Source organism: Pogona vitticeps, chromosome 2 (assembly GCF_051106095.1).
Source record: "Pogona vitticeps strain Pit_001003342236 chromosome 2, PviZW2.1, whole genome shotgun sequence".
NCBI lineage: Eukaryota > Metazoa > Chordata > Lepidosauria > Squamata > Agamidae > Pogona > Pogona vitticeps.
Genome location: NC_135784.1, coordinates 33,806,618 through 33,950,796, shown reverse-complemented (window position 1 = coordinate 33,950,796; position 144,179 = coordinate 33,806,618). Strand labels below are relative to the sequence as shown.

The 144,179-nt window shown below is 45.0% G+C and overlaps 2 protein-coding genes and 2 long non-coding RNA genes across 7 annotated transcripts in view; 2 read left to right on the top strand and 2 right to left on the bottom strand.

The window, feature by feature from the left end:
* The window catches only part of LOC144587617 (uncharacterized), a 12,242-nt gene extending 1,095 nt beyond the window's left edge, over nucleotides 1-11,147 (top strand). Inside the window, exon 2 of the long non-coding RNA XR_013542778.1 lies at nucleotides 11,068-11,147. This is a non-coding gene — a long non-coding RNA (uncharacterized LOC144587617). The remainder of the gene's footprint in view (nucleotides 1-11,067) is intronic.
* Nucleotides 1-42,711, bottom strand: part of CPNE9 (copine family member 9) — a 58,837-nt gene extending 16,126 nt beyond the window's left edge. Inside the window, exons 1-12 of one of the 2 annotated variants that reach the window (XM_072989252.2) lie at nucleotides 42,513-42,711; nucleotides 33,300-33,340; nucleotides 22,731-22,777; nucleotides 22,104-22,207; nucleotides 20,526-20,565; nucleotides 20,397-20,399; nucleotides 17,158-17,234; nucleotides 12,909-12,972; nucleotides 9,890-9,993; nucleotides 8,297-8,401; nucleotides 6,336-6,377; nucleotides 731-806 (exon numbers count right to left, since the gene is read on the bottom strand). In XM_072989252.2, coding sequence (XP_072845353.1) covers nucleotides 731-806; nucleotides 6,336-6,377; nucleotides 8,297-8,401; nucleotides 9,890-9,993; nucleotides 12,909-12,972; nucleotides 17,158-17,234; nucleotides 20,397-20,399; nucleotides 20,526-20,565; nucleotides 22,104-22,207; nucleotides 22,731-22,777; nucleotides 33,300-33,340; nucleotides 42,513-42,586 — 777 coding nt within the window. In that variant the 5' untranslated portion in view covers nucleotides 42,587-42,711. Of the gene's footprint in view, nucleotides 1-730; nucleotides 807-6,335; nucleotides 6,378-8,296; nucleotides 8,402-9,889; nucleotides 10,008-12,908; nucleotides 12,973-17,157; nucleotides 17,285-20,396; nucleotides 20,400-20,525; nucleotides 20,566-22,103; nucleotides 22,208-22,730; nucleotides 22,778-33,299; nucleotides 33,341-42,512 lie in introns of those variants that run through there. The other variant, XM_078388780.1, reaches the window with a different exon arrangement.
* Nucleotides 42,712-45,446: 2,735 nt separating this feature from the next.
* MTMR14 (myotubularin related protein 14) lies at nucleotides 45,447-135,384 on the bottom strand. 3 transcript variants are annotated; one of them, XM_072989250.2, is made up of 19 exons: nucleotides 135,067-135,384; nucleotides 133,064-133,212; nucleotides 110,428-110,536; nucleotides 108,966-109,041; nucleotides 106,978-107,038; nucleotides 105,208-105,330; nucleotides 102,555-102,628; nucleotides 99,976-100,046; nucleotides 97,105-97,179; nucleotides 92,961-93,027; nucleotides 90,495-90,580; nucleotides 86,457-86,533; nucleotides 85,586-85,622; nucleotides 83,404-83,474; nucleotides 81,514-81,563; nucleotides 78,157-78,295; nucleotides 73,324-73,500; nucleotides 55,407-55,544; nucleotides 45,447-45,936 (listed from the first exon to the last, which is right to left on the bottom strand). In XM_072989250.2, exons 1-19 carry the CDS (start codon nucleotides 135,358-135,360, stop codon nucleotides 45,759-45,761), a joined length of 2,052 nt encoding a protein of 683 aa, XP_072845351.2. In that variant the 5' UTR covers nucleotides 135,361-135,384; the 3' UTR covers nucleotides 45,447-45,758. The 3 variants fall into 3 exon arrangements, 2 of the variants coding, with proteins under 2 accessions (XP_072845351.2, XP_072845352.2); XM_072989251.2 differs by lacking the exon at nucleotides 55,407-55,544 and having other exon boundaries at nucleotides 135,067-135,367; XR_013542776.1 differs by lacking the exon at nucleotides 55,407-55,544 and having other exon boundaries at nucleotides 45,804-45,936; nucleotides 73,227-73,500; nucleotides 135,067-135,369.
* LOC144587616 (uncharacterized) lies at nucleotides 51,387-56,863 on the top strand. The gene is made up of 2 exons (XR_013542777.1): nucleotides 51,387-54,361; nucleotides 54,436-56,863. It is a non-coding gene; the product is annotated as an uncharacterized LOC144587616 (long non-coding RNA).
* Nucleotides 135,385-144,179: the final 8,795 nt, after the last annotated feature.

Here is a 144,179-nt window from a genome sequence, read left to right as displayed (position 1 = left end):
ATGTAAGCAGCACGCTTTGCTTTTGCTTTGCTTTGGTACAACTATGCAGCAGGGAAAATATGGTTTGATCCACTGTGATTTGCCCCTGTAGAAAATGGGTTTCCATTGGTAAAACCATTTTGGCCAAATGGGCAGTAGGACATTACATGAAATGAAATGAGCTAGCTAAGTGTCCAGAAAATAATTTGCAGGAGCCAGCAAGGCAGAGGCATAGCTTAGTTTGTATGGAGCTCTAACAGGAGAAATTGCATTAATGCACTAACAAGGTGCTAATTGGCAATTTCCACCTGCCTCTCTTTTAAATTATTCTAACAATAGTATATTCCAGCATTGAGTTGAAACCTTTCTTTCTTTCCTTTTTTAAAACAACCAGTTTGGAGACAAGGGATGCTTGGTTGAGAAGAACTGACCCCCCACCCCACCCCGAGTGTCCCTTTGCATTGGATCAGGCAATCATATTGGCAGAAAGTGGGCAAAAGGGATGTCAAACCAATCAGGACAAATTTAAACCATCTATGCCAGCAGACCTAAAAGAAGCAATTCCCCACTCAAAAGAAATGATTCCACAACAGGCTTCCCTGCATTGAGCTTTATATTGTGAAGTCACAGGTTTCAGTTTGAATTCTTCTGTGCCCAATCCGATACCTGAAAGGTAAATGGCCGATGTATTCGCCCCCTTAGAAACCAATATTGCTTGATTAATTCAGTTTTTCAGTGGAGAAGAGCCTACCTCATAGACCGTGAATTGGCTTTGGGCACGAGAGAGTTCCCTGTAGCTTGTGGCAAATTCACCGATGAAATCATGGCTGTGGGTTAAAAGAAGCAGCAGTATATCTAATCAGTGTTGGCACACATGTAACATGGATGAGCTAGTTTAAGTGTACAGTATATTTTTCCCCGCAGGAAGTATCCAGAACTTCATGCATTAAGTCTCCCCTCCTATACTTTCTAAACAAACCAACCCAGGTGTACTGACTCCTATTGCCAATTCATCAGATCCCCTTTAGTCTATAGCAGGCGTGGGAAGTTGGGTCTGGGTAACTGTGGACCTCGCACCAGCTGTAGTTAATACAGTCAGTAATGTGGCTTTATGGAAGCTGAAGTTTAACAACTTTACCTAGAGAGCCACATTTACCACAGTTTTCCATGCCCGCTCTGGTTTGTGGGCTGGATCTAGGCCAGAGCTTGGAAATAATACATGAAAATAAATGCATTAATGTTAAACAATTAGTTTTTACAAGGGGCGTGGTGGCATTGTGGGCTAAACTGCAGAAGCCTGTGCTACAGGGCCAGAAGACCAGCAATCATAAGATCGAATCCACGCAATGGAGTGAGCTCCCGGCGCTTTGTCCCAGCTCCTCGCCAACCTAGCAGTTCGAAAGCATGTAAATGCGAGTAGATAAATAGGTACCACCTTGGTACCGCCGTTCCCTAGTCATGCTGGCCATGTGACAACGGAAACTGTCTTCGGAAAAGCGCTGGCTGTACGGCTTGAAAAGTGGGATAAGCACCGCCCCCTAGAGTCGGACACGACTGGACTAAAAATGTCAAGGGGAACCTTTATCTTTACCTTTAATTAGGGTTTTTTTTGGCCAACACCACAAAATGAATTTTAATCTTTAAAAGAATACCATCTTATTGGATTTACTCTCTAAAAACTTCATATCTTTCTGTACAGAGGACACATCAATTTGTATTCCACCATGCCAAAAGGTCTACACTTTGTTCTAAAAATCCAGAAGGTAGCCCAACCCTAGCCTTGCAAATAGCTTTGCACTACAATATTTATAAGACTTTTATATCCCAGTATCCACAGTATATCTCAAAATTTCTGGAAATTAAAGTATAAAATCATCAGGTGGCCTAAGGTTAGGAACTATTGTTCTGTAAAGCAGGGGTCCCCAACCACTGGTCCATGGCCTTGGCAGGACCAGGCCACAGAGACAAATCTCCTGTCCCCTCCCCCCCGCACTTCCCTCACGCACACCCACCCGAACGCACAGGTGTCCCACCCATCCACGTATGCACACAAATGCACTCTGTTCACCCACGGGCACACCCCACCCATCCGTGCATGTGTGTGAGCGTGCCCCACCGACCCATGAGCACACCCTGAGCACCTGCGCATGCGCACAAGTGTGGGGGTGCCCCGTCCCTGTGCACGGACCCAGCACCCCAATCGGTCTGTGATTTTGAAATGGTTGGGGACCACTGCTACAAAGACCCCACTGGCTGCTTCCAGTTATTATTTTTTTAAACATAGAACTATAAGAAACTTTAACTGAATGTAGGGATGGGGTTAGCAGTCCTCTCCAAGAGCTGGCCTGTCAGATCCCAAGGGCATAGTGACCCCATTCTGATTTCAGCCAGATGAGGTCAATTACACTCCTCCACAAATGAACAAAAATACTGGCTTCAGACTCCCCTGAAGGAAAGTTTGAAAAATAATGTTATCATGAGCAAAATCACAATCCAGCATCTTTGGTCAAGATGAAACTGAGATTATTTGCATAGCTCTTCCCTTTTAAGTATCAGTGTACTGTAAAAGGAGACCTAATCTATCTTGTTGAACTGCCCCTCATACAAGTGCCTCCAAATCTGACTACAGTGGTGCCTTGCTAGACGATGATAATCCGTTCCACTGAAATCGCTGTTTAGCGAAATCATTGTCTAGTGAAAAGCATTTCCCCATTGGAATGCAATGAAACCTGTTTAATGTGTTCCAATGGGGAAGAATCGTCGTTGTCTAGCGAAGATTGGCCATAGGAAAGCCGCTTTGCGAACCGCCGATCAGCTGTTTAAATAACTGTCTTGCGAAGCTTAGATCCCGAAAACACTTGTTTTGCGAATGCGGAGGGAGCTGTCAAAATCGTTGTCTAGCGAAAATCGGTTTGCGAAGCAGGGACCAAACATTGTCCAGCGAAATTCCCCCATAGGAATCACTGTTTTGCGAATCACTATAGCGATCGCAAAAAGTCGATGTCTAGTGAAAAAACTGCCATGCGGGGTAACTGTCTAGCGAGGCACCACTGTATTTGAATGACAGTAAAAATGAAATGATTGAACATTTGCCATGAGGAAAAAAAAAGATAACAACACCTCTGTTGGTACAAGGAGCGACTCTCTGAGGTTGTGTTGAACTAGGAAACACAGAAAGCTGGGCTGCTACATTTTAATTGCAATTCTTTTTTTCAGGCCATCCCACCGGTGGCTCCCAACATGAAAAAGACTCTCTCGTTGCACTGAGGTTTTGTTATTTTTTTCTTTTTCACGTTAATTAACCCATCATTTTATTCTGTGAGAAAATTAATTTAATTTCATTCAAGCAGAAAAATTTGCAGCCATACAGAAGGAGGACACTTGAAGGAGTCCTTCAGTAGTTGCAGCATACAGACATTTTTAGTGGGGGGGGCATGGAAGTCATCCCAGCGAATTAATTTAATTTTACAATTTCACTGTTCAGACTCTGAACGACACTTGAAACAGAATGAGTTAGTAGAATATTGTTTTCAAATATGTTCCTGTGTTCAAACATAAAACGAAAAAGCATACCTTGCAAGCAGAAAACTAAGTGCTGAGTCCCCCCCCCCCCCCCGCTGCTATCCTTTATGGCCATTATTTGCATTTATAGATTTCTATTCTAAGGCTGTGCTTAACAATAAATTTTAAAATAACTGTAGATGAATGGCCGGCGCTTTAAGCACTTTAATAAGCAATGTTTTGAACAGACTTGAAAGTAGGAAGGGTAGAGTTGGGGGCGAGAAACATTTCAATAAAGAGACACAGAGTGTGGCCTTGGGGGGAAAAAGAATGTATTCCTCTGTTGCTCCAGGTAACTGCTTGCTTGGCTGTAGGGCACACTTTGAAATGCTCTGGTTAAAATATACCAAGCCATCTTTTCCTCGCTAGCTCCGAAACACACTTGGTGATGTGTCTATTTGTAAATAATGCAAAGTGTGTATCAGTGTGTGTATGTGTGTCCTAAGTTGACCCTTCCAGACTGTCCTACAGCTTGGGCCAAATTCAAATCTTGGACATGTTATTTTGGGAACAAAAGCTCCGAGATTCCTCCAGGATTCAGAAAACTGTAGCCCAAAAGGAATTTTTACAAGCACCACCCAAATCCTCCCTGCTAGTCTGCAGCGAATACAGTATTTATTAGCTGTACCGCTTATGAAGAAGATGGCTTATTTGTGTGTGTGTGAGCAACCTCTGCAGGTCTGGAGGCCATTCTCCACCACCCTGGGACCTGCTGTGGGTTGTGACAGTGCCTTCTTGCAAAACTGTAATGTCTCTCTAACGGCTCAATAACATGCCAGAGGAACCCCAGTTATACTGTTTTGGCCATTATTTGGATTGTTTTCCATTATGACACACAGCTAACTTTGATTCATTTGCCCCAGCAATTGGTTTATTTCTTCCTCACTGGCAGGGTGGTTTTGAACTGTACCAATAATGCACTGATTCATTCCTTATTGTTTCAGCATGTGTGAATGTTGCTATTATTTGTGAAGGAAGGACCACTGTGCTTGTAATAGGGACGTGGTGGCGCTACGGGTTAAACGGCAGAAGCCTCTGTGCTGCAAGGTCAGAAGACCAGCAGTTGTAAGATCGAATTCACGTGACGGAGTGAGCTCCCATTGCTTGTTTCAGCTCCTGCCAACCTAGCAGTTCCAAAGCATGTAAAAATGCAAATAGAAAAATAGGTACCACCACGGTGGGAAGGTAACGGCATTCCATGTCTAGTCACGCTGGCCACGTGACCACGGAAACTGTCTTCGGACAAATGCTGGCTCTATGGCTTGGAAACGGGGATGAGCACCGGGCCCTAGAGTCGGACACGACTGGACTGAATGTCAAGGGGAACTTTTACCTTTACCTTACTGTGCTTGTACCCTTTTAATTTATTTTTTTAAAGGATATTGGTAAATAATTAATAGCAGCAGTGTGTGTATGTGTCCATGCGTGGGAGTGTGTGTGCTTGCGTGCATTCCTGTTCCTTTGGTCCTCAAAAATGTTGAAAATATCCAGCGTGGCCCTCACGGTCAAAAGTTTGGAGGCCCCTGGTCTTGATGGTGGAATAGGGACAATGGGAGACAAATGTCCTTGGGACCCACTCACAGTTCTTGAACTCCATCATGAGCTTCCTATACCAATATATTCAGTTACTAAGGAGTTCGATATTAAGGGACTCAATGAATTCATCCAGAAGTACTGTAATAGTATTTCAGATGATAGCATTTCAGAATGCAGAGGTTGCATATCATTTTTGTAAATACCTCCTTTAAGTAACAACCAAGCTCAGCAGTTCAGCATAGTCGTCTTTCAAATGTGCTAGTTTATTATGTTCAGAAAGCTGCCTACAGAAGGGAACACTCAAAAGTAACATACAAATGCACCACCATTTCCTTCTGTGCAACAACCTTCTATCGCATAGAACAAGAAGTTGTTCAGTTGAGATCAGGGCTGCACAACCTTTTCAGTCCCAAGGCTTATACTGGCCTAGGGTTAAGACGTCACAGCCAAAAATTAAAATAAATAAATAAAATTGCTTTTTAGAACTACAATTCCCAGAATTCCATCCCAGGTGGTGAATTCTGAAGGCTGTCATCCAAAAAACTGCAGTCTTCAAGCTCTACATTGCATGAATGTCCGGATGTACATGCACACATACATAATTTCAGCAATCTTAATATATATTGCTCTCTACCCCTACTAACATCAGTAGATAATCTACTGAGGATCACTGGGAGGGAAATAGAATAACTATTATGAACAGTAAAATAGGGTGTCAAAGTTTTGATAATTGTAGTAGAGGGGTGGGTGGGATCATTGCACGCTGAGGAGCTACTGGTTGTACAGTGGTGCCTCGCTTAACGATTACCTTGTTAAACGATGAAACCGCTTGACGATGAAGTTTTGCAATCGCTTTTGTGATCGCAAAACAATGTTTAAATAGGGAAATTTCACTTGATAATCATCGGTTCCCTGCTACGGGAAGCGATTTTTCGCTAGATGACTATTTTTAAACAGCTGATCAGCGGCTCTAAAATGGCCACCCACTGTGCAAAATGCCCCCCCCGCTGTGTTTTAGGATGGATTCCTCGCTTTACAGGCACTGAAAATGGCCACCCCTATGGAGGATCTTCGCTGGACGCTGAAGTATTTAGGCAATTGGAATGCATTGAACCGGTTTCAATGCATTTCAATGGGCTTTTTCGTTTCGCTTGACGAGGATTTCGCTTAACAGCGATTTGAACAGAACAAATTATCCTCGTCAAGCGAGGCACCACTGTACTTTCCTGATTTAGAATTAAGCAGAGCCGTTGCCTCACCTGCCATCCCGGTCCCAGTCATAGACGTCAATTTTCACAGTTCTGAAATATAAGTAACAAACCAAGTCTGAGAGAAGATGACCTCCACAAAAAGTTCCTAACTGGGACCATTCAATCACTAGGTGATAGACAAGGAGACCCTAGAGGTACTACAGAGTTCATGTTCACCACCCTCCCAGTGCTCTTGTCGTCTGCTCCTTCACAATGAAACCAAGTCCCTACAGGTATCCATGGAGATATGGGCTGGAGGCATCTGAAGGGCATGTCATCTTCCTTTCTCCATCGGAAAAAGGAAGGGGGAAAAAGAGACCATGTCCTTCTCTTAGCTGCTCCTCAGCAATGCTGGAAAGAAATTGGACCAAATTATGTCTTACAAATATGCCATTCTAGCTCAGGTCAAAGCCTTCACATCTGAGAAATTGTAAGTGCAAAGGAAGCTAGTGTTTACATCTAGAAGACCTTTTGCAAAACAAAGCCAGCTAATTTGTAAGCCACAGAGTTCTTGATAAAACCAAGCTCCCACTCTGACAATCGGACACTATCAGCATTTAAGAAATTTCCTGTTCTAATGATGTGATCTCTATAATATATCAGAGGTTCCATTCAATGATTTTAAGGACCCTCAGACAACTTGTGGCCAAAATCCTGTTGCTTTGCATAGTAAGTAACACTAAAGTAGGGCAATTGAGTCAATGGGGATTTGGTGAGTCAGCTCTTCCAAAGGTCCACTGATTCAATTGTGACTACTCTAACTGTGACTCAGGCTATGACTATACAGTGGAATAGATGTGAATGGATCCTCTGTATACCCTTTACCCAAGAATTCAGGTTTCTCTGGATTAATTCTCTTTAGCCAACCGCACAGGAGGCAGGGAAGGGAATCAACCTCGTTTGTTTGTTTGTTTGTTTGTTTTGTGTACTGCCCATCTGGCTACCAAGGCCACTCTAAGCGGTATACAAATTCTGTTGTTTGCAGTTTGTTGACCATTTGAACACACTTCTCTCTACTTCTTTCCCTCTTCTTTTCCCTTCTCTTCCCTTCCCATCCCACTTTATTAATAATAATAAATGTTTATTACGGTCATTCACCAGCAAAATATCCCATTTTATTTATTTTTCTTTCTTATTTTTTTTAAAGCTTGTTGTTCTAGCACTAGAACAACTAGGTGGCCAAAGAGGGACAAAACCAAGGGATTTGCAGAGAGACAGGAGGAAGTTTTCACTTCAGCAGAGAGAGAGACAGAGAGGCAGAGAGAGAGATGGAAGCCAATCTAGGAGCCAGGTGTGGACAGGAGAGGATTCAAATGGCAGCAAGTTTCCTCACTGCCCTGCTTCTCTCACTGCTGCTGTAGCCAACTGGAATGGCTTCAGACAGAATTTCTGCAATCCCTTCCGAAACACTTCAAGCAACCACACAATCTGAACTAAATGTGAATGCATTTGATTCCAAAAAAGAGTAGAAGCCCTAGTGGCAGAGGAAAAAACTATGAATTGGGGTGTGTGTGTGAATCTGGACTGATTTCTGTTGACTTATACATCAGTCAGTAAAATTAACGATTACGCAAATTGTACCGTTCCCAGTCCCGGAGCATTTCCCACCATATTTGTCAGTTTAATCACACCTTCACTTCAACATAGTAAGTTGTAACTAGAAAGCATCCACTTGAATCAGTGGAAGTTACAGAGGAATTGACTCACAAAATCCCCACAGTTTCAATGTGTTTACTGTAGCACACTGTACTACATTCAGCAACAGGATTTTGGCGAGTGAATCCCTTGATCTGAAGACAATGGATCTTGTCTGTAGGAGATTTCTCTGCAACAGCCTCTGATCTTTTCATGTGTCCTGAATGGAAGTGCCTTGGCCATTCTCGAGGCCCTCAGTGAAGCCCAACAAAGAATCTGGCCTGACCCTTTGCTCCCAACCTCTGTAGCCAATCCTGAGCAATGTTGACACTCACCTGTCATAGTCCCCATTGCACAAGGAACGCACAGGGATAGAGAATGGTTGCCACACTGGATTCAGATTGTTCTTCACCACCTCTGTCTTGTGGCAGATGGTGAACCTGCAACCAGAGAGGAGGCATAACGGCAAAGGGCAGAAGAAGAAAAATGGGGCTCTTGTTGGTTTGACTGGTGTGGAATCAAAACACAATAAGGAACAGGTCAGTGTTCCCCGTGGTGAGGGGCATGGATATTTAGCAATTTGGTGAGCCTTATTCAGATGCTATTCACCATGCTTTAATCCCACATACCAGAAAGGAAGTGCTCTATCCATTGTTGCTTGTTGCTCGTACAGAGAGCAGCAAGTCTAAGGGCTCTGTTTTCGTGGAGGCTCTCCAGAGAACTAGGATGCTGGAAAATCAGGGCTCTTGCTAACATGGAGAGCCTCCCAATAAGCAAGGAACATTTTTTTCCTTGTGTGAAAAACAATGATGGAAGGGTTAGGGCAGTGGTTCCCAACCTTGGGTAACTCAGGTGATCTTGAATTGCAATTTGCAGAAACCCCAGCCCACCACTGCTGGTGGCGAAGGCTTCTGGGAACTGTAGTCCACGAATACCTGAGTTACCCATGGCCGGGAACCACTGGGCTAAAGCCAAATACTCCCTTGCACAGGTGTTCAATAAAGCACTGTGTATAGTGAGTTAATACGGTTTTGGTGCAGAATATCCAGGCTAGTCATTTCCAAAGTTGGGAACTAATAGATTTCAATTGCCAGAAGCCCCAGCCAGCATGACCAATGGTCTGGAGGTCTGGGAGCTTGAATCCAATTCCTGCTGTAGTTAGATTGATCTGAAGCAACTTCAGTCCACAGACTACACACACAGCATTACACATGGCAATAAAAATCTCCCCACACCACCAATAGGTATGCCTTGGAAGTGATACCTCCCCCCCCTCCATTCTTGGCCCATCTCAAAGGCAGTTTTAAAGGAACACTAATTTATATTTTTGCCTCTCTGGGTGTATCGCTTGAGCTCCGCAAAGGGTTAGAAAGAGGAATGATTGTGCCAAAAGCAGAAAATTTGGTGGTGGTGGAGACCTCGGGGTCATGTACAGTGGACCCTCGACTTACAGACGGCTCGACTTACAGACTTTTTGAGGTACAGACTTCTCTGGCCGCAAAATTTAGGTTCGACTTGCAGCCAGAGAATCGACCTACAGACCAGGAAAAAAACAAAAACAAAATGGAACAAAAACGGAACAAAAATGGCCAGTTACGGCATTAATCGGTTTTCAATGCATTGTAGGTCAATGGAGACTCGACCTACAGACTTTTCGACCTGCAGCTACCGTTCCAATACGGATTAATTCCGTAAGTAGAGGGTCCACTGTACTTCTATTTGCTTCAGTGGAAATGCAAATTCAGAATGGCCATCTTGGTCAAGGAGAGGAGGGAAGGAGAGGAGAAGAGCTGAGTGCTTTCAGACAACCTAAATACATCAGTGAAGAGCAGAGATAACAATAGGGTTACTGGCTCTTATGGAAGCAAATCCCCAGAAAACATGCTTAGCTGGATGCCAGGGCCTCGAAAGGGGTATCTCTTGCGTACGTGCCATCCTCGTTGCTGCGGTAGAAAACAAGGAAGGGGTCGGATTTGCCGAAGAAATCCTTCTTGTCGAGCTTGTTCGCACAGAGCTGCATGGTGACAATGTCCTGGAAGGGAAAGGCTGTATCAGATCAAGGGGAAAGTATGGTAAGGGGACCAGTTGCAGAGGTTGGGAAAATAGCGCTTTTTTTAAAAAAAGACTACAATTCCCATAATCCCAGAGAGCACAACTAGGGGCTGAGCTGGTTAGAAGATTCTGGGAAAGGTAGTCCAAAAAGGGACCGTTCCAATCTCTATAATAAACAGCAGTGCAGGTTGAAGGAACTAATGAGAATAGTATAAACGTAGGTTGAATCCCAAGGGGAGGGGTAGAGAAAGATGTGATATCCATCTAATTAATACATAAACAAGGTGAAAGTAGTGAAAGCATTTGGAAATGTGAAGGATATGGCTTTGGGGTCAGGCAGGGGTAGGCAAATGTGTCAATTTCACTTTCGCTGTCTTTTAAAAACTTTCTAGTTCCTTCCATCATATTTGTTAAGACACACATAAGGGTTTTTGGAAGGTTCTTAATCAAACCGAATCCTTAAACATCTGCACTGGCACAATTCATCAGGGACGGCTTTTCGCAACATGGAGGAGACCATGTTGGACTCACAATGCCATGAAGCCATTGAAGAAAAGGGGTTTATGAGGAAAAGGAGGGTGCAGCCCTAATTCTTAGTTACTTAGAATTCAATCACCAAGAAAAACTGGGTGGTTTTAGAAACTGTACTTCAAAGAAGTAACTTTTCAAAACTCTGGGTGGGAGGTGGAGTCACTTTCTCCATGTGCTCACCAGAACATCCATTTAGTGAATTATTAAACAATGCATTGATCTCAGTGTACTGAAGTACACAAAACTGCCCAATTTGATTTATTTACATTATTACACACTTAAATGCTTGCTCTCACTCCAAAGAACCTGGAGTGGGTTACACATGATTTCCCAATCATCTCCAAGAAGGGCTAGGATGTCTTGCTACTACTATATACATCTGAGAATCAGCATCCGGTTAGGAAATAGGCCTGTCATCATTTTATGGGCATCCATTAGCAAGACATTCAAGTTAATGCATCTGAAAATTGAAGTTTTAATGGAAAAGGAATAAACTTTCACATATTTTGTTTCTTATGTACAGGGTGAAACTCTGACCCCACTGAATAAACAAACACTGAAGAGAAGATCATCAATCATTTTAATGGAGAAATAACAACAAAAGCAGCAGTATGGTAACAACAGTTGTGTGTAAGACGTGTTCCTCTTTTTCAGCGATTTGTTTTGCTATGCAGGATGTGATTACATGGAGAAATAAATGGCATTTTGGATCCTTTGTGGAGTGAGCCGGTGCAATCTGTTTCCCTATAAGCACATGACGTTTGAGAATTGCACTCCAGCCTGACCCCAATCTGTGCCCAAGGCAGACCTTTTTGGTCCAGCTGCAGGGGTGCGTTTTGGGGATAGGCTGGAGTGATTCATCCGCAGATGGAAGGGGAACTCACTTTAAAGGCTTTTGCTCTATTCAAAGCAATCCTTTTTGGTGTGATTTGACATACACTTTTTAGACCTTCTGATTGCATCTGCATGCACAAGAAAAATACGTTGCTAGTTTCTCGCATTAATGCAACAGCTCCTGGAAAAGGGGTGTGTGTGCCAGGTGTGCTGACATGACATGCGCCACACCTGCAAGCTTCATGAGGGCTGTCCACCAGTCCCAATGCATTACAGCGATGGTTCTCAACCTGTTTTGGACTTTTAACTATTTTTAACTTTTTTTTTTTGTAGTGGTGTTGTCCAGTTTTACCTTGGGGAAGAGCACCTCATTTCGTTGCACCCACTTCTGAGTGCAATGACAAATAAATTTCTTATGTCTTATGTCTTATGTCTTATGTCTTATGTCTTAAGTCAGATACATTGGGAGTTGCAGTTCAGAACAACTGGAGAACAGAGGTAGACAATCTCTGCACTACGACAGACTGACACTCCCTAGATTTGTTGGGCTGCAAACCTGAGCTAGCATGGCTGTTGGCTCAGGAAGATGGGGAGCTGCGGTTCAAAGCATCTAAGAGGAACACTGGGTTGGCATCTGATTCAGAGATTTTCACTTCTCTGTCCTTCAGCTGTTTTGGACCTGAACTTTCAGCAACCCTGGTTCAAATCTTTTATTTATGCTGTTTATGTTTCCATGCTGTCTTTCTTCCAAGCATAAGTTAAAGCTTGTATCTATTATATAATACCAGTCAATGTTTTTACAATTTTGATTGACTGTGCCTGGTATTTTTGAATAATAATAATAATAATAATAATAATAATAATAATAATAATAATAATAATAATAATAATAATAATAATAATAATAATAATAATAATAATAGCAAAACAATGGTCTAAATGAGGGAATTTCGCTTAGCAATGATCAGTTCCCTGCTTCGGGAACCGATTTTCGCTTTACAATGATCAAAAACAGCTGATGTTGGGTTTTCAAAATGGCAGCCGGGTGCTTAAAATGGTTCCCCGCTGTGCTTAGGGACAGATTCCTCGTTATACTGGCACCGAAAATGGCCGCCAGATGGAGGATCTTCACTGGACGGTGAGTTTTCAGCCCATTGAAACGCATTGAACAGTTTTCAATGCGTTTCAATGGGCTTTTTAATTTTGCTTTATGATGTTTTCGCTTAACAACGATTTCCTGGAATGGATTATCGTCGTTAAGCGAGGCACCACTGTACCTAAACCGTTGAGCTATCCAGCAGTTCCAAAGCAACAAAGTACAACACTCCATTTAAGAAACCCTCTCAGACACTAGTGAGTAATGATGGGAAATGCATTCCAACAACAACTGCAGGGCCATGTGTTCTCCAGTCCTCTTGCTGGAGGATGGTTCCCTTTCCTTATTTCTAGATCTTGCACCTAGGCCTGAATCTTGCAAGCTCTTCCCCTGCCCCAAGTGTGAACCCACAAAAGGAAAACGAGACAACTCACCCGACAATTGCTGAGCTCTTCAGCAAACAAGATAATGGTGCCACACTTTTTCCCTGGAACCCCGCTGAAGAGAGAATAAAACTTAGGGTCAGTTCAGTTCATGGCATCGCTAGAGATCGAGAGATGTGTGTTGTTTTGGACAACAACTCCCAGAATGACCCAGGAAGTTCTAATCCAAAAGCACAAATCTGCACACCTTGTGTTTTATTTATATTGGCATCTGTATACTAACAGCAAAACTGATGGGACAAACGTCCTGCATGGAAGTTTCAAATCTTATGCCACTGCACCAGAAACATCATTCAGTGCAAACCCCATTCAAACAGCAACTGAGTGCATCTGCTCTCCAATTTATCCAGAGTTTGGAAAGTCACATTATTGAATTAAATTCTCAGAATTTCCCAGCCAGCTCGGTCACTGGGGCATATGGGGATTTGTAGTCCACAGGTGTAACTTTTCTAGACTACCTGTTTTCATCCTTGATCTGTGAAGGATCAGTCCTGAAACTGTGGCAAAAATCCATCTTGCCATCTCCCAATGGAGTGGGCAACTTTGGGTGACAAGATGAGGATATAGGAAGTTCCTCACCTCAACTCTCCCAGGCCCTGACCCCCAGCTTTCCACGGTGTACGTACATCTTTTGCCCAGCACCAATTCCTGCCCTGAACAGTCATGTTCACTGACAAAGAGGAATTATCTTCAGAGCCTTGAACACTTACTCTGTTGGACTATGATTCCCAGGATTCCCCCAGGAAGCAAGGCCAATGGCTACGCTGCCTGGTATATTCTCTGAGCTGTATTCTCAGAAAAAGTACATCTTTCATACAAATGAAAACCATGCACTGGGATTCAGAGTCCTTGGGAGGCCTTGGGAGGCCTTGTGAGACTGGAAGCAAAGCAGAGATAGGGACATACAGTATATCACAGAGGTGAGTACACCCCCTCACATTTCAGAAATATTTTAGTATACCTTTTCCTGTGACAACACTGAAGAAATGACACTTTACACTACAATGTAAAGCAGTGAGTATACAGCTTGTATACACAGTGTAAATGTGCTGTCTCCTCAAAATAACACAACACACAAGCATTAATGTCTAAAACGCTGGCAACAAAAGTGAGTACACCCCTAAGTGACAATGTCCAAATTGGCCCAAGTAGCTGTTTTCCCTCCTTGGTGTCATGAGACCCGTTAGTATCACAAGTAACAGATGTGAAGGGGGAGCAGGTGTTGTTGCTCTCATTCTCTCAGACAGGTCACTGGAAGTTCCACATGACACCTCCCGGTAATGAACTATCTGAGAATCTGAAAAAGAATTGTTGCTTTACATAAAAATGGCCCAGGCTAGAAGAAGATTGTCAAAACCCTGAAACTGAGTTGCAGCATGGTGGCCAAGACCATACAACAATTTAACAGGACTGGTTCCACTCAGAACAGGCCTCGCCATGGTCGACCCAAGAAGTTGAGTGCCCGTGCTCAGCGTCATATTCAGAGGTTGGCTTAGGGAAATAGACATATGAGTGCTGCCGGCATTGCTGCAGAGATTGAAGGGGTGGGGGGTCAGACGGTCAATGCTCAGACCATACGCCGCACTTCATCAAATTGGTTTCCAGAAGGAAGCCTTTTCTAAAGATGATGCACAAGAAAGCCTGCATACGGTTTGCTGCAGACAAGCAGACTAAGGACATGGATTTCTGGAACCATATCCTGTGGCCCAGTGAGACCAAGATAAAGTTATTTGGCTCAGATGATGTCAAGCGTGTGTGGCGACAACCAGGTGAGGAGTACAAAGAGAAGTGTGTCGTGCCTACAGTCAAGCATGGTGGTGGGAGTGTCATGGTCTGGGGCTGCATGAGTACTGCTGGCACTGGGGAGCTACAGTTCATTGAGGGAACCATGAATGCCAACGTGTACTGTGACATACTGAAGCAGAGCTTGATCCCCTCCCTTCAGAGACTGGTCCGCAGGGCAATATTCCAACATGATAGGGACCCCAAACGCATCTCCAAAACGATCAATGCCTTGCTAAAGAAGCTGAGGGTAAAGGTGATGGACTGGCCAAGCGTGTCTCCAGACCTAGACCCTCTTGAGCATCCATGGGGCATCCTGAAATGGAAGGTGGAGTTGCGCAAGGTCTCTTAACATCCACCAGGTCTGAGATGTCATCATGGAGGAGTGGGAGAGGACTCCAGTGCAACCTGTGAAGCTCTGGTGAACTCTATGCCCAAGAGGGTTAAGGCAGTGCTGGAAAAGAATGGTGGCCACACCAAATATTGACACTTTGGGCCCATTTTGGAAATTGTCACTTAGGGGTGTACTCATTTTTGTTACCAGCGGTTTAGACATTAATAGCTGTGTGTTGTGTTATTTTGAGGGGACAGCACATTTACACTGTTATACAAGCTGTACACTCTCTGCTTTACACTGCAGCCAAGTGTCATTTCTTCAGTGTTGTCACATGAAAAGATATACTAAAATATTTCTGAAATGTGAGGAGGTGTAGTCACTTCTGTGATATACTGTATATTGCTGGATGCCTGACAGATGTGACGGTACCTAATTCCCACCTGGCAATTGCCTATAATCACTGTGGTAGCAGTACAGTGGCATCATGTCCACTCTGAGCCTGGGAATCAGTGAGAGATCTGCTGTGTCAAAAAGAATGAGTACTGGAGGGAAAAGGAGGAGGATCCATATGCCCCTCCCTTTGCCCTTCCTACCATCTCAAAAAGCAAGGAGGTTTAAGCAGGGCACTGCTTTCAAACAAAGGGCCCCGTGAGAGGGCATTTCAAGCCAACAAGCTCCATTGGAGAACTGTTCTGTATTTGAGCACTTCTCATCATAAACATCAGACTGGCTTGTCTAGCTAACACCAGGAAGCCCTTAGGGCAGTGCTTCCCATCCTTGGGTCCCCAGATGTTCTCGGACTAAAACTCCCAGAAGCCTTCACCACTTGCTACGCCGACCAGGATTTCTGGGAATTGTAGTCTGAGAACATCTGGGGACCCAAGGTCAGGAATCATTGCCTTCGGGGAAAGCTGCTAGCACAACCAGTGGCAGGAACCAGGAGGCCTCATCATGGAACACCTATTTTGGCTGGCCTCCAGTGGTTGACCCTAAAGGTCTGGACCCCATTCAGAGGGGTGCGATTCAAGCCCTTATATGCAGAGCTGCAACTAGTCATTTTGGCACTGGGGCAAGTGGCACTATCTTCCCTTCCCCCCCCCCCCAGGCCATGGTGCAAGCCGCTCAGCATGAAAAGGGAGTAGGAAGAATGCAGTGTTCCCCTGAAAGAAAGAGAAGGTTTATGCTTTGAGGAAAAAAGGAAAGAGAGAATAGGGCCAGGAAAGGTTGCTGTTGGTTTTCTATCACCCAGGAGATTCACCTCTAGATTTTGGCAACTTCTAAACTTTGGTACCCATGGAGCGAAGCCCCTCTTTCTCCACCCACATTGCAGCCCAGCTTATTTTAGACACCAAGGCTTGATGACATGCCTCTCCTGAAAAAGGTGTTGAATCTCACTCTTTTAGAACTGCCCACCAACTAATAATCCATTCATAAACTGAGTAACTTTGATCTTTTTGAACCTGAGCTCCTCTCTCTCTCTCTCTCTCTCTCAGTTTCTCTCCCTCACATGTTAGTTCCCATGCTGAATGACAGGGTCCTTTTTATGATCCTGAAAATTTCCCCATCATTAAAAATGTTTTTTTAAAGCATAGCATTGTCAGAAAAAAAATAATTACAGTATTTAAATATTTGTGTATTTTCTACTCAGTAATATCAAATATTCCACAAAGTTGGGAGGGAGAAGGCCATGTAGACTTCCTTCACTAAAAGAAACACAGGATATGCATGTACAGTAATTGAAAGATAATAGGCAGTCATCAATAGGGTAGCCAGCTGATATAAAGAATAGTAGGAGGATTATCCTCAATATTTTGCATTTGTAATTTGAATCTCTTGTTTTCAGGTAAATGTTCTTCCTTATTGTTGCTACTGTTGCTGTTGTATATTGAAAATAGTTGTTACACAGTTTTCTATCCATCAGCAATGAGCAATCTCGTCAGCAATCCCTAAGCAATGCATGATAAAATAATTTTTTTAAGCAATATTTAAAAGCCATTTTAAAACAATTTAAAAGCCAATTTCACCACCATGGAACCCACAGCTTCAGAGCTGACAGTTTTCTATGGAAACATCAGCCAAGCTTCCCCCTTAAACCCTGGCAGACCCTCTCCCATGACTCACGTCAGGGGGCGCTCCAGCCGACCTCTTTGGGAGCCAATGATCTCTCCCAGTGCTACGTACGCTTGTCCTAGGAAGTCCTGAGAGAGAAAAAGAGAGATTATATTATATTAGAATTTTAAAACTGCAGAGCTGGAAAGGACCCTATAGATAATTGAGTCCACCTCATGTCAAGGAGGTACACTGGGGAATCGAACTCCTAACCTCTGGCTCTACAGCAAGATGCCCAGACCACTGAGCTATCCAGCACTCCCGACAAAAACAGGGGGACCCAAACTGTCATCACTATGCGAGGCATGGTCCCGAACATCGCTATGCGAAATTCCCCCATTGGAAACATTGCTAAACGGAGCGCAAGATGGCTCCTAAAACCTCATCGCTAAGCGACTACATCATTAAACAAGGCAATCGCTAAGCGAAGCACCACTGTACTGTCTCAGTACAGGCGCTTACACATGCCCACACAGAGTGGATTCATCTGCGCCTCTTCCTCACTACTGATTCCCAGACCTAGAAGTGTTACTTCTTCGGCCTTGGCCCTAATGGCTATTGATGTCTGGTAAATGTAGTCCAAAGAAATAATAATTCCAATTTCTGTGAATCCCATCAAGGGAAATGCTTTTAGGCAATTTCCCCTCTTCTTTTAATTGTGAAATTGTTTTGCCCCTTTCAAGGAATTTCTGGATGGGAAGTCCAGACATCCATCATTTTCCATTTGTAGCCCTGTTATGTTCTCCGAAAATAAAAGAGGAATGATAGAAGAGTATCAGGATGCCTTTAATGGTTAATCTCACAGCCATTCACCGCAAATTACCCCAAGTCTGGCCCAACTACATGGGACACTACTGGATCACTCGAGGGCAGCATGATTCCTTTAGAGCAGCGATTGCCAACCCGGGTTATATGGACCCGCAGGGGTACGAACCAGGACAGTTAGGAGTATGTGAAAAAATTGAATAATGAAGGAAAAAGACACGTACATTGACAGTGTAAGACAAGACACAAGTCAAAAGTTGTGAAATTATTATGATGAGTGGTGGAGAGGTTATTCTTCATTATTTAACCTCGAGAAAAGTCCAGTTCCTTTGCTTTGTTACTTTGGTGAATGGTGAGGAGTCCCTCCCTAAACAGTGTGTGGTAAACATGCCATAACAGTGTGCATGCTCGGTGACACAATCCTCATAGGCTTAGCTTTCACTCTTATCCACTTTGGGAACATTCAAGCGCTGTCACATCAGCACTGGTGTATTATATGTGGGCACTTGATCAGTGCTCAATGAATGAGTTCTTCTGGATCTTCTCTATGTTTCTTCTCTATGTCAATGTTTTAAGTTTTAAATTAATCTTTTAGATTGTGTATTATCATTTATTTATCCATTAATTTAAAACATTTTTACCCTGCCTTTTTCTCTTTAAAAGGACCCAAGGCGGCCTTTCAATTAATACACTGCATTTGCTACTTAACTGACAAATTAATTAACATATTTAATGTATTAATTAATGCAATGTATTTTATGTAATCTGTGAAGCATTTACACGAGTTCATTGTATCTTTTGAATTTTGAATGTAAAGCTATATGCACAGTCTGTTCCTTTTATTATTTCCCTTGCTTTTAAATCCCATTATTGGGCTATTTATTGACAGTTACACCATAACAATATATATTTGAAGCAACAGTGACCATATTAATTAGAAACATTTTGCTAGTATGAAGGGTACAATTTACGGAAATGGGCTGCCAAGGGGTGCAACACGAGTGAAAAATGGTTGGGAACCACTGTTTTAGAGGGCCGGAGATAACTCACCTTCTGCAAAGGCATGTTGGGAAAAGCAGCATGGGAGAAAAAGAGTTAGAACAGTGAAGTTCAGGAACGCACCTCCTACAAAACCATATTGGGCAAAGTAGCAAGGGAAGAAAATGTTAGAACAATGAAGTTAAATGACTCACCTTCTACAAAGTCATGTTGGGCAAAGCAGCATGGGGTAAAAAAAAATAAAACAGTGAAGTTAGTGTATTCTTTCTTAAGTCTGTTCTGAAGTCCTCCCTGCTGTTCCACTATCACCACCTCCTTTGTGATTAAATAAGTGCCTCCTGCTTCTGTCTCAGTAAATCATAATAACCCCACAATTCATTCATTAATTTAATTTTTATGCCACCTTTATCCCAGTGAAAGGACTGAATGGGGCTCACGCATTGTTCCAACAGATAAGAATTTGAAAACAGAATGAACTAGACCAGTGAAAAGCAATTAAACATATAGGCTGAAATCCTGTTGCTTGACATAGTAAGTTGGAACTGAAGTAGCCCCATTGAGTCAACGGAATTTATGGAGGAGATGCCTCACTAAATCCTCACTGATTCAATGGGCCTACTCTGGTTGTGACTTTCTGAACTAAACTATGGGATTTCAGCTATTAATTTAAAAATGCTTGTTGAAAAACAAGTTTAGAAAATATTTAAAAAAATTAAAAGATATTAAAAAGCCTATAAAAGCGGCAACCATAGACCATCTTGTAACATGTTAAAAATTAGACATTAAAAGCTTGTCTGAAAAGAAAAGAAATGAAAAAGAAAAGGGAGAGAAATGGAAAGCAGGGAGAAGAGGGGAGAAATGTAGCAAATTACATAAACTTTAGTTCAACAGGACACTGGGAAGAGGGACTTATTCTATTGGCTTGTAGGATAAGTGAGTTTTGGCAACAGAACTGATGGATGACAGGGAGGAAGTCACATGGAGGAAATTGGAAAAGAATTCCAGACAGGAAGAAATATCAAAGTTTGGGATAGTTTTCGGGCCCACAACTCCCAGAATCCCCTAGCTTGTGTGGACAGTTACATTATACCACTTGACCACTGGAGGGCAGCATGGTACTAGCTATGTTGGTTGGGGGATTCTGGGTGTTGTAGTTCAAAACATTCTGCGAGCTTTCTTTGATGTGAAAGTGGAGAGATAAGAGAAGAGTAAAAGGGCATGGCAGATTTTTAGGGGAACATGTATTTATAAATAGAATAAAAGCAAAGCAATAAACAGACCTGCTTCCATCAATACTTCAGATAAGACACAGAGTGTCATTTAGTTTTCAAGATATCCCTGCACTCTGAGGATGAGGTCTTTTGTTTTAAAGGCTACTATGAATCTCATAATTTCAACATTTTATAAAAAATAAATATCCTGAATAATTCAGATTTAAACACCTGGTGGCTGGTGCAACTGGGAAATAAAATATCCATATTGCCTACCTTCTGGAGGGGAACACAACACCCTTTCTTGCCTTTGACCATAACATACTTTCCTGGACTTCGGCTAATGACCTACTCTATGGGTTCATCTCTTGTAGGGATGGATGAGCAGGTGAACGTGGTACTTACATTCTTAGGCAGGCTGCAGGTCTTGGAATCCACATTGTAACTAGAAAAGCACAGAGAAGAGGATATGAATGTTTCGGCCAAAGGAGATTAGGCGATGTTCGATAGAGCCTGGCATTGATATTTGAGACCAGAGCAATGACGAATGGAGAGAGGCAGTGAATGGTGGCTCAAAAGAGATAGAACTCACAGAATGAACACACTGCAATGTTTTTCTTAGCACAGACAATGGTAACACTGGCCACCCCTTCAGACCACCCTGTCCTTCTCTGAGCTTAGCTGCAGTTTTCACAGTAATGGGAGGATCCTGGCAAGAAGAAATGGATTTCTTAGCAATAACACAATGTATGGAGTGGTTTAGTCTTGAATGGATAACTAAGAGTATATCTACACTGTGTAGTTTGATGCAAGTTTGTCATGTTTACGAACTACAGAATCCCAGGATTTGTTGTTTGGTCAAGCATGAACTGCCACTATCCTCTTGCAGAGCTCTGCCAACACAACAGGGACAATGTCTCTGACAGTAGATTGCCACTAATCATACAATCCCTTTTTCAATTTTAGGATATTTACACACAACTTTATACCGTTGAGTCCAAAACTGAGTGCATCCTGAAATTTTTATAAAATGGACTCTTTAATCAGCAGCCATTGGCCACTGGTCATGACATCATTTCTACTGCCCCAGCAGAGCTACACAAGAGGATAATGGGCAGGGTTCTTTTTAAGGCAATACACTAAACTTGAATTTGCAGGATACTCTGATTACCTAATCAAACTACAAATCCCAGGATACTCCAGGACAGTGGTGGGGAACCTTTATGGGCTTGTGTGCCCAAACTTAAATAAATAAATAAATAAATAAATAAATAAATAAATAAATAAATAAATAAACAAACAAACAAACAAACAAACAAACAAACCAACCAACCAACCAACCAACCAACCAACCAACCAACCAACCAACCAACCAACCAACCAACCAACCAACCAACCAACCAACCAGCAGGTGGTGTGCCACGGTGCCGGTGGAACCAGAAATGGTGGCGGAAGGGGGATTCCCGGGCACAGAGGTGTGTCAAGACCCTACTCTGGATCCGCCGCCAGTGCCAGCTGCTCTGGATCAGCCTATCAAAGTGCCAGCACCACAGCTACAGCCGCCTTCTCAGGTTTGGCTGTGTGGTGGTGGGGAGTAGCAATCTGATGACTTATGGCTCGCGTGCCCGCAGAAAGGGCTCTGTGTGCCAGCTGTGGCACGCGTGCCATGGGTTCGCCATCACTGCTTTAGGATAAAGCCATGAGAGTTGAATTGTTCTATCTGCACATCTGCATAAAAACAACTATTACTCCTGTTCCTATTATATAGATCAAAATTCTTAGAAACAATTTGTTGCAATGGATGAACACAGTCTATTCGGTTTCTGGATAGTTTTTGAGGACCATCCGGCTGCAAGGACTATTGAGAGAAATGCCTGCCTGTCAATATTTACCAACAGGCTCCCGACAAAAAGCAAAGGAGAGGTGCAAGAAAAGGGGTAAGGATTGGAGCAGAGGATGAGGAGAGAAGCAGGATCCACTTACACATCAAAACGCAGGTTCTGCTTCTCTTCGAAGTAATAGTCGAGAACGAACTTCCGGACGAAGTCTGGGTTCAATGTATTGTCAATCACTTCTGTGCGGCCAAACTTAAAAACGCAAGGGGCACGAGGGAAGAAGGAAAATGCAGAAAGTTAAAAGGGGTGTGTGGCAGGTATAGAGGTCATGATGTTTGTCAATGACAATCTCTCAGTCACACCCCTCCCAATCCACAGCCCAGGATTAAAAGTGCAAGTAGTATGAATAGCAGGAAAAGGAGAGGTCACCTTGGAGCCATGTGACAGGGAGGCTCTTCCTAGCTGAACAAGACATTTTTCTTTTCATTCAGAATCTAAGTTTTTAGGATTCCAGACTCCTCAAATCTCCCACTTAAAGCAACAGGCTTGTTTGTGATGCTTGGACTGGACGAAGGAAAGGCAGGTATGAGGCAGCTCATTGGTGAAACTTACTAGAAAACCAGCTAATCAGGGAAGGGAACTCATCAAATATAATGGCCCGGGATGCTGAACTCTGTCAGGGGGGCTGGCCTATAAGGATGGATCTCCTTTCCTTGGCTTGATACTGGAATTAAGGATGGGAGCAAAGAACAGGGGAAAGGAAATAATTGCTCACCTCACGCCACTCCTTGTCTGCAGTTCCTTGGACATAGAGGAGCACAACTGCAAGAATAGGTGTGAAAAGAAAACATTCAGTGTAGATAGTGTGTGCTTCAACCCACGCATATCCAACCATGACTTCACCTGTGTAACTACTGTACTTTTTTAAAAAATTAGTAATATAAGTTGTGGCTGGATACATCCTCACGCACAAAATGAGACACTGTGAGAATTCTTTTCCTCATCATAAGGTGGTAAGATTGGGGTTTTGTTAGGTTTTTTTTGTTTGTTCATTTTGTTTTGTTTTTGGGTCAAACTCCTAAACAATTTGCACATCTGTGAGACCATTTGCATCTGGAAGTGTGCAAACTTTCAAGATACAATCATTGCTGAGACGCAGAGGGGCAGCGTCCTTCTTTGTGAGCAGTCAGCATGTCCGTTTGTGCTTGCTCTGTGTGTGGATGCTCGCGTACACTTAGCTTCATGACAGGAAAAGAAGCTAGAGACATTTCGGGGAAAGCAAAAAACCCTAACAATGCTTGGTTTCTCACTCTTGCACTGGAGGCTGAACAATCATTATCAGGCAACTTATAAAAGGGACTTTGCTGAAACTTCTTCGTATCCCCAAAAATTTAACAAACGCTAAGAACACTAGTATCTTCCTTATCACAAGGCACCTTTGGATCCTAAATCCACAAATACAGCAATATAGACCATCCCTGACTATTATTTCTAACAAAAAGCAGGTTTGCGAAGGGAACAAATTGGAATGGAGAAGCAGCAGCAAGAGGGATGCTTAATGCTTTCTGTACTTTCTGCTTCTTGGTTTTAAATCATCAGGAGAGATGGGCGTGAACTGATTTGTCCCAGTTTGTTCCGGTTTGTAAAGACAGCAGCACAGGCACTGTTGTTCCCCTTTCCCCCCTCCTTTGCCTCAAACAGCCACTCACCAGGCCCAGATAGCTCACTTTTTCCATCTCCTCAGCTGATCTCCCAGTCACAAGTAAGAGCACAGAGGTCTCTGCCCCGCCCTTTTGCTTGAGTGGAAATTCATACAAGAGGGAGGGCAGAGAAATCTGAGGCTATGACTAAACTGAGGCTATTGGGCAAAAACAAAAGAAAATAAATAAATAAATAAATAAATAAATAAATAAATAAATAAATAAAGAAAGAAAGAAAGAAAGAAAGAAAGAAAGAAAGAAAGAAAGAAAGAAAGAAAGAAGATAAAAACACTATGGCACCTTAAAGACTAACTGCTATATTTTATTGTGAGCTTTCGTGGACAATTCCTGTTCCTCAGACATAAGAGTGGGAGACTACAGGGCAAACATACATTTAAACATGACCCCAAGCTAGTGACTGTACGTATTTGGGCACAAGTTGTTGACTTGGCAATGATCTTTAAGACCCCTGTTGATATTCAGTCCCCCTCCCACCAATGACAATGATTGATGGATAAATTAATCCTAGGCTATAGATAAAAAGTAAGTTTTCACCAGATTACGGAGTATGAGATGAACCGATTGATAATTATGCACAAGGCACTCCAATTTAAGGCAGTATCATTTCACAGTACTTCCCACTTATGTCACAATTCAGGGGAAAACATTTTTTTAGTAATACCGCATTATAAAGACGTCTAATCCAACAATATGTCCCCAAACCCCCACCTAAAATCTTACTAAGCACAGGAAAGAAAGCTATATTAACAACCACCATTCATATCACAGCAAGACTTAATAATACAACACTGTATTTTCTCCAATACTTTCTTATCTACGTTGAACAATTTGTTATCACAAGTTGGTTTGGTATTTCTTCAAGTCAGCCCAATTAAGCGCAGCGAAATTAGGACTTCTACTTGAATATGGAAAGCACTTCTTTCTCAAACCCATTTCTTTTAAACACTTAACAGTAGCTTTGCACTCGTTGAAGCTTAAAAATCATGACCAGCCAATTAATTTCTGAGTTCACCGTTTGTGATTATCTCTATTTCTGTTCCTAGCACTGGGATATTAGGATTCTCATCATTATTGGTTAGCAAATATATTCAACTTCCTGCCCCAGTACCAGTTTCAGGGGGTGGGGGGGAAGCTTTAACACTGGGTGAGCAACATAGGCAGGCCCACTGGTCCATTCCCAGCAAACCTCAAAGGCAGCTCAGTGGGGGCAGGAGGGGTCTCTACGGGCCATCGGTGGGGGGTAGGCCCCTAGGGACTCGACAGTGTGGCTCGGACAAATATAAAACCCTCTTGAGTTCAAGTATAAATGTACATAGCTTTGGAAGTTCGCGCGCGTGTGTAGAAGATCTCGACCTAAACTTCCTTAATGCCAGAGAAATTTACTTCAGGTAAATCGGCACAAGGGACGTGGTGGCGCTGCGGGCTAAACCACAGAAGCCTGTGCTGCAGGGTCAGAAGACCAAGTCGTAAGATCGAATCCACGTGACAGAGTGAGCTCCCGTCGCTTGTCCCAGCTCCCACCAACCTAGCGGTTCGAAAGCATGCAAATGCGAGTAGATAAATAGGGACCACCTCGGTGGGAAGGTAACAGCGTTCCGTGTCTAAGTCGCACTGGCCATGTGACCACGGAAGATTGTCTTTGGACAAAACGCTGGCTCGATGGCTTGGAAACGGGGATGAGCACCGTCCCCTAGAGTCGAACACGACTGGACAAAAATTGTCAAGGGGAACCTTTACCTTTACCTAAATCGGCACAGAGTTTGGGACATTAAAACAAAAATCAGGTTATTCTGAGGGAAAAAAAATTGGGGGGAATTCAGTGACAAGACAATAGAAAGTTGTTTTTGTTATATGCCATCAAGTCACCTCCAACATATGACGACCCTACGAATGAGCCATCTTTAAAAGGTCCTGCCTTCAACTGCCCTGCTCAACTCTTGTAAACTCAGTCCTATGGCTTCCTTTAGGGAGTTGGTCCATCTCATGTTTGTTCCTCTTTTCCTGCTGCCTTCAACCTTTCCCAGCGTTATCGTCTTTTCCAGAGAATCCTGCCTTCTCGTGGTTTGCCTCACGTAGGACAGCCTCAGTTTCAACATTTTTGGCTCCAAAAGATAGTTCAGACTTGATTTGATCTAGGACCCACTTGTTCATCTTTCTAGCAGTCTGGGGTATCCATAAAGCTCTCCTCCAGCACCATATTTTAAATAATTATTGTTACAAAGATTATTTTGATTGATGTGATTTGATAGCATGGGGAAGTTCATGCACTGTGTTTCCCAGAATTGCCCAGTCAGCTTGGCCAGTTGTTTCTGAGGGTTGTAATTCAAAAATAACATGGTCATGATCTGGAACTATTCACTCATCACTAATGCATACCAGCTGCTGCCTTTTGCGTTAGGTAGATCCAAATCCCAACAGACTAGATTCTGATATGGCTACAAGGCTTTCTGTCAGAGGAGTCTGCTGGTGAATGACCGAGAGGCATATCCAATTACAGAGAATTTCTGTGCTGATGGCTGAGCCACAGAAGGCTTTTGAGTGTCCTTTGATGGGGTTTCAGCTTCATGATGTCTACAAGCATGTTGAGATGAGCAAGGACTTTAAAAGCAAAACAAAACAAAAAGAAAGACAACTTCTTACAATAGTATAAAACTCTAGAGACTCAAAAAGAAATAGGTCCCAGGATTGTGCAGTGTTGCAAATGTTGCTGAGCTAACAGAAATTACACACGTCCAAGAAAAACATATACAGAGTTTTTTGTTTGAACGACACTTTTAAAAATGTCTTTTGGCTCTGAACTATATGGGACATATGTTGTATTACCACTTCCACCATTGGTCACATAGGCCGAGGATGATGTGATCTGTTGTCCAACACATTCAGAGAGCACCAGGATGGGGAAGGCTAACTGATACAGTTTTTGTAATTTATTGCAGCATGTTGGACAACAAATTAATTAGATCACCTATTTCCATTTTTCCTGTCGTGATGTATGGAAGTGAGAACTGGACCATAAAGAAAGCAGACCGCCGAAGAATTGATGCCTTTGAATTGTGGTGCTGGAGGAGACTCTTGAGGGTCCTCTGGACTGCAAGGATAACAAACCTATCCATTCAAAAGGAAATCAAGCCTGGGTGCTCACTGGAAGGACAGATCCTGAAGCTGAGGCTCCAATACTTTGGCCATCTCATGAGAAGAGAGGACTCCCTGGAAAAGACCCTGATGTTGGGAAAGTGTGAAGGCAAGAGGAGAAGGGGACAACAGAGGATGAGATGGTTGGACAGTGTCATCGAAGCAACCAACATGAATCTGACACAACTCCGGGAGGCAGTGGAAGACAGGAGGGCCTGGCGTGCTCTGGTCCATGGGGTCACGAAGAGTTGGACACGACGAAATGACAATTTCCATTTTATGATATGATCCATTGTCATGTAATAATAATGTCCCATCACGTCAGTTCTGACCTTTTCAGGGTTTTCTAAGTAGATAGTACTCAAAAGTGATCTACTATTCCTTCTTGTGGGGGCACCCTGGGACTGTGCAGTTTGCCCAAAAGCCACACAGACCAGCTCTTCCCCAAGGAGGCCCAGTGGGGAATTGAGCCCCCAATCTCTGGCTCCACAGCCAGATACCTAAACCACTGAGCTATCCAGTCGGTGTCCATTGGCATAAGTTAATATAAAATCAACAAATGCTTACATGAGCCTCTGCTAGGAAGTTGGAGCTAATCAGTTGCTGAAATAGCTTTTAATCAACATGCAAAAATTATCCGTCTGTTTGTTTTCTTCACTTCCCCAGCTTTCTATTCCCTCATACTGTTTTCCTCTCCATTTATCATTTCCAATTTTCCCTCCATCTCTTCTTCTTTCCTATGGACCGCATGTGCAACTCTAATTTGTAGACATTTAGTAAGACCTTTGACCTGCCTTCTACCCCATTTCCTTCCTAGCCATCATCCCGTTACCTCAGCCTTGTTACCTACTACGTGTTTGTGATGTTTTCTTCTCCCCCAAAACCAGCATCTCCTTCCTTCTTAGTAAATGGAATTCTGTGACCTTACTTCTATCTTCAGCAGTCACAATGTTTGTAAACATTCCATTAATAGACTTCAAAGCAAAGAAGGAAGATCAAAGAATATTCAGGCAAAATGGGGCTACTTAGATTCAAGAAAATTTTTCTGTGACCAGGGAAAGATTAAATCAGTGCAGCAGTTATGTGCATTCAGTTTATGCCCCACCACATGTACAAAAGAAGATCTAGCAAATGACCAAGATGATATTGAAGTAGCCTACTTCTGGTCAAAAACAGACTAATGATCTTAACATTTTAATTTTTTTAAAAATTGTATCTATATTTCATACCACAGCTGCGATACAAGGATATCTGCAAGCGGGATCTGAAGGCCTTAGGAATAGAACTCAACAGATGGGAAACTCTGACATCTGATCATTCAGCCTGGAGGCAGGCGGTACATCACGGCCTCTCCCAATTTGAAGAGACCCTTGTCCAGCGGGCTGAGGCAAAGAGGAAGTCACAAAGGAAGCAAAACCAGGGAGCTGGACAGGGGACAGATTGGATTTGTCTTCAGTGTGGAAGAGATTGTAACTCTCGAATTGGCCTCCTCAGCCACACTAGACGCTGTTCCAAGTCCTCCATACAGAGCACGCTACCATAGTCTTTCGAGACTGAAGGATGCCTACTACCATATTTCATACATAACTATAATTTTAAATTGTGCAATGATCTGGTACAAATAAATAAAGAAAAAAAAATAACATTCGTTTGCTCTATGAAAGCATAAATGCTGATGCTTTCAAGCTGACTTATGGAGACCCTTTCCAGGTTTTCCGGGTAGAGAGTACTGTACCCAGAAGTGATTTACCATTCCCTTCTGCTGGGGGTGCCCTAGGACTGTGCAGCTTGCCCAAGGCTACATAGGGTGGCCCTTCTCCTGGGATGTACAGTGGGGAATTGAACTCCCAACCTCTAGCTTCACAGCCAAGTGCCTAACTCATTGAGCAGCCCAGCCAAATAATAGCTGAGAGGGAGATTTCCCTCTACATTTTGTTCTCCTACGGAATATAACAGCAGAAGAACAAGGTTCTGGGAGTCTTGAGGGACAAACTGGGCTATCATCCTTAAGTAGAATTATTGTTATGTACTTTCAACTTGGGACTGCTTATAGTGAACCTAACAGGGCTTTCAAGGTAAGTGAGATACATAGTAACGATAACCCGTGTAACAAAAATCGCTGCAAAGCGATTTCGTCGCTATGCGAAAATAAAAAGCCCATAGGAATGCATTAAAACCCATTTAATGCGTTCCTATGGGCTTCAGACTCACCTTAAAGCGAAAATCCTCCATATGGCGGCCATTTTCGCTGCTCGGTAAGCGAGGAATCCAGGCGAAAACACAGCGGCCGGCCATTTTTTTTACCCGGTGGCCATTTTGGAACCACCAGTCAGCTGTTGGAAAATCATCGCTATGTGGTAAGTGAAACAGCGAACTGATCATTACAAAGCGATTTTTTCCATTAAAAACATCGCGATGTGATCGCTTTTGCGATCACAAAATCTTCATCACTATGCAGATTTATCGTTAAACAGGGAGCCCGTTAAGCGAGGCACCACTGTATTTAAGGAGTGGCTTTACCAGTTCTGCACCACCAGTGAGCTTCCATGGCTGAGCAGGGATTTGAACCCAGGCCTCCTGAGTGCTAGTCTGTCACTCTACTCACCACACAACACTGAGCGTCACCATCCTTGTAAACAGCCTTTTGAAAGCAAATAGTAGACATGTTCTAGAGGGGCGGGGTAAAAATCAAATAAATAAATAAATAAATAGATAGACAGACAGACAGACAGACAGACAGACAGACAGACAGACAGACAGACAGACAGACAGATAGATAGATAGATAGATAGATAGATAGATAGATAGATAGATAGATAGATAGATAGATAGATAGATAGATAGATAGATAGATAGATAGATAGATAGAGTGGTGCCTCGAGTTATGAACATCCCTACTTACGACCATGTTGAGTTACGACCAGCTCTGGACTAAAAATTTTGCTTCCACTTACGAACAAAAAAGGGCAGGGAAAAAAGGCGGGAAGTTCAAATTGCTAACTTTAGGTGGCGACGAGGCTGCTTCTTTGTAGCTCTTTCGCCCCAGCAGTTAGTGTGCATCAGAGGAAGAGGCTTGGGACTGCCTGGCTTCTGCTTCTGAGTGTGTGTGTGCGTGTGTGTTTGCAGGAAGGCTTCGGGCTGCCTGCTAAGGTAAGGTGCTGTTTTCTGCTTTTAAAAGACTGTTCTGGGTGTTTTTGCAGGGTGGTTATGAGCTGGGGGGGTTAAGTTTCTGTGCTCTGATGGGTCTTCGGAGGTTTGTTTGCTTTTGTTTTTCACCCCATTTCCGATGGGTCTTGGGGGGGTTGGCTGCTTTTGGGGGGTTCCCCCTATTTCTGATTGGTCTTGAGGGTTTGTTTTTTTGTTGGCTTTCCCCCATTTTCAATGGGACTTGGGTTTGGTTGCATTTTGGGGTTTCCCCCCCATTTCCAATGGGTCTTGGGGGTGTCCTCTGGAGTGCTGTCCTCTGAAAATGCCCGCCACACAGACTGGCGAAACGTTAGGAAGATCAACCTTCAGAACATGGCCAAAGAGCCCGAAAAATCCACAACAACCTTGGGGGGTTGGTTTGTTTTCTGGCTCCCCCCCATTTCCGATGGGTCTTGGGGGGTTTGGTTGCTTTTTGGCTCCCCCCCCACATTTCCAATGGGTCTTGCATGTTTCCCTTGCTTTTTCTTTTGCTTTCTTTGCATTTCCGACCTTGTCTCTTTGTTCTCTGTGCATTTCCAATCTGCTCTGTTTGTTTTTTGTGCATTTATTGCACGCTTTATTGCTTTTCTCCCCCCTCTTCGGACAGAATGGATTAATCTAATTTCCAATGAGTCTTGCAGTGATTTTTTTTTTCGTGATTTTTTCCCTTCGGCTGGAAATGGCGCTTCGACTTATGACCATTTCGAGTTATGACCATCTTCTGGAACAGATTATGGTCGTAAGCTAAGGCACCACTTTACCAGGAATGGAGAGTCAGAGGGCTGCCTCTAGGATGGAAACAGAGCATGCAAGTCCTTGCCTCCTCTTGCTACTTGCACTGGAAGAAAATTCCACTTGTAGCCGTGAGAACCATTTGATCTAATGCAAAGAGGCCCAAGCTCCCCATCCACACTGGAGCCAGATGCCAAAGATGATTGTGCGAATGATTGTGTCCTCTAGTTAAGCACAGACAGTCTTCTTGGCCAATGCCAATCCAGGCTGGAAGTGGCCAACACCCATCTAAGGACTCCACCCCACCAAAGAGCCAACAGGGTTTGATTAGAGCAGGCATATCACCCTTTGCCTGTGCCTACAAGCTGTTGCCCTACAAGTCCTCCTCCCCCAAACTTCCTGCCCTCTCCCAGTGTGGGTTCAATTTTGGGGGGGGGGGGCTGGACACACAGAGTGCATCTCTCTGCCCATCTCTGAGGACTCAGTGAAAATCAGGAGGCAAGAAGAAGTTCAACCAGTTTTGTGGCAATATTGTTGGCTACTTGTTGCCTTGGGGGGCACAATTCAAGTTAGTGGTGCTTACCTAACGGGAAACACCTCTCCCAAGCTGTCCATGAAAACTGGCTTGGAGGTGCCTTTCAGGTTTCCCTTGAGGGTATGATGGAAGCTTGCAGAAGGGTGCCCTCAATCGCAATCTGGCCTTTTAGAATGGCACGTTTGCCTTCAAGGAATCATGTCAACCGCCATCAAAGTTTTGAAAAGTTACTTTTTCGAACGACAGCTCTCATAACTTCCCAGCCCACTTCCAGCCAGCGTACTGATCTGCTCCCTGAGATACCCCAATGAGCTTCTCCTGAAGAATCGCAAGGCTCCCACAGAGCACACAAGAGGGATGATGCCTATAACAATTTGCCAACTCATACATTAATCATTGTAGAATGTAAAGCATAGGCAGCAACCTTTTTTGCATGTCGGGTTGATTTAGAATCAGAGAATCACAGAAGACTAGCGCTGGAAGGGAATCCAGGGCTTATCAAGTCCAGCTCTGTCAACGTAGGAGATCTCTAGCTAAAGCATCCCTGACATGGGGTTGTTTAGCTTCTGCTTAAACACCGCCAATGTTGGAGAGCCCACCACCCTACAAGGCAGTCCATTCTCTTGCCAAACAGCTCTCACTGCCACTGGCAATGGTGCGGCTAAAAAATATTGTAAATAAATAAATAAAATAAATAAAAATCTCAATTTCGGTAATTTAAATCCATTACTTTGAGCCCAGCTCTCTGGAGCTGTGGAAAACAAGCTCAGTCCATTTTTCATGTGACAGCCTTGCAAACCTTTGAAGATTGCTATCAAATTGCCTCTCAGTCTTCTCTTCAGCCAACCTGCCCAATTCCCTCAGCTTCGTTCTCTCAGAGGAAAGTATTTGAGGTTCTCTCTCTCTCTCTCTCTCTCTCTCTCTCTCACACACACACACACACACACACACACACACACACACACACACACACAAACCAGGGATGGCACTTAAGGCCTCTAGGAAAAATGCCTAAGGAGGATACCCTTCCCTCTTTCTCTGCCTCTCTTTCCATTAGTTCTCTCATCAAGACCATCTCCATTCCACCCCCTTTGCCCAACTTAGAAGAATTCCACTTAGTTTTTAAAAAGCATTTTAACATTTAATGAAGACTCCTGTGACACGCTTACTATATGTTTCATAGATTCCATCTCACTTCATCATATGCCTAATGTTTTGTCCAGAACTTCCAGTAGAAGTATAATATACAATATTGGGGTGGTTTGAGGGGGGGGGCTTGTTCCCAGCTACCCTGGTACCATGATTTTTGTATTATCAACTATAGTTTTGTGGACAGCTAGTGTTAAGAACAAAGGGTCTTGTGGCAACTTAAAAATTAACCTCCTTAATTTCCAAGAGAGGAGCTGTGTCAGCTCACAACAGAAACTACAAAGACTCTTGCAAAACCCTAACCAACAAATTGAATATGGTGTACGTTTTTGTACACTGTAACCCACTTCTTTACAGGCAAGTGGTCCCTGTCGCCACCCACCACCCCTAGTTTCAGAATTTAACTTCCTTTTGACTGTGTAGTCCAAAATCTTCACTCTTCCCAACCCTGCGTACATGTCTTCTCTCTCTGAAATTCTGAGGAACAATCCCTGTATCTCTGTTGGTGTGGCTTAAAGTGCACGAAAGTTAATGCCACGGGAAATCTGTTTGATGTTACAGTCCCCTGGGATTCACTGCGACTCATTTTGTCTCAACAGATGAACACAGATGGCCCTCTGGCAATGGCGCTCTCTGTACAGTATATAATTGGGTTGATGTGAGACTCTGACAAGCCAACTGCTCTGAGTTGATGTCTTATGGGGTTGGATTGTTCTGGACCAGAAGATCACACTGATGCAACTTATTTTATGATAGTCACCAAAGGATGATGAATTCTTTTCTCTTCTTCTCTTGCCTTTCCAACAATATTCATCAGTTCCTGCTAAGGATGGTTCCTGCACCCACTCCCACATCCACCCCTGCAACTCTGCAAGTTTGGCTGACTTACTTGGATCAGATTTGGAGAATGTATCCAGATCCAGCAGGTTCCTGGGAAGATTTGGAAGCAAAGAGGAGAAAGAGAGAGAGAGAGAGAGAGAGAGAGAGAGAGGTACAGCCTGTAAGTTTAGAGATTAGCAAGGGCATAGAGGGTGGGTGTATAAAATTGTCATGGAAAAGTCACTTTTTAATACTACAGCTTCTTCAACATTCCACCCCATGTGCCTACTTTTCTAAGTTCTGGAAGCTTTCCTAAGCACTGCTTTAATACCAGCCCTGTCCGCTGGGATTTCTGGGAGCCAGAATCTACAAAAGTAACTTTTCTATGCTCTGTGTAGGACTTCTTTGATTCTGTTTCTCCTCCCCACACCAAAGTCACCCCGACCCATCTAAACTGTTTTTGTTCTCTCACCAAAACGTCTTCTATTGCTTGATTTATTAATACATCCAAATTAAGACCATTAAAAGAGGCAATTAAATCAACAATGAAGTGGCAGCTTCACATCATGGATAAGAGGAGAGGACGAATCTACCACCCGCTCCACCCTAAAAATGAAATCCTTAGAAAAGAATGGCTGAACGGGGGATGGAATGAGTGAGAATTTTGTTTGGTTCAATTCTTGATACAAACAGAGCAACATTTCCACAACTTCTTCCTAAATTTTATGGGGGGGGGGGAACCTTAAGGATTAAAAAAAAATCCAAGTGCTGGAAAAAGCAAAAATGATATTCATTAATCCAGGCAGATGGCTTTGGTCGGTTAACTTGTAAAGCTCTGGCTTCAAATCCTTGTGTATTCAACCATGTTTATGGTGCTGCTGAATTAAAGATGCCACCCCTTTTTTTACTGACAGATTCTTAATGTTTCACTTTGCGGACGGGGGGATGGTGGAACAGTACCTTCTCTGATACTGGGAATAGCTGTTTCTATTGAATAAAACCAGTGCAGCTGATTTGAGAATTTTGTTTGACTTGTTCATGGTAAAAACTTTCAGAATTTGCAGATCGCTTCCCATATGCAATGAGAAGCACTGGAGAACAACACCACGTGAAACAAATAAAGACATAAATATTGAATAAATGGATAAATGAATGAATGAGGATTACTACATCTGTCAGAGATAGAGAGAGAAAGTCCAAGGAGAACTGTCTCCTGTCTGTACTTTAAGACAGTATTTTTATGAACGTCAAGTTAGTTAGGCATCCCAGTGATTTCAATGAAACTTTTTATTGTTCTATTATTTTCATAAGTGCTTTTATTGTTGCTTTTTTTCCCTTTGTAAACTACCTTGACGGTTTTGTTGTTTGTTCGAGATTGAAAAGCAGCATGGAACTGCCAATGGATGAGTAAATGAAGCATTTACCTTTCGTGGGCTAAGCTATTCTTTCCTCCGAAGGCCGTGGTGATTCTACCATACCGAAAGCACAGTTAAAAGCAGTGTACATCACACAGTTGTCACAGCCGTGTTCCCGGCAGCCAGGTGACAACGCTGAAGTTTGTTCTTGGTTTGCAGCTGCTTATGCAACACAGAGCTTGTGCTGGGGAATCTCAAAAAGCAACTGGAGCTTATACCTCTGTCGTTGTCATGATGACAGGAACTGCTGGATAGTTCAGTGGTTTAGGTCTCTGGCAGTAGAGCCAGAGGTTGTGAGTTCGATTCCCCACTGTGCCTCCTTGACAGGGGCTGGACTCTATGGTTCATAGGGTCTCTTCCAGCTCTGCAGTTCTAAGATCATTATATAATTTTATAAGATCATTACATAATTATATGATTTGGAAATACAGTAACTTAAAAGAATTACCTTTTTTTTTTTGGATAACAACTCTCAGAATCCTTCCAGAGGCAGAGAGGAATCTGGGAGTTGTAGTTTGAAAAAGGAGCACTTTCAAGTTCTGAATTCAAAGTGGGTGCAAAGGTTTGTGCTCTGCCCTTTTTTTTATTCTCTCTGAATGCATGGTTTGTATTCCCATTCCCTTTTGCCAAACGTGGAACAGTTACTTTCGGTCTACAACTCCCATACTATCTAGAGGAATCTGGGACTCATAGTAAAAAAAAAACAACTTTTCCTAGCTTTGTTCCCTTGCATGATATTCTTCCATGCAGCCTCGCTAACGTTTTCCTCCAGGCTCTGCTAAAGGCTTCTTGTCTTCTTTCTTTCTTCCCTGATATTCTGGCTGACAATCATTGCCTGCATGCCTTAAGCTCCTCCATTAAGAATAGCTCCATCTTTATGGGTATAACTGCTGTGCAGCTGTTACCTTGTCATTGGCTGGTAAAAATTTTAACCTATAAATGGGCTTCCTGTTGTGTTTCATCACTGTCTGAGTTAGGAACTCTTCTGCATCCACATCCTGGCTGCAGATTACAACTAACAGAGCCTCCTCTTTGGACCCTGCCTATCTCCGCAACTCGGTACAGTACTAGCTTCACATATCATGATTCAAAGAGGGAGGCCCCACTGGATTCCCTGGGATTGTTTCCGAATACTACGTTTGTTTAAGATTGCAGCCCTGATCTCTGTTCGTTCTCGCCCCCATTTTCAACAACAAGCCAAATTAGTGGAATACCTGCCTCATGCGAACCCAAATGTCAAAATGTGCAAGTCTTCGAGATCATCAGACCTCTTCATCAGACAAAATATTACAAAAAACAGGTGGCAGTGGGGAGAGCCTGTGTTCATGTTGGACTCATGATGCCTACACGATTAGAATCTTGAAGGGAGGAGATAATCTACAAACATTCAAAGGAGGTTTTAGCAGGTGAGTGGAGGTTTTCTGGAAGAATAAAATACTAATGTCTTCATAAAATAAAAAAAATGGGTGAAGCAACACATTTCCCCGACTCCTCTCAGGCCTGGGACGTGTCTGTGTGTCTGTTTAATATGAAAAGATCACACAGGATGCATCTAAGGCATTGACAAGTATTAGAGGTGGTGAAGTTAGTGCCGTCTTTCTTTAAACAAATACAGCCAAAGCTTCCTTAGGTTTCTAGTCCATAAGAAAGACATGTTTGATGAGGTGCAGCCTGATGAAAGATAAAAATCAGTCTGGGTTGTAGTGGCCATGTGGCACAGTTTTAAGCCCTATGCCTCTTCTTTACAATTAGCAGAAGAGCACTCAATTATGCTAAACATACACACACACATGCCAAATTGCACAAATGATCCAAGCTGTGTCCATTTTTGTTACTAAATGTGTATTGTCTTTTTACCACAGCTATAATGATGCTCCTATTACTAATTATTTTTTGTTTGCTATTCAGAACAATACCTTCTACCTGTTACACTGAGCCATCCTTGCACTTCAGCCAACTAGCCTGGAAAAGTTACCTTTGAGACTACAGTTCCCAGAGTCCTGAAGGCAGGAGAAGTTATAGTGCAAAAAAGAAGTAATTTTTTGAAGTTTTTGGTAGTTTCTTGTGGTGCTGGCTTTCCTGTTTTCATCACACAGAGTTTGCTTTATTGGAAAACTGCTTCAAACACCTGATTGATCCCAAATAGGAGCCTTCAGGTCAAACACAGAGCTCTGTTTCATGGACAGCTTCTTTTTCTGTCCAAGGGTCCTCAGTACTGGGCACGGTCTCCCCCACAGCTAGAACTGACCCACTTTCCCCCCAAATACATGGAACTGGATACCCAGTATGAAGCTCTGCATCGTCTTTGTAGAAAAAGCAAGTGGCTAGCCCTCATGGTTACCAGAACACTCTACTGGTGCAGTTTGACAAATTAGGGAAGGCATGGCAGTATGTACCAACACTAATTCCTGGACAATATGGCTTAGCCTCTCCTGAAGACACTTCTCTCCAATATCTATAGGGTGTCACCAATATTCAGCCGTGTCCTTCCTCATCTACCAAGCCTTTGCATCTCAGTTTTCCTCACCCTGACCTTGTCCCAACCTCTTCAGTTCTTTGAAAACTTCACCCTTAGAAACTTAATAAATTATGCAAGAAAAACTAGCCATATGCGGAAAAAACTTGAGTTGCATAATTCATTCTGTGCACAGATCTGGGGTTCGCATAACATTAAAAAAAAATCACACATAGCTTTCCAAGTGGGAGACACCCAGGCCAGCTTGTAAAAGCAAAGTCTGCTGCTTCTAGTGCTTAAAGCACTCTGTGGGCAGTTTACAATTCAGTTATGCAGGCTACACATTCCCCTTGCCCCCCATTAGCTGGGTACTCAGTTTACTGACCTCAGAAGGATGGAAGGCTGAGCCAACCTCAAGGCTGCTACCTGAACCCAGGATCAAACTCAGATTGTGAGCAGAGTCTTCACTGCAGTGCTGCAGTTTAACAACGGCACCATGAGACGGGTGCTTTCCTGGACAAGAGTCCTCTTCCTATCTGTCCCTCTTCCCCCTCCACACCTATGTGTACTGGATTGCCGTGCTGTTATGATTCTTCAGGACAGAGCCTTTGAGAGCTCTTACAGGCACAAGGAGCATAGCAAGGGGGTAAAGTCACACGGTGTCTCCTTCCACCATGCCAGCCTCGCATTCAGCTGGGCAGGCCAAAGGCAGGGGATGGAGGGGTGGGGGACACCAGCCTGAAAGCAACCGTCCACTTACAAAGGCCCAGTCCAAATGGGGGGAAAGGCACCCCAGAACCCTTCCTGAGTCTTTTACCAACATCTCTCAAGAACCAGCTGCGCATAATGTGACTTTGGTGAAAACTCTCATGGGATTCGGTGCATTGCTGAAAGGTTCTTGAGGAGGCCTGAGGTGGTTTATATCAGGCCTCTTAATTCCTCCTTGTACCTGTAATAATGAAACAAACAAACAAAATAGCGCCCCATCCCCCGCCCTCTTTCTGATTTTGCTTCTATGGCGTTATGCCCCTCGTTAAGTCTGAGACATGCTAAGCAAGCTACAGCCATGACAGGCGGCAGGAGAGAAGTCCCTGGAGCGAGTGGTGCTGGCTTCTGCCCTCATTACAGGCAGTTAGGCCTTCCGGATCCTCTCGGTGGCTCCTCTAACCCAACTTTCCTTCTGCTCCTTAACAGGAGCTCAGATCAAATGAGTCTGCAGGCACTTAATGCCAAACAGCTTCCCTCTGTAGAACTGGGGCTGTCAGAACAGTGTTCTCTACCGCTGCTAAACGGAGCTGAAAAGATGCCTACCATGAAACCCTCTCGCTCCAGCCTCTATGTGTAGACCAGCCTTCCGAACTCCTGTGCCTGCTAGAGAAGCCGAACTACAAATGACATCATCCTTGTCCAGGACTGCTCGTGAGAGTTGTAGTCCAGCATGTTAGGCTGGGGGAAGCCAATGCAGATGTACAAAGCCATCACCATGCTTCCCTCTTACACCTGAGGTGAGTTGCAAGCCTCTCAGTAGCGGAATGGAAATATTTCTGTCTGCTGCTGTAGGAAGACAAGGACTGATCAATCCATGTAGGTGCCTGTTTTTTTCGGCATCTGGCTTATGACAACCTTTTCCAGGGTTTTCCAGGTAGAGACTACAGTGGTGCCTCACTAGACAATGATAATCCGTTCCACTGAAATTGCTGTTTAGCGAAATCATTGTCTAACGAAAAGCATTTCCCCATTGGAATGCATTGAAACCTGTAATGCGTTCCAACGGCGAAGAATCGTCATCTAGCAAATATTGGCCATAGGAAAGCCGCTTTGCGAACCGCTGATCAGCTGTTTAAATCGCTGTCTTGTGAAGCTTAGGTCCCGAAAACACCTGTTTTGTGAGCGCGGAGGGAGCTGTCAAAATCGTTGTCAAGTGAAAATCGGTTTGCGAAGCAGGGACCAAACATTGTCCAGCGAAATTCCCCCATAGGAATCACTGTTCTGCGAATCGCTATAGTGATCGCAAAAAGTCAATGTCTAGCGAAAAAACTGTCATGCGGGGTAACTGTCTAGCGAGGCACCACTGTATTCCGAGGGGATTCACCATTCTCTTCTTCCGGGGGCAGCTTGCCCAAGGCCACCCAGGCTGGTTCTACTCACAAGAAGTATTGTGAGGAATTGAACTCCCAACCGCTGGCTCCACAGTGAGACATCTAATTCAGTCCGCTATCCATCTATCCTGCACCCTACCTCATGGAAATCCCCTTATTTTGAGGGACAGGGGAAGAGGAGGGACTACAAATCTAAGGAATCCTTCACTTAGCCTGGCCGGTGGCCCGAGTGATTCTGAGCTGCTAAACTCTCCTCCTGCCCAAAAGTTGGGCTCATGTGTTCAATTCCTTTGACCTGAAGGCAAGCATGACTTGCTTCCTCCTTCCTTCTGGGGATACTGAGACTTGTAAGTTGGTTTGTTTTTTTATTTCTTTCCAATTCTCTCCACATCAGGTACGTGGTGAAGAAGAGAGAGAACTTCCACCATGGAGCAGTCAGTTCCTGGACAACTTTCCAGGGGGGTGCTGGTGCACGGCAGGTGGCAGCCATGGGAAGAGTTGCTTCTTCTCTCCCTTTCTCCGCTTTAGACGGGAGGGGAAAGGAGAAAGAGACACTGCAGCATCCCTTGCTACAGCTCAGGGGCCCCTCCCTCCATAGCAGCTCCACCCAATCTCTGGAAACAGAAAAGTCTTTGTTTGCTCAAAGCAATCTACCTTGGCCAGGTGAGCACACCTTAGGGATCCCTTAGGCAAACAAGCAGCTACTACCTCTGTCTGGCTTCCAAGAAGCTAGGAACTCTAAGGCAAGTGGATGGGAGGTTTCCCAGACATGATGGCCACAATTCCTTCTGCCCTCTGCAAATCTGGAGAACTCTGGTTTAAGGAAGCGGATGGGGAGCAAGGCTATGCGATAAGGGAGAGGGGAGCCTGCCACAAAGGAGACAACCTCTTTCATAGAATCATAGAACAGTGAAGTTGGAAGGGGCCGACAAGGCCATCAAGTCCAACCCCTTGTTTCAATGCAGGAATACCGATCAAAGGATATCTGCCAGGTGATTGTCTTAAGTTTTTTCTTGTGAATCAACTTTCTCTGATTTCTTAAGGAATGTAAGAGAAGCAGTCTGAATGGAATAAAAAGCCCAGTCCTCTATGCAGCCAGCTGGAGGCCTTTGGGAAGTTTTATCAGATCAGGTGTCCCCAAATATTGCCCCTGAACCGAAGCTTTCAAAAGTCACTTCTTTGGACGGCGGGTCTTAAAAATGCTCCCCAATCCCCCAACCAGCATGGCTACAAAAAGGATTCTCCTAAGATCTGCTCTGAAAACGCCATCCCCTCCCCTCATAGGTATGGTCTTCTCTTCTTTATACCTGATCCCCACCACCTTCCTTAACCCCCCACCCCACCCAGGAGACTTTGCACTCTGAACAGTAGTAAAAGGCAGCCCAGGGCTCCTTGCAATGAGAGTCCGTCCATCCTCGGTGTTCCTCCGGGGGCACAGATTTCTCTCCACTCTCTTTGCACAGGAAAGCGGGTTGATGCTTATCGCTGGTGGTAGCCACAGCTTCTCTCGCTGCCGGGAGGAAGGCTCCTTTTCTGTGTCCATTCAGATCTATTTTTAAACCCAGCCTCCAGGGACCAGGATTAATTGGCGTACAGGCACTGCTGTGGCAGAAGCCTTCTCCCTGCAGCCCAGGCTCTCCTCTTCGCCCCAATCCTGCGCTCCTCCCCCTCCAGCCTTCCATCTGCTGTGTATTCTACACTTAATGTCCAGGTGACCATCAAATAGCCCACAAATGCAGAGAAGGCATTTCCCCCAAATGTCTAGGTAGCTTAGCACATCCTCTTACTTTGTTTTTATTCAGCTCGTACCTCCCAGAATGAAATTTATATTTAGCTGTTAAAATAAATCATGCAAATTTGGATAACTTCACACACACACACACACACACACACACACACACACACACACACACACACACACACACACACACACACACACACACAACTTGTACATGATTTTGGCACAAATTTTGCAAACTGTTGTTCAGGTACTGAAACAAAGATTTAAGGAAGCAGAAATGAGATGTTAAAAAAAGGAAAGGGAAAAGAGAACTAGGAAGAGAACAGGGATGTTGAGGGAATTACAGGGAAAAATCACATCTCCTAACCACTGAAAACCCCGTGTAGTGTCTGTCCACAAAACTAAAAGAAACTTTGCTGACTTTTCTCTGTGATCGTAAGGACTAGAAACTTGCTTTTTTCCTGTTTGCTAAGGAAATCTCAGATGTTAAAAAGTGTGTCAGATGTGCCAATTCAAAGCTCTTCTATAAAACAGAGTTTATATATGGTCTCAAAAGTCTATGTGTAGTGATATCAAGCAGTACCCAACTGGCTTGGAAGTCTATGCTGAGTAGCCCCCAAAATGTATATAACTCTTTAGTAAAGAACATTGCCCTTCCCTGTACTTACGAGAGCAAGACGATGCAGTCATTCATCTCCCAGCTTCTTCTAACCCTGTATTTCTAGTTCATGGAACTCACCCAGCACATCTGTGCAAAAGTGAATGCTGCATGCCTTGGGATGTGTATTATACACACATGGAGACAGGTGCCTATTGCTACAGTCATGAAACATGAACATTCATCCAAAGGAAAGATCCAGAGCAAAACAACAGTGCTTGCGAAGCAGTTCAAAGGACAAATGAAACACGCACATTGGTTGATGACAACGAATGTGCCAGTGTGAAAGCAGAAAGATTATGGTGAACACCTACATGCTCATTGTAATACATGAATGGAACATGAACGCAGTACTAAAAATGGCACATACAGCTGGGAAAAGGCATGAATGCCGGACATGTGCACGCAGTGTGTAAATACAGAGAATGGCACATACTGAACCTGGAAGGACACACACATGTACACATAAATGACAAGACAGTTGGATAAGTATTGTACACAAGGAAAACCAGATCAATGACCTATTTGCAGCCCTGAGAATATTGGATCTACTCCTATATTGTACACCTTCAAACCAGTACCCTTTCACTGGGGCCCTGAAAGGCACACATATTTGCACCACTCCGCTCACCACAATCCGGAGAATGCACTCTTGCACACTCACTCACCAGGGCTGCACTATTTACACTAATCCAACCCCCTGCTGAGACACGCAGGTTCTCTGTTGGGAGGCGTTTCTTCTATAGTTGAGGAAGGGAAGCCCTACCAGGAGAGGGGCTTTGACTTAATCCTCCTCCGGAAAGAGAGAGACGACGGGTCAAACAGGCTTTCGGCGGACCGGTGTGTGTGTGTGTGTGGGGGGGGTCGGTGGGTCCCTCTCCCCTCCCTCCCTTCCTCCGCTTCCATCGCACTCACCTGCAGGAGACGGTGATCTCCACCTTGGTGGCCACTCTGGACGGAGCGGGCTCCATGTCCCCCATCGACGCCATCCCGGCCGGACCGAAGCCGCGCTAGGAGCCAAGCGGGCCTCGCTCCATGGGGCAAGGGAAGCGGCAGGCTCGGGCCGCAGAGTTGGCGGGGCGGCGCGGGGCTGGGGGGGAGGGTGATTGGCCGGCCGGGCTCTCTCGGTGGTCCGCTCTGCCCCAGCCGCGCCCGCCTTTCCTCCGGCCGCAGGGGGGCCGCACGTGTGTCCCGGAGAGGGGAGGAACCGGCCGGCGAACAACGGGGGGGGGACACTCGCGCTCCCGCCCTTCCTTCCCGCCTTCGCCGGGCTCTAGGGGGCGCCCCGTGCGCGCCCTTTGGCCGCCGTCTGAGCGCGGCGAGGAGCTGTCCGAGGTGCTGAACGCGGCAGGACGAGGCGCCGAGGAGAGCTGTCCACCTTCCTTCCTCCCTTTCGCGCCGCGGGACTCAGCGAGGCGCCGGGCGGGAGGAGAGAGGCGAGGCGAGGGCTTCGCTCCAAGGAGCGGCGGGCGGACCCTTCCTCAGCCCGGCGTCCTCCCCGCTCGCGGCTCCGCCCCTATGAGGGCTATGGAGGCGAAGGGGGTGCCTCCTTCCCTCCCTCCCTCCCTCCCTCTCTCCTTGCTTCCTTCCTTCCTTGCCTGCCTGCCTTCACGCCGCTGGCTGGCTGGCTCGCTCCCGTTTCCCTCCCGTCTGCAAAGCGGGCGAGTTTAAAAGCTCCGCCGCTGTTCCGAGGCGTGGGCCGGGCTATTTATAGCCTTCGGGAAAAGGCAGGCGGAGGAAAGAGCGCGCCGCGACCCGGGACCCCGGCGGACCCTTCGGGCCCGGAGCCGCGCAAGGGCGGAGCGGGCGCGGGAGGGTGGGCGAGTCGTGGCGTGGCGTGGGTGTGTGTCTCCTTCTCGGCTGAGATTTCCGCACCACCCAAGACGGTGAGCTTTTTCCAGCCGACTCGCTTCTTCCCTCCACCGGGACCGACCCAGAGGTGCATCGCTGCATCGCCCAGTTGACCGAACTTCGTGCCCGTTGCCTTCTGCTGGAACCACCCCGTGGGTTTTTACAGTGCGCTCCTAGGCGGGTCGACTCAGAAGTAGGAGCCACTAAGTGCAGAAGAACACACCCAGCGAGTTGGACTTTGTCTTTTAAAAGTGGGGTGGTGGTGCTAGTGGACGCATTTTACTCCAACCACCCCAGTGAAGAAAAAAAATACATATTAACATAGTGTTGAACTTCATCCAATGCGGAAACCCAGATAAAGGCAAGGGAACACCACTTGTGATGATCCCGACCTTATCCATCCAGTCTTTTCGTTTTTTAAGGGCCGATGGAGAGAAGCATTTGCTTTTTCCATTCCTGAGCAAGCCTTAGCGTCAGGACCTTCTGGGGGACATTAATTCACGAGTTTGTCCTAAGGCAGAAGCAACCGGATGTCACATAAGGGCACCCCATTTATCAGAGCTTCCAAACTCCGGGCCTCACCCATCCTCATTTCCCAACACACTCCTGGGGAGTACCTGGTCAAATAGAAAGCAACCCTATGTTTGCTGCAAATAAAGGAGATTACAAGGAAATAACCCGTTATGTCAATATGGAGGCATTCTTTCTCTTCTTTTCTATACCTAGGTATCTCAGTAGATTGTGCTTTCCATCATCCACCTCATCCCAAGTTTTGTGTAAGTAACACATTATAAAAGACCTTTTAAAGAATATTTTAAATAAAATAAATCTTCAGCAAGTAAGGTGACATGAGACTAGATGGTAACAGTAGTTGTTACAGGGCAAAAGTTGCTTTGTGAGAAGAGTGGAAGCGAACATGGGAGAGAGGGAAGAACATGATCCATCTTCAGCAACACCAGTTCGTTCAATTAATGGAGATAACCTGTAGTTGGTTCCACCCACATCTACTGTAAACTGCACACAGAGATCAACTGAAGCCCATGAGTGGAAATGATGCTTTGCATCTGAGCATGTTTAACAACTGAAACAAGCCCTCTCAATGGACAATACCCCACAACTCTGTCTTGCTTGACTGCTAATTACTGTGATATAATTAAAGCCTTTAAACTCCTTGCACCTGGTAAGGGCCTCAGGTCAACTCTGGTTACACCTTCTCAACTCTTCAGCAAACCATGAACCTAACTTTCACTCTCAAATGGCATATTTCATTTGGGAAGAAACATGAAAAAATCTTGTACTTATTACCCATCTAAGAGGCAGGACTGCCCAAAGTGCCAACAGCATTGCCAGGAAAGGCAGTAGAGAAAGGGCTTGGGACAGAGTTTCTTCCCCGGAAAGCAACAGCTTTCACCTCAACCAAAAAAAAAAAGAGAGAGAAAGGAAAACAGAAAATAAAAACAGGGAAGTACGGGGAAAAAGGGGAAATGGGCATTTGACAATCTGATAAGACTACAGACAGCAGAATAGTAGCTAGGTAAGACTGCCAGTGATCCTGAAACGAGGGGGGCCTTCGTTGCTCCTACTCATGGCCAGCAGGACCAAAATATATTAAGCAAAATAGTAAAAGATGCAGAAGTATGCAAGAGGAAAAAAGTGTGCAAATTCAATCAATTTGCAGATATTTATGGAGGTCACAAAATTCAGATTATTTTTGGCACAGGCTATGGATAGCCTGGGGCCAGAACTTCAATTTTAAGCTCACAGCCTGATTAGCGCTGAGAGAGTTTTGCCTTAGATCTGTAGAGGAGTCAGAGTGAGAGAGCTCAGACACTGCCCTCCCTTGCTTAAAGCCTCCCACTTGAAGAACCAGGACTCTGTACCCTGAAGCAGGGGTGGGTTTTGCTGTGTTTCTACAGAGCAAACCAAGCCCAGGGAGAAGTCACCCAGTGAAGCAAAGCACTGAACAACACATAAATGTACCAAGACAGACACCAGGGATTGCGTGTTTTGACACATTTTACTGTGGTGATTTGTCAGAGCTACCCAAGTCCTGCATGAGTGTGTGGGGAGCCCCCTCTTCCCAGTTTCCAGTGGAAAACCAGTCCAGCCCAAGGCAACTGAGGCTGAGATCACAGTCAGATGAACCCAAAAGAACCGGCAGTCGGGGCAGTGCAGCCAGCATCACAGAGAACATGGCCCAAGGTTCTGTTCCAGACTGGAAAGCTGGTGCTTGGGCTCTCATGGCTTTGAGGTTCCTTCATTTTTCAGAGTAGAAAGCAACCCGCAGGGAGGTGCTGTGGGGGGGAGGTGTCAAAGCACACTGCTTCCTCTGAGTCCAACGCCCCGGGCAAACTGTTCCAGAAGGCCACCAATGGCTCCCGACGGGCTCGGCGACACAGGCTTCAAGCCCACTGTGCTGCTGTAGGCAGCCAAGAACGTGGAACGCACTTCCTCCAGACGGGACTCCCGCTCTGTCAACGTCACCAGCCTGTAAGAGCACGAAGAACAGCAAATCGCATTATCAACAAGGGCCACAAGAAAGCCATTTTAGAATGCTTGAAGGATTTCACATACAATCCATATAGCATGGCCTTGCAAGAAGGGCACACTTTTGTCTTAGATAGCATAGGCCCATCTGAATTAATGGAACTTACAGAGGAGGTGATTCATGCCATCCTTGCTGATTCAGTGGATCTACTCCGCTTGGGACCAGCTACTGGATTTCAGCCCTATAGCTTAGTAATGAAGGCAGGCAACTTTCTACCCTCCAGATTCACCGGATTTCAGCTCTGAGAACTCCCAGTCAGTATGGCTGCTGATAAGGAACAACAGGAACTCTAGTCCAAATAAAGAACAGGACCAAAAGTTCTCCATCCCTGTGCTAAGTTAAAGACATGTAGCTTTAACACAGAAGACTGTGGTCCATGCCAACCAGTGTGGTAGAGTGGACAGAGTGACAGACTGGAACACAGGAGACCCAGCTTCAAATCCCTGCTTGGCCACATAAATTCACTGGGGAGCAGCACTGGTAGAACCACTCCTTGGATATTTCACCTCTGCTTTGAGAACCCTATTAGGGCTGCTATAAGTTGGATGCAGCCTGACAGGTGCGTAATGACCAAAAGAAACGTCCTCTATGGTTCAGTCTTTTAGCCATTGTTTGTTTGTTTGTTTAGTCGTTTAGTCCTGTCCGACTCTTCGTGACCCCATGGACCAGAGCACGCCAGGCCCTCCCGTCTTCCACTGCCTCCCAGAGTTTCATGAAATTCATGTTGGTAGCTTCGGTGACACTGTCCAACTATCTCATCCTCTGCCGTCCCCTTCTCCTCTTGCCTTCACACTTTCCTAACATCAGGGGCTTTTAGTCATTAGTACTCATCAATGTGCGAGTGAAAAATAGGGCTTTACTCAAGCTACTCCAAGAATCACTAGCACAGCACAGCCCAATAAGCTCCCCTTTCCTCATGTAGCACAGAAGGGAGAAGAAGGCACATAGTCCTTTTCATGGAAGCAGTCTAGGTTCTTTGCCCTGACACAAAACGAAAGGGAATTAATGTCAATGGGGGGGGGAAGGGGGTCCTGATGCCAACTGGCTGAAGCAGACGCTGAAAGAAGACCTACATCAGGCATAGATCTCCTGACTCCAGCCCTCCCGCTGCAGCAGAGCATCAGAGGAGTGGCAGCTGTTCATCCCAGCTGCTTATGGGGCTGCCTGTACTCTCCCCACTCTCCCCTGTGCTGGCTGCCTTGCCTCCTTCCCACCTCAAGCACCGCTGGGCTTTTACGGCTCTGATTCAGGGAGCAGGCACGAGGCAAAAGGGAGACCTTTTGGCAAGGCACAAAAATCTGAGCAGGTCTTACAGTTAGCGCCTGCCCCGGAGCAGCACAGGAACACTGTACAAAAATCACTGGCCTGGAAGGCAGCTGTGTGGACAAACACAGTTCCACTTCCGTTCAAAGGCAGCATTAGTGGAAGCATTTCTTGCGTTTGCAAGGCAAGGGAGGCCACCCCTCCACCCCTCCTTCCCATTTCCTGCATCAGTCCCACCAACAGCACGAACCCCAAATGCCACCCCTGCCACTGCACCTTTAAAGAGAAGCCAAAGTTGGGTGCAGTAGAGAAAAAGTTCTGCAAACACCACCCCTCCAGAGAGAAGGAGCCCACAGTGCCCACCGCCTCTCCTGTTCTGCTGGCTTTCCCCTTTTATCAAAGCGCTTTTGGGCAAAAACCTCCTGGCTGGGAGCTTCCATATTAGTAATGCTCCTCTGGCTCCATTAGCGAATCGATTCCCCACCTTCTCCAGCTTTTCTCCTCCTCCTCCTCCTCTCCCACCTCCAATCCTTCCAGCGGGCCCAAGATGACAGCATCATTGGCAGGGGGTGGGTGGCAGCAAGAGGAGGAGGAGGAGGAGGGGGAAACCCCAAGGATTTCCAGCTGTGCTTGCTGGCACGCAGCTCTCTCGCTCTCCTCTCCCCCCCCCCACATATTCATTTCATTCTGTGAAGATGGGGCGGTACAAGGGAAGCTTCATGTAGAGCAGGCCAAGGCATCCCCTGTGACCTGCCTCCTTTCTATCTGAGCTATGTATGGTGGCGGGAGCAGGGCGGGGGGGGGGGGAGAGAGAGAGAGGAAAGAGAAGCAAACAAGGCATTCCAGATGAGAGCAGTGCAAAGGCAGATTATGGTTCAAAGGCATCTGTTACGAGCGTCTTAAGAAAAACAATCTTTGTCATGTGTGCATGGATCTTTCTCTCTCTCTCCCCCCCCCACAACTTCTCACCATCTCTCTCAAAGAGAATAAGACATTCCTTCAAAAAGGTCATCCCAAGGGCACCACAGAAACCTGCTCATCAAGAAATCTCTTTCATCTCCCCAGTGTTTCAGAGTGTTTCACTGGCACTGTTAATTTGAATGGAAGTGGGAGAAAGCCACCCACTGCCATCAGCTTTGAGTCCGGAAAGAGCAGCAAGGGGATATGGCGGAAGGCTCGGGATGAAAAACAAAAACAGACGCCCAAATGAAATAAGACAGCCTGCCTAGTGATTTACATGTACACCCCCCCACCACCATCTCTTCAGTGGAAAGAGTCAGGAACAACTCAGGAGGAAAGGGGCTCCATGTTTCTCCGTGGCTCCTACATGATGAGCCAGCGGAACTCCCTTACACCAGATCGGGTGCCTGATGTTTCAAAAGAAAGTCGTAAGGATTAATGTGAAACTTCAATAAAGCCAGAAAGGACATTCACACAGTCGATTACACTTTCAACAGGGCTGAGAATCTGTTGCTTAGTGTAGTAAGTCACAACTAGAGTAGGCCTACTGAATCAGAGGGGATTTGCTGAGTCAATTCCTCCATAGGTCCCACTGATCCAATGGGTCTACTCTAATTACAAATTACTGTCTCCGGAATGCTGTTTAAACTTTTAAAGATTTTAAAATGTTTCTGAATTGTTTTTATATTTGATTTGTTAATCTTAATATTGTATACGTTTCTTTTTAAAATGGGGTATTTATATAGGGTTTCTAAAGTTGTTGTTTTATCTGTTGCGAGCTGCCTTGGGTCCCCTATGGAGAGAAAGGCGGCGTATAAATAATTTAAATAAACAAATAAATATGCCATACAACAGGATTTCATTGTGTGACCGACGCCTTAGCTCTTTTTTTTTAAAGACTTTGTCCACATACATCAGAGCTCTAAGAGCAGCAACTGTTAGAGCTTAAAAAGTAAAGAAGAAGAACTTCTACACCCCTCCAAAAGGAGCTAAGAGAATAATAATAATCTGAGAGCTGCAGAGCTGGAAGGGACCCCGTGGATCATCCAGTCCAACCCCTATCCAGGAAGCACAGTGGGGAATCGAACTCCCAACCTCTGCCTCAACCACTGAGCTCTCCATTGTGCTGGATTCAAGGCTCATCACCAAAACCAAGGATGCAACCCTAACTACTCTTATTCAGAACCAGGCCCCACTGAATACTGTGTGGCTGCCCCTGGCTTTCCTCCTGGCATCCAACGTCCACTGCACACCTAGGCTGCCCAAGCCATGCAGTGTTGTGCCTCTCCTGGGATGCCCACCTTGCAGTGGGCAGCAAACTGAATTCGAGGCATGATGGAACTTGGTGTCATCACCAAAGCAATTATCAACATGTCATGGTTTCCTGCATCCAGAGCGCTAGCCTGTGTGTACACAACACCCTTGTACTTTCTATCCCCTTCTTTCCTCCCCAGAAGGCTGCAGAATTTTGTCAGCAACAGAATCAGACTTTCCTCTGCATGCTAAGGCACGTCCTGCACCCCTTCACTGAAAATAAGGTGAATGCACTTGGGTAGGAAAGCTCATTCAAACTAAATGGAAAAGCAGGGAGTTGTTCTGTCCTGTAACTGCTTTAATTCCAGATCCAGAACCTACATGAAAAACATGCACGTCCGCAGACACGTATGCAAGAAAGGACCGATCCCTGTATAATTGTGTCACTACAGATGAGCCAGCAGTCTTAAAAGAGTTTTCCCAAAACACAAACAGCGCTACCAGAAGATTACACAAGACTCCGGTGTAAGCCTCGGCTTCAGCCACATGCGCTTTCCTCTGTGAAATTGCCCATTTAGTAACACCTCAGCTATCCAAAGGAGGCGGCAGGGTGGTGGTGGGAATTGCACTCAAATTGTAGAAGTGGCTCCTTGCTAATTGCTTGGACAGCCAGCTCTGGGCTTTGTACCGGCGTTATCATGGGATAACTGGTTTCATTGCAGGGGTATGCATTAGTCTGCAAGGGAGCTGGTCTCCACCTCCCCCAGGCTGCCTGCTTCGTTCTTCTTTCACGGAAAGACTCATTTAGCTCATTCATAGCAAGTACAGCTTCTATTTTTGTTTTTAAAGCACTGCTTTAAAAAGTATCTCAGCCATTATATTGGGGACGGAGGACAGGATTCCAATGAAATCCGTTTGCAGCAGGTTTAGGAGTGAACCAGGCATCATTTGCCTGCTCTTTGTAGGCTCTTATTTTTGGTCCTCTACACCTCATTAAGCATGCATATGCAGTCGCACACTCCCCAACAAAACCTATTTTGTGTATTCATTTGCAAATCCACCCCAAAGAGTCTACCTCTTCAAAGGTACTGCGCAATTGTCATCTTTCTTCCTCTGGCTAAGAAAAGAATCCCCATATTTGTTACAGACAAGACGCAGTGCCAGCCAGTAGCTGAAATGGCATCTCCACCGGATCCGACAGCCACATGGATGGCCGGTCGATAGCACAACAGCAATAGCTGCGACAGCCAAGTGGAACCCCCACCAGTACAGACAACGTACCTCTCAAAAGGCAGATGGGACAGTGGGATTGTCGCTAAAACTAATAAAAAAAAAATAGTTTTAAACACCGGCACAGCTGAAGCTAATGGGCCAGTGGCACCCTTTCCTAGAGATGTCCCAGCTACTTAGGGTGACCCGTCCCTCAGAGGCAGCCCACCTGGTTTTCCTGTGACAGACTGTCTTTGAAGATTGTGTAGACATTCCAGGGCTCCAAAGTGCTGCCATCAAACAGGAACTAGTTCTTTTTCTTGTTGTTTCTCTCCTACTCAAAGTGGGGCATCATCAGACGTATCCTGACTCTGGGGGCCACCACCAAACAGATGCTGTGGGGCATCTAAGCTGGTCTCCCAGGTTCTTCAAAAAGTATATTCTTTGCCATGTACTTCTTCCCCCATTTCACTGCACCCTGAACTGCTGGCTGCAGAGACAGTAACAGGGAATTCAAAATTCCGCTCTGCTGGCTGCTAAAAATTTCCTGGCTTAATTCAAAGGCCTAGTTATGGTACATAAAGCACTACAGAACTTGGATTGATGCTACCTGAAGGATGGCACTTCCCCATCAGCCTCTCTGACTGTTAAAACCATTGGGGGGGCTTTTTCTTGGTCCCACTGCCACCACAGGCACATTTTAGGACATGCCTGTGAGGGCCTTGTTGGTGACTCCTTCTAGACTGTGGAACTCATTTCCACAAGAAGCAAGGCTTGCCCCTCCCCTGTTGTATTTTGCCAGCAGCAAATACCTGCCTTCCTCAGACAGGGTTCGAGTGACTGAACAGTCATCAGGGAAAGGCATTTTAAATGGGGGATATTTGTTTGTTCATTCTTTGCTGTTTTTTTAAAAACTGATTTGTAATTGTTTTCAGTTTGTAATTGGATATGTTTAGTTGCATTCCAATGTTATAACTGTGTTCTTTTCAATGTCGCTGGTTTCCAAATGATTTTGTAACCTGCCTTGGGTCTATACATAGAGGGAATAATTAAACCAGTTAATAAATAAAGGGCAAGAGATCAAAAGTAAATATAGCCAAGCCATCATGAACAGAATGCTTACAGACCCCTGTCCTGGCAAGATGCCTCAGTTCGGGGGGGGGGGGGGGAAGAATATCAAAGAGCCGCTCCAACAACTTACCTGAAGCTGTCGACTGGACTTCTCCAACCCGGTGCCTTCAGAAGACTTGGACTACAACTCCCATCATTTCTTGCCATTCATTCTGTCCCACTTCTCCTGGGGTTTTCAATGCACTCATCCACATCCACACTTCATTACAGGTTGGCCCACATCTCAAAACAAGACAGTTGTGCCAGAAATAAAGAGTGTTCCTTTCTACCAGATCTAGGTTTGACAGGAGGGGGCAAACGGGGCTTCCACTCTGGCATTTCTCTAAGACTAAGATTGTGCTCCCTGCACTGGCTGGCTTCGTTAAAAAAAAATCCTCACCACTCAGAACACAGCAGCTGCTTCCCTTGTCACAAGACCCAAGTGGTGGCCATTTGCCCAGATGTAGGAGAATGAGAAGACTGGCAGCCTTAGAAACTAGAGAAGAGATTGGGGGAATGTCAGGAGAGCAAGAAGGCAGAATGGTGCCTTTGTACAGGCATGGGAGACGGGGCAGGGCGAGATGGTTTTGAATCAGCAATGTGAGATCGCAGGATATAGCTCAATCTAGGGACACCAGAGCAGGATTTTGCTCTCATCAGAGGTATTCTTTCTCCTTGAAACTGCGAACAGCACATGCGTGGTCCCAAACCTGCCTTGTAGGCTGTAATGACATGGTAGAAATGGAGATGAGAGGCTTAACCACTCCTGTTCGCCAATTCTCCCTGTAAATGTACCTTCACGGGCAGCTCTCTCTCTCTCAATAGTCATTTTCAGGGGAATACTTGCAGGAAGGAATAAAGCATTGCCTTCCTGCTTGCCATTGGTACACCTACAAGATATATCCTACACCAGTGTTAGAGAATCTAACAAGTTCCCCCTTTTCTCCTCTTACCTCTCTTTAGATATAAGCTCCAGCACCACCACTGCAGGAGGGCTATGAACTGTGCAAAAAAGAGAGGCTCCATTGCATAGAAGTGTAAGAAGGTAGTGCTGCTGCTAAAAGCTATTCCTTTGCTGATTTTGTGGCCAGTGTGCAGGCTCAGTAATGAATTCTGGCTGATGTTTGATCAGTTATGGGTACTTCCTGCTACAGAGAGCAGACCAATAACATGTTGGGAAAGCTCTCCCCCCCCCCCCCCCCAGTTATCAAACAAATTATGAAGACCCAAGGTTCCACTGTTAAGGCATCAACGTTGAGGTTCCACCTAAGGTCAACACCACAAAAGCCAGCTACGTCTGCTCAGGCAATGGGGCTGCCTGGTACGGAATCCCACACCTCTCTCAATGGCCAAGGACAAAATATGAGACTCAAGGGAGGAACTCAGCCAGACAGGAAGCCAGAGAAGGGAGAAAGCACATCAATGCTACATCTCTGACCACCAGGCGCAGGTCGATGGCGAACTGAACAGTCACATGAACAAAGCCAAGAGAAGTCCATGCTACCCATGCTTCCATGGCATCGGACAGTTCTATAAAGCAATAGCTTCTTTCTGCAGCACTTTCTGCCTACATTATGGGTACAAATTGAAAGGGAACCTTTGGTCCTCCCAATACTTTGAACTTCAACTCCCATCAGTCTCATACATTATAGCCAATGGTAGGGGACTAGGAGAGTTGACATTGAAGACGTTTAAAGGTCCAAATGTTTCCTATTCTAGCCACTATCTTGATAAATGTCTTCTGTAAGAAAAGTTGTCTCACTAGATAGAACTATTACACATTAATCTTTTCTTTTTTTAAAAAAACAGAAGAATCACTTACAGTTCCCTTCTTACCACAACAGCCAGCTGTATGGCTCCAGTGGACTCAAGTGTTTGAGTCCACAAATCACCCCCCAATCAACAGAATATTGAATCATAGCATAATTGAGTGCAAAGGGGGCTATAACGGCACAGAGTTCAACCTCCTACTCAGCGCAGGAATCCAAATCAAAGCAGATCTCTTGACAGGTGGTTGCCCAATTTTCTCTTGAATGCCTCCAACGTTGGAGCACTCACTGCAAAATCACCAGAATCCCAGACCATCCGACCTATCACCTGCTGTATGGTAGGATTACTGTACGAATGATACAATGGAAGATTTTGTCATTGTCCAGGTGCCCCATAATGCCAAGCCTGTTGCCATCCGTATGGCCATTCTAAACCTAGGGCAAATGTACAGCCCAAGATTCTTTCTGGATCCAACAAGATTAGGGTCTGTAGTAGTATCTGGAGGGGCACTTGGAAGCACAGGGGCACTCCTGTTCACAGGGGAGTCAGGAGCCAGATGGTGCAACGAGAGTATGATTCACTTAGAAAGGGCTAAAGCCCGCAGTCCACGTGATGCCAGACAAGTCAAGTATGAGGTACAGTCTTGGTGCAAGCAAGAGGGTCAGGTCCCAATCCAGCTAGAAGGGCACTTGCCATGACCACCCGGGGAGAAAAAATCATGCTTAATAAATGAGGCAGAACTGGGGCTTCTCTGGCATTCTTGATGGTGTTCAGTTCCCACAATCCCACTAGGAGAAAGGTGGGGTGGGTAAGTAAGTAAGTAAGTAAGTAAGTAAGTAAGTAAGTAAGTAAGTAAGTAAGGAAGGAAGGAAGGAAGGAAGGAAGGAAGGAAGGAAGGAAGGAAGGAAGGAGAGGCACAACTGGGACTAGGAAATCATCTGAAACGTCACAGCTCCGCAACTCCCCCTGCCCCCGGAACACACTTTGCTCCATGGTGCATCTCCCTTATTTGTCATTAAAGCCACTTGAAAGCGGGGCCCTTCCCATAGTTCAACAGTCATGGGGAGGAACACATGAGGGAGGGATTGTAAGAAAAGAAATGACAAGTTTCTGTGCAAATCCTGGGGTTTGAGGTGGATAAAGTTGGAAGGAAAGGGAAACTTCAAAGGCGCGTGAAAGAGTCTCCCAAAGGGTTTGCAGCGGGGGGGGGGGACGGGGGGCGGGAGGAATGTTGGGCTAAGGAAAAACACAAACTGTTCTTTCAAGGATCTTACCACAAATTAAATCAAACGGTTGCAAATTAAATCAAAGGATTACCGTTTAAGGATACAGGAAGCAGCTCTCTGAGATTTCAGACTGGAGTCTTTCCAGCCCTACCTGGGGAGGGGGGGGGAAGGGGAAGGAAATAGTCTTGCCTAGTGAAATAAGGGTTCAAAAATTAGCAGAGCTACTTGATGTGCTTCCCTGGGGAAACCTGAACCTCCTCTAGAGAGCATCTATGTTTAATAGGAATGATACAACCTACATTATATATCCATGCGAAACAACTACTGCTGGTGGAAGCAAATCAAAAGTCTGGAGACGTCCAAACACTGTGCAAGGTGTATCTGCATCACAGGACTTTATTGGGGGGGGGGGGAGGTACTACCTGCTAGTCAGCCTTCAACAGATGAGCTAGCTAAGGGTGAGCCTTGGGTAAGCTCAGCCAGTAATGGCAGTAATGGGCACTAAACGGCCTTCGGCTGAGGCAGCTTCCAGACTTTGACTCTGGACTGCTAAAGCCTAAAAGGGAGCCTCAGAGGCCCATTCATGGTCCCACCTCATGGAGTTCTGAGCAGACTTACAAAGAATGGTTAGGGAGCTCATCCAGGAAGCTGCCAGGGAGGGCAGAGTCTGCCTGTAGACTGCCACTCCCTGTGACCATCTGCCAGCTGCCAAAGTCAGTAGAGATGGAGGATCCCGGCAAAGAATGGTCAGCCGATCTGGGGCAGAGAGAGAGAAAGAGGAGAGGATGCAAGTCAGTGGCTTCCTTTTGCAACGACCTCTTCTGCGAAAGCCCTTGTTGGAGCTTGGCCCCTCACGTGTACAGCGGACATCAAGGGATGCAAAGCTGGGGCAGGTTGCGGAGACCAAGTGGCTTCTCTTTAGCAAGGAAAGGGAAGAGATGCTCAGCTCAGTCAGGGGCCAAAAGACCTGCATCTGCAAAGCAGGCAAGAACCGGCCAAATTGTTCATGCAAGGACTGCACAAGCCAAGAGCAAGCCTGACGAAGAAATGGATGTTAGTCCCAAATAGGAGCAAACCGCCCCCCCCCCCCCATGATTTCAGGCAGGTCAGCAGGTTAAGGCAACGCGAGGGTTCAGAGACCCTGGAAGCAAATAAGATCAGGGCTTCATTGGTGCTTCTAGGCAAGGTTCACCATCTCCCTTCCCTTGCCCTTTCCTGTGAGAGAAAACTCAAGCATAAGCGCCCCCCAAAAATGATCCTTTCTTTGCAGAAGATGGACACCTCCCCGAGGTATTTTGGATCATAAAGGCAAGCCACAGCAACTGATATTTTGTGCGAGCAACTGGCCCAAGAAGAGCAGAGAAAGGAGAAAATCCCATTAAAAAATTCCAGAACAGCCGCAAAGAAGATGAGACCCTTTGGATTGACTTCAAGCCTCTCAGCTCCATGTCCAGTTCAACGTCCTTCCCATTATCTGTGAATGTGTTGCTGGCGGATGCTGGCTGACACGTCTCATTAGGAGCTAAGCAAGAGTACAAGCTAAGCGATTTGGAAGAACTAAAGCCGCCAGGAGCAAAGCAGTATCAATCCTGCAACAGCAAGCTCAGGAGGAAAGCATTTTTGAAAAAAAAAAAAGAGAAGGCCATCCTTCAGGCTATTGCTTTCAGATGGGAGCCTCAGCAGCTGCTGGCATTTTGCAGGAGCACCAGCCCTCCGTACCTGAAAGGTCATTTGGATGCACAAGGAATAATCCAGATTTTTAGTTGGAAAAGGCTGCATTGCACTCTTGGAATACACCCCTCCCCCCGCAATGAATTATAGCTGGTTGGGGTCTCTGAGAGCACAGAAGAGGAAGAAAAGAATGACCTTCTTTCCTCTGATCAGGGCCAGCCATTCTACCAGGCAGGCAGGTTGTTGGGCCCTCCGTGTGCCCAGGATATAGGCTCTATGCATCTTAAGTACATTTACTCTTCTACTCTTCAGCCACAAGGTCTTCAGCCTGGCTTAGAATCCAATAGAAACACTAGTTCACTGTCACAGAAGAGTAAAGATTAGGCAGAATGTAAAAAAAAAAAGCCTGTTGGGTTGGAGCAGAAGTTCCTTGAGTCCTGCATCCTGCTTCCCACACAGTGGCCGATCAGAGGCCTCCAGGAAACCCACGCTCAGCTCTGAGAGGCAACAGGCTTCGCTTAACAGTGGGCTCTGCAGCGACAACAATTCAGTATCTCAAAAGAAAAGATGCCATGGCTTAGTAACCATTGAGAGTGGCCACCAATAAACTGGAAACTGCCATGCCAACATCCGACTGCCAAGCAGAACCTGGATGCAGGGTTCCCTTTCAAAACTTTCGAGGGTGGGGAGGGGTGGGTTGATTTGAACTGTAGGGGGAAATGACATGAATAAGGAGAGAAACATCAGGAAAATGCATCTTCATAGCCATCTCCACTAGTCTTAGGGGGAGCCAGGTGTGGACTCACTGCATCTTTAATATAGTACAATGAAGGAAAAGATTTAGGGTGAAGGAAGAGATGGAATACCTGAAACCCTGCTTGACTCTCCTCTGAAGATGTTTACGGCACGGGGTTCAAATCCCTGACTTCCTTTCAAGAGAAGCCAGCCAACAAGTCAGCCACAGAAGGAAGTAGAAATAAGGAGGAGCAGCAACGTGGAAGCATTAAGGTGCATCAAGAAAGTGGAGGAAGGGAAAAAGAAAAACAGTTGTGTCTGCTGGGGTCAGGCATTAGTGACGCCCTGAAGCAATCAGCATAAAGATTTCCTCCATTGCAGTCATAGCAACCACTTTCCCACTATTCACAGTGGAAGTCTGGAGGGCAACATGGCTGGTTTGAACAAAGCTGCTATGGGGAGAGAAGAAAAATACCAGGCAAATGGCTGGCCAAAGAAAGCAACATTCTTGATGATGCATCAGTTATCATTGGTGCAGAGATGAAGGGAGCCGAGTGTGGGGGGGGGGAGAGATGCAGATTTCCACAGCAGGACTCAGGCAATAAAGATTCAGCTTTCTGGGAAAATGGAGGCTATGATGCAACTCAGAAACTCCAAGCTTGAATTTTACATTCATTTTAACCCATATAGCTCTGGATAGATTTTAAAAAGATATTTAAGGATTTGGCCTTCATACACAATCTGGCAAAGTTCACATGCAAGGTTAACCGAGAGCTGAAATTCTCAGAGTAGAGCACAGGAAAGACAGCCAGTAGAGGAAGCCCTGATTTCTTGATAAAAAACAAAACAAAACAAAACAAAACAAAAAACAAAAAACAAAAAACAGCAGAAGGACGAGAAAGAAGCCAGAGACACAGACAGATCTGACATGTCCAAAGAAGCACAGAAGTAGAGATGAAAATTGACAGGAGTCCGTCAATGAGATCCAGTGCCAAGGTTTACTGATGACTCTATTTTCACCCATAAGTGAATTATAGAATACACTGCTGTCAGATTTACTATTTTCTTTAAAACATGCCAACAAGCAACCGGTCCTCACAATTTCAGAGAGAGAGAAAAAAAGGGGGGGAGAGATAAGTCTGAAAAAAAGGGGGGAATTTGGAAGGGCTGGGCAGCAATGAGCTCATCCTTCCTGTGTCACTTTTTCAACTGTGGTATTCTAAAATCTCTGGAATTCCACAAAAGACCAACTTCTGCCAAATTCAGTTAGGCAAATCAAAGGATTCCTGTACGTGTAAATGCTCAACATAATTCCTGTGAGGACAGCATTGCAGTCACTCTACTGCTGGTGGCTAGAGAATATTCCAGACTCCAGTAGTATCTCTGACTCCATGTGAAGGGCTAGGACTCAGTGACACATGGAAGGCCTGAAACAGAAGGGATAGGAAGAGATACCAAACCTGTAGGGAACTACCGCCCATCACAGAAGACAATGGCTTGGACATATAAAACAGATTCAGAGAATTCATCCCGTTCTATTGAAGAATGTCCTTTGGCTCTTGGAGCCCTTCTAGTCTTCTCTTCAGTTTTCTCTCTGCCTGGCCTTCGTGGGAGTTTGAACCCACTGCGCCTTGAAGAAGAGACACTCAAGGACAATACCAAGGTCTGCTGTTTGGGTTAGGATCCTTGGTCTGTGATCCCAGAGAGGGAGGAAGACAGCAACAGCCAACAACAGCCAACACTTCAGAAAATGCATCGACCTTCTTTCCTATGCCAAATCTAGAGTTGCAGTCCAAGAACATCTGTAGACCTCAGTCTGAGAACCACTGATCTAGACCAGTGGTTCCCAAGCTCAGGTTCCTGGTTGTTCTTGGACTGCAACTCCCAGAAATCCAGGCCAGCACAGCTAATGGTGGTGGACTTCTGGGAGTTGCAGTTCAGGAGCATCTGAAGACCCAAAGTTGGGAACCACTGCTCTAGACGGCTATCCCTCTACTATGAAAGATAACAGCCTAATGATTAACAAGCCATGTACTGTGGTGACTCAACAACTCGTTGAACAAAGTGAACTTGTAATTGCACCAAGAAGCTTCCACTCAGGATGTGGTCCGAAAAACTAATACAGTAGGTGATTCAAAGTTACTCCCGTTTTTTAATTGATAGCTAGAACTTTCAACCATTCGGGTATGCTGGCTGGCTGATATGCTTGATCAAAAATCAAGAGTGATGTCAGAATCATGATAATTCAGAATCCATATTTTTTTAAATTAAGCATGGAGACATTCTGATCTACATTCCCTCTAATTTTCTGCCCCACTGGGCGGGGCCCTGCCCCTTGTGTGCACAACACACACACACACACACACACACACACACACACACACACACACACACACAGTGTGAGGTTCCATTGCGACTGAAACAAAGCGGCTGAAAACAATCACTGTGGGTATGTGGAGGAGGAGGAGGATCCCTGCGTGGACTGGGACAGAGGAAGACGCAGGCCGGCACATTTTTTAGAGGGAACCTTGATCCTGATGATTTTTCTTATCAGCCCTTTCATTTTGTTTTCTCCTTCTTGTACGTAGATTAAGGGTTTGAGTCTCCGCCTTCACGACCTGCTTACGCTTTCCTTTTCACAAAACTGACTAGAAAATGACACAAACAAGGTAAGGCTTCGCTACTCATGTAGGTGTGCAATTGCTCTCATTTTCAGGGGCAAACAAGGACAAGATCAAGCCAAGCAGGATGCAATTCCTTCTGTACTCCCTCCAGTTCGGTTCCAACACACAGCCTACACAGGATGTGTGAACTGCAGTTCTTCCAGTGACGTTGGGCTGCAACTCCTAGAGGTCCTGGACAGCCAATGGTGAGTAATGTCCAAAGCTGAAATCCAACATAATGGTATGAGGGTGAGGAACTACCCTTAGTACAGACACTTATGCCTTGATCTGTTATTTACAAGTGTAGGAAGAATTTAAACCATTCAGAAGAACCCTAAAAATGTTAGATTCAACCTACAAAAATGAGCAAACCTGAACACAGCTTTCAGTACTACAACATTTGAGAATTAGCTTGGGAGGGGCTCCTTCATTATCTCAGGTATGGTAATCAATTAAACCTGACAACACAGCATTTTGAATACTGTGATTCTGAAATTAATTTTTTAAAACTCATTACTATTCGCTCCATGAAATGGCTGGAAGACATTTCCTCACCCCTGTGAGTAAGCAAGCTAGTAGGAAAGCAGGAGCTGCCTTAAGGGCCCCTTTGGGACTCTAAAGGCAAGAGGTAACAAGTAAAATGTGACCCACAGGATGCCTGTTGCTTAAATTATGGACACTCACGGACACTTGTTCTCATGGACACTTGCTGCTAATTAAAAGGCAATGACAAATTTCTCTGGGAAGAGAAGGCTGAGCTGCTTATTCAATCCCTCTACGGTAGTCCACAACACAAAACCGTGGTGGTTCGTGGCCATCAATTGTAAGACCAATGGGTTTCTTAGAAAGAGATGTCTATGGACTGCATCATCTTACCCCCACAGCTCCCAAATGGGAGAACATCTTACCACCAACCGCAGAACCATCCAGCCCCTTCCAAGAGAAAGCAGGCGAATGAAGGCAAAGAGGTCCATGATGGTGCCGATCTTTTCTTTAACAGGAAGACCATTAAGACCTGCTGGGTCCTCAAGTGCTTTACGATACAGCTCTGGAGAAAGGAATCCATTTTAATTAGGTCACTCCTTCCCCCCCCCTCCACTTGCATTCCCTGGCAGGAAGCACCGTCTGGGCCTCTGAACACTCTGGCTTCTCTTTCTTCAAATTGTCCAGTCAGTCAAGTCAGCAGGAAGAAAAGGAAGGCAGAAACTCTTGTCTTTCTCTCATCCACACCCCCTGCCCCTGAACCTGTGACTTTCTGCATGCAGTGCGGGCGCTCTCCTACCAAGCAATGACCCAAAATGTGCCAAGCCTCAGCTCTGGAAAACTGAAGAGGGGAATGCCCCTAAGCATCCTTTTACTGTCATTCTTATCTCCCTTTCCCAGTGGCAGTCATCTCACATGGATTCAGCACAAGAAGATATATGACAACCGCACAAGGCTTCCTTCTTTTGGAAATCACAAGGCTTCCTTCTTTTGGAAATCACATGCAATGCACAAAAAAATTACACCCGAGGCCAAGTCAACAGCATGTCCCACATAAGCAAATGCCCCTAGAGAGGGAAGGAGCCGGTCACCCCAACTAACAGTGCGGAGAGAACCAGTTATCCAAATTGGCCCACAGGAAAGAGGGCAAGGCACCTAGAGTGAGCTTCTAGCCTCGCCGTCTGCAATTAAGATGAAGCATGGCCACTCAAAAACATGCTGCATATATACCACCCAACGGCACTTAAAGCACTCTCTGGGCGGTTTATAATTTAATGATGCAGGTTACACATTGCCCTTTCCCCGCAGCAAGTACCGGCCTCAGAAGGCTGAGTGAACCTCAAGCCAGCCACCTGGGACTGAACCCGAGTCATGAGCAGAGTTTTGGCTCCAGTACACTCAATAAATCCATAACAGCCTCAGTCTCCATTTCCCATCTGTAACATAAGGTAAAAAAGCCAAGCCAAGTGAAAAGCAAAGGGTGCAACTTCTATACAGCCCCATAGTGCTGCAATAGTGCTGTAAACTCCATGGGCAGTTTACAATTTCATTATGCAGGCTACACATGCTGTAGCCTACGTAATTACCAAGCTCAGAAGGACGGAGGTTTGAGTCAAAATCAAGCCAACTACTTGAGCCTGGGATCAAACTCAGGTCCTGAGCAAAGACTTCACTGCAGGACTGCAATCTAACCTCTGCAGCATGAGGTTCATACGAGGCATGAGGCAACCCTATACTATGGGAAGGATGCCATGGCAAGACAAAACAGAATTGCTCCAAGGATTCATAACACAAATTCTTCCGAGATGACAAAACCTCTTTTTTGTTAAGCCAGTTTTGCTTGAGGTAGGGCTACACAAGCTTTTCAATATTTCAGAAGTTCACTGTGCATACGGAACTCTGTTTGACTCAAATCTGTGAATTCTTGTCTCAATCTAAACTGGCGTGAAACATGCCACTTCCAGATGACTACCTCTCTTGACAGCCCTTGTCAACCTAGCCAGCAGCTGGAAATGATAGGAGCTGAAGTCCAGTAACATCAGGATGGCCACTCTTCCTTGTCTACTTGGAAAATGCCTTTCCTTTTGGGACCAAGACTGTGACTCTTCTCAAAGGTTCGGTGGGAAATTTTTGGCCTCCCAATGTTGTCGGACTGTAACGTCCACCATCTCTTGCGTGTGGCCATGCTGGCTGGACATGGGAATTTTTCATTCGAATTCCGGGGGAAACGAATACGAAGCTCAGCACCACAGGTGGTCCATTCCCGCCCCCACCCCCAGAACTACTCCGGTCCACCCACCGGGCTCCTTGCAGCAGGCGCGTCCAATGGCAGCAACATCATGCCAATCGCGGACGTGGTTCCCCCCCGCCCTGTCCCACCTCTCCCCCCTGAGTGAGGAAACTCATTTTCTCACCTCCCTGTTAGCTGCCTTGTGCATCTTTGTTTTGGCAGAAAGGTGAAATACAAATTTAAGAAATAAGTACGTACATAAGCACACTCCTTCCACAATAAGCAGAAAAAAGGACTAATTGCCTGTCTCGGTGAAAAGCAGCAACCAACATTCCTGCAGCTTGGAAAGGGGCAACACAAGACCTGTGGGCTGCATATAACTCTTGGCTTGTCTGCTAGCTCTTGTCTCCCTTTCACCACCACTCCTGAAGGTTTTATAAAAGTAAATAAACAGATGCTTGCTTAAAAAAAATCTGATTCACCACTGGACTCTGACCAACAGCAGAGATGGTGGTGTCCCCAAAGGGTTGTGAGCTGGCCCAAGCAGCCTGTCCCTGCTATAACCATTAGAAAACGTTTGTCCAATAGAGCAGTGGTCCCCAACCTTGGGCCTCCAGATGTTCTTGGACTACAACTTCCAGAAGCCTTCACCATCACCTCTGCTGGCCAGGATTTCTGGGAGCTGAAGTCCAAGAACATCTGGAGGCCCAAGGTTGGGGACCACTGCAATAGAGTATCAGCCGGTAGAAATCCAACAGCTTCAACTATATGTGTGTAAAAGTCCCTGATCATTCTGAGCAAATGCAAAACAGGCAAGGCGCATGGTACTGAATGAAAAATCCAGCTTTTCCAGAACCGCCGCTTGTATTTAAAACAAAACAAAAACACCTAGCCCTTGGGGGTTTAAAGAAAAATAGTGAGGAAGTGGGCTGGAAACACCTTCTGAAATTTAAATCAGAGGTGCAATCAACTGAGACTCTCTAAGTGGTTCTGCTAAGGCTGCCTAACTTTGAGCTCTTCTGCATGACTTCCGAAACTAGAATGCATCGTGTAAACAAACCATTTTAAGAAGTCGAGTACATTTCGCATAATTTCTGTTCCGCACAATCCTAAAATCTCTGTGGATACCCTGTGCGGATAGAGTGACAGGCGAGGACTCTCAGGAGACCTGGGCCTGAATTCCTACTCAACCACGGAAACTCAAGGTACAAGAGGTGGGACGCCAGTAAAACTATTCTTTAAATATCTCACTTGCCTTGAAAGCCCTATTTAGGGTCACTCTACATCAGTTATGACTTGAAGGCACATCACACGAGATCTCTGCCCCTCAGGCTGGCAGGATTCAGCGTTTCTCAAGGCTGAAGTGCGATGGCATGAGAAAGGAATTTTAATTTTAGCTGGGATTTTTCTAAATTTAAAGTTCGGCACCAACCACTGCTGTATATAGCCAGCGATTCCCAGTGTTTGCCTGCTGTCAGCATCTGTTTTTAATAAGTAGACACAGCATTAAGGAGGATTCCCAGGACATAAATATTTAACCACAAAAGAGCGGCAAACTAACAATTACTCTGTTATCGGCAGCTGGATAGCAGAAGGGCTTTGTGACAACCCCAGAAGCACAGCTGGCAAGGCAAGCCCCACTTGGCAGCCAGCAGCTCTTTTCTGACGGCCCGCCTGTCTGCTGTCACATTCATAGCATTTACTGGCCTAACCCAGGGTAATAATTAGAAAGCCATTAAGGCAGCGAGCCAGGCTGTTTGCAGCAGAAGCCAAGTGCAAGGAGAGGATGCCTGCTCTTGACTGCATGAGCCACCCTCTCCCCAAACAGTCAAAGCCGGTGGTTTCATCTGAATGACATAATGGGCTTCCCCTTGATTACAGATGATTTCCAAGGTATTTTAGGCAACACCAGATTTGTTCAAAATGGCTGCATGCAATCACAGGAACAGAATTTAAATTTACACTGGCCAGAAGCCGAGACTAGAAATGCAGCTAGTGCCTCAGTATCAGAGTCACGAATAAGTTAGCCTTGGAAGATGTTTTCTGTAGGAAGGAAGCTAGATCATGCCGCAGATGGACATCTCAGAGAATATGTGGGAGGTGGGTAGGGAAAGGAGCACCCACACTGGCCCAGGATCCAGTTTTTAAATATATATAGTTTCGTCCATTGGGAATGCAGCAACTACAGAAGTACTTGAGCTATTCAGGAAGCAGATGGACAAAATCCTGTTGGTATAACTTCACGCTGGTGTAGCCTATGTTGTTTCGGGCATGTTGTGAGAATGGCTGACGGTTGGATTCCAAAAGATCTCCTGTATGGAGAATTAGTGCAGGGAAAGCGCCCCAGAGGGAGACCACAGCTGCGATACAAGGATATCTGCAAGCGAGATCTGAAGGCCTTAGGAATAGACCTCAACAGATGGGAAACCCTGACATCTGAGCATTCTGCCTGGAGGCAGGCAGTGCATCATGGCCTCTCCCATTTTGGAGAGACCCTTGTCCAGCAGGCCGAGGCAAAGAGGCAGTCCCGGAAGCAGCAAAATCAGGAAGCTGGACAGGGGACAGATTGTCTTCAGTGTGGAAGGGATTGTCACTCTCGAATTGGCCTTCTCAGCCACATTAGATGCTGTTCCAAGACCTCTATTCAGAGCACGTTATCATAGTCTCTCGAGACTGAAGGATGCCTACAGGTGTAGCCTGGATCCTGGCACCAGAAACATTTAATTTAAACCTGTGCAAAGTTTCCTATTCCACCCTGCACTGCCCCCTTCAGATTCTGAGGCTCCCCTAGGATTGGGGAAGTCTTTACGCATCTTGGAACAAGGGGCTTTTAATAGCTTCTTCCCCCCCCCCCCCCCAAAAATCTGTTGAATCATTGCCAGCAGTCCTGATCCTGGTAGCAGCAATCCAGCAGCTGCTATTATTATTATTATTATTATTATTATTATTATTATTATTATTATTATTATTATTATTATTATTATTATTATTATTATTATTATTGACTGATCTTCCCTACATGTAGTAAGGCACCCCCAGGGGAACAGGGAGCCCCAGGGAGCCTTAGAACTAGCATAAAATTATGCAACCAGATATTCATCAATACGGAAGGCAGCACCTCAAAGCACCATCAAAGAAGCTTACATCTCCTATCCCACTCTGACAAGCAGCAGCTAAGGCTACACTCTGCATTTCAAACTTTGCATTTCAATAGTTCAGCCTCTGAAACCAGAGTTCCTCTGTAAGGCCTCACACATTGTACCAGCTTTGTTTAAAGGATTTAGCAAAAGCACATTTACATGCGGCTTAACCACTTTGCTAAGCCACAATAGTATCCCCTGTGCTCCTTGTATGGCATTAGTCCCACTGACTGCAGGGACACAGGGATACACCGGCAGCCCTTTCTCTTTAAGCACATTACTACTATGGAACTGAGAGGCAAGCCCTGGGGGGCCATTTTGCACCATTTGGGCAACAACGGCGCACAGAGAGTGCTGCCCTGACTTGACAAGCAATGAAGAATCTCTCAAGATCGATGGGTCTAGAGCAACTATCCGTCTTTTTTTTATTGCAGTTGTGTTTTGAGATTAACTCATCGTAAGAGTTACTTTAGGTGTGACAGTTTTGCCCGCAGCGGAGAGACACTTCCTCATAAAACAAAACACATGTAGTTTTCCTCCAACATTAAGTCCACCGATTAGGAATCCACAGATAAAAAAGCTCTTGTGCCACGTTTCCCTTTATAACTGGGTGTACGCTGATGAAACAGAAGGGGAGGTGATGCTCGAAGGGGTTGCTTAAAAGGCAGCTCCTTGGTCACTCGTACTGAATGGGACTAAGGCCTGACTTCATTCTGCTTCCTTCCCCTATTGCTCAGAGAGCAGAACAACCCAATTCGCAGAGCGAGCCAGAGCAATCCAGCATCTTCGCACTCATCCCAAGGTGCAGACACGAGGAATGCAGAGATGTATGGGCTTGCAGAGATGTACCATGCTTCCTCCTTGCTGTCAACTAAACTCCTCTCTATTCCAGGCTGCCCTGACAGGCAACTACGTACAGGACAGGGTTTTCCTTCAGCAGAAGCTGCCAGTTTTACTTCTGTCATGGGAAATCTCAGAGGGGGAAGAACGGACAACGAGCTGCTCCAGCTCCTTCTTCCAGGCTAGCAGGCAGGCAGGACCATCTCAAACCCACCCACCCCTACACTCCAAAAAATCTTAGCGACCGCTCAACCTTCCTGCCTCCTGCCTGTTAACAGGCACAGGAAATGGCAGGTAGCCAATTAAGATACCTATTGTAGTCACTGCTGGGCCACTGGAAGGCCTGGTTCTCTACTGTGGTGGCGGATGATAAGTGTTTTGTTGCCATGGCCACCGAGTCCAGGATATTGGAGAGCCATGCATTGCCATGCCATTCTCTCTTCCTTCCCTCGCAGCCCCCCCCCCGCCAGCCAGAGTCGAGACTCAGAACTGGCCTCAAGTGGGAACTTCAGCAAGGCCTTGGGGTAGCATAGTAACAACCAAGTGGGAAGGCCTAGGTACCAGGGTGCTCTTTCAGGAGCAAACGCCACTTGGTGCGACTTTATTGCTCCCGCCTCTTTTAGCAATAAAATCAGCAGGGGCCAAATTGTTGGGCTTGGGGAGCAACAGATTCCCTGGTGAAGCTGCTTAAAATGTCCTCCTCCTCCTCCTCAGCTCCCAAAATGAAACATTCCCATCTTTCAACCCCCCCCCCATCTGCTGTCTCCCAATGCATCTTTTCCAGCACGACAGGGAAGGAAAGGGCCACACATTCAGGGTAATGACCAAGACATATTTCTTATGAAGAAAAAACCGAGTTCAACCTCGCTAGAACAGGAATGAGGAACAATAATAGGGTGGTGGAGGCTATACTGGTGGATCAAAGGGCCCAGGGGATAGAGCCAAGCCCCAGCATCACTGGTCTCTATCCAAAGATCCAGCAGGTGCACTTCTCTCTGCTGCTTCAGCTGTGGACTACCTTTCTTCCTCTCTTCCTCATGCAGGAAGAAAGGGAGACTGAAGCATGATGAATCATAGGTGTTCATAGAATCACAGAAGAGTGAAATTGGAAGGGGAGGCCATCAAGTCCAACCCCCTGCTCGATGCAGAAATACAAATCAAAGGATATCTGCCGGGTGGTTGTCTAAGTTTCTCTTCAATGCCTCCAGTGTTGGAGCCCTCACCACCTCTCAAGGTAACTGTTTCCACTGTCTTACTGCTCTAAGAGTTAGGAAGTTTTTCCTGATATTCCATCAAAATCTGGCTTCCTTTAACTTGACTCCATTGTTGCATGTCCTGCACTCTGGGATGATCGAGAACAGATCCTGCCCCTCATCTGGATGACAGCCTTTCAAGTATTTGAAAAGTGTTATCATCTTTTATCAAGGCTAAACATGCCCAATTTATTCAGTCTTTCCTCATAGGACTTTTCCAGTCCCCTGATCATCCTTGTTGCCCTCCTCAGAACTTGTTCCAATTTGTTAGCATCATTCTTGAAGTGTGGTGTCCAGAACTGGACACAATACTCAAGGTGAGGCCTAACCAGTGCTGAATAGAGGGGAACCAGGACCTTGCAGGATTTGGAAACTATATTTTTGTTAATGCAGCCTAAAACTCTTCGTGACCCCATGGACCAGAGCACGCCAAGCCCTCCTGTCTTCCACTGCCTCCCAGAGTTTGGTCAAATTCATGTTGGTAGCTTTGATGACATTATCCAACCATCTCATCCTCTGCCATCCCCTTCTCCTCTTGCCTTCACACTTTCCCAACATCAGGGTCTTTTCCAGGGAGTCTTCTCTTCTCATGAGATGGCTAAAGTATTGGAGCCTCAGCTACAGGATCTGTCCTTCCAGGGAGCATTCAGGGTTTTTTTTTTTTTTTACTATGAGGGCTACTCAATTTCTTCTATAGAATTCTTGCCCACAATAGTAGATATAATGTCTGAATTGAATTCGCCGATTCCCATCCATTTTAGTTCACTGAAGCCCAGGATGTCAATGTTTATTCTTGTCATATCCTGTTTGACCACATCCAGCTGACCAAGGTTCACAGATCTTACATTCCAGGTTCCTATGCAGTATTTTTCTTTGCAGCATCGGACTTTCCTTTCACTTCCAGGCGTGTCCGCAGCTGAGCGTCCTTTCGGCTTTGGCCCAACCACTTCATTAGCTCTGGAGCTACTTATCCTTGTCCTCTGCTCTTCCTCAGTAGCATGTTGGATGCCTTCTGACCTGAGGGATTCATCTTCCAGCTTCATATCTTTTACCCTTTTGTTTCTGACCATGGAGCGTTCTTGGCAAAGATACTGGAGCGGCTTGCCAGTTCCTGCTCCAGGTGGATCGCGTTTAGTCAGAAGTCTCCACTAGGATCTGTCCGTCTTGGGTGTCCCTGTATGGCATAGCCTATAGCTTCTCTAAGTTATTCTCAATCCCCTTTGCCATGACAAGGCAGCAATCCGTGAAGAGGCAGACTAAAATATCATTTGTCTTTTTTGTAGCCAAATCATACTGTTGGCTCATAATTACCTCGTTTTGCTAGTCCTCTCCTTCTTCTGCATTGGAAAGGGGGAAGTGGACCCAAGCCAGGAAAGGGGTTACTGTCATAAAGATCAGTGATCAAAGATAACACAATTTGCTTTCAAGTGTAGCCCCAGTAGTTGGCCTTAAATGGTTGCAGGGCCAGCTGAAGATTATCCACAGTCTATGGAATTTTTGTAGGACCCCTGGGGCCAAGCAGCTAAGAGGTCCAACAAACCTCTATGGGACAAGTTAGTGAATCTCTGCAGTCTGGATATTCCCATCTTCTGCTTAACATTTAAAAAAGGACTGGACAACAGTGATGGGAAGGACCTCTCCTTGCATAAGGAATAAGGCAAGAAGCCCAATGTTTCTGCCCCTTGAGTTGCCCTCTTTCAGACATCTTTCCTCTTGTGCAGGGAGGGTTGTCAGTTGGCTCAGTGGAAGTGGACTGAGCACCAGGACTACCTGAAGGCAAAGCCCCTTGCTGAGGACATGCCTGGGAAATGGCACTGCCATGCCCAGGAACAGCTGTACACAATGTGCCACTTTTGGAGCTTCCTGGGAGCACTTTGGACCTCCTGGTACCCTTCAGTGACATCCCACAAGTTTTTGCATCAGTGCCTAGACCTTGAAGTGCCTCTCCATTCCAATGCTGTGAGACAGGATGGGCTGGTACTCAGCGGTCTTACCATGGTCACCATATAGTAGGAGCCAGAAAGGAGTGCCATCAGCTGGTCATGACCCAAATCAACCATCTATAGCTCCAGACTACATGTAAACCATACAGCTATGGATTGTGGACTGTGGGTTTATGTGTGACTCTATAGGATCACATTAGAATATTCTGAAAATGCCTGGCATTCTCCCTTGGTAAGGGATAACTGTTTAATTCCCACAACTGCAACAAACACTTTGAAAACCCTGAGTTGTGGCCCAGCAAATATCATCTTCTTCCATGTCTCATGGAAGTCTTTCTTTTGGCATCCTCTGTTCTCCAAAGACCTCATGGTTCTCTTTCTCATACAGACTATCCTCTTAGCACTTAGCACCACACAGAAAACATGTAATTCACAGCTACCTCCTTTTCCAGATCATCTAGGATAACTGGCAGTCTGCCTTACCGAAGTAATTTCTTCTAGTGAGACTACTAAATTTTAAATCAAAGCAGATAAATCTTACGTCCTGACAGTTAAGAAGAAAAGGTGTTTTATTAAGAAGCATGTAGAAATATAAGGGTCCAGAGGTGCTGCCCTTCCTTAAAAACATGGTGAAACTCCCCACGCTTCCTAGCTTAAAAGGCACGAAGAGACTTTCTGAGCCCATTTTTTTTTTACATTCCCCCAAATTTTAGGGTAATATAGGGTTGCTGGTGGGCAAATATCCCATGGGATATATGTTGACCACTCCACATTAAGCTTTAGGAGAATGACACCATCTTCCCTCAATATTTTTTTGGGGGGAGGAGAAGCACCTGAGATATCCTCCCCAGCAATTCCAATGATAGTTATAGAAGGACGGCATATGAAAATTAACATGTCTAGCATGTAAACAAGTCCAGCAAGATTACAATTAGACCCAAAGAAAAACCTTAAAAATCAGACAATGGGCAAGTTGCATCCATAGGCACAGTTACACACAAGAGTTTTTTTTGCAAAGCAGCTGAAACAAGTCTGAAATAGATTCGTCTAATTCACCAGTTCCTTAGTAACGCTTTGCCTAGACTCCCAGATAATCTTCCTCCCCAACAGAACGGACACAAGCAAAGCTCCCATCTACTGCATATGGTTGGCCCCTCCAAATCTAAGGACAGACAGACAGACAGGATCAGCCTTAGAGAAGAAAGCTAGACAGACGCAAAAGTATAGTAAGCCAATATCAGCCATCTCAAATACAGTAGTGCTACTGAATGTAAAGTAGCATCTTCTCCATTGTACTTCACAGTTTAACTACTTCCTTTGTGATGTGCTTCATTTTCCTGTAACTATGCTTGAAATTCTTTGATTCAAACCTGGTTTTTGATCTTTTGTCCTTCCCTCTCTTTGCCTCTCCAGATACATCTTCTTCAAAGTATCTCGTAGTAGTCATTTCTTGTTGCACTCAATGTCCTTACATTTTTAATAAGCATTTAACCATTCAAGCCTTTCTGGTTGACTCAGAAGGACTGTAGACAGCTTAGAATTCTACCTTGGGTTCAATGAAGACAATGCTAGGACTCTTCAAAACTATACCTAGGCTATGAAAATGTATTTTTCTACTACCTTAGAAAACACTCCTTATTTTCCTCCCTCTATGTAACACTGTCCTGGACCTTGCAGTCAAATCTCATCTCATCTATCATTGCAATCAATCTTCTAAACCAGTGGTTCCCAGCCTAGGGCAACCTAGGTGTTCTTGGACTGCAATTCCCAGAAACCCCGGCCAGCACAGTGGATGGTTGAGGTTTCTGAGAATTGCAGTCCAAGAACACTTGGGGTACTCAAGATTCTGAACCACTGTCCTAATTCAAGTTTCCGCCTATGTTTTTCTGAAGGGTTAGCATGCATGTGTGCACTTCAACTCTTCCCAAAAGAGAACAGCTAGAGAGTGCTGTTTTTAAAGATGTTGTCCCTAAGGAGCTTTCAGATGCACCAACCAAAGCTAAAGTTTGCCTTCTTCCCACACTGGCTCCTAAAATCAAACTCACACAAGCATTTGAAAGCAATCTGTGATGGAGTCAGCGTGGAGGGTGTGGGGAAGGAGAGGGAAGAAGAGAAACACACCTACCTGATAAACTCATGCAATGGTTCCCACCATTTTCGCACTTTCAAGGTGCCGTATGAGAAAAATGTTATGCCATGCTGCTCAACCTTGTCTGCTTGCATGAAACCCCTCTCCTTCCTAACATCTTTCAAGACCACATTTCTGCCACACACAGAGACATTAGTCTTCTACTCAGTCCTCCGCTAACATCTGACCAACATAACTTATCTAGTGTTCCCTTCTGAGCACAAAGAGGAGCAAGGCATGTCATAAGGCCAAAGCACAGAAGGTTTGCAAAAGCTTAAAAACAGAGGTCAGGCAGAATTCTGTTAAATATTCACTTCCCCCATGCCAATTTACTGTATAAAGATAAAGGTAAAGGTTCCCCTTGACAATTTTTGTCCAGTCGTGTTCGACCCTAGGGGGCGGTGCTCATCCCCGTTTCCAAGCCATAGAGCCAGCGTTTGTCCGAAGACAATCTTTCCGTGGTCACATGGCCAGTGTGACTTAGACACGGAATGCTGTTACCTCCCCACCGAGGTGGTCCCTATTTATCTACTTGCATTTGCATGCTTTCGAACCGCTAGGTTGGCGGGAGCTGGGACAAGCGACGGGAGCTCACTCCGTCGCGTGGATTCGATCTTACGACTGCTTGGTCTTCTGACCCTGCAGCACAGGCTTCTGCAGTTTAGCCCGCACCACGTCACCCCAATTTACTGTATACACCTTCATTTTTTCATTTACAAACACACAGAGCTCTGACGTCTAGAAACAGTACCTGACATCGCCAAATATATCAACTACATTTCATTTTTTAAAAAATCAAGTTACTAGAGCTCATAGCCAGAGAAGGAATTCTCAGAAGGAGAGGAAACATGAAAATTACCAAAGGCAAAATAAAACTCGGCAGAACTATGTAGACTCAGAATCTCAACTCAATAGAGCCCCTTCTTCTCCTAAGGCTGTAGTTCCCAGACCTCCAGCCTTTAATGACCACCAAAGCTCAGCTGTGGCGGCCTTCCTCTTCCTCCCACTGTAGCTGTCACGGCCTGGCTTACCATCAGACAGTGAGAGCAGCAATCTCAGGGGACAGAATCTGGGCATCGCTAAAAAGCAGCAAGTCGTCACTAGCAATATTTTGATGGCAAGGGCTGGGCACAGTAGTAGCTTTCTCTGGCGTATGTTTTGAGAAGGGCCTTTGCCAAGACGTTTCCAAAAAGCATCCCCTTTGAAGTGGAATAGTGTTTACATTTACGTGGCGTATGTATTCCGAATGCACAAATCTTTCCAAAAGAGAAAACACAGACACACACACAGAGACTTAACTGTAGAGAGACCGGCTGGAATGCTACAGCCGCCATTTCTGCAGCCCAACCTACCTGTTTTGTTCACACTGGTTGTGCTGCTCCAGGGTTCTCGTCCCTCCCCCAACTTTTCAAGGACTGCTCTGAGGCACAAGGCTCAGTGGCATCTCACCTGGCCTTGGGGACTTCTAAGGGGCTGCTGCCCAGCCTTGAGAAGCTCTCCGAGTGATTGGAAGAGGAGGAGCTGGAGGATCTTGCTTCCAGCGTGCCCTGCCAAGGTATCCTGTCCTCGGATGGCTGAGTCCGACTCCACAGGACTGTTTGAGGGGATGAGGCATAGTTTTTCCTCCTGCAGAAGGACACGCACATAAACAGACACATAGTTGGGATAGAGAGTAATTTGGAAACAATTGAGTCAAAATAACCATCAAAACTATTTGTAACTGATTTCTTTTCCTAAGAGCCAAGGTAAAATTATATTGCAAGCAGGCAAATATGTTAAAGCCAATTAAACTGAAGTTATTCAGCTGTTTAAAAAGGAAACACACCACCAGAATGCAGGAAGAAATAATCAACGTATCCTCCAGCAACAGATCAATTCAGAGCCACAAGACAAAAAACATATGTACTTTAGCACAGCAACTAAAATGATCCTGCTATTTTGCTTCTTTTTAAAAAGCACAAAACTTTTAAATATGGTATTTATACACCGTTTCTTTTTAGTACTTGGTTCATTTCACATACGAGACTCTATAAAGCTAGTCATCATCATCATATTTGAACTGCAGAGCCGGAAAGGACCCTATGGATCATCAAGTTCAGCCCCTTTCGGAGAGGCCCAGTGGGCAATTGAACTTCCAACTTCAGATTCTGCATTCAGATGCCTAAACCACTGAGCTATCCAGCATCCTCAGTTTGTAGGTGAAAAAACCAGCCCTGACAACAATTATTTGCCTAAATCCACATAGTGTCTCCTTACGTAGAGAACAATAGCGGGACTTTTCCAACTCACAGCTGCAGCTCTTGCTCATTACACAGTTTTAGTTCCCTAGGGAGTGTACACAAGTATGCCTACAGAGTCTGTGATACAGCCTGCTAGCTCCCAAAGGCTGTAAGTACTTTGCTGCTCCTTTTTGGGTTCAATATCTGATCCTCTATCACGGTTTGTTGTGAAACAAAGCTTTGAAATATTCCTTGTAAAAGAGAAGATACTTGCTCCTACAGGTGGCATTTCAATGCCCTGTGCATTCTCTCCCATATCCTTTTGATTTTCTCTCCCCTCTACGCTATATACACATATACACAACTTTACCATTCAGACACTTCCAATTTCTTTTAAAAAGCAAATTATTAGGCTCAAACAGCCTCAGAACTGCTCCCCCACTGCCAAGGAGGAGGGGGTGCAAAGGATCGTGAATATCTCCCTACACGCAAATCAGATAACTTCCTACGACTGAGTGAATCAGAGTGTGTATGGAGGTAGACGGCAGGCAGCCCAGGATGGGCAAAAAATGTTCCTCCCAATGACGCCGGGGGTTTTTTTTTTCTGCCTCTGTCCCCATCAGACTCTCTGGCCCTCCATTTAAAAAGGAAAGGAAAAGAAAATAAAGCAAATTGCTGATCTTGGGAAATAACTTCTAAATAGGTCAAGGGGCCTGTCTGCAGTGTTCCCCTCTGCCGTGTTAATCTTTCCTAGCTGGAAGTGGGCTTCCGTGCGCTCCTGGGTCCATCTTTTTTCATTCTGGGGCATGCATGCAGCCCGTGGAGCAGAAAATTGAGCCCTGGCTCCACTGAAGTTGCCTTGTCCATGGTAGCCACGTCTGCAGGGTGACCTTTTGTCCCAGGTACTGTGGCACAAAAAACATCTGTCAAGTTGTCACCAGATATAGCCAGCATCGCTGCAGACACACATGGAACCAAGGCAAAGTGGGGGCTCCTCGGGAGTTAAGCAAAAGGTTGTGTAAAGCAGCTCTTGAAAGGCAGTTTCTCTCTGGAGCCAAACATCTGCTCCCTCCCCCTATCTTTCAGCCATCCTCAATTCTCCTGCTGCCTGCTGAGGGATTATCAGAGGCCTGGTTTATTACCCCTAGCTGGGCACAATAATAAGGGCTCTCTGCAAACCCCAGGATTTCCTCGGAAGACCCTCCACAACTCGCTCCGGAAAGCACAAGACAGCGGGGCCAGCTTTCAAGAGTCTTTCTCCTCTCTCCGACTTGCGATGATGGCATTGTGTGCGGGCACAAGGCTGAGACTTAATGAAGTCCCTAATAAACACAGCCACAGGCGCTCAAGCAAGCAGGCAGAGGAGAGAGGCAATTAAAAAAAAGAGAGAGAGAGAGAGGCTTTTAAACACAGAACAGGGCTTCCCGCAGCTTGTGCAACTGTCCCAGCTTGAGTTGGAGAGGCAGCCGAGCAAGGAGAGACGCAGAACACAATCAGAAAACCGGTAGCTGAAAAAAAAAAAAAAGACTTTCTCTGCTTGGAAGAGATGCTGCTCTCTCTCTCCTTTGGTCACAAAAAAGCAGTGCCAACTTGTCTGGAGCAGCCCTTTCCCTATGCCAACCTCAGGACACCTTGGCCAGTGTTTCTCGCCAGATACGCAACATGCACCAAGGCCAGGCACAGATGGACAGCTTGGGAAGTTATAAAACTGTGGCTGCCATGAAACTCATGAATTATGGCTTCCACCACATAAGGTGGGGTGGTTGGGCTACCATATTACAAACCCCTGCTTTCACTGTCAGAGAAAGTCTCTTGTTGTCAGGAGGAAAAATCTGGTCACACACCAACCTCTTTCATTCCTCTCTGGAGGCCGGGAAGTGAGAAAAGTAAGCTATTCTCATTCTGCTTAAATCAGGATGTCAACTACACTGCCACCTACCATCGTCGCATGACCCCCACGCCCACCTCCTGAAATTTGGCAAACCTAACCCCCAAAATCCTGATCTTTATTTTTTTTAAAAGCCACTGCATGCAGTGTTTGGGAGGAAACCAGCATTTCTGGGCATGCTAATTGGTGCCCAAACTAAAAATGTCTTCTCCAGGACCAATTTCTTTTAAAGCCTTATGAAAAGTTAAAAAAAAAAGGGGGGGGAGCTTTTTAGGGTGCATTGGTGACTGTGGTGGCGAGGACCCTTTGGGGCTCTGGAAGCCTACAAAAAGAAGCCAAGAGGCTCCACATAGCCCCTGTGTTGAGAAACTCATTTTAAGTCCTAAACCTCCTCTAATAATCCCTGCTTACTGCCCCATTACACTTTTATTGCCTCACTATTCTTTGAATGGTCACCTCTTAGCTACTGTTTCTCATAAATGGCACCAAAGGCTCACATACTGAACCTGGATCATATCTGCAAGTGGGAAATATGCAGCTGTATGTCTGTGCACGTACAGATACACACACACAAGCATACACACACCAAGAAGACACCTACGCAGTACTGCAACGATTTGTGTTGCAAGAGACTTGTCCAAGCAGCGGCTTACAATGAAATTTAAAAGGTGCTGTTTCCGGGCCGGGGTTGTGTGTGTGATGGGATTCACAAAGCTCAACTTGTTAAGGATTTGTGTAACCAGAAGCGGACACATTCATAAAATTTACCATCTCAATGGCATTCATTTATTCTACTTAAATCTGGGTCTTCTGGCCATCGAATCAATATTATTGTGCTCAGAATTCTTGACACTCCTGCAAAATCCAAAGGTGACCCAGAACAACTTTCTGCTTCTAAATAGAGAGCTGCTAACACTGCTGCCCATACAGGTTTCATTGTCCCCCCCCTCCTGAGTGTTCACTACAGTGTGCACATGGTTGGATGGGGTTTTTTTTTTTGCTGAGCAGACTTGGCAGGGGGCCCATTTATAGCCTGCCCATACCCTGAACAGATTACATGCACACACACACACACACACAGACACACACACACGCTCTGTGCTTCAGGAAGCCAGGCGTGACAACAGCCAACCAAGGGTTGACTGCTACCCAAAGGATTTCCAGCTGCCTCTCAGCACAGCCCAGATTTAGCTCAGAATAATTGCACTGTAAAATATCATTAGCTCACATGCTTGGGGAGAAAAAGGAAAAATTAAACTGAGCAGGGCAAGCCCGCAGCAAGGCTCTGAAATCCCCAGCCCTGGTTTCCCCCCACCCCATCTCATCACGTGGAGGGAGAAACCTCGTTAGGTTCTCTCTAATAGCACAGCCCGCCTGGCCTTCAAGGCTATGATAAGAAAAGGTGCAGTGCTGGGGGAAAGAGGCCTCCCCAACTTCACCACAGAGCTGGCTGTGCACTACCTTCCCAGCCAGGAATCTTTCTGATCATCTGATAAGCGAAAGCTAAGTTTGTACAAAATTTTACAGATTTAAGACTCAGTTCTACGTAAGAAACATAGAAAGCAGTTTTACCCAGAGGCAGACAATAGGACTCCTCCAGTGGAGCAGGATTTCACCGGCAGGGATCTTTCCTGACTTGCCTGGGAGCTGCCAGAGGCTCATTAGAGGACCACAGGAGAGAGATTATAGGACAGATACCTTCAGACACAACAACTGGGCTACCCGCCCTCAAGACGCCAGAGGAAAGGGCAAGACCCCACTCGGTGCCATGAAGACCCTTGCTGCTGGCCTGTTTCCCCCTGTGCCCTAAAGGATGGAATGCTCTGACTCTTCCAGTCAAAAGCTACAGGATCTTGCAAACACATCATTATTCTAATTTAGCATTTTAGTGTGCATGCATGCGCACACACACACACACACACACACACTCACGATTGGAAGGGAAGCCTTTAAAGTTGGAACATCCTACCATTCTGGTGACATTTGTGTGCCGACTGGATCATTTCTGATTTTGCAAGGACTCTGTACAAAATACACACATCTACCGTATAGTCCACCCAATGTTTTAGGTAAACAGGAATCTTTTCGCCTTTTAGCAGCAACACGAAACCACGTGTCTATTCCAGCTATACATGGTCCATGGCTAGAAATGCGAACACAAGGAACACTACTTACCAAGCAGCCTGTGTTTGGGATCCCGCTGGCATGAGCTCCACGGCTTCATATGTGAAGCTTCCAGCAGCTCCAGGGGAACTTTCCATCACAAGAGAAAAATCGCTGCTGAGACTGGTGGTGCTGCCCCGGTCCCCTTGCTCTGGAACACAAAAAGGACCAGGTTACACCTCATGCCTCTCCATATTCCCTTACAGACTTAGCTGAGAAACACAACACATAGACTCACAGGGCACAACCACAGTCCGTGGCACTGCCTGCACTTTCAGCAGCCTGGAATAAACAACTATGTTGCTATTGGTGTAAACCCGGCAGTGTCATAGTCATAAATCAAGTTTGCTAAGCATGTGCCATGTGCAATCTCTCCCCCTTTTTCCAACAGCTCAGATCAATTACATGCCATAGTGCAACAACATCTTATTTAGCTTTGTTGATTTTGCTGACTGACGGATGCTACTAACCTTCTAGAAAACATCAGATCACATTATAACTAGGGCTGTAGCAAGACCAGCAGGTAGCTGCTCCAGCAACCCATGGGCAACTTCTGGCACAGCCTTCAAAACTAGGAAGCAAGAGGACAAAAAGCTTCTCACATTAACTCCTCCCTTGTTTTTCCCCTAATGGCTACAACCAAACAGAAATGTGTTATAGGAGCATTTTTCAACCTAGTGCTTTTGAGATCTTTTGGAGTTAAACTCCCTGCAGATGTTTGTACAATCTGACATGCTGACTGTGATTTGCGTGACGGGGGGAGGGGGACTTTTCTAGGCTGGAGTGGCTATTAATCTATCCAGCACTAACTAATCATTCTGTTCTGCCTCTTAATTCAAAGAGAGCTCTGCCTCTTAGCTAGGTGCTCCTTTCCCTCTCTTTAGTATGTTGGAAGCAGAGTTGTTTGTTCCTTTGCAGTTCACAACTGTATGTAACACTTCTATTCTTTCTCCTACAAATGTTTCAGTTACTGAGAACTTAAGTGCCGGTTAATGAGAAAGGGGTGGACTATCTGGGGAACAAATACCTATTCTCCTCTGTGAGTCTCTGCGTTTTTACTCCATAGCAAGAGGAATTTTACCAGAAATTCCAAACTCTGCAACACTCCGTTCACCATGAATCAGCAACAGCAAACAGCTGGCTGTGGACAATGGGAACTACCACCCACCTTTTCTGGCAGGCACCAGGTGGGGGGAGGTTGACTGACAGGCAATGAACTAAGGGTGCAACTTAAATAATAAAAGATTGATTTCTGTGTGTGCTTCTGTGGATTGCAACAGGCTTGTACATCCAGAGTACATGACAAAGGAGTGGGGACGAAGGGAAATGAAAAAAGGAGGCTGACAATTGGTAATGAGCTTTCAAAATACTGATTGCACAGACATCCTGGAACAGGTGAAGCCATCAAAATGTCTTATCAGCTGATACCAGTGGCAGGCTGCAGTCTTGGAAGTGTCAATTTGGAGCAGTTTTCAAGAAACTGTATGTTAGCAGTTATGCTAAAGGAAAAACATTTTGGCTGCAGTTATAGCCAGATGGTCAATAGGACAAGTGTAGCCTGTTCAATATTTATACACGCAGAACTCTTAACTTTGAAAGCCACTGTGGCAATACAACACGGTGCCAGTCCATCTCTGGCTGTGTATGACCAGCATCTTGTCAGATTGCTATGTGAGCCTCTGCCGCTGAATCTCCATACATCCTGGAACCTCATAAATACTGAACAGGATATTGGCCACAGTGCATTGAGAATCCCTGGTTTTCTTTAAATCCTCTTGATGACACCAAAGCTAGCAGAGATAGCTCAGGTCTATCCTCCAAAGCTTGCTTTGTAATTCCTTTCCTCTGCAACAGTTCCTTTGTGATCTGTCACAGAATGTCCTCCGAGAGGATGAAGTGTTTTGAAACTGACTTTTGTGTTTTCCTATCTCCTGGATCAGATCTGTGTCCATTTATTCTTTTCCATATATACTGTTCTGCCTTTTTCTCTGTAGATTGCATGGTGTGACAGACAGCTAAGCCTCTGACGTTGTGGGTGACACTGCTGGAGCTCACAATGGTGCTGCCCAAGCAGATGTGGGGACACAACTGTCATCTGTATCTGCAACAGGGTCTTGTTCCTGCCTCTTTATCTGTGTTATGTGACCTCTTGTGTGTCAACAGTTGTTTAAGATCGGACATTGTCTCCAAGCAAGTACAGTGGTGCCTCGCTTAGCGATGTTAATCCGTGCAGAAAAAATTGCTGCTAAGCGATAACATCGGTAAGGGAAAATAAAAAGCCCATAGAAATGCATTAAAATGCGATTAATGCGTTCCTATGGGCTAAAAATTCACCTTTAAGTGAAGATGCTCCATGGGGCGGCCATTTTCGGGGCCTCATAAGCAAGGAAACACAGCGGTGCCCATTTTGTTTACCTGGCGGCCATTTTGAAGCCACCGATCAGCTGGCCGAAAATGAAGGCTTTGCGATGATCGCTTCCCTGCGATCATCGCAAAGCGAAATTTCCCCATAGGGACCATCGCAAAGCTATACGGAGCAATCGCTATGCGAGACACCACTGTACATGTCAGCCACTGGAGTCTTGGAGAAGGAATTACTGCTGTCCAGAAGAGGATGCAGATCCTGATGAAGCCTGTGTGTAGTCTCAGTGGGGAGTTGTAGATACGTAGCTGCCAATTGTGTTCTGCCATTTTCTCTTTTGGATCTGTCTTGTAACATGCTGCTCCTATTACTGCCTTGCTCTGTCCATTTGGTTTTATTCCTCCTCCCTAAGTGAGTACTGAAGCTTAAGAACCTTTAGCCCGCAGCACCACCACGTCCCTTGCTTTTAAGTGAGTACTGAAGCTTAAGAACTGTCCGCTGTAAGTTCACGAGTTTTGAGATTCCACCTTATACCTCTGAAAAGATGTGAATACATCAGAGGGCTTGGCTGTGGATAACAGATTCTGTAGTGTGTTCTCTTCGTGTTAGAGTAAACCACAAAGCCAGCCCAGTGATGGCTAAACATACAATGGCACAGAATATTGACCAGGGTGGGAGGCCAGAAGAGAAAAGGGACTGACAAGAGGAAGGAAATATTGTGAAGAAGGCATGCCTGATCTGAAAACCAAAGAGGAGGGTTGCACATAACAACCTCTCCTTCCACTTATTAATGGTCATATTTTGACTTGTCCATTACCTGCTCAACCCAGTTGAAAACCACACTGATCTTGCTCGGAATCTGAACCCACATCCTTTGGGTGACTCACCTGCAAGACTTCAAGCACGACTAGCTTCAGAGCTTTTCTAAATGCTCCCCATCATTAATATGTTGCCACCCCACCCACCAAGGAAAAGGCAGCTTATGGAACGTGGCAAGAGACACTCACTGAGCATACAGATCTCTTCCAAGGTGAATCCAGGTGGCAGACTTTTCCTTCTGAGTTTGTAAAGTGAAGAAAAGACAGGAAGAAACAAATGTGAAAACAGACAAACATGAGCAATATCAAGGCCACTTCTTTGCTGTAAGAGGAGCTAGCTTGGTTTGATTAGTTATCACTACCAAACAGGTGAGTAGAAGGGAGCCTTACACAAACTTAGGTAGCTTTGCAAAGCATTGGGAGCCTTAATGAAAATCAAATTCTTCAAAAAAAAAAAAAAAACCATCAGATTTATGAATGTGGGATATTGTGTCTCTATATCTATGATTCAAAAAGCCAGGAAATGCACCAAAATTGCTACACAGTATTGTGCCCGTGTTGCTAGCAGGAAAAAGAATACCAAGCTTTGTGTAGCAAAGGATAGCTTGAATGTTGACACCACCAATGGCAGCAGTCAAGATGGCGTACATCTACAGGCTATCCTCTTGTGCTCACTACCATACACATGCCATTTCCCTTCACTATGCAAGGGTAAATCCCAAACGCTGGCTTTTTTTCATTAGTTAAACAATTCTCACTCAAACACACAGCAATTGTCAGGGCTGTCATAGTGAGCAGAAGAGGGTATCCTGTAGACCATCTTGACTGCTGCCACTGGTGTTGTTCAACCCTAAGGCTGCTCTTTGCTATGCATAGCTTGGCACTATTCTTCTTGCTGGCAACATGGGCACAATATTGTGCAAAAATATCAGGACAGTTTCTGACTTTTTGAATCATGTTTACAGAAGCACAATACAGTGGTGCCTCGCAAGACAATTGCCTCGGGGGACGAAAAACCTGGAAGACAATTGGTTTTAGCGATCCCTATGGTGCCTAGCAAGATGGTTTTTTCTATGACCATGCTTTGCAAGACATTTTTTCGAGACCGATGATTCGCAAGACGAATAAATTTCATTCGTCTTGTGAGGTTCCCACAGGGAACCTTGCAAGATGATTTTTTCGCAAGACAGTGATTTTCGCGGAACGAATTAAAATGGTTTTGCGAGGCACCACTGTATACCACATTCATGAACCGGAGTTTGTTATTTATTTATTTATTTATTTATTTATTTATTTATTTATTTATTTATTTATTTATTTATTTATTTATTTATTTTTAAGAACTGCATTTCCTGGCTTTTAAAAATGGGAGTCTAAATGCACTTTCACTAAACACAGATTTGGAGCTTTAATGAATATACAAAGAATCGGTAATAGAGATTTAGGCTTATGATAATCTTAAAATGATATTATTTTCATGCACTATTTCATGCAGAACATCCAACATCACTGGGAAATTCAGCATCACTATTACAATCATAATAATTCTACCATTTTTACATTCACTATTATCATCTATATAGTGCTATCCATGTGTTTATTATCTTTCAAAGTACAAGAAGGCAAGCAGGTTGCCATACTGGCCGAAATATCCTGGAGCTACAGTTTTTTTAAAAGCAACTTTTCCAGATCTGACCCAAGTTGAGCTTCCTAACTCTCACCCTAAACTCAGCTGGCACACTAATTCTTACTTATCCGAGCCAATTCAGCAGCAGAAGCCAGTGAGACTGGAAAGGTCCCTCCACCCGAATTGTTAACCCACCCCGGGGGCTGATCGAACTCCGAGGCACTTCCCTTCTTATGTAGGACTTCCTGCCCCCCCATAGCCACATTTGGAGAAAAGTTGTTCATGGCCCCATTCTTGCTCTGTTCCAAACAGAGAATAAATTAAACAGAATTAGGCCAGGACACCAGGGCCCCTGCCTCCCAGAAGAAAGAATGTATGCACTAACGAGATTCTCCTCGACTCTTTCTTTCAGCCGGTGTTTGGTGGTGGCAGTTGCTCGCGTTGGCTCTTACCTCAGCTGCTTGGCGGCAGAGAACTCCTCAGAGGTGATGTGCTTCAGAAAATCGAAGCAGAAAAAGAAAATCTAGAGCCAAGAAAAAAGAAGGGAAGGAAGGGAAGGAAGGAAAGAAAAGGGGTGGGAGGGAAGGGAGGATGATTAAAAGAGAACAGGGCAAAAGGGGGCAGGTACTGTACCAGCAAATGTGCACTACTTTTTTTTGTCCATCTCCTTCATCTCTGCAGGGTGCAAGCTGAGGAGAGACGGGGGGGGGGCTACCACCACAAAATTCTCATAAGAGCCCCTCATTATTCAAGCTTTCTGGAACTCCTGGGAACGCGAATTCCCACTGGCCAAAGCAGGGCAACAAACATAAGATGATAAATGCCACCCATACCCTAAATGCTGCCAGTAACAGAAGGACACCTGCACCTAGCCCAACCAAGATGCCAAACCAATAGAGAGTCCAGAAACTTTCATGGCCCCAAAAATCACTCTGGCATTTTGCAATATAAAAAAGGACAAGGAATGGAGCATGATAAAGATGATGCACTGCAATAGGGCTATTAGGCTGTCAGGTCCACATTGGATGACCCAGGCAGCCAGTTTCGATAGTAAGAAAATCACACAACATGCACCGATTCTGAGTCTAATTCAGAAATGTAAGATTTAAACTTACAAATACCTAAGCAGGGATTGGCCTTCTAAGTATTTTGTAGTGCCCGGCGCTCATCGAGCAGTATATAAAGCTATTAAATAAATATATAAATACTTATATTTATATATTTATTAAATATTTATTATATTTAATAAATATTATATATAATATAATAAATAAAATATTATATATTTAATAAATATTTAAATATATCAATACTACTGACGTTGTCCCCCCTCAGTTATGAGTAGATAGGAACTGAAGGCTCAAAATGCAACACTGCCGCACCCCACACATTTAAAGCATAACTTTGCCCCATCTGGTGTGTAGAGTTAGCAACCCATAAAGAATAACATAATCACACACACAAAAGGGAATGTTCATGTAAGCCACACAAGCAGACAAACCGAATTAGAACCACCTCTAGAGCTGGGGCAGTTGGCCCCCTCTTCTTTTACAGCAGGCAGAACCCAGAGGCCTGGTTATGGCCCACATTCAGGCTTGCAGACGTGCCTCCTGTTATGTAGAGCTTGCTTCTAACTCTCTGGCCACAATGGCTGGGAGTTTCTGAGAATTTTCACATCAAAACTCTCTTTTAATTTCTGGGCAGAAGCACATCAAGGCTATAGTAGGAAAGCATATAATGATAATTTGGCTATTCGTCATGACAGCTAATTAGAAGCCCACCCCCTCCCCACCTCTTTTGCCAGTTCAATCCAAGCTCGGCTTATTCACCCCCCAGGGGAATCCAGAGGCAAACTGTTGGACTGATGGATTTCATCTGACAGGGCAAATTTTACTCTTAGGAGATGGGAAGAAATGTGCATTTAAGAAACAGTTGCTCGTGTCTTTGGATTTGTGGCATACTTGCTGAAAACAGAAGGCTGATATATAACTGACGGCTCAATGAGAGGCAGATAGAGAGCGCCCTGCAAGTAGCCATCAAGGACCAGGAATGTTGCCTATCTTCTGCAACCCTCCAGAACGGCACCTGCCTAGGAGTATGGCTTTAGTGTCCCATATAATTTAGTCTTTGCTAAGGCTAGCATTCTTGCTAGGCTCCCTCACGCCTACTGCCTCCTACAGTACCCAAACCCCTGCAAGGTACCTAGTGGGGTGAAAAAAACCCTGATATCAGAAGTTAATTATTCACAGGAGGGATTTTGTTGGCACTCATTAGCCATGACAGCTAAACGAGAATTGTCATTTACAGAGGCAATATATACTACTGAAGATCTGCTGTTGGGAGGCGGCAGGAGAGATAGAGTATCATGACCTTTGTGACTTGCTTTGGGGCCTCCTAGAAGCATCTGTCTGGCCATGATGGGAGAGCAACAGGATGTCTGGTGGGATCCAACAAACCAGATGTTCCATCTCCTTAGAATAAGATCTGGATAATTTTGCACTTACTCTACCCCATCTGTGAGGTGTATATGACATCTGCAACCTTTGACTTTTTCCCTCCCAAAAAAAGGTAGGATCCACAGATGATGGAGCCCAAATCTCACTGCAGTTTGACACTACGCCCAAGTTGCCTCACCTCCTCTCCTTTACTTAGCCGATCCACTAACATGTGCCTGCAAAAGAAAAAAGAAGGTCTGGTATCAGACAAGTTACTTCCACGTACTGCTGGCGAGCCAACCCCTTGAAGGATTCTTAGAATTATATCTGGGATTGTAGCAGTGGCTCCCAACCTTGAGCAGCCCGGGTGGTTCTTGGGCTGCAACTCCCAGAAATCCCGGCCAGCACAGTGGCTGGTGAAGGCTTCTAGGAATCGCAGTCCAGGAACACCTGGGTTACCCAAGGTTTCAAACCACTCTGTTATAAGAATTATAACTGATCTCTACCGGTGGGAAACACATCCACCTCTGAGGAGTGCGGAACAACTAAAGCACCAAAGCCTCTAGAGAAAGAGGACATCTGGAGACAGCTTTAGACCAAAGCTATGCAGTCCAGTCCCCGGGCCAAAGGATCTTAACCAAGCAGCATTGACTCTGCAGAGGATTCCCTGCTCTCCACACATACCCTGCTATACAATTCCCGAGACACTGCAGCAGCCTGTTCTGAAAAGGTCAGAGCTGTGAGTGACAGCTTTAAATGATGTTTTCCCGCACGTGGTTTTAGAAGAGGGTCAGAAATAGCCCTCTCTCCTGATGTCAGTGCTGAATCCACTGTCCTGACCCACAAAACCACATTCGCAGCAGTAGCAGACACCCTCCCCGGCACCTGTCCTATGGGCAAAGATCTCCATTCATCTATCTACAAAAGATGTGACTGGTGTTTGAGAAGGCATATTTGGAAGATGGACCCAAATTCATATTAAGGAAGACTGACTTCACTAGAATTGGAAAGGGTTCTACCCCTCCTCTCCTGCTTCTGCTGAGGCAGGCCCAGCCCTTCTGAAAGCCTACCCAAAGAGGAACCAATCGTAGGCCACCGTCAGGTAGAGAATCTCTGCAGGTTCCAGGGATCTGTGGATCAGCCCATCCTAAGGAAGGAAAGGTGACTGATAAATAGCATGCAAAGAAATGGCTCTTTGCCCTTTGCTTTCTACTCTGTTACACAGATCAGAACCCCTACCCAACCACCCAGCATTGCCATCTTGGACATTCTGACTTGATAACTGGAAAACAAATACTGTATGTTCCTTGGATCAATACAAAGAAAATTAATGAGGGCAATCATTATTTCAAGCTATGTGCAGCACATAACCTGGACACGGAAATCATCCCATCTCCAATTGGAAGCTTCTGGTCATTAATGTCTGGTGAAACTGCAATGTTTTGCAAACAATGTGGGATTTAGTTCACATTTCCAAGTTTTTAAGTAGCTGCCCGTCTGCATCATTTCACAGCTTCTCAGCCCTCCTTGCAATCTCTCTTATCATCCCACAGCTTTTTCCTGCCGTCACTCTTCCCTACTTTCTTGACATGACATGACAGCCCTTACTATCTTTCCCATCCCACTAATGTAAGCTAGGCAAGCAGGCAGAAGAGAATCGCTGCAAGATGTATTTGTTGCAAGAAGATGTGAGGAGAATGTATTCTCACTGCAGAACAGGAAATGCTGAGCTACACGCTTCATTCTAGTTTAGAGGAGTCTTGGAATTTGCATGGCCTACAGGTGGACTCCCAATTCAGGAAGAAGATGGAGAAATACATACAGAGTAAACAAGTCAGGCACATGGTCTCAACCAGAGATAGCACTATGTGCCACAGGTCCGATGCAAAGGCCAAAATCTAATTGCATCGAGCCACACCACACAGGGCTGATGATATCATCAACCACAGTCTTTTATTGTTAATTAGGAATTTCTGCCCCCTTCCCCCATCTGTCCCAGGTTCTGTGGCTCCTGGAGGGGAAAGGAATTGGAAACTTTTAATTAGGTATAAAAGGCTATGGCTCATGACATCATATTCCCTGCATAGCATTAACTTTGGACTAATCCAATTGTGAGACGCCACTAGAGTCAATCATCTGAATCAATGGGGACTTGGCAAGTCAACAGGTATGCAAGTTTCCATTATTCAAATGATCAGCTATAAAGGAGACAGCAGTAAGATTTCAGGTCCCACTCACAAAAAAGAAAGAAAGAAAGAAAGAAAGAAAGAAAGAAAAGAAAGAAAAGAAAGAAAAGAAAGAAAAGAAAGAAAGAAAGAAAGAAAGAAAGAAAGAAAGAAAGAAAGAATCTATCTCTATCCTTACATAATACATAATCAAAGAACTGGGCAACTATTTTTTTTGAGCTTGTCTTTAGAAGAAAAGAAAGGGGAAAAATCCATTTTATAGATAACATATACAAATGAAATTAAGTTCTCTTTTCTCTCACTTTCTACTAAACTAACACAAATATGAAAATCTCAAGATAACCAAGCAGCTTGCCACTCATCCTAAGATCCCAACCCTGTCAAGAACCAGATTGTGCTGCAAAATGACCACCTGCAATAAAAGAATACAGTAGTAACTGGCATGTCTCTGGCATTCCTCTCTCAGGTATATACAGAAATTATACTCTGTAACTTTTCTAAGCAGGTAGCTGTGATTCTCTTAATGCACAGTCTATACACTAGTTCATACAATAAGCTATTGTTAGGAATGAATGTGGAGAAATAGATTGGTTTCCCATAGGCAAAGAGGTCAGGCAAGAATATATTTTTTTCTCTGTGCTTGTTCAATCTGTATGCCAATCATATCAAACTGGATTAGATTCAGAGGAAGGAGAAATGCAAAATGATGGAAGAAACGACAATAATTCAAGATACACAGATGACTCCATCTTACTGGCAGAAAGCAACAATTACTTGGAATGAACTCCTGATGAAAGTGAAAGAGACAAATGTCAAGTAGGGTTGCAGTTGAACATTAAGATAAAAATCATGACCACAGAAAGAGACAAGTGTCAAAGTAGGGTTGCAGTTGGACATTAAGATAAAAATCATGACCACAGAAAACTACATAGCTTTAAAGTGGACAATGAAAAAACTGAAATTGTTAAAGATCTGGTATATCCTTAATTCAACCAACAAATCAAATGAAGACGGCAGTCAAGAAACTGAGAAGACGAATGAGAGTCAAAAGGGCAGCAACAAAGGAACCAGGAAAGATCACGAAGTGTAAGGATGTACTGTACCACTCAAGTCCAAGGCCTAGAACATCCACACTATTATATTTCCAGTTATTATGTACGGATGTGAAAGCTGGACAGTGAAGAAAGCCGACAGGAAAAAATATAAATTCATTGAAAATATGGTGCTGGTTTTGCAGATACCTTGGACTGCCAGAAAGATGAATAAATGGGTCAAAGTCAAATCAAGCTTGAATTCTTTCTAGAAGCAAAAATGACAAAACTGAGGTGGTCATATTTAGGGCACAACATGAGAAAACAAAATTCACCAGAAAAGCTAGGAAAACCTGAAGGAAGAACTAAAAGAGGAAGATTAAATATGGGATGGATTGACTCCATCAACGAAGCCACAGTCTTGAGAGCTAAGTGGGGCTCTTTAATGAAGTGATTTGGAAATCACTCCTTCCTAGGGTTGCCACAAGTCAGAGGCAACTTGACAACACAAAAAGATGCAAAACCAAGGAAGAGTCTTGCCCGGCTAGTTTGATTTGCCACCAGATTTTGTGAACTATACACCATTTCTTCAGATGCACAGTGTAGTCTCAGTAGACTGACATTTGTACAGGAATGGGGAGAGTAGGAGCATGAAATTTCATGGAAATGCACAAGATCCAGCATGGTGGTGGTTGATCAGAGTGCCTTAGAATTCAGTGATAGTTCTCGGGACTGACAGTGATCTAAAGGGTGGTTATAAGGAGTCGTCTCAAGGTGGGTGAAAAGCAGAGACAAGCAGCTTAACATCTGTGAAGATGAGAAAAGTCTTTAAGTCCAGTGTAATGGAAAGAGTGTGATGCACAGTTACAGCGGGTTCAGCATTAGTAGACAGAACAGGAATCCAAAATTTCAAGTAGAGAAAATTATCTGAACAGTTACATGAAACATGCAACAGCTGGGTAGTGACAGAGACAAATTCATATGGATGAGCTGATTAATATACACAATGAAATAAAAAGTTCTGATCCCTGTTCAAGCCAAGTGGGACTGGACTGAATCACTTGATGCAGTCTCCGACTTCAAAGATTTTTTTATTCAAGGAAGGTCACCCTGAGGTCAGAGACAAGAGTGTCCGGAGAGACTGAAGTGTTCCTCCACTCATTTCTGAGCACTTCTGCTTCTATAATTTTATCCATGCCTTTTTATTCTTATGCAGGAAGATTGACCTGCTTGTCCTGTGTAAAATGCTGCGAGGCATTACTGGCAAATACAGATAAAAGAAATAAGAGTAGAACTATGTGAGTGGCTTTGAATTAATCTAAAAGCCTGAAGCTCTGGGCAGGGAGGGAAGGAATCATGTTTTCACTTCTAACTTTAAAGGATGCAAAATGCAGTGAAGGGAGGATGCAGTAAGTGTCAGCATGCTGGCTGTGGATTTTGGTAGTGGTAGTCCAAAAAACAACAACAACAAAGCAAGGTTTCTCATCTCTGGTTTTAATTTCAATGCAATTGAAAGTTCTCCTCTTTCTCTTCCCTTACACCTACCATTTCTAAAACAAGATCCATTATCCCTTACCCTCTCTATTTTTCCCTAGCGAAAAACAAAACGGCCTCCCTTCTGAAAGCCGATGCCCTTTCAAAACTTATCAAGTGATACAGAATACATCAGTAATTTTTAAAACAGAACTTATTTCTTCTGCTAACAGAATTCAGGAGGGTTCAAAAACACACATACACACAATCTTTTGGAGCATCATTCTCACCAATCTGGTTTGAGGAGGGGAAAGGACCCACTTCCCACACCCATCTTCCCCCTCCCATGGGTCTCTCTTGCTCCAGATACACCGCTTGTGTCTGGCACAGGCTAGGCATGGCGCCCATTGGTACTCACAGCCCAGAGGGAGAGGCGCAGGAGGGAGATGAAGAGTGGCGTCCTGTCCCAGCCGGATATACAGTGCACCAGAAGCCCGCTGTCATCTGTGCTGAGCCGGCAGGAAGGCAAAGCAAAAGCGGAAGGGGAGGGAGGGGAACGGTGTTACTTGTATGGCATTTATGATGGAAAAAACCCCAGGGAACTCAGGCCTCCATCGGTCCCCGGGAAGCCCAGTGGCATACGATGGGCCAGGAGCACAAAGCTGAGCATGCTCCAAGGACAGTCCCTCTCTGCAAAGCAGAGGAGATAAAAGGCAGTACCAAGCAGGAAAGGAATGGCTACAAAAAGGTACACAATGGGGAAATCTTATCTCATCATCTATCTTGGTAAGAATATATTTCAGCTAAAGAATTACTGTCCATCTCTCAAAGACTGGAAGTAACTACTTTTATGCTTCTTACTTTTAATTAGTATTAGAAACCATCTTTATCTAAGAACCATGGTATAACTACATTGTGTTGTGGATTATTAGTTACTGAGGGATAACCACATGACTTTCTGCAGTGTAAAAGTAACTCTTTTTTTGTAGTTATGAGAGAGAGACCTGGCTAAAAAGGTGGCGGAGGAATATCATATGGTCCAAGTGCTAGCTCACACTGCTGAACAGATCAAGCCTGGATGGTCTCAACAGGCAACCTGTACCCAGATCCCCGCAGTTTTAGATGCAAAGGCAGGATGGCTGGCCCTTCATCACAGAATGGTCCTGGAACTGGAAAGCAGAAGGGAAGCTCTCTCTGGCTGCTGCCAGCAATTAGGGACTTAGGGCTAGTTGGAGGCTGTGACCCTGGCTGCCCAAAAGTACCAGCAAGAAAACTGGGAACTCAGTTTGGTCCATCCACTGGTAAGCAGAGGAGCAGCTGTAGGGAGATTACTGTTTTTCCATCCCCATCAGGAAAACTCAGGTCCTCCAAATAGTTACAGGTTTGGGAATGCAAAAGCAAGATCTTGGTAGTATCATTTTTGAAAGCGACAACTCCAGAATCCCACCACCACGCTGGACAGGGGATTCCGGGAATTATATTCCAAAAAGATAAGTTCTCCAACTCTTGCAAAAACACTTCACCCTTCCCAAAAACAAAACAACAAGGAATATCCATTGTTGTTATTTGGGGGGGGGGAGAGAAGACCCACCCATAAAAGAAAACCAGCCTGGCCTGAACAAGGTGTAAAAGCCTGTTTTTATTTTACAACCCCATTTCAATGCAAAACTCTCCTTCCTTTCACCTCCATTCTCCTTCACTCAGGGAACCTGGAAGGTGCCTCTTGGCAGGGCCATTAAAAAAAACAACAATGGAGATAAACCAACTCTGCAAGATCACAGCTGCTTTTAAGCAGAATAAAGCAGCTCAAACAAATCCTTGCTGGGTACAACTATGGAACTCCTTTCCACTACTCTCAGGAAATCCACCACAATCTGAGCCTCAGTGTTTTATCCAAGTAGATGCTTCTTCTGGTCTGGACTAAATGTTTAAGTAAATGATCTATCTTGCTTTCTTTGGATCAGTGTTAAAAGTAATGCTGCCTATGTTTTAATATGAAGTAACTTCATCCCTGTGGATTTTAGGCACTGACCATACATTCCCCACTGGTTTTATGCTATTATCCCAGGACCTAGGAGCAGCAACTTTTAAATTTTTTTAAACTTAATTTATATACTGCCTTTCTTTTCACAAGTGACTCAAAAGTAGCCCACAGCCAGTTAAAACAATGACAACAATCACAATTTAAAACACCACATTATAGAATTATAAAGAATAAACACCGAACAATATAACGAGCCACTATCAAAAATACCGTCTGAATTCATTTAAAGTAGTATTCCTAATACCTCTGCAGGCCCAAATCAAAGGCCTGCCTAAAAAAGGAAGGCCCTTTCCTGCTATCAGAAGGAAAACAGGAAAGGGGCCAATCCGGCTTCCTAGGGCGCACTGCATTCTACAACTTGGGAGCTGCCCCTGAAAGGGACCTGCCTTTTATCCTCACCAAAGGGAGGAGGGACCAAGAGAAGAGGCTCCCCAGAAGATATGAAAGGCCAGAGGGGCTCATATGGGATGGCAGATAGCTGGACCCAAAACACAGCTATTCAAATGAAGTTCCTACATGGGAGAGAGCAACTGTGGCCATTCAGCTCCTGCCAGCCCTCCCTGCTACAGCCAAGAGTGAGAGAACTTCCCTTCCCTTGCAGAGAATGAATGCTTTCAGGCCAGCTTCCTCCAGTCTAGCTCACTGCAGATGTGACTGAGTACAGTTCCCACCACCCTGAGAAAAGCAAGGCTACAATGAAATCTAAAGGTCCCGCCACTGATTCCCTTCTTTTGACCGTCCTGTGCATTCCTGCTGCTAAGGAAGCTATCATAAAACACTGGCTTCCCTCCACCGCTCCCCATTTGTTCTTCCTCCTCCATAACAAGAAGAGAACCTCACCGTCTCCATTGATAAGAGAGATCAGAAGTTTCAGGTAGTTCTGCGTCTGCTGCACAAGATCCCAGCTCTGTTGGGGAAGAGGAGAGACGACACGACATGATACCATACTTGCTGGAGTAATCTTTGTTCTCCTGCTCTAGCCTTCTTAGAAGCATTTTGTATTATCTGCTCACTTGCTCTAGCTTTCACATTTTGTGTTAGGTGCCTGTGAAAGGACAGAGACTGCTGTGTCACCTCTTTCTAAAGCACTTTCCACAGGATTCTTCTTTGTCATTGAGGAATGTGGTATCTTGGCTTCAGAGACAACCTCCCACTCTCTCCACCTGAAAGTGCTCTATAAAGGTCAGTAACATCCACCTCCACAAGACTGCAAAGCCAGAGAAGGGGTCTTCAGGCATCCTAGGTATTTATTTATTTATTATTTATTTATTTATTGAACTTGTATCCCGCCCATCTAGACAGTGTCTACTCTGGGCAGCTCACATCAAATGGAATAAAAACATATAACAACCATTTCACAACAGGTAATAATGCAAATTAAGAACGAAAGGCTAGACAGACTAAGAGACAGCTATTGACATTTATGTCAGCTTAGAAATTTGTGAAATTTACACTCCTGTAAGGTACCATTCTTTTTTAAATAAGCATGTAGCACACAACATATTTCTGCACAACGCTCACAAACCAGTCCAAGGAGGGCTTATATTTGCCAGGGATTACTGTCTTCGCTGTTTTCCTTTAACATAAATCCTGCACCAGTCCTTTACTTGTTCAACAGCAAAGACTCATGTTTTGCAGGCCGAACACATCGATCGCTCATGCATCTTGACATTCATGCATTTATGATGTACTAGCAGCAGATGTGGCCCTACTTTATCCTTACAGGCAATCTGTAAGTTGAAACAGTGATATACCCAAAGACATCCAGCAATTCCCTTATGTCTGAACAGGGTTTCCAGCTCTTCCCTGCTCCCATTCGAGCCTTGGGGCCCCCATATGTAAGCCAAAGGTGGGGAATCTGCACCTCTGCAGCTGATGTGTGACTACAACTCCACCTTGGTTCCCTTTATCGGGAGAAAGGCAGCCTATAAATATACAAATAAATAAATACAACTCATGTTAACCACCCAGAATAAGCACTGGGTTAGATGGGCGGTATAAAAATTGAATAAATAATACAACAATAATAATTCCCAACATTTGAAGCAATCATGGGAGGTGGAGTCCATCATCCTCTAGAGGAGTGGTTCCCACCCTTGGGTAACCCAGAAGTTTAAGAAAAATAGTACTCAAGAAGAAATTGGAGAGGTGTAGAAGGGGAGAGAAATTCCATTTCTGACTTTGATTCAGAATTCAGAAATTCTGATTCAATTGGTAGGAGAATTTCATTCCACAGAGGCACAGGGTATGTTCACGACCCCCAAAGTTCAGAAAAATCACTCATAGACCAAGAGCAGAGCACATTCTGAGAGATTGATTAGACTAGAGCCTAAGAATATCCTGCTGGGTCCCGACCCATTTCTGCAAGGTCCCTGAAACACACTCAGCCAATGACAGCTTCACAACATAAACAGGGAACAGTCCACGCATCCAAGACCACAGGGGGCAGGGAAAGGGAAAACTGCCCCCTTAGTACATTTCACCTGTAATTGGTGTGGCTGGGACTGAAGGTTCCCCCTAGGACCTTCACCACCCCACTGAACTACCTGCAGAATCTTAACCCACTTTCAACCACCAGAATGGGATTGGATTTAGTCTCCATCTCATCAACAACAAAATCAGAGGGGGTGAATGGCCCCAAAAACCAATGACAACATTAATTCTTTTTCTTGTAATCTAATCATGCCCTTGAGACTCACATCTATTTACATTCACACGCACATCCTGGGAGAATTCAAGATTTCCAGAAGACAGAAAGATGGGACCAACCCAATTCAGGCACGGAGTACCAGCCGCTTTAGCCAGAGAGAGCAAAGGCTTTTTTTAAAACTTCTCATCCCTGCCTTTCACACTGGACACCCTATTTTCTGAAGCCCAGGGAGAGGCATTTCAAGCAGTGCAATGATAGCCATATTAAAAAAAAAAACAGAACTGGGCAATTACTGTAGAACACCCTGTCCCAAATGAACGTGGGTTTTTTTTAAAATTGTAACACATGCAAAAGAAGTTTAGGAATAAAAATGCAGAAAGTAGAAGATCCAGGCTGAGGCATCTGCCTCTTCGGTCTCCAACTCTCTTCTCCCCTTTCTTCTAATTCAGTCCTAAAGAACATTTGGTTCTCCAAAGAATCTGAGACTATAATTCTCATCATCTTTTGCCATTGGTCTCGCTCACTAGGACTCCTAAGAGATAAAAGCCCAAAACTCATGGAGGGCTAAAAGTTCCCCATAGTTGATTTAATTGTCTTCAGAAGCCCTGAAAGCTTTTTTTGCGAGAGCTAAAATGATCAATTACGATGATATATCTATTCTAACAATAGGGCAAGAGGGCATATTCTCATAACGGCCTGTTTTTCTGTTCTGCTGTATAAGTCTGAGCGACAGCCATGGTCTGATGGGGTCCTTTCAGCAAGGTGTCAACCACTGGACCTCTTCATGAGAGTAACAGTCGGCAGCAGCCTTCTGCCTAGCACCAGGCAGCTGTCCCCTTTAAATTTCCCACAATGCCCTATAGCAATCCTAGAACAGGAGAATCATGGGATTTCTGAATGTAGGCAGCTGACACCCTTCATCCAAGCACCAGAACAAACGGGGTCTAGGACAGATGATTGCGGTACGTCCTGCTAAAGAGCCAGGACCCCATACCTTCTACTCATACTGTGTGTGCCAATAGCAGGTTTGCTACTAGCCATCCATTTCCCACAAATCCTATTTTCTTCTGTGCAATTCAACTTAAACAAAGGCATGTTCTCCTCAGGGGATATTTTTTAACACTCTGCATACTTGAGTATTTTATTCTAATTCAATATCACCAACAATATCTAAGAGCAGACACACCGCAGGTATAGGCAAACTATTATTCCTCCCCCACCAAGCAGCACCTGGCTACTGAGGAATCAAAAGAAGGTGACTGACATGCCACGGCGAAGCTCTTTCAAGCAATCATGTGCTCAAAAATGCAATTAACAGCAAGGTACGCTTGGCAGGACTGAGGGGAAATTGCAGGGCCTCCGCATAACGCTGAACACTGCTGCTTTTTCATCAGTAGATTTTCAGTAGTGCACCGAGAGATACCACACTGGCTGTGTCGGATGTTACAGCATGCACACCAGAGGAGACAGGTCAGCAAGCACGGAGAGATTTTCTGTTCCTGGACTTTCCTTTCTCCTGATCAAGAAGGGACACACAGAAATTGACGTATCAGAAGGAACTTGTTTCTGGATATTTGCTAAGGAAGAAGCCCTTACGTAACCTGCTTCTTATTTTGGCCAAAGCTAGGAAAAATTACTTTTTGAACCAGGCTTCCCAAACCAGCTCTGATCTTGAAAATGCCACAACCGAGTTGATGAAACAGAGGAGAGCAGTTTTTTTTTAAAGTACCAGGACAGAAACAAAGGAATTTATTGCCTAAGGAGTTCCAGTCAAAAAAGGTGCATATAAAAAGGAGCAAATGCAGATGGCATTTTCAAAATTGCACAGTACACAAGAATAATGGAAGGAAGTATAGAATTAGATGCAATGCATTACTTTCCTTTTATCTGGTATTTCATAATGGCACAGAAAAACAGTATGTATGACTGGCAGAATCTCATGAAAGGAGTTCTCAAACCTGCCCCTCCAAAATGCAGTTCAGGAAGGAAAAAATACAGTTTGGAAGATATGTTACTGTGTAATTCACTAACCATCACTAACTTGGCAGTATCTGGCACAAGAATTTATTTTTTAAAAGTAACTTCCCAAGGTTTAGGTTGTCAAGCATTTTGCCAAGGCACCCAAGACCTTGCAAATCTTGAATTTATATCAACAGTACTACTGACTCTGAACCTCAGGAGTTCAACCTTCACATTCATGAATCCTTTTTACTAACTCTATTGCCAAACACTGATGAGAGCAAATGAATGTCCAGAATAAGTCACAACAGCTTGCCCTACATGGTTAAAAAAGTCTACTGGAAGAAAGCAAACTGCACAAAAACTCCATCTTACCTGATACTCACTCCAATCAATATTTAATGACTTGGTGAGAGAGACCGGAATGCTAAGAGGTGCATCTACATAATCCTATAAATAAAAAAAAGCACACAATATCTGTCATTAGAACAGTGTGACAAAGGCAGACTTAAGACTGTACTGAAAATAGAACGGTATGTTTTACTCCTTTGACTAAAACCGCAAATCAGCCAAGGGAATTGAGCTAAACAGCCAGATGCACATTCTTTGGAACTTCCTCCCAAGACTATCTGAAGCCTCAGTTCTTGTTTGAAATAAACCTGTCCATTTGTGGGCTGGGGAACCGAAGAAAGAGCAAAAAGGGACTTTGCTGCCAGTCTCCTTCTGTGACTTCAGTCTTCCTGCACTGAATTTCCTGAAGACTGTTAAACAATGGATGGCCATTAGAAGCCTGTGATACTAGGTTAGTATCTTCTAGCCTCTATTAACCATGCCAAGGAATGACAAAATATGTGTTATTTATGGATGGCAAGAGGTACTCCATACATTAGTGCAACACTTCACACACCCCTTCCAAACTTTTCTTGTTTACAACATGCATGCAGTAAGAAAGCTTACAAAGCCAAGCCTGGGAGAAGCCCTTTCAACTACATGGCACTGGCTTTATGATGGAATGTTACTCTACTCCTGAGTGAGTCAGTCTGTGCAGCAGTTTTTTTCTACAGCCTCCCAGACTAGAAGTAAAAGTGCCTTCAGGGAACAAAGAAACTGGCCACCTCTACACAGGTTAATGGAACTGTTTGTCCACAAACAGCTTTTAAAACCTTCCCCCCACCCCACCAATCTGTGGATCCTGATTTCAGCCTTCAAGATGGTCAAAGACAACAGTGGATGACCGTGCTGCCTGCCAGCCTGGTAGTTCTGACGAAGTTCTACCTGCATAATCTCCTCCCTTCCCTCCTTGAACTAGATTACAGCTGTGTTCTTCTGGATGGGAGGCAGGGGAGGAAAATACTAATGGCAGTAGTCTTTTTAGAAGGATGTTCACAAAGGACTGTGTGTCTCATGGAGGGTGAGGAGAAGGAGGCGAAGAAGAAGCAAAGCTGAGGAATCCTGCAGATTCTTGGCCCTCTGGTGGTTGCAGGTGTGAGTGTGTGTGTGTGTTGGGGGGAGGGGAGGGACAATGTGCCTGCTTGGCACATTGTAGACAAAAGAGTGTTTACTTAGAGAGAGAGGGGGGGGGGTAGAGAGAATTATTGTACTGTATCTGTAAACGTCTTCTGCCCTGAAAACTATTCCTTAATCTCCAAAGTACAAGTCAGAGAAAGGAACTTGAACTCAGGCAAAGGTGAATAAAGCAGAGGACATGACAAAGGTATATGAAATTAAACATGATGTAGAAAAAACAAGCCATCGCTGCTCCACACATGAAATATCAGAACACTAGGATTATCCATAGAAGTTGAACTGTGGGAGATTTAGGAAGTAATTTTCATGCAGAGGCCAAAATCCTGTTGCTTAACGTACAACAAATTGTAACCTGCAGTCTGCGATCCTCTGCTAAACGAAGAGTCACCACCGTGACTTTTTAGGGCCCATGTACACACTTGCTTAGTGCCATTAGTATGTAGCCCCGATAATCACACCAGGGACTCTATTTACTGGGGAGGAACAGACTGAAGTTTTGATTTTTCTTATGTTATGCAACAGGATTCCAGCCAGTACACGGTGACTGTATTGAAATCAGCTACCACTAAGATGTAATGATGGCTGTCAACCTGGATGGCTGAAACAGGGGACTGGACAAACCCAGGGAGACCAGGTTGTCTACAGCTATTAGCGATGGCAGCTCAAAGATCAGCAGCAGGACACCTCTGAATTTGAGCAACTGGGAAACAGGGCTATGGTCCTCACATTCTCTTTTGTAGACCTCCAAGAAGCACGTGGCTGGCCCCTAAGGAGACAAAATGCTGGACTGGACACAACTTTAATTTGATGTAGCTAAGGCCTTACGCTACCTACAATTGTGTTTTTGTTTTGCTAGGGAAAATGCCATAAATAGCTGACTATGGCAGGATCTAACACCAAAGCAAGGAGGTGTAACACCACTCAACAGGGATAGAACTGGACTGAGGACTCACCCTCTACCAACATCAAATCAGAATTACATTTTTGGATCTGCCTCTTTCTCCCACTTGCAAGTTAATGAAACGTCCTTAGGATTCAAAAGCTGACCTTCCTGTGCCATTTTAGTGCTCCAGGAAAGTATTACCCAACCTTGTTTAGGTTTGAAGAAGTCTGTAATCTCTATATAGAGCAGAGTAAGACTTGAAGCTTTGCTCTCTAAAGTAGCAGATACAGTACTGATGGGTTGAATATTTTTCCTTGTTGCCCAGATGACATAAGGGCAATCCTGCAACGATCAGTGTATTTTCCTTTTCCAGGTGGTGAAGACTAGAAGGGATTGTGAAGAGCTCCAGAAGGATCTCTCCAAACTGGGAGGATGGGTGGTATCTGATTGTCTCCTGCGCTCCCAGAGGCCTCTGGTGGGGCCACTGTAAGATACAGGAAGCTGGACTAGATGGGCCTTTGGCTTGATCCAGCAGGGCTCTTTTTATGTTCTTATGTTCCACCTGTTTCACTTATTTTTGTGCTCTACAGTTGACTCTTGGCATGGAAAAAAAATAACTCTTAGGGTGGGCCCAGGGAGAGAAAAGAAATCAGCAAAGAGATTCTGGCTGGTAAGATGAATCATTAAATACCTGCTCCCCAAATTCAATCATAGAGAGCTTAGGCTCTGGAGGTCTACAAACAGAATGATGATCCACACATTTTATCAACTTAAAAAAATACATTCCAAACCAAACAGAGCCACAGCAGTTCTGCTTTACTGCCTGTGCCTCATACCTGCTTCCAGTTAAAAACAAGCCCTTCTGCCGTGTAATCCCGCTCTTTATACTCCTTGAAAAATTCACAGCCTGCAGGAAGAGAAGAAAAGACACAGGCAGAATGAGAGATGGAGATTTTCCAGAGTTGAAATACCAGCCATGTACCCTGTTGCAGCAGAGATGCCTCCCCGGGACAAGCAGCAGATTATAGCCAAAGCGAGGCTGCCATGAGGAGTTAGTGAGCACTCGGACCTGCCCATGGCAACAGCACCCTCTGGCACTCAAGCATCCAGAAGCCTGACAGGGAGCAAGCGGTGATGAGCTCTTCTCCCTTGGCCAGAGACAAGGCTTGCTGTCAGAAGCCCAAATTAGCTGAATGCTTAAGGGGCTGCATTCTCCATTCCTACCTAAACAAAGTCCAGGACGTAGCTTTCTGAACTGCCAGTATCTATTCCCCCAGGCTAGTTACAGAAAAGAAAAAGATCTTGAGGGTTTCTGGATAGGGTTGACGCATTCCAGTGGAAGCCCTCAATTTTTCTAGTGGCATGAGCCATGATGGAGGCTGGAGAGTATTCGAGAGAGCCCTGCACGTATTCTAAAGCAGACACAGAGGCATGCCCATGTCCTCTGAATGTTGTGGATTGTAATCCCCATAACCCCCTACCATCAACCACAGCAGCTAATGCTGATAGGATGTAGTCCAACACATTTGGAGGGTGCTGCATCTCCTATCCCAGTTTTAAAACAATTGCTCCAAGATCATTTGTATCTGCAAAAGAAATACTCATGCTTGCAGGCCAACAATGATTAGCATGTAGCTATATTACAGAGCATCTGAAACAGGGAATCAGGAACCACATACCTGGCCTTTTTTTTTTCCTGCAACAGATTGGCCAGTTTTAAAACTATCTTTGGAGACTGAGGGTGGGAGTGTTCCTGACTCCCAAACTATAATATCATGCCATGGCCTCAGCCATACCAAACCAGGAAAAGCAGGCTTGGGCCTCACGGGCCGACAGCTTAGCATCATTTTAATATGAATTGGGTTCTCTCATATACATACATGCACACTCAGGCACAGTCTCAAATGGTTCAGGAGTGGGAAGATTTCTGCAAAAAGCCAGCCTTAACTACTCTGCAATTGGAAAACCATGTTATGGAAAGTGAAAATTCATCCATGGCCTGATGCAACTTTAATCGGAACATTCCCACTGTGGGCTCTTTTTCCATTAGAGGATCTATGTGCTGATTTCCCCTGCATGTAATGCTTCTCTTGCAACATCCCATAATGTTTCAAAACTTTATGGACTTTCCAGGTCAGAATCTCCTAGACAGGATTTCTGCACAGTGCCTGGCTGCTCTGGCTATGCCTTCACTGTGGCGAGGAAGGCTTTGGCCATAGCGGGGGGGGGGAAGGAGAGGGGGAAAAAAACACAGGGGCAGCCTGGCAGAGGAGCCGTGAAGCCAAGCCAAAAAGAGCATGAGGCAGAGGATCTCAGGATGCAACGTCAATTTTCAGCATCATCCACTTAGGATGGGAGGTTGGCTGTGCTCCCGCAAAGGGGAGGGAGGAAAAGGGGATGGAAAAGACTACAAGGAATCTCAGGCTGGAAAGAAGAAGGGGAAAAAACCCACTGTCTGAGTCACTTATCTTGTGTGAACGAGGAGCCAGATCCTCTGGGAGTCCCCTCCAAAAATAAAACGTTATTTATTTACTACTTATTGACTGGCTACATTTCCATCCCACTTTACAGAGAATAACTGCCTCCCAAAATGGCTCATTTCAATAACAGAAAAACAGAGGCAAGCCCTGTTATAACACAAAAAAGGAGCTAAAACGAAGAAAGAGAAGACCAGCGCTTTAAAGAAAGGAGTATGCTATAAGCAGGCAGTAAAAGGCTGTTATTCCTGGTAGGTAGTTTTCCAAAGCCACCAGCATCCCTTGGATTGACCACACGCTTGCATTTTCTGCCCCATCCTCTACAGCGGGCATCCTCAACCTTTTTTTGGAAATGGACATAAATACAATATGAAATAAATATAGGCTGAATCCCCCTCTCCCCCTTGTAGGGCTGAATAGCTGCTCTAGAGTATTTGTCTAGTGGAGCTGGCCATTCTCCCTGGCAGAGAAAGGAAAGGAAGCCCCTGGCAAGTGCTCCTTTTCCAGCCAATGGGGGAACTCCTCAATTAAACGAAACAAGGGTTGCCTCTGATGAGGAGTATGTTGTACTTAAAGTACACTGGGAGTGGCAGAAAAAACTGGACTGCATTTATGTAGATAAATAATACAGGTTTCTTCCTTGACATTTAGGGCCTGACTCCGTTTTATCATAGGGCTGAGGTGGGAAATGTTCACAGCTATGTCCCTGAACTCATTGTGGCCCACTGCCTCCCACTGCTATATTTGATGCAGCAGCAGAGTGTATGATTATGTCTTTAAAAGAGTGTGTTGGAAGGTACGAAAACAGTCGGAGGTCATATATGGCCCACAGGCTGTCACTGAAGCAGGTAATCTTAGGTTATCACCTTTCCCTGCCTTTCTTTAGCCATGCCCAGATGCAAATGGCCCCTTCTCCCTCTGAATGCCCCCGGCCATACCTGGGTATGGGATAGAGAGGAGAGTGAAGTCGGCATAGCGCTGCGCTTTATCCACCTTTTCAGAAGATGTCACACTGAGGACAGAAGACAGAAGAACTCATTAAAATGGGTGCATAGTTTCTTGGCATTGCCTGGCATTGGTGGGTTGAGCTCATATCATCTACACTACACTCCTCCTGTTAAGACTTCCTGTAGTACATCTGGAGTGTTTTAAAAATTGAAAGCGCCTAAGTGCACATTCAATATTTCTTTAAACAGGAAGCGGGCTACTTTCGTTCCCCAGATGTTCCAACATGCAACTTCCACCAGTCCCACATAGCATGGTCCGAAGAGAAGGCCAGTGCATCCCCAGCTCTGTTCTCAAATAAGCAAGTTCTCTGGGCTCCATTATTCCAACTACGCATTCCTACTTAAAATGAGAACAGGGCTTTGCCAGATCTCCTGTTATCCTTACTGCCTAATCAGGTTTGGTTACATTTCTTTAAAAGAGACAGTGAGTGGGATAGGAAGATTAGAAAGAATGCCCCGCTGAGTATCAAATGCCATAATCCAAGAATCTGCAAGTTTAATTTCACGTGGTTAAGTAGGTGGAATTAAACTTGACTGTATTTGGAAGCAGGCTATTTGAAAAGCTTGTTCTAGTTAAACAATGTTTTTGCAACACAAAATTAGAGCCGATCTGAACATCTCACTGTATTGCAGTGATGGTGGTGTGTGTGATGGGTAGCTATGTTTTTAAACCAGCATGCCAGATGAAGGTTTAGGATAGCTTATTCCTTGTCATCCTACTTTCGTACAAGCAGGATGCAGCTCACTGAAGGAAGCCTTCAAAAATATAAATTTCACTCTTGCAGTTTCAAATGGTAGAATTCAGTACTACATAACTTTACTCTGTGTCATGTTTGGATGGCTTTCACAGTCCTCTCTTCAGAGAGTGTTGCATGAAATCAACCCTACTCAAAAAGCAAAGAGAGGCTGCATTCCTGTCTTTCTGCGGGCCTTCCCAAAGAGAATCCCAACATGTTGGAGAAAAGAAGTGGGAGGATGGCTCCCAAATATCCCACGCTTAATGATAGCAGAATACAGAATCACAGACTCATTATAAGGCCAATCCCTTGCTCAGTGCTGGAATATACATAAAAGCAGATCTGATACTACTAAAAGGAATTAGCTTGCTACATTCTAGGCAGCAGCTATAACTGATCTTCCCCAACAACAACAACAACAACAACAACAACAACAACAAAACCCAAAACTCTTTGTAGCAATATATTTGCATCCTATCCTTCACTCCACAAATGTCAGGGAAAGATACATGGTTCTCTTGTGCTTCTGGCTTCACAGCACTCTATGATATAGGTGTTTGCCCATTAACCTATACAGTAGTACAATGATTCCCAACCATGGGTCTCCAGATGTTCTTGGACTAAAACTCCCAGAAGCCTTCACCACTTGCTGTGCTGACCAGGATTTCTGGGAGCTGTAGTCCAAGATAATTTGGGAACTCAAGGTTGGGGAAGACCTGATATAATGCTTTACAGCAGTGGTCCCCAACCTTTTTAACCCAGCGGAGTAGTTGGGGAAGGCGGAGCACACCACCCGCACTTGTGCGCATGCACGAAGGAGCGCGCAGGTGGTTCGTGCACATGCACGAAATAGAGGGAGGGTGCTCATGTGGGCACTCGCTTGCTCATGCACATGTGTGAAGGGTGGCACAGCACTCATGTGGGTGCACTTGCACTCGTGCACATGCATGAAGGGCAGTGCGCCGCTCAGGGGCACTTGTGTGCATGCACAAAGGGGTGGGGGAGCGCTTGTGCAGGCGCAAAGGGGCTGTGTGGGGGGAAGTGTGTACTGGGGTGGGGGAGAGGTGGGTCTCCACAGCCCAGACTGACACTGAGCCGTAGACCAGGGGTTGGGGACCTCTGCTTTACAGGAAACAAGGAATGTGCTGACCAGGATTTCTTGGAGCTATAATCCAAGATAATCTGTGGACCCAAGGGTGGGAAAAACTGATATAACGCTTTTCAGCAATGGTCCCCAACCTTTTTAACCCCGCAGACGAGTTGGGGAAGGCAGGGCACCTGCCGTGCTCATGCACATGCACAAAGGAGCACGCGGGTGCACACGTGCTCGTGCAAATGCGCGAAAGAGCAGGAGGGTGCATATGTGAAGGGTGGCACGGCACCTGTGCAGGTGTGCTTGCACTTGTGCGCATGCACAAAGGGCAGTGTGGCGCTCGGGGGGCAGGCACAAAGGAGTGGGGGGGCACTTGCGCAGGCACAAAGGGGCTGTGCAGGGGTGGAGTGAGTGCTGGGGTGGGGAGGAGGTCTGTCTCCGTGGCCTGGTCCAGCTCAGGCCATGGACCAGCACTGGGCCGTGGACCGGGGGGGCTGGGGACCTCTGCTTTACAGATACTGTTTCTGGTCTAAATTTGACATTCTACCCTACCCTTTGTGAGCCCTGATTTCTCTTGATGTGCTAGGCTACAACTCCCGTCATAACTAGACTGTATCATGTTGGCTGAAAGGGGACACCACGGTAACCTGTGGACTGTAGTTGCTTTTAGCAGTTTACTTTAGCTGAGACACTGTTCAAAATGTGACAGCAGCCAATTTGAGTGCATAAAGCTAATAAATGTATCCAAACTTACTTCAGGCCGAACTTCACTTTCTTATTTTCCACCATCAAGTCGCAAATGTATGCAACAGACAGGTACCGCAAAAGCTTGATGTCATGACCTCGGACCTTGTCAAACAGCTGTGAGTCTGCATTTCTGAAATTCAGGAGAAGCAGATGAGGCTTTTCCGAAAGACAGACAGACAGATCTGAAATGTTCTTCTAAAAACACATCACAGTATAAGCAAGTCTTGTATGTGAAGGCAACCTCCTCCTCCTGCAGTCGTACAAAGGTCGTATATAGTGGCCAAGACCAAAGACACAAGCAATCAGCAAATCTCATTCATTTCAGTAAGGTCTCAAAAAAAAAAAAAAAAAAAAGGACGGATATAATCCAAAAAAACCTTTTGCCACAAAGTTACATAAATCATGGCAAGCACATCTGGTTTAAAGACTTACATTGGTTCAGATGCCACTAACTGCCTCAACCAACCCCTTACTTTGGAAAGTAAAGATTGTTGAAAATGCCCAGGAATTGCTCATCATCTTCTCAAATTAGTATTGAGATGACTGGATAAGCCAAGATGAGACATTTAAACTACCACATTTGTAGTCACAAGCTATTCTACACTATTTTGTGAGCTGAGAGTAAGCAAATTCTCAGGCATGATTTTAGTAACTCTGAATGACCAAGGATCTTAGGGCTACAATTAGCTTTGGGATATTACTTTTGCTAGTACATTTTTTTTAAAAAAGAACACTATTTTGAAATTTGTTTTTGATCTTAAATTATCTTTATAACTTTAAGTGTAAATTTATACTTGTTTAATTCACCAAAGACCTTTCTCTTCAGGCAGGCTTTTCTTTAAATAGCTGGTTGACCAAAGGGATTCTTAAAGGGAGCATTTTATTCTGTGTTTTACTTGTACTTTTAATATTCTTATTATGTGTTTCAATATAGTTGTTTAATACTTTTTATACTATAATAATTAATTTTTTTTAACCCTTAACTTCATTTCTTTTAAAAGCTGTACGCTGCCTTGGATCCTTTGAGAGAAAGGCAGCATATAAATATTTTAAATTAAAAAAATGAATGAACAAACAAACAAACAAAGTTTGAACTTTTACTCTGGGATTTTAAGGCCATTTAAAAATTCTTTCTCATTTGATTTTAGATTCAGCCGAAAACCGCTACTGAGTATGCTGAACAATGGGTTATAAATTACTAGGATTTAAAATGAAAAGTTAAAAAACAAAACAAAACACCAGAACACTATTTTGAACTTTGTTTTTGAGAAAAACATTAGCTACAGGAGTGCAGGATTTTCACTCATAACCCATCTTCCATTTGAGGCCCCTGCTGCCTCTACCGCAGCCACCGATGTTCCCTCTAATTTTCAGCCCCACTGCAGGGTTCCGTAACGACTGGAACCAAAGGGGCTGAAAACGACCCCTGTCCGTGCGCAGAGGAGGGAGGCTGTGCGGAGGGGGGGGTCGAGTCGCGTGTGCACCTTAGAGGGAACCTTGACAGCCACCAACAATGCTTTCCTTCTCCGTATGAATAAAATATTAACAGTCAGTCTGGCCTGTCAACCACGTGATACCACCCACACAGCACTCAAAACCTTAGTCTCCGCACCTTTAACACTGCCACAGAGAAATTCATGAAGTGCAGTTCTAATTAGGATTGCAAAGCTGTGCAAAGCTGTGCGGTAAAAAAAAAGGTGCCCATTCATTTCCCCACTGCCATGTCAGGAAGCCATCAGCACATTTGCCCTGTGTCCTTGCATGGGAGAAAACAGACCTGAAAGCAGAGTCTTCTTCTGACAGGTCCTCTGTATCTGCCCAGGCATCATCTGCGCCCCCTGCCATTTAAAAAACAGGAGGGAAAGCATGTTAGCAGTCAGAGCCTTTGCCATAATTAGTTGGTTTGACGAGAATGGCAACAATAACATGTTTTTACAGATATTTACAGGACCTGACTCTTTCTTCTATGCACGATGGTTCCACGTTACTGAAATGTTGCTAGTCGGAAATTCATCTCATTCCTCACCACTTACAAATTCAGTTAGGACAGGTGGGAGCTGCAGCTGAACAACACTCTCTGCCAATTTATTTATTTATTTAATATACCGCCCATCTGGCAGACAAGGCCATTCAGGACAGTTTACAACAAGCAACATAAAACAACAAAGTAGCAAAATAGCAAGTAACTATATACAGTGGTGCCTCGCATTACAATGTTAATTCATTCCAGCGAAATTGCTGTAGAACGAAAATATCGTAAAGCAATTTTTAAAAGCCCATAGAAATGCATTAAAACCCGATTAATGTGTCCCTATGGGCTTGAAACTCACCGTCCAGCGAAGATCCTCCATAGCACAGCCATTTTCACCGCCCGTGCACCGAGGAATCCATACCAGAAAACAGCGGGCAGCCATTTTTTTACCTGGTGGCCATTTTGAAACCACCGATCAGCTGTGCAAAAATCGTCATTTTGCGATAATCGGTTAGCGAAGCAGGGAACTGATCATCGCAAAGTGAAAAAAACCCATAGGAAACATCGTTTGCGATCGCAAAACTTCGTCGTTATGAGATTTCATCGTAAAACGAAGCGCTCGTCTTGCGAGGCACCACTGTATATGCATCAAGCAAATCATGGTGTCCTCTTAAGTTCTAATCAATGCAATGAAGTGGAGAATTGGAGCAGCACACTCTTGAACAAGGTGGCTGATATATGCCAAGCTTCCTGTTCAGAAATAAAGCTTCCAGTGAGCACCAGGGCAGGAGCAGGAAGCTTGGGTGGCCTAGCTAAGCCTCAAAGCCTTCCAGTGCAGGTCTTTTCTTCCAGGTAAGTCACATTTAGGTGTATGTAAGATGTGTGTAGGTTACGTAGAATTCCTAAAATGGGAATTATGAGACTTGCTGTGCAAGATGTCTGAAAATCCCATCTCTGATTATAATTCAATTTTTGTCCATATCAAGCACCCAAGAATTGGAGATGCTGCTCCAATTATTCACTGCATTGATTAGAACCTGAGAAGACACCATGACTTGCTTGATAGCATATATATAGTAGTGAGATCAGAACTCTGCTCCCGCAAGCCCACATCTCCCATTAATCCACACTGACTTATTTTAGAATCTATGTTATCTATGATGCTTTCAGAAACTGTCCAAAATATTAGTGTATCTCAAGCGTTATTTACACCCAATACACACAGCAAAAACACACACCAAATGATTGCCTGCTTCCCACACAACAAAGTGACTAGCATCAATCAAGATTGTGTATATTCTACTAACCAAGCGCAGAATTGCTGCACTTAGTCACATTAAGAGACTTGCAGCTCTTCCTTTTTTTTTTGTGGTTTAGAAAGCTTCCTCCACTGTGAAGAACTCTTGAAATGGTATCAGCAATCAGAGAATAAAAAATACAGATGTGATTATTTGTGTATGCATATATGTGGGGTCTGGGAGCAGGTCGGTTTCTAGCACAGACCACGGCAACAGCCTAGGCAAACGGTTCACTTTACATCTTTGCAGAATTCTGAAAAGGTGTAAAGGTATTGTGTTTTGAAGCCCAGGATCTCTAGACTACCACAGCTCCAGATCTCTACAAGTGAAGGCAGCCATGCTGAGTAGTTATATCCAGCATGAGCAGAGGTTGTGCAGCTCCAGTCCTCTGCTCATACCATTCCTCACGGAGGCTCTTTTTGTTTCAGCTAGTGTTATAAAATGACGTAACATACTGCAAACATCACAAAATGTCTCCTCCGTGCTGTCCCTTACCTGAGAAAATGTAGTTGTATCCTGTGCGCCCATAAAGCTCTCCCCATCCTGCCAGGGTAGCTGATCGGCATATATGCTGGAGAGGTGACAAAGAATAATCATCATAGCATAGAGAGGCAACGGTGCCCATTCCCCTCTAGGCCCTTCCCAGACCAAATCAAATAGCAGACTCATATTCCACCTTTGGAACTGTTGTTTGCATGGCTCACAAGCCAGGTTTTATTACTTCCCAACTGCCGTGTTAAGCATTAAGCTACATTTCCCTCTATGTATCTCTCCTTTCCCCCTCCACTACATATCATTATTTGCAATTCTTTTTCAACTAATACCAACAGAGTGTGTCATTAACATGCTCTTTGAACTTTCTCTGCCAAAACCCTTAATGAAGTGGATTAGGCTGGTCCCTGCAGGATGCTCTTCAATTCACCGAGTTCACTTTTTAAGAACACGACTTCTTTAGCCATGTGGAAAGGGGTCTGGCAAGCTAAAGGACAGCTAATCTCCTCCTCTGGACTACCTTCCTTCTGCATAGTTGCATGCATATTAATGGAGTGGCTTCAGATGCCACCTGGAAGCAAAAAGGTGCCAAGATACTTTCACATCAAATTTTGAGAGGCTTGCTAGTAATGTCTGAAGCCGTACATTGAGAAACCCATGAACATTTTTGATGTATCTATGCCGCTTCTTGTGGTAATTATCACAGCACAACTTCCACTTTGAAACTTTATATTGTGCAGCAGAAAGAGGGTGAGAACAACTGTACCAGGAAGCTCCAGCTTCCAACAACGGTCTGTTAGCCTACCACCTAGAACCAGGATATTCATGTGCGTGTACTTGCAATTGCTAATAATACCATATTTGCCGGCGTACAAGATGACTTTTTGGGCTCAAAAAACATGCCTCCAAGTGGGGGGGTCATCTTGTACGCCGAGGGCACTTCATTTGGGCTCGCTTGCTCGCCCGCCACCCGGCCGTTTCCCTTTTCTTCCTCCTCCTCCTGCCATCCCCCGCTCAGCCTCTTGCCCTCTTCTTCGCCCTCCCGCTGCTGAGCCAGCACGCGTGCTTGCCCGCCACCCCCCCGTTTCCCCTCTTCCTCCTCCTCCTCCTGCCTCCGCCCGCCCAGGCTCTTCCTGTTGGGGGGGGTCATCTTATATGGCCGGTCACCTTGTAGGCTGGCAAATACGGTACTGCCTTTAGAGTCACTCTCCCTTTACTTTCTACTTCCCACATTCAAACCGTATACACTCTACCTATAGCCAAAGCACCAAAACTACACTCTAGGCACTGCAGCATGTGAACTATATGTCCACGAAAAATCATGTGATAGAGTCTTGAGCCATAACCATATGTGGGCTGCCATCTGTTTTTTGCTGCAGCCGATTAACAAGGCTATCCCTCTGGTAGCCTATTTCTGCATAGAGGAGAGCAGCCCATAAAAGATCCAAGGCGCGCACACCCTTACCTTTCCCTTGTAGAGGATAACAGGGCAGACAAACCGCCCCCTGCACCTGGCCATTTTACTGCGATGGATGAGATCCTGCAGTTTGCCCACCTGGACCGTGCTCTCAAATCTACGGGAAGCAAAAGAATTTATTATTTACATGGGGATCGATTTGATCCAAAGAAGGGCGTTGTCTAAATGCATTCTCGAATTGCAAATGGTTACAAATTTATATCTGGGCCTGCACACAACAAGCCATCAACCCTTAGTAGTCCTGCAGCCTGTGAGGGGGGGGAATGCTGCTCACCAGGCAGATGTCTGGCTTTGTAAACTTGGTTGCCACAAAAGATGGGACTTGCCTACAATGGTAACCGTTGGATAGCTCAGTGATTTAGGTATCTAGCTACAGAGCCAGACATTGCTAATTTGACTCCTTGCTGTGCCTTCTTGACAGGCCTTAGACTCGCTAAGGAGCTGCAGTTCTCAGGTTATTTTATTTGGGATTATCTTGTTAAAAGAAGAAACCCCAAAGAAGAGATTTTACAAAGAACAAATCTAACAGGTTCAGGATCCATATTAATTGAAAACTGTAATCAAATCTGAATCCTGTTCTCCAAGGCCACCCTGTGAACTTCATAGCTAAGCAGAAAACTGGATCCAGGTGTCCTAAATTCATCATCACCACTTCCTCTAGATTTTGTAAGGTTTTTACAAGCCATTCAGCATGAAAAGATCTGATTTGACCAAAGCCAACCCCCTGCCCTCAAAAATATAAAAAAAAGAAAAGAACAAGTTTGGAAAAGGGATGAGGGAATGATCTATTCAAAGCAGTTTAATTCAGCCGCAGCTTGTTGTACATCAAAAGCAGAAATGTTGACTATTCCCCACTGCAGGGTGACAAGCATGTGGACACTATTCATGATCAGCTAGCTCTATCCCTTTGACCTCGGATACCCCCAGTGAGATCTCTACAGGTTACAAAAATGTTTTTGAAAAGGGCTAGCATGTGTGTTCCAAGTGGGTTGGATGTGGGACGCATTCTAGACACTAGATAGAATGGGGTAGAATGGCATCTACCACGGATTGGTAGTAAGGGAGCCATGTCTGTCTACAGCAGGCTTGTCCAACCTGCGGCCCGAGGGCCGCATGCGGCCCAGGTCGGCTCATAATGCGGCCCAGTGCAATTTTTTATTTTTAAAGAAATTCCAAAGTTTGAAGTTACACTGCCGGTGCTTGAGGCTGGAATGCGGCTGGGGCACGTCACAATGGTGGGGGGGGGGAGAGAGGGAAGGAAGGAAGGAGCAGGAGTGGAGGGGAGAGGGGGGCTGTGTGACTGCATTGCGCCATCCCCGTCAATAGGTGGACCTCCTCCCGGCCCCATAAAGCCACCGGAGTCGAAGCTGGCAGCCTCTGCTGTCTGAGATTGCTGCCGGTAAGCGCGCTTGGAGCGGGGCTGTGGAGGATGACTAGGGCTGCCCCCCATGCGGCCCAAACCAAATTTATGTGTGGCCCAAACCAAATTTTCATCTTCTAATGTGGTCCATGGAAGGTGAAAGGTTGGACACCCCTGGTCTACAGCTATTGGGAAGTGGAGCCCAAGTCTGTCAATCACCACAGGAAGTGGCAGATATATCTGCCCACATAGTAGGACACAGGATAATGACACTGTGCCACCAATGTGGGAGATTATTCTTTATAGCGAGTGTAAGAAATCTGATGCCTTGCAAGTGTTTTGGACAACAATGCCCATAAATCCTAGCCTTCAGAGAAAGCCCATAGTTCCCTGGAAGAGCATATGATTTGCAAGTAGAAGGTCACAGGTTCAGTTTCCAACATCTCCAGGTAGGACTGAGAAAGAAACCTGCCTGAAACCCTGCAGAGTTAACTGCTGACAGTTGATCAGTGTCAACAATGTTGGGCAAGGTGAATCAAGGGTCTAAGTCAGTCTAAAGCTATTCCTAATATGACCAGTGGGCAGAGAACCTGAAAATAGTAGTCTGAAGAATCTGGAGGACATCCAGTTGTGTACTGCCAACATATATTGTACAAGAACACTCTGTTTCTCAGAAAAGTTCCCTAAAAATGACCAGTGCTCCTCAGGAAACCAAAAGATACATGAAAGCCCAGCAGCAAAGTGAAACCTGGCCGTTCAAACAAGCTGTGCAACATATGGTAAAACCTCATTTAGCAGGAGCCCTAAAACAGTCAAAGTGATGCGATAAGCAAAAGGCTAGATAAGCAGGCAATTTATTTACACAGGGTAATAGGGTAACATGGAGGGAATTCTAATCATCCGAGGAGCTCAATGAGATCAGATATTCCTGGGATTTAGAACTGTGTAATAAACTCCCAGAACAAGTTGCATGCAAATCTGCTCACAAATGATTTTTCCCCTTGAACAATGCAGCTGAGAAATGAGGATCTTTAGGTACACACCCACATACAGTATTTTTACATTAAAATTGCACATATGTATAGATGTACACACACACACTTAATTGTGCATCTGTGGCCAAAAACCCAATTGGTATTTCCAACTAAAACAAACCCATCGCATGAATGAGTGTTGATGTAGGACCCAATGATTAAATGGGTCAACCATAGTGAAACTAACAGCAAGATTTAGCTTTTTGTGTATTGTACACATTTAAATCACTTGAATGTGCACATATTTATCTTTACTGGACACACATTTGTACAGCCTATAGCAAGTGATTCCCAAAACAAATACTGTATACACAAATGGGTTTTCCTCACTTTACTGGGATACACGCTGGCATGGCAAAAACAGCCTCCATAAATGTAGCTGGAGAAAATAAAAAAGGAAGTGAAAATAGGGATCAAAAAAGAGCAAGATGGTTGCCTAAATGCAATTTATTAAAAGACTGCCTAAATGCAATTGATCAAAATCAGGCAAGACAGCACTTCCATGGCAAGGCATTCAAAGGAAAAAGAACCAAACATAAAGTTCTCCATCCATGTATTTCAGTGTCAGAACTACCACCACACAGTTAATATACAAGATAATTTTTTCTCTATAATAGGCAACATCAGGAGCATCTGGAGCTGCTGAAGTCAAATAGTATTCCACGGTACATGTTGAGGATTCTCGTACAGTGAGCGTAAGTATGAAGTTGCCCATTCTTCCTAACACTCACAGAAAACTGTACCAGTGCAAAAACCCACCCACACCTTAGGTTCATCTTGGTTCTACCCATGCAACTTTGTAGCCTATTAAGTGACACCCAAGTATCCCAGTTCTCCATGTGGCAGGGGGAGCTAAGCTTTCTCAGGGTTCCATTCATTCATTCATTCATTCATTCATTCATTCATTCATTCATTCATTCATTCATTCATTCATCCATTCATTCATTCATTCATTCATTCATTCTTTCATTCTTTCATTCATTCATTCTTCATTCATTCATTCTTCATTCATTCATTCATTCAACTTATATGCCACCCATGGGCGGCTTACAACAATTAAAATTCAATTAAAATACAACAAAAGATAAAACGATTAAAATACAATTAAAATAGATTCTCTAAAAATTGCCATGAGGACCCACAGTTGATGTTAATTCAATTAAAAGCCTTCTGGAACAGGAAGGTTTTGACCTGGTACTGAAATGTCATCAGCGTCGGTGCCAGATGAATCTCAATTGGGAGGGCATTCCATAGTTTGGGGACAGCTGCCGAAAAGGCCCTTTGTTTACAAACTGTCACTCTTACCTCCTTGAGGGACGGCTCTTTCAAAAGGGCCCCCTGGCTAGATCTTAACTGCTGGGTAGGTTCATATGGAAGGAGGCGGTCCTTCAGGTATCCAGGGCCCAAGCCGTTTAGGGCTTTATATGTCAAAACAAGCACTTTGAATTGGGCCTGGGGAGCAACTAGTAACCAATGTAATTTAATCAGAATCAGCTTGATGTGTTCCCTAGCGGCCCCACCACTCACCAGCGGTGCAGCTCAATTCTGGGCCAGTTGCAGTCGCCGGACCGTCTTCAAAGGCAGCCCCACGTAGAGCGCATTGCAATAATCTATATGAGATGTTACCAGTGCGTGTCTAACTGTCATGAGACTCCGCTCGTCCAGGTAGGGCCGTAGCTGGTATAATTTCCGCAGCTGGAGGAAGGCGCCCCTGGCCACCGAGTCCACCTGGGCTTCCAGAGTTAGACTGGGGTCCAGAAGCACCCCCAAGCTGCAGACCCTGTCCCTTAGGAGGAGTGTAACCCCATTCAGGGCAGGGAGATGGCCCTCCAGCCTGTCCGGTGAAGTGCCCACTAACAGCACTTCCGTCTTGTCTGGATTGAGTTTCAGATTATTAACCCTCATCCTGTCCATTATCAGGTCCAGACACGAATTCAGCACAGAAACCGCCTCACCTGGATTGGTGGAAAACGAGAGGTAGAGCATATTACTGACTCCTCAGCCCAAACCTCCTGATGACCTCTCCCAGCGGTTTCATGTAGATGTTGAACAGCATGGGGGACAGTATCGAGCCCTGAGGAACCCCATGACATGAATGCCATGGGGCAGAGCAACTGTCCCCCAGCACCACCCTCTGGACACGGTCAGCTAGGAAGGAGTGGAACCACTGTAAAACGGTGCCCCCAACTCCCAATCCAGCAAGCTTATCCAGAAGGACACCATGGTTGATGGTGTCGAAAGCCGCTGAGAGATCCAGGAGTATCAATAGGGTCACACTCCCCCTGTCTCTCTCCCGGCAAAGGTCATCGTACAGGGTGACCAAGGCAGTCTCTGTACCAAACCCGGCCTGAAACCCGATTGAAATGGATCCAGAAAATCCATTTCATCCAGCAGCGCCTGGAGTTGCCTGGCCACAACCCGCTCCAACACTTTGCCCAAATAAGGGAGGTTCGCTACTGGTCGGTAGTTAACCACCAGCCTTGGGTCCAGGTTAGGCTTTTTAAGGAGTGGTCGAATTACCGCCTCGGCTCTGTTTCAAGAGCCAAGTATCGACATTTTAATTCTGGCACCCTCTGCTGTTCCTTCAAGATTCACAGATGTTCTGAAAACACTTTTCCTTCATTTTAATCTGGCAGGGGCAGGACAGTAGCTGATAAAAACTGAAAGTGCATACGCAGCAGGCCTGCTCAAAACTACACATCAATCCATGGTTGAAATCACCAGGAGGAATCTATTTAAACTAAACTAGCCTTCCCCAACCTGCTGCTCTCAAAATATTTTTGCCTGGAACTCTCAGAATCCCCCAGCCAGGAAAGCCCTCCTTCTCAGATAAAACTAACAAAAGAAGACTGACTAATCGATAAAAGCAAGGTTTGAAAATTACTGGAACAGTTCGTTTTTCCCAGGTGTTGCCTGTGTTTGGCACATAGAGTGCAGATGTTTATGTTTGAAAAATGATGAAACTGGTCCATTTACACAGCGATTAACTGTGGATCTAACAAGCTTATATCCAGATTTATATTAACCTAATTACTTGAGAAACTTAAGAGTTTCTTCCTTTCAACAGCTTATGTAATGATCTGATTTTAAAATTCCTTTTTTTAAAAAAAATGTAGCAGGGATCATCTCTCTCTCTCTCTTTCTCACCACCTCCCAAGGTAATTGGTTCCACTGTCATACTGCTCTAACAGTTAAGAAGGGTAGCTGTGTGTCTTAATTTTCGGTGCCCAGTCCTCTGTTTCAGGAGGAACTTTGGTCCTCCGGGTGTTTCAAGCTATAATTCCCACAACCTCTTGATACTGCCATGCTTGCTAGGACCTCCAGGCATTTAAGATCAACACATCAAGAGGGCCAAACAGTCCCTACTCCTACCTTACTTTAAGAGCTATCCAATGAAAATCTAGTTAAAAAATGAAGACTCCATCCGAAAAGAGAGCAGGGACTTCGTAGTTACCCATTAGTAAGCATCTGAGCACAGGACTGAGAAGGCACACAGGTCACCTGGTGGCTTTCTTTCCTTACTATTGGGAAATATAACATTTCTGAATATAGTAACTCTTGGAGTTTGGATGTATACATCTCAATTAGCACATACAACTATTGTGCAGTTCTCTCTTTTCATGGTGGGACTCCCTTTTTTGGCAGTACATACTTGGCCAACCTAGTTTCCAGACAAAAGAGAGAGAGAAAGAAAGAGAAAGAGAGAGAGGAAGCAGGAATGTCTAGCTGTATTCATGGAGATGGAATAATGTTTTCTTCATAATGAAACCTGCTTTAGAGAATAAGAGTAAGCTACAATGTACAGCCTCATAAAGGAGCTACTTTCTTAGGAGAGGAGCCTCTAGGGTTCGCAAGGGATAAAAATAATTAATATTTGTTATGCTTCCATTCTGCCTTTCCATTAAATGGTGCTTAAGGCAGCTAATTATAAAATACAAAACATAAAAATAGGTAGCTGCATCAAGCAAAGTGAAGCAGAACAGCTAGCTAAACCTGCTGAAACATTTACAGTGGCCCTCAGGTCACCTTATGAGATGAAAGATGCCCAAACAATGAAAAGTTTGCCTCCCAACAGAAGGCCAAAAAAGATACTAACTGGTTCTCCTTCCATTTGGAGTCCCAGAGCCTGGGAACAGCTGCTAACAAAGACCTCCTATGACCCACAGTTCTCCAGTTTCAGGACCCACATCTGCTCTATCAGTTTTTTCACAAGCACCACTTGCCAGCCTTTTGCACACTATTACATGACTGAAATATTACATAGTGCTTTCCACTGAGAAGCAATCAAAGATATAGCCTCATGATGAAGAATTAATATCAAGGATTTATGCAGCAGTGTATCATTGTCATTTAGAAATACAGTGGTGCCTCGCTTAACGAGTGCACCGTTTAACGAAAAATCCGTATAGCGATCCCTTTTTGGGGATCGCTATACGGATCAGCCCCAATCGCCGCACTCGCTTTGCGACGATTGGGGCTCCGGCGGCCATTTTGGAGCTGCCGAACAGCTGATCGGCGGCTCCAAAATGGCCGCCGGAGCGAAAACATCGCTGGAGGGGGTAAGTTTATACACTTATTGGAACGCATTAAACTAAGTTTAATGCGTTCCAATAGGTTTTCCTGCCCCGCACAGCGATGTTTTCGTATAGCGAAGGTTAATCCGGAACGGATTAACCTCGCTATACGGGGCACCACTGTACTGATAACAAACACCTAATATTGCTTTCTGACTCATTGACACCAGCTTCTTTAAATATTACTTCCCAAAAGGGATGAACCTTAGGACATGTCCACCACTTACAGTAACATCCGATTTATTGACATCCCCTCCAATATCTAGGGCTAATCGTATATCTGTGAAGATTCTCAGTCATCCAGGTGAGGTTATCTGGAAGTTGAGTCATGGCAACTGGACTTCTTTCTTATTAGGTTGAAATGTTTCACTACTCTTCCAAGTACAGTGGTGCCTCGTTTAAAGAGTGCCCCGGTTAACGATGAATCCGCGTAGCGATGGCAAAAAAGCAATCTCTTTTGCCATCGCTTTGCGATGTTGCCTATGGGGAAAAATCGCTTTGCGATGTTTTCCCCATAGGCCCCATTTTCCCCCAGCTGAGTGGCGGGAGCCTCCAAAGGACCGCTCCCGCTGCTCAGCTGGGGGAAAAGGCCGGTGGTAGCCTCGGAAGGACCCTTCCGAAGGGTCGTTCCAAGGCCACCGCCGGGATTCCCCTTCGGAGGGGGCATTTTCCCCGAGCTGAGCGGGAGCCCCGCTGCTCAGCTGGGGGAAAATGCCGGCGGTAGCCTCGGAAGGACCCTTCTGAAGGGTCCTTCCGAGGCCACCGCCGGGATTCCCCTTCGGATGCCTGAAAGGCATCTGGACCCCTGCCGCTGCCGCTTGTATCCGCCCCGCGGCCGGCTACCCCCGCCATGGTCAGACTCTCAGGAGTCCGACCATGGATGGGGTAGCCAGCCGCAATGTGGATCCAAGCGGCGGTGGCAGCGGCAGGGGTCCGGATGCCTATCAGGCATGCGGGGCTAGGATCCGCCCCCCGGCCGGTTCCCCTTCCATGGTCGGACTCTCAGGAGTCCGGCCATGAATGGTGTAACCGGCCGGGAGGCGGATCCAAGCCCCTACCGCCACCACCGCCGCTTGGAACCGCCCCCCGGCCGGTTCCCCTTGCATGGTCGGATCCAGCCATGGATGGGGTAACTGGCCGGGAGGCGGATCCAAGCCCCTACCGCCACCACCGCCGCTTGGAACCGCCCCCCGGGCGGTTCCCCTTGCATGGTCGGATCCGATCATGCAAGGGGAACCGGCCGGGGGCCAGATCCAAGCGGCGGCGGCGGTAGGGGCTTGGATCCGCCTCCTGGCCAGTTACCCCATCCATGGCTGGACTCCTGAGACTCCGACCATGGAAGGGAAAGCCGCCCGGGGGGCGAATCCAAGCTCCTACCGCTGCCGCCGCCGCTTGGATCCGGCCCCCGGCCGGTTCCCCTTGCATGGTCGGATCAGACCATGCAAGGGGAACCGGCCGGGGGCCGGATCCAAGCGGCGGCGGCAGCGGTAGGGGCTTGGATCCGGCCCCCAGCTGGTTCCCCTTGCATGGTCGGATCAGACCATGCAAGGGGAACCGGCCAGGGGCTGGATCCAAGCGGCGGCGGCAGCGGTAGGGGCTTGGATCCGCCCCCCCGGCCGGTTACCCCATCCATGGCTGGACTCCTGAGAGTCCGACCATGGAAGGGAAAGCCGGCCGGGGGGCGGATCCCGGCCACCCTCCTCCCAACCCTTCACCCCCTTCTCCGCCGCCGCCGCTGGGCTTTGGAAGCGGCTTCCAAAACCCAGCGGCGGCGGCGGAGATGAGGGTGAGGGGTGGGTCGGGCAGAGGCGAGAGGAGGGGGAAGGCTCCGCCGCCACCGCTCGGTCGCGCTGGCCAGCATTTTTGCGGCCAGCGCGTCCGAGAGGCCTCGGGGGAAGGCTTCTCCACCACCTCTCGGACATGCTGGCCGGGCGCGGGGCGGCTCCAAGCGGCAGCGGCGGGGGCAGGGGGGTTCCGAATGGCTTCCAGTGCTTCGCCTGGAAGCCATTCGGACACCCCCTACCCTGTCCCCGCCGCCGCTGAGAGCCTTCCGAGCTCTCAAAGGGCTTTCTCCAATGTGTGTGAGGGAAGCCCTTTGAGAGCTCGGAAGGCAAGTGTCGGCGGTCGGCGGTGGCTTTGGGGTCCATCCAAAGCCACCGCCGACTGCCAACATTTTCCCCCAGCTGAGCGGCGGGGCTTTGAAGCTCCCGCCACTCAGCTGGGGGAAAATGCCAAAGGCCCCATTTTCGGTCAGCTGGTCGGCGGTTCCAAAATGGCCGACCCGCTGTGCTGCTTCGCTTTAGAGGCACCGAAAATTGCCGCCCCTATGGAGGAACATCGCTGAACGGTGAGTTTATCCTCCATAGGAACACATTAAACAAAGTTTAATGTGTTCCTATGGCTTTTTCCGTTCCGTTCAGCGATGTTTTCGCATAGCGAAGATTAATCCGGAACGGATTAACGTCGCTATGCGAGGCACCACTGTAGCGTCTTCAGTCTGAGGAGAATTCGTAGGAGACCCCTAATAGATCATCCACATTGGTTTCACTTCCCCCTGGTCTGAATAGGCTGGTTAGATGGACAAATGACTGGCAGTAAGTGAAAATCCCTCTACTGCAGTCCTTCTCCACCCATTGTCATGCTTGTTAAGAGTCCTTAATAGTGGTCTTTCTGGAATGTGTGGTCCTAATCTTCCAGGGGAGGGATGAAAGGGCAGCAGGATAAATAGGAGATAGATGATATCTAAGGCCTCCACTCCTGCTAAGTCAGGGATTTTCTACATGCACATGTATGGCCTCCCTGACCCCTCTCTAAATCACCCATCTTCTCAGTCCAAAATGAGCATATCATTTAATTTATTTGACCGAGACATTGGGGAGTAAGATATCAGTGATACATAAAGTTTATAATTATGTCCTCTAATTTTAGCAGGAAAAATATTGGACAGGTTTGTTCCATTGAAAACATCAACAGGCATCAGTGATGGTAACATTAACATCACTCTATGTGAGTTTAGTTCCCGAGAAGGATCCATAGTTGATATTGATCAAAATGGCATGTAATTTAAAGACCAGACCACAGTTTATTGAACTGTGGATTCAGCCACACTGGTTTGATCAGTTTAGTGTCCCAGCCAACACAAAATCATGTGGACCTGTGGAAATATCTATGGAGCCAATATAAAATTATTAATCAGTAGCTTAGGTCTCTGGCTCTAAAGCCAGAGGCTGGGAGTTCAATTCTCCACTATTCCTCTTTGAGAAGGGCTGGACTTAACGATCCATAGGATCCCTTCCAGTTCCACAGCTCAAAGATTATTATTTATCATATTATGTACAAACATTGTTTTTCTTCCTCTCTGATGTACATAGCTTTAGCTTCTAAGCAGTGTTCCTATAATGTACAATGTATAGCAGTTTGCTATATGTTGTACACGTATTTTTAATTAAGGAAGAAGAGGACAACAAACTCCTGTCTCAAGTTTTCAGCAAACAGATCTCAAGTGAGGGCAAGACAGACAGAATGGTTTATCTCACACTGATCTCCAAACCCAGACAGACTCATAAAGTATAATACAGTTTTTCAAACTCCCTGGTCCCAAGTCACAAAAGTGTTATGGGAATTTAATCCCCATGAAATTGACCAGTAATTGACCAGTAAAGCTGCTCTAAGAAACGAGTTGCATCTCCCTGTAACTGGTCCTAGCCAATCATTTTGCTGCAGCGTTCTAGACCAACTGAACGTCCTAATGCTAAAAGCTAGCCCCACTGAGATGTTATTTTATGGCAATCCAAACAATAAACCAGCACACTAGTCCCAATTGCACAAAAGCATTCCTAGCCAGCCCAGCACTTTAAACTGGGTGTCTTGATTCAGGGCTGACTTTGGGTTTCCAAAAGGAGTGCAACCCCATCCAAGACTGAAAGCCTTCTTAATCCCGGATCTGCCAAGTGACTAACCAGGAATACTTCCGCACTCTTTAGATTAAATTTAAGTTTGTTCAGAATCATACGGTCTGTTACAGATATCAGACTTTCCCTTCTCCAGTGTGCATTGATAAACCAGGGAATATTTTGTTACCTATTGTTTTCTTTGTCACCTGACAAGAGTAAACTGTGGGTAACAGTTTCAGAACTGTTGATGAAAAGGGAATCCATGCATAAAAGAAGACTCTCAAGTTTTTCGCGAAGGCTTTCACGGCCAGGATCTAATGGCTGTTGTGGGTTTTTCGGGCTCTTTGGCTGTGTTCTGAAGGTTGTTCTTCCTAACGTTTCGCCAGTCTCTGTGGCCGGCATCACCCATCTACAGAAAAAGACAAAAGTCTATCTCACAGCCATAAATACTGCACTCCCAAGGCAGCTACACCAGAGCACAGAGTGCTGTCCTCTGAAGATGCCGGCCACAGAGACTGGCGGAACATTGGCAAGAACAACCTTCAGAACACGGCAGCCCAAAAAAACCACAACAACCACTCTCAAGTTTATTTGTAGGATTTATAAGAACTGTGGGATTATAAGGAATGTAAGAAGGGAGGAGGAAAGTTACAGTATTTGCACAGGGCATGAGCACAAAATTCTTTCTCTCGGCTTAGTTAGATGATCAGCCCAACATGGGTTCCATGACCCAACAAAAGTCTGGAAATCTTATCACAAATATTACTGCATTTTCTGAAAAACTAAAGCAAAGTGGCATGATGGGGCAGAAATAAAAAGCGGTTTGAATGAAGGAGGATGTCTGAAGGTACAGAGATAAGAAAAAGTGATAAATAGGGCCAACTACAGCAAACTCCCAAAGGATGCCAATTAGAACTTCTGCTTTTCAAGCATATTCTAGTAGTCAGATCAGAAAGCTTCCCTCAGTTGAACTACTCCCTCCATTTCTTTAATGAAGGCAGTGTTGGTTCCAATTCCTCCTTATTTGGTTCGGATTTACAACTCGAATAAGTAATTGAGTCCTGTAGCCCAAATAAGCTGAAAGGCCTCCACAAAGTGTACACTCTAACACACAAACAAAACAAAACACTGAGGTACTGCACTAGTCAAGGTGCTCCAATAGTGTTTATGGCTCAAAGCTTCATCACGGTGCCAAGTATGTCCACACAGACTAACACTCACTCTCTCTCTCTAAAAAAAGACCTCAATTTACTTCTGTGCTTCACAGTGCCAAAAATTAAGGTTTTTTTCCAACAGAGGCAATGAGCCACCACAATCTCTCTGAAACTCCTTAAAACCATCCTCTCACACACCCTGTTCCAGCAATCTCTATTCCTACATCCTGCTAAAGTGCCAAGTGGTTTTTGGTCACGAAATCATTCTCTTAGTTGCTAATTCTTCAGTATTCCACCTAATCCTTCTCATGCTGTCACTCCTTGTTTCACTAATCCCACCCCCAACTCCAAAGAGAAAGCAAGGTGACTTACCCTATGATACTGGCAATCAGAGGAAGCCTATATACTTTCTACTCAATTTTATCCATGAATGCACTGCATTTTTATCATTTTGGAAAGAGCAGTTATGTTTGTATTTTCATCATTCAATATTGATCCCATCCTTCCGCTTCCAAATTAGACATTCAGGACAATTTATATAATGCAGTAAAAACGTGCACCACAGTTTTAGAAAAAATAATTGTTTTTAAAGAGTACAACTAACTAGAATACCAGAGGAATTTTTAAAAAATAGGTTGGGTAAAAATCAATGATTTTTAAAAATCAAATTGATTCGCCTGTGCAATATTCTGGTAGAGCATCAAAAATATCTCCTTCAGATCAAGGAGTCCAATCTTCTGGAAACTGCCACATAGAAGTGGCCTTTCTCTCATTCCCACTAGGAGAGGCTCTCCCACTAACAGCAGCAAATAGGCAGGATTGCATGGAACAGCCCTTGGATGGAAAGGATACTGAAAATAGATCAGGATCTCCTACAAGATCTCCCAATCATTTGCTTGCATCAACAAATGCATCTGATTCCACCTGCTTAATGTTCCAAAATTAGACTATTAAAATCAGAAAAGTCTGTAGGTAACAGAGAGCCATGAGAGAAAGGGTGTGAAAGCACTGAAGGATCAGGTCCACTAGTGAACTAACTCTCAGATTGAGCAGATGCCGAGACCGATCTCATTCTTTACCTCTAATTGGGTATTCCACCCCTCAACCACTACTTTGCACCTTCATCTCTTTGGCAGATCTGGGCGTTGAAGCTTTTTTTAAAAAGCATCCTAGAAATTGGACATCTGTCACTCTTCCTCACAAGCTAAGCCTCTTACAATGTAATAATCAGCACTTCGAATTATGACTGCAATGAATCAGCTGTCAATCAAAATAAAAATCCCACTACATGGAATCTGAACGTCTTGTCTACAGATCAGAGAAAAGGAAGGGCATTACCCTACTGACATTAATGTCAGTGTACTGTTAATGGAAATAAAAAGCACAGGGCGTTTCATACAACACAACTATTGTTTCTCACCTCCCTGCACATCTGTGCCAAGGATCTAAAAACACACACATGCCACCCATCTCATCCGAAGAGTGCCAGGCACATACAGTACACATGCATGCAGATGCAGCACTAGAGATCTGAACACTTTGAACTTGCAGCTGTAGCTTTCTCAGTTAAATGCAAAACCGCCACTGTTATGCTAGGCTAGAGCCCTGGCCATCCAGAGAATCATTCCCAAAGGGCAACAATTTTATGCCAACTCCATTAAACTTTGCAGACACTTTTAAAAGCCTTTAAAAGCTTTGGCATGCCATGGAGTTGCTATGGCAACTGAGGGCCCTACTTATGAAAAATACAAAAAGTATGGCATTTCCAGTTTTTAAAAACCTGAAGCATGTACAAGAAACAAGTGCTGCCAGCTCAGATACTATCCCATAGAATATTCTATGACCCTATGTAGTTCACATATCCAGCTAGCAACACCATCTGCTGAGAAGTCACTTCAGTTGATGAGGTTTCCGCTTCAAGAGTAAACCATGCGGCCATTAAGGGGCAGGTTTTAAAGTATAGTAAGAACTCTAGAGATGCCACATAATCCCATCCCTCAAAAAGTTCAACGGAATTGAAAAGGTGCAGGGTTAGCTGAAAATATTCTTCCACCTGAGGTGAGAAACTAGACATCCCTTTCAAGATTATTGGCAGATGAAATTTACTTCAACAGTGGCAGAGAGACAAATATTCTCCACACTATGTGAGGACAAATGGCTAATTCTGACATTCTGCAGAGCAGAATGTCCAACATAAATAGCCGCCACCACCCAATTTGGCTGTTGGGGGACAACCACCTCACTCAGCCTCATGACACAGCAAATCTTAGAAGGAACTATGACTGTTGATTCTCTCTATGTGTATGCATAACTTCTCTTTCAATTCTTCAAAAATAGAATGAACAAAAAAAGTAGACCATGGACTACAACCAAGGCAGAAAGACCACAAGGAGTGCAACTCTGCTAAACTTCTCAGCTTTAATTTTAAGATTCCTTTTTAGGACCCACTCTTGGGAGAAAAATACATTCTAAGGTAGAAGTGGGAAAGAGCCTTCCCAGCTGTTCTGGCCTTTTTCATCACTGTGACACACCCCAAAATGCTTTTTGGGGGGCTCTCAAATAGGAAATCATGCCTCCAAAAGCCCCAAAGGAAAGCAATTTGTCATTTTTATGACACTGCCTGTTTCTCAGCTCTATATTAGACCAAAAAAACAAAAAACAAAACCCAAAAAAGAGAGGAAAAAACTAGCCAGCAATGTCTGCCAACACCTCCTCTTTGGTGGGTCAAATATGGGAGGAGGGGGTAGCAGTTCTCCAAGGTTCAAATAAAAATGGCCTCTGGCCCCTCAAATGTTGCCAACCACTGTTTTAAGGTCAACCAGTTTTAGCCAACCTTCCTTAATCCACTGACTTCATTCCCAGGAAGCACTGCCAACAGCTCCTCTAGAATAAACATTCCAAGTTGCAGGTTATTTTGAAAAAACCGCCTCAGCCCCCATTAGCCGATGTAAATTTCCTAAATAACTTTAACCCAGGATTTAAGTTTAAGCAAGAACCAGCAGATCCAACATTGTTTTGTCCTATATTTTCTATCTTATTCCATTACCCTGTGTTCTATATACTTCACTATCGTTTACGACAACTGAATAACATTTTATATGGGACATCTTAGATCCCCAGATCTTCTGGACTAAAACTTCCAAAAGTCTTCACTGCTATCTGTGCTGGCCAGGATTTCTGGGAGTTGTAGTCTAAGAACACTTGGGGACCCAAGGCTGGGAACCAGTGTATTAAATGAATTAACTCAGAAAAAGTACCCAGCTCTTTAATGGCAGCAATCTTTTTTTAATATTTATGCAATTTGAATGGCTTTGAGTTCGAGGCAGGCACAGGCATAGCTTCTCAAGAATAAAGGCAAAGCTGTCATTGGAAACCCAACAAGAGTTTGCTCATAGCTTCCACGAACGGGTCTCAGACTATCAATAGACAAAGCAACATGGAGGTTCATTCATATTGGTTTAGGAGGGTACAGAAGCTGAGCTAAATCTGGCATGTGAGGAGGACAACTACCATAGCAATTAGGATCCTTTTTGTTTCACTACTTTCAGATGTCCTGGGACTGGGAAAGAACCACCCAAAAAATATTCCTCCATCCCATTCTCCCTATCCACCGAACCCTTCTGCACAGATCATGTCAGTGCACCATGTCAGCATATCACAAGAAATGCTCCACAGAACAGGACTAGGAAGTGAAAATGTGAGGGGGGAAGTGGGCTGGACCCCGTTACCCAAAGCTTTAGGGAGAACTTACATGTGCCTGTTAGCATCTCAGCACTGGTCACAGTGTTGATGCAATGTTTTCACAACATGCTTTGCTCTTTCTGCCTCTTCTGCATGTAAAGAAGAGATAGGTGAACCAGCCATCAAGGTTACTGCCAGCCTCCTTCCATGGGCAGGGAAGGAAAGGGGAGAATGATCTGCCTAAACCTGGCACTCCTCGAGATGTGAGGCTGAAAATTTTCCATGGATGTGGCATTTTTCTGTTAAAATTTTTCTGCCCTACATTGAACTTGAAACGGAACCAATAAACAGCACAGAGAGCAAGTGAAGCTGCAGGTGCTAGTTTTACCTCAGCGAAAGTTAAAACATCAATATTAAATATATCTGGTACAGCTCTTGTTTGTATGTATCCTAAAAATAGTGTGTTCTTTCAGAAATAATCACCTTTTCTTAAATATAAGTGAAATATATGTTATTATCTTTACATTTTTACAAATATTCCAATAAAATCAGTTCCACATAAAGCTTTGAATGTGTTTGAATATAAATCTATTTTAACTTTCTCCTAAGCAAATATATCAGTCCAAGTATTTTGTACCTGTTAGGAAAACCTGATACTTTTCTATTGCCCACAACATTTACACGAGTTACATTTTTAGTTCTTTGGTTTGCTTACATAGCATATTTTGTGTGTTTATGGTGGAAGGGGGAAATGTGTGATAGGCGGTAAGAATGAGCCAAACAAACATGCTATATGAGCTAACATTACAGTGTTGGAAAACTATGCAGATAAATTTTCCAGTTATATTTCGTTTTCCAAAAAACCAACATCACTCCTAGGATCTCTTACTGTTACAGTAATCCACCATCCACACCTCTTTGACTTCCCGGTGCCAACCATTTGTGGAGATGGCTGGATGTTTCCCTTCCAACCTTAGAACCTGATTTTATATCAAATACAGTCAAATATATGAAGAGAGGCAACCAAAAACTGCAAGGAAGAGGCACAGAAGAGGCTGTGCTTCCTGAGTGTGCTCAGGAAGATAAATCTATCTCAGCATTTACTTCTGTACTACTATCATAGTACCACAGAGAGTGTCCTAACATATGGCATCCTCTCATGGTATGGGAGTTGCTCTGAAATGGACAAAAAAGTTTTACAGAGAATTACTAAAATGGCTCAAAATATCATTGGACTTCAGCTTCCAACCTTGGACAACATCTTTGCATCTCACTGCTTGAGGAAGTCATTAAATATTCTCAGAGACTCTTCCCACTCTGCTTATAACTTCTTTGAACTGTTGCCTTCTGGCAGAAGATACAGAGCAATTAAAACTTGGACAACACGTTTTTGAACAGTTTTTATCCTAGAGCTATAATTGCACTTAACAAGGAACTTAAGAATTACCAGAAGTGACTTGTTGGACTGTATTATTATTACTGAGGGAGGTGGTAGCGCTGTGGGTTAGAACACAGAAGCCTCTGTGCTGCAAGGTCAGAAGACCAGCAGTCGTAAGATCGAATCCACACAACAGAGTGAGCTCCTGTCACTTGTCCCAACCTAGCAGTTCAAAAGCATGTAAAAATGCGAGTAGATAATAAGTACCACCTCGGTGGGAAGGTAACGTCATACTGTGTCTAGTCATACTGGCTACATGACCATGAAAACTGTCTTCGGACAAATGCTGGCTCCATGGCTTGGAAACGGGGATGAGCACTGTGCCCTAGAGTTGGACATGACTGGACTAAATGTCAAGGGGAACCTTTACCTATTACTATTTGGTCTGCAATTACTATTACAGAACCCACATTTTAGGTGGGGTTCTGGGATTGTTATGAGGATGTGGGTGTGTTTTTGGTTGGGTCTCTGAATGTTCTTTGTGAATTTCGTTGTTTGTGTACATGGTGTATATACGTTCAATGACAATATATTGAATTGAAAGGAAGCACTTTGTGAGCATTAAGAAATCAAATTCTTTCCTGTCCTCAAACAGGACAGATGGTAATCTGACCAAGTACTTAATCATCATCCAGTTAAAATATACATATGCACACTTAACCCTATGCAATCTTCTCAGCACGCAGCTAGTGTTCCTTTACCTTTCCAGCCTGTCTCATATATGTCTCTCTTCATGCTTCTTGGACTACAGCTCCCATCAGCCCTCACAACTGACTCCTTGAGGTTAGAGCTGATCGGGCTGTAATTCAACAACATTTGAAGGGCCACATGCTTCCCGTTAGAGCAACACACAAATCTCATAGAGATTCTTCTAGGTCACTATGGGCCTAGAAATTGTACCAGCAAACTGTTGGCTGAGATGTTTTATGTTATGAAGTGAATAGAAAGACAGGATTCATATCAAAAAGAGAGAAAAAACCAGCTAATACTTGTAAGCATCTACAGACCACAGCTGAAACCTGTGTGTGGAGCCATCCAACCTACCTTTACCACTAAGTGAACTGCAAGTAAATACCATCAATGTTTAACACCACCTTGAGGGGCAAAGTTCTCCTGCAGCCAGTAAAGATACCTATTATACAGAAACCAAGAAAGCACCAAATACAAGATTTGGCCAGGATTTGGAAAATAGCTGGCTACAGTGTGTCAGGTAAGTGTCTGGGGACTACACTGACAAGCATTGGCGATGTGTCAGAAGCCAAAGCCATCGCGCAAAAGAGCAATGTCTGAAAATCATATCAATAGGCTATATAATCCTCACCGCAGAAACACAGTTTAGAGAACAACATTCAACTCTAGACAGGCAGGCACCAATGTAAACGAGCACAGAGAGTCAAAGGAAATGAAGATCTGAAAGAGAGAATACTTGGGGGGGGGGAGAGATCAATTAAAGTATTCCATTTCTAAAATATTGTCATCTCCCTTGAAACAAGAGTGAACAATGCCAGCAGATTATAAAATCTTTGAAGGAATTTCAAAATTTACAGTGAGAACTCATTTTATCTGCTGAGCTAGGTTGAATAAAAAGGATATTGTTATTGTTCCAGAGAAATTTGGAATGAGACAGACTGAACTCCATTACAATGCTAAGCTACAACATGTACAAATCTAGAGGTTTTCGCTTTTACTCTGCCAAATGAAAAGAAGAAATCAAGAGGTTTTTGTTGTCTGTTAAACAAGTACTGTGCTTAATCTTAACTTCAGTTTAGGATCAGAAAAACCTGTCTAATTTGGCTTGCATCCCTATAGAAGGAGCACGGAACTATAATGAGGGTGGAGAACATCTTGCTATTCAATGTGTATTAATCCAAAAATTGAATGGCAGGGTGTGGCCACCCGATATCAAAAGCATACCCTGTTTCCACAAAAATAAGACCTAACCTGAAAAGAAGCCCCAATATGATTTTTCAAGATGCTTGTAATATAAGCCGTACCCTCAAAAATAAGCCCCAGTTAAGTGAAACCCTGCCCTCCACCCTTGTGCAGCAACCAGAAGATGACATTAATATATTTAAATAAATGTATAGTGTTGTACATGAAAAAAATAAAACATACCCTGAAAATAAGCCCTAATGTGTTTTTGGAGCAAAAATTAATATAAGACCCCGTCTTATTTTGGGGGAAACATGGTAGATAGCATTCTCTATCATTGTGTCCCCTGTGAATGTTTCAAGTGACGTTCCACAACAGCTGAAAGCAAAAGTTTTATTTTTCCTCCCATCCAGCTCAGACAATTCTTGAAAAACCAGAATGAATGCAGAGCCATCTCTGCATGCCACATTTCCTCTTGACTAGGACGGTCAGCTGCATGGAAAGGAATCTTCTCTGTTTTCTCTGATCAGCAACATGCTTACATTCCCAGCCAGATTCCACTGTTCTGTTGCAAATAATCTTATGACCTCTCCAGTCTCTTTAACTTCAAGCATAAACAGAAACAATGACACTTTAAAGAGTTAGAACAGGGAAGTGAAATAAACTAATTTAGGTGATGTGGAACAAAAGAAACTGAAGCATGGAAGGTGCACAAACACAACATGGGAAACACTTCACAGCTGATGGACACATTAAGAGAAAGGGATAACCAAACACTGCTGCGCAGAAGTTTCCAAATGCTTAATCAGAGAAAGGAAAGAGAATAGAAAGGTATGCATTTCACATTCAGATAAGTACACACAAGGTTCCCGCTAAACTGGGAGTACAACTCTGCTTCCCCTTGCAGAGCTCTCTTCCTTCTCCATGCAGTGATCGCATTAGGTTCTGGTCGCAACGGAATGCAGTGCATGGGGGGAGCAGAGCTGCATGCTGGAGAGATGGAGCACTGCCCAGTGGGGCTGAAAATTAGAGGGTACATTGCACACATGGAAAGGAAGAGAGAACTGGCTGGATTCAAACAAAACAAAAGGTGAACATATGGAACCCTAGAACAATGCAGTGCAATGAACTATGCACTACAGGAGAACCTTGGAGAAATGAGTCATGAATTCCGGGGGATGTCTTGGACAGATTACTTTTATCCTTGACATTTGAAAAATGGCAACATAAGCCATTCACCTGGTATGGATGTCCTATGCCAAGTACAAGATCAGGCCCATATGTGGGAAATGCTGCAGGTGTTGAGCATGAAGCTAAGCCTCACTGTAAACACAAATTCATTACTAAGGCTATGGAGGTAACAGCAGTAAATACACACCATCAACACTTGACTTGTGGCAATCAACCAAATACTCCTGTCAACCTGCTTGAGCAGCTAATAAAAACAAAACAGCTGTGGAATCAGAAAGACGTATTTCATTGTGGGCTTTAACAGAGTACAATATAGTTCCTCAGATGGACAGTCCTATTCACTTGTGGTGAACCTATAGGGTAGAACAAATGTCTGTACAGGAATTCAATCATGGAGGAAACAGACCTAAAGATATTCAAGGTACAGCAGTTTCATCAGGAAGAACAGCAGGGCATCCAGTCTAAGTATCCAGACTCAGAGAAATATGATCCAGTTGGTTTTCAACACAGACATTCTTATTATAAGAAACAGTATGCACTTGATGTGTGACATATACAGGCTTTTGTTTTTAAAAAATTAAAAATTAAGGGCTTCCTGGTCATGTATGACCTCGCCTTTGGAACAGTCTGCCCTCAGAGATCTGTCTGGCTCCCTCGCCAGCTTCCAACTTCAGACCTGGCTCTTTAGGCAGGCTTTCTCTCCTGTCATCAATTGATTATTTTTATTCCCCCCCCCCCATCTTGAACCATATTGCTATTGTCGCTTTTTAATTTATTATACTGTTTTTATTCTATTCTATTTTTATTGTTAACCACCCAGAGTAGACTTGTGTCTAGATGGGCGGGGTATACTTTTAATAAATACATAAAATAAAATAATGGCTGAAATCTTGTTGGTTGGCATAATAGATAATAACTACAATAGACCCACTGAATCAGTGGGGACTTGGTGAGTCAACTTCTGCATAAGTTCCATCGATGTAACAGGTCTACCCTAGCTGCATCTAACTATGCTGTGCAACAGGATTTCTGTCAGTATAAGCTACCATCATATTCCCAGTCTACCTGCAAGTAAATCCCAACAAATTTAACATGATTTACACTCACGCAGGACTGTGTCACCAGAATTTCTTCTAGGTGCCCAGGAAGAGATGTTCCAACTTCCAACCCACACTCATATACACCTCGATTTCACTAATCTGAGCCTGGCCCTACTTTGGAATCTGCCTGGTTTCTTCAGCCTCTGTTTCTCATGTAAAAAAAAGGAAGCCACTCTCTTACTTCAGGGGAGTTGCAGTCTCGCTGCACTTTAGAGTCTACAGAGGGGGCCTCTGGAAGAACTATGACATCCATGAAAACTTCCTTTTGTGCAGGAAACAGAAATTCAGGACAGTTAAGCAGCCGCCACGGTAGGCCCTAGTTCAGTTGAGCAAAACTGAGGTGTCTACAGGTGTAGCTTTGTGTGCTAGAACTCCCAGAATTCTGCCTGAGGAATTCTTGGAGTTTGAGTCCAAAAACAAAAAAACGGTGTGTCCCTAAAGTTTAGTACACCATGGAGAAAAGCATACTCTCACTCTCACAGGGAAAATGTGACACATCTTGTAAACATTTCAGCTGCCAGGATCACTAAGACATATTTGTAATAGTGATCCAAAATGATTTTCACATATAAATGTGATGGTAACTCAAATGTTTATGGGCACCTCCTAACACACAAGACAAGTGGAACACATTGGGGTACAGGGACAATTTATAGCTGGTTGCCTACATGAAAATCACTACTGCACAGGAAGTCAGTCACACATAAAGTGGCCCTTCAGTGGCTGCAACTCTAGCCACGGCATATTACTTCCTGAAACAAATCTCAAGTGGTGCTCCTGGCAGGAAAATTCTTCTCTCCACTTGGACACTAATACATATCTTTACCTGTCTGCTCCACTCCATGAGCTGTCTGAAACCAGTCACTTCCGTCCTGCTGCATGGCAAGGCAAACCTAAGTATCCAACATCAAGCCACTCAACCCTTTAAATAAGACCTAATTAAAGGCATTTAAATTATCTTTCTGTTGACTACAGTCAAAGCTACTACTAATCTTGATAAGCTTGTAGAAAAGAAAAGTCAGAATTCTCCCTATCATTTCACTGAATACTTTGGAGGCAAGATAGGGAATATGCTTCTCTATGTAAGGAATGTATACCTTGGTCACACAAAAATCTTATGATAGTCCCATCAATACTGGGAACACTTATGTGAACGCTGACAGTTTTAGAACTAGTAAACAAGAAAAGATGACAACTAGTTGTGACTTAATAGCACAACTTGTCTTCTCCCAGCAAAAGGAACGTCTATATACTTCACAAGCCATGCAACTGCTTGGTTCCATTTGGAACAGACGAGACTCCTCTTCCAAAGACAGTCACAACTTACCTGTGCCTCTCTTGATCAGTGCTCTCATATTCTAAAAAGACAATTAGACGGGGGTAGTGGCTGCAGATTTCACCATTCATATTGTGGATCAGACTGTAGCAATAGTCTTTGTTGAACAACTCAAGGCAGCATTTTTCAATGTGTTCTATCTGTAGGAATGGGAAACAAGTAGTTATTAAAAGACTATAGTTACTTCTGTGTACCATAATCTTAGGAAATAAACTACTACAATGTACAAGCACGGTAGAGAAAAACATTGTCTTTGCACTAGGAGACCTAGACTCCTCCACAGAGAAAGCAACCATAAAAAGACAAATGTTTGGAATCAGGGGAGACTTTGCCATATAAAAACAACAAATGAGTTTCCATACAGTCAGCATCTATCTCCGGACTTCCAACAGATACCCATTAATATGATTTGGTGGATCAGCACACATCCAAACTGTATCATTAATAATACTGATGCATGATATTTGGGAAACAATGACACAATCAGAAGCATTTCCCATGTGGACATTGGCATTAAGTTTTCTCCTATTCAGTCCCCATAAGTAATAGGCCAGGTCAGATTATGAACCTGGAGTATGTCCAGCCATCAAGGTAGCATCGATCAATTCTGATCATACTAGAAATGAATTCATTTTACCTGATATTGCATAGTACTTCCCGTCCTCCCTTGAATTCCCTTTTCTTATGGTATTTTAACTTTGCAAGGGGGGGGGGACCTCCTCTGAAATCATCATACAGATATGAACTGGCTATACCAAGAATAAGAACGATGCTTTACAAGTAATAGTGAGTTGCAGAGATGAAAATACTGCTTTTTTGTTCCATATCCTCTTGCTTAGTGTAGTAAATTGTCCTAAAGAAGACCCACTGAATAAACAGGGATTTAATAATACAGTAATTGCTTCACAAGTTCCATTGATTCAAGTGGGCCCACTCTAAGGGCCTGTCCAGACTGGATGTTTTGGGTGAGGGTGGATCGGGCTACAAAGGATCTGTTGAGAGGGGTGGGGGGTAAGTCATGTGTCATTTGGCATATGTCTCAGTCTGAACAGCAAATGACCTCTTATATGCCAATCAGATGTCAGTTAAATGCTTTCCCTGATCATCTGAGGAGGACCAGGGACAGTTAAATTTCTCTTTTTTTCATCACTCCTCTCTCAGTGCTGTTCACTTTCTCCCTTCCCGTCTCTTTTTGTTCTTCTCCACTTTAACTCACAAATTCTCAGAACCTTCAGCTGCTGGAGGCTGCTATCTCCCAGCTAAACAAGCTACAGGATGCTCACCCTATTGCTGGGCCAGAAAGGTGAACAGCAGCTCTTAAAGGGGAATGATAGATTGTTCAAAGTAGAAGTATTTACAGATGAGATTTTTTTTCCCCAGTCAAAACCATGCCATTAAGCCATATACTAAATCAGCATGCCAGAGTGGAGAGGCCCTAATAATTTACTATGCTAAAAGAAATCACAATTAGAATAAGACCACTTCAATCAATGAAACCTACAGTTCTGATTGAACCCACTGATTCGGTGAACCAACTCCAGCTGATTTACTGCAATAAGCAACAGGATTTTGGCCATTCTTTAAAAAAATTATTTGTTAACCAAGAGCACATTATGCTTTCAGTGATAGACCAGCAGCCACCCAACGGCATCAATAACAATTCTGACGCTACAAAAATGTACACTGCATAAAACGTGAGAGACTTTTAAGGTGTCACAACTTTTTTTGCATTGTGGAAATCAGTTCAAAATGCGACAACCAAAAATGCTTTTCAGGTTTTCACTGAGGGGATCTTTGGTCCAACCCCAACTCCTTCCCTTCCTCTGACAGTTTAAGCCCGAGAAAGGATCTACACCTGTTGAGATGCACCTGCCATGCCGCTATCAAAACAAGCTACTGCAGTGGCGGGGAGGGGGGGGAGGGAATGCAGCAGCCCTGATCGTTGATCTCTGGGGTGTGTGTGTGAAGATGAGCCCCCTTCCACCCCGACTTACCTTGGCGTTACTGCCCGTCCCTACACCGCCGCTTCCACCTATGCCTATCCCGCTGCCGCCGCCGTCCCGGGCCCGGTACTGAGCCCGAGAAAACTCCAGCAACAGCTCCGTCAAGGCGCGCTCACCACCGCCGCCGCCTGCAGCCTGAAAGGAGGCGGAGCCGCCCCGGGCAGCACCGGCCATCCCCACCCCACAATCACGGGCCCGAGCCCTCCACTTGTTTCCCCAGCCGCTCCACCGCTTTCCCCATCCCGACCTCCTTCCGCTTCCGGGAAAACCGAGCGATGTCGTCATCACCGGGCGACACAATTCTGCTTCCCCCCCCCACTTCCTCACCCGGCCCACCCTTCTAGACAACCCTCCCTCTCAACGGGCCTTAAAAGAACACCCCGCCCTCGTGCCGGAAGGAGAAGCGAGCAAAGCGGGGGGCGGGGCCAAGCTTTTCGGGGGGCGTGCCCGAGGGCGGGGCTTTTCCCGCTGGGGTTGGGAATAGAAGCGGCTTTTTCTTTGCGGTACTCGTAGTAGACGGACGTGTAAAACGGATAATCAGGACTTAATCATAACAGCCTTAGAACTACAAGGGACCATCAAGTCCAGCCCCTGTTAAGGAAGGGCCATGGGAGATTCGAACTCCGAACCTTTGGCAATACAGCCGGAGACCTAAACCTCTCTGAGCTATCGAGACTTGCTTTTCTCTCTCTCTGGCTTCCTCTGTAGGGAGCTCTATACCCCCCCCCCCACTCCCCAACCTCAGGTGTGACATTTTTTTAAAATTTGCTTTCTTGGACCGCAACTCCTACAATCCGATATGTGGATTGGAGATAGTGGGAGTTGGTGGTTTAGGTATCTGGCTGTGGAGCCAGAGGTCTGGAGTTCAATTCCCCATTGTGCCTCCTGGAAGAAGCCCAGTTCCCCCTAGGAAGGTAACCCTGCAAAAACCTGAGCTCAAGGACGATGTAAAAAGAAGAATGAATAAGCACAGTGCGGGGGGGGGGGGGCGCTGGCTCAGGAATGCTGGGAGCTGTAGTCCCAAAAAGGTAACGTTTCCAAGTTCTGAGCAAGGTGCTGCCATTGGACTGTACAGTGATGCCTTGCAAGACGAATGCCTTGCGCAACAAAAAGCTCGCAAGACGAAAGCGCTTTGCGATTTTTTGGTGACCCGCAAGACATTTTTTTTCCTATGGCCGTGCTTCGCAAGACAAATAGGAACACATTAATTAAATTTCAATGCATTCCTATGGGAAAACGCGCTTCGCAAGATGAAAATTTCACAATACGAAACGACTCGCAGAACGATTTTTTTTCATCTTGCGAGGCATCACTGTACAATCTTCCCATTACCACTGGCTGTGTTAGCAGGGAAGTGGACTCCAAAAACGTCTGAAGGGTCACAGGTCCCCTATCCCGGAAGCATGGCCTCTTGGTCCTTTAACCCAGTGTTAGTTTATACCAAAGGCACTATGCTGGTCTCAGGTGGCCAGCAAAGAGACCGTCTCTGTCCTGATCTCCCAAATCCAGCCTGGTGTTGAAGCTGCTTTAAGGGCTCCCTCCCTCTCCCTCTCCCTCTCCCTCTCCCTCTCCCTCTCTCTCTCTCTCTCTCTCACACACACACACACACACACACACACACACACACACACACACACACACACACTGCAGTCAGCTTTTTTCACCTGGCATGGTGGAGCAGCTGCTTTCTCAGCCTCCTGACAAGTCCAGCTGTTTCACGTCTTTGCTACATGCTGGAGTGCTATCCAGTGGCAAGAAGATTTCACAGAAGGTCCCAGGGGGAGGTAGCATGAGACAAACCATTTTGTCAGGCCTTTTCACGCCTCGTCACACTTCTGTTCCTGCAAGTGGCCCTGGTCCTCAGCAAGTCAGGAGTTGATCCAAAGTCAACTGCAGCCAGCTCTTGTGCAGTGGCAGATAAGGGATCTCTAATGGGAAGCTGAAAAAATAAACTCTTGGGTCTCCTCCCCATTTTTCCAAAAGCAGCACAAAGCAGGACGCTGGAGGGAGGACTTTGAGTGACTGTCCAGATGCTGCTTGACTAAAATGATCATCTTTTATTGTGGGGTATGCTGGCCAAGGCTGATGAGAGTTGCAGTCCAATGATGTCCGGCTGGCTATGTGTTCCTACCACCATTGTAGATTCTGTGCATTCAGATCTCTCTCTAAGTGAGTTCATTCTGCTTTTACATTTAGAATAAATAATATTATTTAAATAGGACCATTTCCTCCTCTACTGGATAACAAGTGTGGTGCAGTGGATGTTGTGACCGATTAGGATTCAGGAGACCTGGGCTGAAAATCCCTGTGAGACCATTGAAACGCCCTGGAGGAGTAGAACTAATGAAACCATTCCTTAAATATTTCAAAGTGAAACCTCTAGTGAGGTTGCTATAAGTTGGTTCTGACTTAAACACATTTCTCCCTCAGAAGGCTGAAACTGAGGACTTTCATCCCACACAGCCTCACAGGATATATTTTTTACTCAGATTGGTGGGGCATGGCAGGCCTCAGAAGCTAAAGGCCAAATCTGCTCCTCCAAGACTTTCCTTCCTGAAAGAACCAACCTAGATTTATTTAAATGTGGCCGTAGACTTTACTTGCAGATCAGAGTAGAGAAGGGTGGCCAGGAGGTCCTTCACCAATTTTGGGACTCACTAGCCATTATCCCTAGCAAGTATACCCTACGCTGAGGGATGATGCATGAAGTAGTCCAACAATATCTGGATGGCCACAAATTGTCCACCCTGGTTTAGAGGCTGGGGCACTGCCCCTCATCACTTCCTTCTCAAAAGAATAGTAGAGGTTGATGTTGGGAACAGAGGGAAGGGAAGCTGGTTTTACATGTGGCCTGGTGGTGCAAGAGGTGGATTGCAACAGGAGAACAGGAACTATTACTATGCAGATAAGGGTTTTTTTAAGATAGGGTTAATTAACCAGTGGGAACACACAGGGAGAGCACCCTACCTCTAAGCTAGCAAATGATGGTTCCAATTTGGTTGGTTTTGGGTTACAGCCACCAGGTGGTGCTAGAGCTCTGCCTTCAACTCGCTCTGTCCTCACCTCAGTTGTAGAAAAACGGAGGTGACCAAATCTTGATTTACTGCTTGGTGTAACATAATGCAGCTCAATAAATGGTATTGAGTCCACAGGCATCCATAAAGCTCCAGTTATGTGAAAGGCATAAAAGCATACAAACTGAGCTGGGAAATTCCTTGGTTCTGACCTACAGAGCCGTCCTCCCCCCCCCCGACCATATTCTGCTGTATTTAGTTGGCCGTATTCTGCAACATGGGGAAAGCAAGACTGGCCTGCTCTGCCAGGTTGTTCTTAAGGCCATTGAGGTGATTTATGTGAAATGCCCTAGATCCTTTAAATGTACTATTGAAATGGTAAATTGTCCCACTATGGCTACAACTGTTCCTGACTAGAAGGCGAACATTTATGTTTATAGAATGGTCTTGTCCTCTTACTATTTTGACCTAACCGCCCCCAACCGGGTATTCTGTACAAATTTCAACATTTCTGACCATTCGTGCCTGTGAGAGGATCAGATGGGCACTGAAATCCAAAACATTTGGAGAGTACCAGGCTGGGAAGACGGCTTACAGAGGACACCCAATGATGATTTTAGCCATCTCCTCCCTCGATTTGCTTGTGAAGGTTGGCGATCCTTCAGAACCGCTTGGGCCTGGGGCACAGAGGGCTGGCTGTATTCCAAAGAGCATCCTTTGAGGAGACTAATAGCATTTTACACTGCTGCCTTGCACAAACCCAGCCTGTACTAGAAGCAGCTATAAGGCAACTGTAATTCATCCATCTATAGTTGTTGTTGTTGTTGTTGTTGTTGTTGTTGTATGCCCTCGAGTTGCTTCTGATTTAGGGTGACCCTCTGAATGAGCCATCTCCAAAATGTCCTGTCCTCCTGGCTCCTGTAAACTCAACTCTATGGTTTCTTTTAGAGATTCAGTCCACCCCGTATTTAGTCTTCCTCATTTCATGGCACTTTCCACCTTCACCAGCATTATTGTCTTTTCCAGTGAATCCTGCTTTCTCATGATGAAAGGAGGGACAGCCTCAATTTCAACATTTTTTGCCTCCAGAGAGATTGATTTGCTCTAGAACCCACTTCTTTGTCTTTCTCATCATCTAGGTATCTGCAAAGCTCTCCTTCAGCACCACATTTCAAACAAATCCTCCCCCCCCCTTGTCAGCTTTCTGAACTGTCCAGCTTTCATACCCATATATGGTGGTTGGAAATACAGTAGAAGGGTGTGGATGATCTTGGTTTGCGGTGACACATCCTTACACTTGAGAAACTTTTCCAGTTCCTTCACTGCTGACCTTCCTAGTCCCAGTTTTCTTCTGATTTCTTGGCAGTAGTCGCTTTAGGATTTATGAGAGAACCAAGGTCTATAACATCTCTCTCAACTATTTCTGGATGATAGCTTTTAAGCAGTGGGAAATATGTTTTAGCTGCACAGGCTTGCTTTTCGTTTACCTTGGTTCACACAGTCCCTCAGCGAAACCGGTTTTGAAGGTTTCAAAAACGTTATCAAAACCTCCCTCACCTACTGACAAGAATTGACGGAGTTGTTGCGCATACATGCCATGGGGTTAAGGCTGCTGTTTATCTGATGCCAGGCACCAGGATCATACCTAAAAGGTCTTAGAGAAGGAAATGCTGACGGTAGGGGAGGATGAGGAGATTATCCTGCTTGTGTCTGACTCACGCAAGCAGGAGGAGGGGCCGAAGCAGGTGACCAAGGACCACAGGGAAGGGAAGCACCGCAGAGCAAAGATGCAGGCGAAAGGCGCCGCCCACATGCTCTTCTTTTACCGCAGCCTGTGGATCCCCTCCCGCACCCCCCTTTGCCTGCAGGGTCTAGCTTTTTTATCCAGCCAAAGTGGGGAAACCAGACCCCCCCCCCGCCCCAAGGCGTAAGGGGATTGGCTGCCGAGCACCCCTCGCTCCGGGCGGCGATTGGTTCAGAAGGGCAGGAGGAATAATCATTCGGCCGCTCCTGTTCCAATGGGAACGCGGACCGGCCGGAATTTTTTTTTTGGGCAGGGGGTGGGAAGACACGCGGGTTCGGGAACCGCGCGCGGGGTTGGGGGCGCTTCCCGGGGGAGGGAGAGTTGGAACCCAGCGCTTTCTCCTGCAGAAAAGGAAAAAAAATCGGGGGGGGGGGTCGTGCCTCGTTCGGATTGAGCCCTGCCCAAGCCAAGGGAGAAAGGGGTGGGACAGCCCGGTTGCTGGCGTCACCGCAAGAGGGATTGTCCGGAGCTTCTTGGAACAGCCGCAGGGCAGTAGTAGAAAAGCGCCGGTGCAATAAATGCATCGGCTCCTTCCTTCCCCCCCCCCGGGGGTGGTGGTGGTCTCGGAGGGCTCTTCGACGAACAGGTCAGAAAGGCGGCCTCGAGTTCAGGGCGAGCCGCTGGGTTCCCCCGTCCTCTTTCTCGCCCTGCAACCTACGGGATGACAAACAACAACATGTACTGTAAAAGTCACAGGCGCGAGAGCGACCCGTCGGTCTGCTTGGCCCCCGAAAGCTCTCCATCCCTGCTGGACGAGCGAAAGGAGCCAATGATTTGTGGGTTAGCCGCCATCAAGTCGCCCCCGCCTTAGGGCGACCCTATGAAGAAGCAAGCGGCTGGCTGGGTCGCTCAGGTCGGTGGCTGCGGAGCCCCAGAGGCTGGGAGTTCGATCCCCCCAAGTGCGCATTCTAGAAGAGCCGGCCTGGGTGGCTTTGGGGCAAGCGGCGCACTCCCAGGGCGGCCCCGGGAGGAGAGAATAATAAACTACACTTCTGTGTATTCTGCACTGTACCTAGAAAACCCTAGAAAGGAACGGCTTAAGTCAGAATGGACTTGACCGCGTGCGAACACACAAATGACAGATCTCCAGAAAGCCCCCCTGCTCTCAACAGCTCTGCCCGGCCGTTGTAAACTCAACCCTGTGGCTTCTTTTAGGGTGTCAATCCATCTTGTCCTTCGCCCTCCTCTCTTCCTGCTGCCATCGACCTTTCCCAGGATTATTGTCTTTTCCATAGAATACTGCTTTCTCATTATGTGCCCAAAGTAGGACAGCTAATTCTTTACCCCTCCTTGTAGAACTGTTATTTTTTTCCCCCTTCTGCATGTAAAAGTTGGAGCCTGTCACACTTTTTTTAAAGAAAATCACCTTAACTCTTCAGGTGGAGAACTGTGGGATTAGCAGTCTTCATCTGCATATATAATGAAGGGTACTATGTTTCCCTAAATTTGTCTCTCAATTCCAGTCCTTCCATCACTGTATCAGTTTGTATGGATTTTTCAGAGATGGCTATGAACCACACACTGTTCCAATATAGTCACTGAGCCAATATATTCAGACTCTCTTTATTTTTAAGAGAACATCTTTCCTGATGGAAAAAAAATGAAAAGATTTGCTCTTACAAATGCATTGGGCTCAGTCAGGAATGCGTAAAGTCTGGTTCATAAGGCCCAGCCCAATCCAACCTGTGACTTCCTGCTTCTTAAAGGAGCCTTTTCTTACTTATGACTGGTGCAGATTGGGGAATATAGTGAAAAAACAAATCATATCTCCAAGGCTTCTGGCACCTGATTAGCCACAGAGTGTGTGGAATTTTTTTAAGGTTACAGGAAATGTGCCCATTAAGGTCTTGGGTGGGGGGGAGGTCAAACATAGTCTTGAACCCTCATAAGAGGTCCACCCAAGGCCCAGATGGCATCCTGTTTCCTTTCTCTGCCATCTCCACCCCACATCAGTTCCCCTCCATCTGGATTTTTAACAATTCACTGGCCAAAATCCTATGGGGGAACCCCATGAATGTAATAGTAATCCTGCAGTGGTTTTCCCCATCTGGCTTGCTCTTTGCCACGTGACCAAGTGTGCAGCTGGACCTGCAACCATTTCTCTGACTCTGTGAAGCAGAGGAGCATGGAAGCAATGCATGTAAGATTCAATTTTACAGTTGCATGGATGATACAGGCAGGGATCCTGCTTGATGCTCCTATAATACATAACAAATGTATACTAACGCTTCACTTTCTACACAGCTTTTTTTAAATGCACAAATGAGACCTGGAACAAATTGTTGCAGGGTGCAGTGATTCCATTCAAAATGCCAGCTAGCTATGCTTTTTTTCTAGAGTATTCTATTATTTTTTGATTTCCCCCTTCATATATTTAATACTTCTGCAAACCTGAGCCTCCTTAAATCTTTCCCTTGTCACAATATATGAAAATTTTGGGACATATAAAGAATCCCCATTTGCAAAATGAGATCACTGTTGCTATTTAGTTGAACTCTGATTCTGTGCCTTACTCTGCAGGCTTCAGAATACAGCAGGTATCACACTGTTCCCAAGAATATATTACCAGGGCTGTGGGTCCTGCACCCCTCTGTATGTTGTTACAATCCAGCTCCCATCAGTCATGGTAGCCAGATGTCAGAGGAATTGTATTCTTGGGACATCTGGAGGGCCAAAGGTTTCTCATTGATACAAAGGTACCACTAGCATTCATATAACATTCTTATTTTATTTTATATATTACATTCTATTACACTATTATATGGAGGCCTCTTTCTCTGCTCTCAATGTGTATACTCATAAAAACTCTATGGAAGGTCAGAGAGAGAAATAGCGTGATTGGTCCAATATCTTTACATGGGTTTCGAGGCTGAATGGGGGGGTGTACCCAGGTCATTCTGATTCACTCTCTTAAATGCTGTACCACAATGAGTCTCACCTTGTCTCTGTCATTTTAAAAGCAGCCTTCTGAGATATGGCAGTATAATTTGCCTAATATAAAAAATCTGGATTCAAAAAATGAAATTGTGCATTAGTGCATTAAATAAATTTATTACTATTTACCCACAAAGACACACACGTGCGTGTTTGTGTGTGTGTGTGTGTGTGAGAGAGAGAGAGAGAGAGAGAGTGTACAGACAAATATGTGTGGCTGAGCACTTGGTTGTCAGGAGTGATGTTTTTCTCCCTCTTTCCAAATTCTAGAACCTGGTGCCATCTAATGGAATTGCTTAGCAGTAAATTCAGGGTAGATAAAAAGAAGCATATCTTCACACAACGAGTCAGTCACTGATGGAATTCTCTGCCAGGTGATGTGGCCAGAACCATCAGCTTTAAAGAGAGACCAAGACACATCTATTACAGAGCGGGCCTATCGACCGCTATCCACCAAGGTAGTTAAATTAAACCTCCATATTTAGAGGAAGCAAGCATGTCATTAAAGATCAATTGCCAAGGAGCAACAATGGGAGAAGTGTGATGATTGCCCTACTTGTGTCTTGCTTGTAGGCATCCCAGAGGCATCTGCTGTGAAGCAGAAGGCTTGGATTAGATAGGCTTTGGGATCCTGATGCAGGAGGGCTCTCCTTGTGATGAGAGCCTCCTCGTGACCTACGTATGTATTGAGCTAGACCGTTCAGTTCAAAGCCCAAAGGGTAGAAGCATTACTACTATCACAAAGGCATTTGACAGCCTTCTGCAACCTGGCATCCTCCAAATGAGTTGGACTATAGTTCTCACCAAGCTCAAAAAGCATTCACATGGGTTGAGAATGATGCGATTTGTTGTCTAACTTTTAGTGGAGGGCACCAGGCTAGGAAAGCTGCGATATGCCTTTTGGGGTTTTTGTATTTTTGCTGTCTCTAAGCTGAGCCACCCACAATTGCACAGCAACTGCCTTATCATGGAACTATGTCTGTTGCCATCAGTAACAGCATTTGCTATCTGTATACATGGAACTGAATAGAATGGCAAACTCTAATAGGTGTTGCAGACTTTCTGAATTTTGGTTAAATTCCTCTAGCTGTGTAGCAGAAGTGCAGGGATTCAAAGTAGAATAGCTTCATATTTCCCAGATTAGTCCACCTTTTTCCCCCATCGGCTGGCATTTACAGTCTCAATAACTCACTCTGAGACATTAATAGTAGAAAGAATAAAAACCATTTTCTTACAGCTTTGAATAGATCGAACAGCGAACTAAAAACAAACATGACTGCTTTCAACAACAAGCCTCAACAGATTCACATAAAAGAGGGGGAAAGAACCAGAGCAGAGAGGCAGGGTTCCAT

What these genes read in the sequence shown, in the direction of transcription:
- MTMR14 (XM_072989250.2), bottom strand. Translation starts at nt 135,360, where the DNA reads ATGACGACATCGCTCGGTTTTCCCGGAAGCGGAAGGAGGTCGGGATGG. An exon ending in ATACAACTACATTTTCTCAG is followed by an intron (nt 107,039 to 108,965) that starts GTAAGGGACAGC and finishes TTTAAATGGCAG; the next exon opens with GGGGCGCAGATGATGCCTGG. An exon ending in TCTGCCGCCAAGCAGCTGAG is followed by an intron (nt 81,564 to 83,403) that starts GTAAGAGCCAAC and finishes TTACAAACTCAG; the next exon opens with AAGGAAAAGTCTGCCACCTG.